This window comes from Dasypus novemcinctus, chromosome 17 (genome assembly GCF_030445035.2).
Source record: "Dasypus novemcinctus isolate mDasNov1 chromosome 17, mDasNov1.1.hap2, whole genome shotgun sequence".
NCBI lineage: Eukaryota > Metazoa > Chordata > Mammalia > Cingulata > Dasypodidae > Dasypus > Dasypus novemcinctus.
In genome coordinates this window covers 69,837,530-69,981,708 of record NC_080689.1, presented here as the reverse complement: position 1 = coordinate 69,981,708, position 144,179 = coordinate 69,837,530, and positions in this window count along the sequence as shown.

Here is a 144,179-nt window from a genome sequence, read left to right as displayed (position 1 = left end):
TCAAACTCCTGCAGCAGCCAACAATGGCTTCATATAGCCAATACATGATGGCTATTGCCTTCAGACCAGCACTGTTTCATAGTGCTGAAGGGTGCTATGCACCACGCTGGTGGAATACTGGAAGCTACCTTCCTAACATCTCTCTAGGGTCAATGGTGCTGCAGCATGTTGGCTATGTGAAGGACATACCAAGTGAAGCAATGATCACCATAGTACTGTGAGTAGAACTTAAACACAATTGGCATTATAGTCTGCTCCCATGGAGAGATAACATATAAGGTATTACAAACCTGGAACTTAAATCTATTAATTGCAGTCAAAGAAAGACTTATGCTTTGAGTAGTACATTAATTAGTATTAAGTACTGTACCTATATCTTATTCTAGACATATACCTGATGATTTAGGTGATATCTTTTCTATTCTAGACAATAAGCAGAGAAATACTGATAGTTAATGAATGTGTTTAACCCAGGTATTCCTCTTAGCCCTTGCTCAGAACCTGTACCACTCATACCCTGGGGAAGACTGGCAAATCCACATGCTTTCCTACCAAGGCTAAGCATTTTCCCACTAGAAGGGAAACATCAAATGAGGTGGAAGGGACTCACTTCAGCTTAGCCCTTTTGAGATGGTCCATGGACAACCTTTCCTCACCTAGGACCTGGAAACCAGGTTCTAATAAAAATTTGGCAAGAAAAAAAGCCTCACTCTCAATTTGAGCCAAAAGGAAGGAAATTTACTCTGTAGTTCTGATCACTCCCACAGCTATTAAAGTTAATTAAAGGAATTTCCAGCTTGGTGCACTTATCCTGAGTGAAGCCAAGAAAGTTCCAACTCACCAGAAGAACCTGACAGGATTTAAGAGTGCAGTCATTGGACAGCCTGAAATATCTCTTCAAGAGAAAAAGCTAAGTAGAGTATGTGTCAAAGTCATCTGTTCTCTCTAACTCTAGTCCAAATGCTTACTGTTAGAGGGAGGGAAAACCAGACATCCCTTAAGAAACCTTGTCCATTTTCATCTCCTGTAGCTTAACTAAAAAAGGGACAATGTCTCTTCTCATTTCTCTCCTCGATCATAGAAACTGGGATTGGCAATTTATACCTAATCCTGTTATCTATTGCAGTCTCCCTTTAGAGTTAACTAACAGCACAAAAAAACTGAAAGAAATATACTGTTTCCCACCAACTTTGGGAAAATGAAGCCTTTGCAGGCACCTGGCCTTTTCTACTCTTGTGATCCAGTATTCTCTTGGTGGGACCATATATTCTCAAACTTCGAATCAAGTTTATTTCTTCCAGAATCAACATCTTGTTAGCCATATAGGGACTTTATCCAGCTTTGCTGAAGATGCCTGATCCATCTTCCTCCAACTGCAATAGAATAGTATGAGGGTTTACACCTTGTCAGGTAGGGCTGTCTACTGCTAAACAGCAGGAAGTAACTACAGAAGAAAGACCATTTCCCTTTAGCACCCTTTTAAGAATAAAAATGTAAACTCTCTGAGGGGGGAGTGAAGCAGGCTTGTAAGGTTGGGAATCAACAGATGGATCTGGAACCTGGCAAGAAGTCCACATGTCATCTGGTATCCCCAAGATGGATGCTGGAAGACTCTAGTAAGAAATCCAATTCAGAATGAGATTTCCTCCAGAAGCCAGGAGAAGTTCTGGGTATTGCCTAGGGGAATTATTATTGGCCTTCCTGGGGGATTGATGGGTGGGGTAATCAATCAAAACAGCAAACAGCTGGAACTCTTCCCTTGGAATAATTAATGCCTTAAAAAGCAAGCGCAAAGACTTCTTGCTCTCTTGCGTTCTTTTGACTTTGCCCTGTCCTGGTGCCTGCTCGTGTCTTATTCTGGCTTCTTCACCGCCCCCCACCCCGGATCAATATGCAAATAAACATGGGCATTTATAATCTATAGTAATCTATAATCTGTAAATCAACCCACTTTATCTCTTTTCAACCCCTTCCTATCTACCTGGGACCCATGATCTGTTATTTTGTCCCATGTCTCTTCCCTCCCTACCTTAATAAATTACTGGCCTAACTAATCCAACATATTCTTGAAATTCATTTCTGTAGCATAGTCAAGGACCTGGACAAAATCTGGTTACACTAGTTTGTGAAAGTTCCAGAGGAGTAACAAGAAACATTGCAACACCCAGCTATTAAACATCAATTTCCTAACCAAATGTGTGCTCCTGGGAACTAATCCTGTAAAACCTAGAAGTTCACTCACATTACCAGCATAGAGAAGAAATTTAGTCTTCTCTGGGACAAAGACTATACAGAGAAAATGAGAGAAGAAAATAATTTTTTTAAAAAATTTGTCTATTTTAGCTTGACCAAAGAAAAGCCAATCCATGCTGGCTTAGCCTATGAATATTTTATTTTACAGTCATTTGGGATGTATCTTCTATCTGTGAAATTGGAATGATCAATGATTTTACTAACCATTGTGATTTACTTGAGTGGAGCATATGGGAGTCCCCTATATTTTTATGTAACATTTATGTAAACTAAAGCTACTTAAAAAAAAAAAAAAAGGAGAGGAAGGAATGGAAGCAGACAGGCCAACCACTAACCTTTTGTGATGCTGATAAAAAAAACTCTGTCCCAGCCTGGGAGAAAGAACTGTAACAAAGAGTTCAAGCTGACACCAGCAAAGTCTGCTTGATCTTCAGGGAATGGCCACAGTCTTACATCACCAAATGGCCACAATCTTACATCAACATCCTGCTTACTAATTAAGGAACTGGGCCTCAAGGACACTCTGCCCAAATAGCCCCTATGACCCTGTATAACCAAAAATCATGTCCCCTTCCCCGCTCCCCCATACCTTTCCCTTTGTCTCAAGCAGCCATGTAAGCTACCCCCCAGCTCACCCGAGCTCACCCCTTTGAGCAGAAACTTTTCTTGGTGCTGTTTCTGCACTAATGCAACTTTAGCTCAATAAACTTGCTCTGTTCCCCCTTTTTCTTAAGTCTGTTTATTTTATTTTCAGCATAACATATCAAAAGACTAACTTGACGTTAAGCTTCCAAAATCCTAAGGAGAAAAATAGACACCACTTAGACTGTCTCTGCTAAGAGAGCATATAAAAACACATCTGCTTTTTTGTAAAATTTAGAAATTAAAATGGATTTATTTTCTACCCTTTCATCTTTATGGAGATCACTTCCTTCCTGTCAGTATCTGTACCAAATATTTATAACCTCCACTTCTTTTTGAAATTCCCAAATGACCCCTGTGTTTCTTGAACTTCAATGATGAATAATGTGCCTTTGCAAGAGGGAGAGCATCCAATCTCTATGTGCACAGTGTTCCCCAGGCTAATCACAGACAATTCTCTAAGCAAATGCCATGATAAGAAATAGTGCACAGTCCCTATTTTCTGCCATCTTGGAATTGTTCTACCTCCAGAGCTATCTTAAGGCTCTCTGAGCTATTTCTATCTTGGAGGCTATTGCTTCTCCTTCTATTCTAGAATTTCTTCAGTCTAAGAATCCTACCTTTAGGAAGATTATTTCCCCTTTCTCCCATTTGTTCCTGTTAGAAAATCCTTCTCAGTAAATATCCAGATGGGAATGAAATTGCACCCTTGAGGAGGCATTTAGGAAGCACTGCATCCTTTGCCAGTTGCTTCTTTCCCAAACTCCACATTTTTCCACCTTTTTAATTCCCGAGGCTGTGAAAGTTCCTCTCTTTCTGCTTCTCATTTCTCTGGAGCCTATTTTCATTTCTCTTTAATGTCCCCCAACTCCTTTCAAACTAGGTCAAATTGATCCCATTCGATTTACACCATATGTAGGTATTCACTTTGCTCAATCTAATTGTTTTCCATTCCTTTTCTTTCTATTTCTGATAAATTTTGTTTAAATTTTTGTAACATCAGAATCCAATTTTGATCCAATCCTATTTCTTTCTGACATTCTGATGCCCAAAGCCATAGAAACGATGGCTGTATCAAATTCTGAAATCTTCTCATCTTTCCACTGAAATTTTTTTCTGCCTCTTGGAGAGTTCCCAAATTCCTAAAAAAAGTTTTTGTTATTTCTCCCTTAGCTTTGGGTTGGTCTCATTTCCATTGAAATCAATCCCAGAAAGGAATATATTTCCTAGTCTCGTTCCTTCAACACCACCATGAAAATGGCTGTCTTATTCTTATTTTATCTCTACATTCACAAACCAACTAGAATTAAAACAATAGTCCAGTTTTCAAAATTCATGACAGTTATAAATATGCAATCTCTTGCCAGTCATTCAGTCCTGTGTGCAATACAGGGTAAAAAAGAAAGAAGAATTTGTGCCAATGGCCAAAATACCCAACATATTGAAAGCTTCCTGGTTCTGATGGACATTCATTTAGGGTCTAGAAGTGAATGTCAGTACCACTCACCTGTGGCCTTGATTCAGGGATGACTTGTGAAAATTTGCTGCACATCCAGCAGTTTGTGTTTTTCTAAGGAATGCCCCTTGGCCATAGAAACGAAGCCTTATCTTTTCCAAAATTAGTTTCCTATTTTCTCTGTAAAGGATATATGGCTCAGTAGGTCAAAAGTGATACTTACAGTTGACAGGAAAGTACCATAAGCTTTTCACAGTCTGTATGGGACTTTACCTCCCAAAATGAAAAATGGCATCTGTTGTTGAGATTTTCTATTGTTCATGAAGGATATGTATAAAGGAGTCCTCAGACCAGGCAATCTTTTATTATCTTATGATTTGACTCCACCACATTAAGCAGTCTCCAGTTTAACTAAACTTGTATACTTGGAATAAAATATTTCATTTTATAACCTAATAGTGGGACTAATGCCTAAAATAAAGCCTGACTTAGTAGCACCCTGTCTCTTTTTTTTCCTAAGATGGTAACTTACTCATAACTTGTAGATAAGGACTATCCAATAGCAACATAGCATAAATCTCATATATCATTTTAAATGTTTTTGTAGCCACATTAGAAAAATATAAAGAAATAGATTAAATTAATTTTAATAATATATTTTAACAGTGCATCCAAAATATTTCAGTAGGAAATTATTAAAGATATACTTTACTTTTTTTTGCACTAAGTCTTTGAAATATGGTGTACATTTTACACTTACAGAACATGTCAATTCAGAAGAGCCATACTTCAAGTGTTTAATAGCCATCTGTGGCTACTGACTACTTTTGGGGCAACATACTCTAGATCAGGGGTTCTTCACATAGGGTCTGTGAGCTTGAATTAAAATTCAAAAATATCATTGTTCTTGTGGGAACATGTTGGTGTGGATGTGATATATTTATTAAATAATACAGAGTATAGTGTGGACTTAGTAAGGTCCATGGTTTTCACCTGACTGGCAAAGGGGTCCGTAGAACAAAAAAATGTTAAGAACCCCTGCTCTAGATGTTGTCATTGATGATGAGAAGAGCTAAATTTAAAACCAACATGTGAAAAAAAAAATCCTTCACCAAACTCAGAGCATAGCTAGACTGAAATATCTACTCCTGGCCTCCCTCTGATGAGGTGGTACTCAAGAAGATGTGGGTCCCTCATCTGTCTTTGTCATATTACCTTTGTGGTCAAACAATGTGAAGAAAATGCAAGTGCAAACTCAATATGTGTTTGAACTGGCTACAGCCTGGCCTTGGGGGCAGAGTGGAGACAGACACGGGAGAGGAAAGGAAGCTTTAACTTCCCTAGAGACAAAAGTAGTGTAGCACAAAGCATATATGTAAATTCCGTCAGACCCAGGTTTAAAAATTGACAGCAACTTGCAAAATGTGGATCCTGGGTAATTTCCTTGACTTCCCTTTGCGTTAGACACCTCATGTATAAAATGGAGATAAACAAATGTTTAACTGGGGGAATGTGAAAATTATAGCCCAGTGCTTAGGAGAGTTAAGTGCTCAATAAATCATATGTGGATGTGAGCCAATATGCTTCACTTTATTTTAAGCACAGGAAACAAGAATAGTTTTGGTGTCTTTTTGGGAGTCATAAGGCTTTGAAATGTAGACAGTTACCCTGGATGTTAATGGATACCTCATCCTCATTTTACAGACATGGACACTGTATAAATCTAGGCCATGTGTCCAAAGAATTCTTAATTATTCCTCTGCAAAGAACTTGTTAATTCTACAGGCACTCTCTGTTTAGATTCATCTAGATTCATCTTGAATAATCCTTTAGTTTCTACAGGCATCGTCTGTTGTCTAGATTCATCAGAAAATGCGTAATCCTTTAGTTTCCTGTCTAAAGAGCATCAAATAATTTCCTCTTCCAAAATGATAGAGATTTGAGGCATCTGTTTCATAATTGTTGAAGGAAGCATTCATCTCTGTCCATTCCCTTACTTACCTTATTATTCCTTGAGATCCAACCAGATGTGGTTGTGTTTTCATCATCAACCCACTGAGATGGAATAAATAAGGAGAGGCTAGAATTTGGAACTAGACCACCTCACTGAGAATGGGTAAGGCCCAAGAGTTAGGCCTAGCTAGAAGTACTTAGGGAAACTTCAAACTGGGTGTCATATCTTACTTGTTCGGTGGGCTTCCAGTAGTAATTTGATTTATCCATCAGTCAGAAATAAAGGGCCTAATCTGAAGTGATGGATATGCCCCAAACTGACAGCACAACAAGGAATTCAGAATAAGACTAAATTCAAAAGACAACATAGACCCACAGACTTTGGCCAGCAGGATTCCAACCAAAAGGATAGAGTTTAGAAGAAGAAATCTAGTCCTTTGTAAAGTAAATAGTAAAAGCCAAGAAGGCCTTAAAGAAACTGGCATAGAGAGAATTTGTTAATTCATAGGAAATTGCTTATAGGAGTAAGATAGGAAATTCTATTTCATAAAGTTATACAAGTGAGGTCTGAGTTATTGGACCAAAGTCAACATGTCACAATTGGATACAAAGTCAGAGCCAGGCTGTTTTAGCTTGGGTTACCCCCAAAACAAGAGGTTGAGACAAAAGCAAGTATGCAGACAATGCCATTGAGGACACTTCAAGGAAACAGGAGTGGGGGACAAGGCAGAGGAAGAGAAGGAGAAAAAATATAAAGTACATCATTAACATCAATTCTAAGGGTGACTGGGGCGTGATACCTCACAGGACATTTTGATGAACATACAGTCTGTCTCTCAGAATTGTTTCTCTCAGGATCAATTGGGGAAAGTACTCTCCATACTGGATCCCCTCTCCTAGAGTTTGGCGATTGCTTCCCTACCATGAATTTCAGGTTCAAGATGCCACACATCAAGTTTGCATATTTGCTTTACAAACATTCCCTGGTATACATCTGTACACTGGAGAAACTCTGGGCTAGATAATGGGCCCAGAAGATGGCAGCAAGGTGTGAGAAGAGAAGGAGCAGAAAGTTAGGCCCACATGGAAGTACCCCCTCAGCTGTGGCTGAGAGCAGAGTAAGGCTGATAACATATGAGACTTCCCCATCAGAAAAGTCTGAAGCATACCCAGTTATGAAACAGGACTGAAGTGCAAAAGCCAATTTCCACAGTGCTAACTTAGGGCTTCTTAAATTCCTGCTGAGCAATATCTGTTCTAGATACTGGGAAGTGATTACCAAGTAAATACGGGACAGGAAGAAGGCAACCCATGTGTTAAGACATGTTCAAGTTTTAGGGCCCATGAAGATATCTGAAACTGTTTGTTTGCCACAACTTCCCTTGGAGTTTCACAGAGGAGGTTCCCACCACTCGCGCTAGTCATAGTGACAATGAGGAGCTGCAGGTAGCTGTTTGCATTTTCTCTTTCCACAGATTTCAAGGCTGGTCTGTCTTATGCTTCTACGTCACGGCCTTGATGCTTCTCTTCAACCATCACGCCTGCTGCTTGCTGCACTCATCTCCATTTCTCATCATGGTTGCTCTCTTCCCTGTGCATCCTGACTTTTGTTTGCTTCTTTTCTATTTTGGCTCTTCATTTCTTTCCTATTACTACTATATTTCCTGTCCTAATTGCAGCAGGGTTGCCAGAAGCCTAACTTGGGCATTTAGAACATTCTAAGGTTGTAAGATAAAACACAGGATGCCCGTTTAAGTGTGTCAAATAAATTACAAAATATACTAAAAAATACATTGTTTATCAGAACTTCAATTTTTATTGTGTGTCCTGTATTTTTATTTGGCAATCTTAAAAATTTTGAAGGTGGCCGATCAGCCAGTCTTTGTGTGGAATATAATTTTTCCTTTTTCTTTAGTTCTCATCAAACACTCCCAATATTTTCAACTCATTGAATGTTGTATATGATAACAAAGAGAATTGTATGAGGAGTGTCAGAGGGAAAATCAGAATGCATAAGCTTAAGCAATTCATCATGTCAAGCCTGATCAGTGCCACCTAGGACGCTGAAGTTGAAGTTGGAAAGGTAATAGGGACAAGTTCTCGGAGGGTCTTATAAATGATGCCAATACGCTAGACTATAAAGAAGAGGGGGTTATATTTGGAATTAAATGTATTTTAAGAAACAATATCATGACCCACTTTCCTTCTTTCAGATGAAATATTGTGGGAGAAGTAGAGAGACACATTTTTAAAACATGATATTAGAAGCCAGAAAATCCGAAAGGAGGAACTGAAAAAGTTAAAATGAAAGATGACAAAAGGCTGCGCAGCAGGCAGGCAGAGTGGGGGGCGCAGATGATACACAATGAAGGTTTAAAGCTAGCATCCCTGAACAGGATTCTGGATGGTTGTCAGGAGAGGAGTTAAGTGTGCAGAAGAGTAAAAGCTGCCAAGAAAAAAGCCCAGACTTGTAAACTGAGCTACCGTACTCGTGGAAGTACCATCAACTGAGAAAGTAAATACAAGTGAAATATTTTTTTCAGGTGTGGGGGGTGAGGGTGGCATTGCCATTTTGGTTTGGGACCTTTAAGGTACCTGGACATAGAGCTGTCCAGAAAACAGTCATGTTTGTACTTTAAAGCACTAGAGAGAAGTCAAGATCAGAAAGAAAGAATTAGCAGTTATTGGGCTAAAACCTTGACTGTGCAGATCTTTAGGAGAGTATATGTGGAATAGAAAGACAACCAGGGAAAAGACATTTTCAGGCTGATGAAGAAGAAAAGACTTGACACTTGGCATGTATAGGAGGCGGGGCACTCACAAGAAGCAAGAATCATTGTTGACTCCTCTCAAGCAATTTCTCTTCCTTCCTCAACTGCCTGATATTGTTCATATACAAATTATTCTGTAATATAGGACAACATAATGTCTCCATGTCACTTTTCTATAGAGTACAGACACTTTTAAATCCATCACTTCTTTTAGATGTCTGAGAGCTAGTATGGCATAAGAGAGGGTTCATGGATTTTGGGTTTTATATACTATTAAAAAAATTCATGGGGAATTAAAATGATTTTCATTATTTTTGTTTTGTTTTGCTATGCAAGGATCTATTTTTTTTCAGAAACTATTTAGTAGCATCATCATATATCAATTAAAATGAAATAAAGTTTAAAAGGACATACTCATAGAATAAAATGCAGCCTTTTTTGGAACACTCACTTCTTACTTTCTTCTTCCATTTCCAAATCCAGTCACCACACTGTTCTAAATGACATCAGTGAATAAATGGCCTTCGTTGGTTCATAAACTAATCAGAAGGAGAGAATTTGTTTTAGAGCTAGATGAAATATTCATATTCATGTAGTAGTCCATTTTACTCATGCGATAGGCTAGGAGAGGAAAGCAGAAGGAGATAAATAGATTAGCTCCACGCCTCTGAGTAATTTGGTACTAAGCTACTGTCTAGGGAACCAGGCTGCCAATTTCTTTTGGATTAAGGATTCCTGGGATTTTTAAAAATCCCAGATCTCTCACAGACTCTAAAAAATGTATTTGTGTAAAAATCGGTTAGTGTTTTGAATATGTGTAGTGGAAACAGCACAGGCTTTTGGCATCAACACAGCCAAACTCAAATCTCTGTTCTAACACTCTGAGTTATGCGACCTCCTGAGAGTGTTTAAACCCTTTGATTCCTATTTTACTCAGCTATAAATAGTGATAATTAACACTATAATTTCTATCCCCTTTGCCAGAGTGCTGCAAAGTCAAATAGCATAATATATGTGAAAGTACCTAGTAAACTGAACTACCATGAAAATGATAATGTTAAGGGGCATATCTGTGCTATTTTGTACGATGACATAGACTGTTGTTTATATTGGTCATGTGTAAGATTTAGGTGCATGTGCCTTGATTAAAATCACATTTAATCTTTAGTTAGTGTAAAATATTATTTGACAGTCAAAGTACACTGGAAGAGAAAGTCAACAGCACATTTGCCTGGGCCATCTTTCTGTAAGACATATTGATATGTGTCCAGGGAGCCAAAATTTCACTGCAAATGGGATCAGTAGGATAAAGGCAAACAAACCAAAGCTGCTTTGTGGTTCACTTGATGAGAGTTTAGGTGAGCGATGCCCCAGTGATACAACTCATCACGTCATATACTCGTGAAACGCACCTTTTTGGAGTATTGCTCACATTTTCGATGATATGTTGCTACAATTGTCAGAACATGGCCATGGGACTGCTCTCCAGCTGGTTCTTTGTGCTTCAGTACTATTCAGAAAAATCTTGAGGTTGTTCTTGCTTTTGGCTTTGCCAAGATGTTCCACGTCCATTCTGATGTTTCTCGTACAAAGCCATGGAATCCATTTCTCTCAGTGAGAGAAGTGTGTTTATCAGGGACCAAAACCAAGGTCCAGGGAACCAGCCAGAGTTCCAAGTAGGAGAACATTTTGTGATGATGCTATTGGGCTGCTTGGGCTGCTCTAGCGACAGGAATGGAAAAAGAAAACATATAATTGTACACTTATCTTTCTAAATTAAATAATGTTATTTCCTACTTTACATATAATAAGAGGCTCAAGAAATCAAAAAGATGATCTGCTACTCTGACAAATAATACAAGAAATAAATCCTAATTTGTGCCAGCCAAGCATATAAAATTCATCCTCGGTGATGGTTTATTTAGTGTTCTTCACAACTAAAAACTTATTTCCCCTTCTGTGATGTGATTAGGATTTACTTTTCAATTACAAAGACAATTATTTCACTGTACTAAAGTAATTATGCAAGAGTAATAGTATAAGGAAGTAGGAAAGTATTCAATTTTTGCCTGAGAAAAGGAATTTGAAGACATACACAACTTAAAAACCAGCTAAGATAGGAAATAAGATATAAATGAGTTAATTGCCAACATCCTAATTAAAAACCAAATTTGTTTGCAATTTGAATAAATTTCTTTGACTTCAAATATGAAATAAGGCTCTGAATGGGAAAGCAGATGAAAGAAAGAGCACCCACATATTTTTCAGAAAATCCCTTGTTTTGAACAAGTACAAAAGAGAATTCGGAGATGACGACAATTGTTTAAATGCTATTTAATTTGGAGGCAGCTCCTTACAGATATTTTCCTTTAATTTCTCTCTGCTCATCTTTTATTACTAAGAAGATTTGCATGAAAATAGAATCTTGTGCTGCTTGAGGCTTTTGTTTTATTCTAATGACCTGATAAAAATAAAAGTTATAATAGGTACAACATTATCTGATTCAATACAGAAAGCAATGCTATTTAAAAATAGGACAAGAAGAGGAGACCAAACCACACATTCTTTTTTACTTGACTCAAGGTACCTTGTTTTACCTTGCCTGGAAATCTAATCTGATAAATCCCTAATGTGCATGATATACTGGTTGGTTTGTTTTGGATAATGCTGCATCTGTTTCCCCAGCAGTGATGCTCTGGCTTTGCAGTGGGAATAAAAGATAAAATCAACAGAACTGATGGTAAATAAATAAAAGTATGATTTATTTCAGTTTAGAATAAACTAAACCAATATAAAAATAAGACAATTCATATTTGTCTTGTATTTGATTGTCTTCCGATAGGCCACAGCATTGAAATATAAATGTTTTGCAAAGATTCTTTTATTAAGCTGATAGATTGCTAATTTTGTTTTTGTTTTTTTGGTTTTTGTTTTTTGTTTTTTCCTTTCTGAATTTGGTTTGGACCTATGCTGGGTCCAGGGAGAGATCCAGGTTTTGTGTGGCCTGGAGGGTATTCAATTTTAGAAAAAGTTCCTTTAAGAGAAATAATGTAAATGCATGATGCATAAATATAATATTAGGTATCTAATTGGTTATCTGGATTGAGGGGGAAAACAGCAAATTTATAAAAATCTTAAAAATATCACCAAATTCACCAAATTCAGAAAAAAAAATATTTCCTCCAGACTGACATTCTTCCATAAAAGTTTTCCTACTTTTTGACTGCCTATTCTATAATAACCTAGTCAAAGAACAATCATTTTTATATTTTTATATATATTTATACATATATTATATGTTATATATATGCTTATATATAATATATATTATATATTTTATATATATTTTATAGACAACAGAAAGAGCATCTTTCTTATAGCATGGTTGTTCAAAATTCAATAGTACATTAACGTTTATTTCAATTCACATTCATTATAGTAGTTATGCAGAGTTTTAGGATTGCTGTCAAATTTAGGAACCTCTATCAAGCTTCCATTATATATGAGCATTCCAAGTTTTCTTGGGCAATGACTAGATGTAGACATTCTTTGAACTGACTGCACACATGAGTTTATCATTCATATCTTCATGTCATAGATTCAGGGAGAGTTTGTCCCACACCAGGATAGTGAGTGATAACTTAATTGTACAAAAACATATCTACAAACCATATAAAAATGTCCTAATAAGCCCAGAGTAAACATATTCCTAAGTCAACATCCAATTAGCCACATGCCATTATTGCCTGGGGCCTTTCCAACTCTATCTGACTGGAAAGAATGTAAGTAGGAAAATTTAGAGCAGAAAGAGATGCTGGTCTTAGTAAATTGCAGTTAAAACATCTTCTTTTAAGGACCACTTGAACAAATTTTAGGCTCCTAGGCAAGAGCCCTAGAAGGAAGGACCTTGAAGTTTTAGCTTCATTAGCTTTAGAGTAAATTGTGATTTTACCTCTGCTTGTGAATTTGAGGAATAAAGAATTACAAAGGAAAAGGGATATTCTGGCTTAAACTAGGATCTGAAAACTGCCTCACATGCTGAAACACATTTTTTAAAAATGAAAACTAACAACAATGTTAAAAACTTAGACTGTCAGACTATATAGTGTTAAAGGACCCTACCAGTGGATCTGGCCAGTGGATCACTTGACATTAGTCTGTGTTTAAGCTTCCAATGTATCTCTGTAAATTAGGCAGAAAAATATCCCCAAAACCATCCACCCACTGTTGGTGTGTGTGTACACATGCACACAGGCTCTTGATTGAGCTCATTCTGATTCTAACTAGATGAGATACTGGGTAGTAAATTATGATAGGTTGTCCAGATAGAGGAAACATCCTGTAGCAGCACATGCTTAGAAGTGTATTTTATGTTCCACATTGGTTCATGGTGCCAGACAGAAGATAGATAGTAAGGGGAAGGAGTCAATTATACCTAAGTTAGTCAAAGATTCAGTTGGTGAAATATACTGGGAACCTGAATTTGGGGTCAGGGCCAAGCACGATAGCCTGCCTTTAGTTATAGATTGGAATAGGAGGTCATACAACTTAATGAGCAGAAAAAAGTAAATTCAAAGGCAATCCTGTCACGCTGCTGTTGGAAAATTCTGACATCAATAAGATCTCATTTTGTTCTAGAATTAACTAAAGAAAGGAATGCTCCTGATTTTTACTCACCTACATATACACTTAGATACATGTTTGCAAAAACTTTTAACACAAGTGCATTGAAAAGTAAAAACTACATTAAAAATATCTAAGTTAAAAATAAATTACAGTGAACAAAAATTAAGTTGGTTTCAAACTTTTCTTCTTCCTCCTAAATGTCAAAAATAATTGGAGAATCAAGTTATAATTGTGACCCAGTAATACTTCCCTCAGTCAAGGTATCTTTTACATGTAAAGATATGCTTGTAAGTAAGAGTTCATAAAATATAGCACCTTCAAAGACCTCCTGAAAAGAAAAAAAATCACTTGAGAATTAAATTAGTTAAAAGAGGGATATTTCTAAATACTTGCTGCAGATGATACTAAATCATAAATAATGTATTAATATAATTAAGTGAAATATTTTATTTTAAACACAGTTATAAATACTGTTTTTTACTTACCAAGCCCAATGATACAACTCTTTAGAGAGAAACATGTAATTCTTCATGATTTAACTGCAGGTTTCAAAAAGTAAATGCAGATCTGTCAAAAGTCAGTTTAATATTACACAATATAAGGTTTCTGGTTGATTTTTTAGAAAGAATTAATGAAATCAATGAATAAAAATTAATATGATACATGTAACCATCATTATCTGTCACTTCTTAGCATTAAGCATTTATACCAGACATGGATATCATGTGATCTCAGATCACAGGGTGTTTTTAAGTTGCTGAGCTGGAGTAATCATGTGAAAACTCCAGCCAGCCAAATTTAAAAAAAGAGAAGTGCTCAAGTATTTGATATAGACCAATTGTGTAAATGTTGTCAGAGGAGGTCCAAATGCTTCTACCTCGCCCTACCCCTGCTTTAGATGAGTAACAGTGGGCAAGTAGGAAGATTCTAGGATTCTCTGAGTCAGGCAGGGGCTGGGGAGGGTCAGACAAGGTGTCCAATGTGTTCATGTGTCCGAGGTACTCAGACTATGAGGACTAGAATGTCTGAAATTGAGTCACACCCTCTGGAGAGGGCAGTAATGTCTTTCAGACTCTGACCTTAAAGAAGCTGTCCCCAGCCTTGTAGATGAAATCCCCACCCAGTAAAGAATAAGAACTGGAGAGGGGGTGCAGCTATTGTGAAGTTCAGCCCATGCAACTGACTTAAGACACAACCCTCCTTCTACTCTTTTCTTCCCTGAGTCTCCTAGTGCCACAAATCCCTCCCAACAGGATACTCAGGGACTTTCCTTTGCCATACTCATTCGTGGCTTAGAGAAGACCTTTATGAGACAGCACAGAGGGAGCGGGATTGGTTCCACACTCAGCTCACTATCAAGTCCCGCTTTGTCACTTAAGCAGCTGTGTCACTTTGGTGAAGCACGTAACACTCAAAGTCTCTATTTCCTCATCTGAGAAATGGAAATAGCAACATAGGTTTTATGATGTTTAAAAATGAAATGAGTTTGTGACCAGGATTTTGAGGTTTTAATAACTGGGATAGGCGACACCCTTTGAGGAATATTTGTAATTCCCTTAAACCAGAAGTTTAAAGCCCCACCTGGCCCCTTTAGTTGCATCCGCAGAGAAGGCTGAAAAGGGATTCCTTTGTTGGCTGTGATAATGGGTTGTGCTCATAGAGGGGGGATGGGGCTTCCAGTGGGCAATGGGCATGCTTATTGGGAAGGTGCAGGCTGCTGCCCCAGCGTGCCTGCTCAGCTTTACAGAAGACCACCCCAAGAAATCCTCATGCTGAGTGGACATGGAATCAATAAAAAATCTTCCTCTATGAATAACAGGTATTTCAGTCAATGAGGGTAATTGGAATGATAATGGGGACTGGTAGATTTTGAACGGAAGCTGAACTACCAGGTTGGAAAAGAGGCAGGAATCAAAGGAACTTCTGAGGGCTCAAACACCATTTCTGAGTAGAAGCAGCCTTGACAGAATGCTACTGAGGTTTCTGTTGTCTTGATTGACAGGAAGGAATTCCATCCTTAGCAAAGATTTGAATGGCCATGTGAGTAAAAGAGGAACAGCGTCTAATATGGGAATTGAAACTAATCATACTAAGTAGGTGACTATCTAGAATTAGAAACTGTGAGTTAGATGCTGAGACCCCTCAAAATGACAAATGTTTACTGGAGCCATTCTACTGGGTATAGAGTGGGGCTGAGGGGCTGAGAATAGAGCAAGGTGATGGGTATTTATCAGTGCTCACAGAGGCTACATGAGGATGAGCATACATCAGTATTCTTGTCCTGTCTTATTCTAGACTATTTTTATTTTTTTCCTTCCAAATGTAGTATTTGGAGATGGAAAATTTATTTCCCTTTTTTTAAAAGCATGAGATTGTCTAATATTTTTCACTAGTGACATAATTCTCATTGAGTTTGATTTACTGCAGGATGCTGCTGACTTGCTCCTGAGTTTTACCCAGGCTGTGTGTCTTCCCCAAGTCCCCAGGCACCTAGTACCAAATCGAGGTCAACCATCGGACTGTGGTTTCCTTGTCAGTTCATTTCTTCCAGGTGCCAGGATACAGTCACACAGCAGAAAAACCACTTTCACTTCATTTCCACTCAGAGCACTTATTCTTCAGGGAACTATCTGGCTGATTCTCAGTTACTGGTGGAGTCATCACAAATAATGCTCCTTTTTCTCTCTTACCCTTTCCCATATCCAATCCCTCCTTTTTCTTCCATAGTGCAATATAGATTAGAGTTGTAAATTGTGGGGTCAGATTACCTGTGCTCAAATCCCCTCTCCACCCCATGTGCCTTATATTATTGTGGTCAATATTTCTCTGACTTGGTTATGATATCTGGAAATAAAGAAAACAATGGCACCCATCCAAATGGCTGTGAGGTCTAGCTGAGATAGAACAAATGAAGCCATTAGAACTGTGCCCAGAACAAAGCATGCCCTCAGTCTTTACCATGTTTACAATAACGATTTGCTCACATCTCTTTACTTTGTTATGCTTTATTATGATTTAATTACAATTAGTAGAACCAATCAGAGGCTCTTTCTCCCTGGAGACAGGCAACTGTGCTGTGGGATCCAGCTTTCTTTGGGGAGTCCTTTACTTATCGTGGCAAAACACTGTTGGTCCTTACTGCTGCTTTACCACTACTGATCACTGCCTCCTGATTTGGGTACAGTTCTTTTATTTTCTATATCTTTTTGGCTTCCTCAAAGCTCTCTTCATTCCCCCATTATCCTTACATCCCAGACAAAATACAGGTCCATAAAATTCATAGACATTGTGCACGCTGAACAGAAGTTATTTAAAACTTTTAAATATCCTTAGGAAAATGTGCATCCGAACTTCTAAGATTATACTTTCTTGGGGAAAGAGAAGACTATGTTTGTCAAAGGCATATTGATGTGTTTCCTCCTGCAGATTTTCAAGGCTTCTAATCACCAGATGGGGGCAGTGTGACTGGACTGTGCAAAGGTGCTTGGGCATGAGGGGCTCTGCCACCAAGGTGTGCTGCCTAAGAGATGTGCTATTTACCAATTGGTGCAAGCCTACTTGAGAGGAAATAACCCAGACACATACTTCATGTCTTTGAGAAGGGTCTGTCTTAGGTGTGTGCTAAGGAGGAGCAGGTCACTAAGTGCAGGTTCCCTCTAAGGAATGGCCACCAGCTTCCACAAAGCTTGATGTAGACCTCTGAGTTGGGAAATGTAGGGATGTGACACTGATCAAGTAAACTCTTGCCTAATCTCCCCTTTTCTTATTGGTAGTGAAGCTTAATGATTATAAATAAACCAAGTGTCTAGTGATTATTTTCAGTAGGCAAACTAGTATAAATGATCTTGCGTTCGACATATTTCAACTCTTCGATTTATTGATTAAATACTTAGAACTGATGAGGAATGCAGAAAAGACTGTGTAACACGTGTTACTTGTCATTATGTTAAACAAGATTCTGAAATATTTTCCCTTACTTTCTTCTACAGAAAAGCGTAAATTGATGACAAACAAGAAATGGTTTTTCCCTGAGATAAGTGCATAAAATATAAGATCAGGTCTTCCTTCAGGACTTGAAAGCACTGTTGGGATGCAAAGATTTGAAATCCAGTATTCTTATGATGTGGAAAAACACTATTCCCTGAGTAAAACTGATTTTTTTAAAAAACTCCTAATACCCCCATCCCTCAGTGTCTGCCTTAGACTTTTGTTGAGGGGCTCTTACACAGTTCCACTCTCCACTTAGTTAGAATTTACCGCTTTTCTCTGAGGTACTGCTAAAAACGTAGACCCATTTCATGAAGCACAGGGATAATAAACAGAATTGAAATGCTGATACAAACACACACACACACACACACCCCGAATCCACATTCACTGCACATCTCATTATCCACTTCACCAGGCTAGAACTACCTGGTAATTACACCCAGCCACTCCCCTTCCAATTCCTTTGATAGTGCTGACAAATAGGAGTGGTTGCTACAATAGAACTCTGCTATGAAATGTCCAATAAAGAAAAGCACACTGAGACACTAAAAGGAGGGAGAAAACCTGTCTTTGAAGCACATCTAACCACTCCCTCTTTGAAGGTAGTTTGAACACACATTGACGGCAAAATGCGGCATGTTCTTTTTTGTTTAATAGCAGATAAGGTGATTGATGGGACAGTTCAATGAAAGTAAAAATATTTTGGAACGAGAACCCCAAGTGTATTGAAAGTGATGGCAATCAGGACTGGTTTAAAATAGCATCTGATTAGCAACCTTTGATGAAAATTTTAATTAAGGCATTCTACAACTCTGATGTGTGTTGCTTTTGGTTTGTTTATCTAAAATTTAGCCTCATTTCAAACACCATTCTTAAGGGATGACAAAGACTTAATTTCAGTTAGTTCCTGTATTTTCTTTCCCCCAGGATTGTGTCAGATTCCCAATGGACTTTGCATGATGCCAGCATGTTGGAGAACTGACATAGGGCCAAGCTCTCAGGGGTGGGGATGGGATTCCTGGTGGATCGCATCTGTCGATGTGGTTATTGTCCCACCTGATGTTTGGTTTGGGTCCACACAGATCAATCATGGCTTTTCCCCATATTCTGATCTACAAAACCCCTTCAGGTATAGTGACTATAAATTCTGTGCCACTCCTAGGAACGTGAAAATCATTCTGTTCCAACACCATGCAACGTTAAAGGGACTTGCAAAACACTCTAAGACATGCTCTTCCTAGATACTTGGTGCAACCATTTATTTTCTAAGACTTGCTTTCTTCTTAGCAGTCACCCTGAGAGAAACTCAGATTTCCCCTGCTTTCCATTCTCATAAACTTATCCTTGCCGTCTCCACAGGGTTCTAGCAAGAGAGCAGGCCCTGTTTAAAGGACCTCAATGTGCCTGACATCTCCTCCGATGTTTCCTCTATCCATAGCATGGGAATCATTGTCTATTTTGAAGGTGGCAAAGGTGGGGAGCTGGAAGCTTTGGTCTCTTGCACTGCAAACCTAATTAGTCCTGAGTTCTTTCCATTTCATTCTGAGTCTAGACCTCGAAAACTCAAAAAGCAGAAAGAGACTCCTTTCTTTTCTCTGTTTCCTACAACTATATTCCTTTCCTCGATTATTTTCATTTTCTGCATGATAGTACAGGAACTCAGATGTAAATATAATGAAGGATAGATGGAAAGATAGCTAGAGATACACTTACAGCTATAATACACATATGGAAAGTGCAGATGTAGAAAGATTATACGTGTATGTGACTTTCCATTTAAAGCTATACCAATATGTAAATTAGCATTATGTGGATTTGATTGATAAGGAAACTGAAGTGAATTGAAATGGAACCTCTGTAAAATTATAGTGTGATCGAAATGGAGTTACTGAACTATAAAACCCACGTCTGTCTGATTCTGAATCCCATGTTTCTAACATCAAACTGTATAGTTTGACAGCTTTTTTGACATAAATTTAGTTGCACAGATATAAGATTAATCTATATTAATATATTAGAATAAGCTCTGTGTTAATTTATGTATATATATTTAAAAGATTAAAATTCCTATGTAATAAATTTAAGATACCAAGTATCTCATTTAAGTATCTAAGCTTGATCTGGAATCTAAAGGGCACTAATAAACCTCTAAATAATTCTGCAAATTAAATATCTTGGGAGAGAAATTTTTTCTCTCCCAATTTTTTCAGATAAGATCCAGTGCATCTGTGTTGGTTTGAAGTATGAACCCCAGAAAAGCATGCTCTTAAACTTAACCAATTCCTGTGGATGTGAACCCTTTAAAAGCAGGACCTCTTAATGAGGTTACTTCAGGTAAGGCATGGGCAAACCCAGTCAAGATGCATCTTAATCTTTACTGGAGTCCTTTATGGGGAAAATGGAGTTCAGGCAGATAGAAAGGCACAGACACAAGAAGCTGAAGGCCACTGGGATCTGGAAAAGAAGGGAGAGGCCAGGAGGACTGCTGTGTGCATTGTCATATGACAAAGGAGGCAAGGACCAAGGATTGCTGGCAATCAGCTGCAGAATGTGTCTTTGGGAAGAAATCATGTTGATAATGCCCGCTGTTGGCTTTCTCCTAGCCTCGACCCCCTGAGTCAAGTAATTCCTTTTGCTTAAGAAAACTCATTGCATGGTATTTGCTTTAGCAATGAGGAAACTAAACAGCGTATTTCCAGCTGCATTGGATAGTATGGTGAAATATATGTGCATTCGTGGAAATTTTGAGTAAGCTTCCAGGCCGGCTCTGTAAATTACTGGTTAGCTTTGTGATATTGCTTTTATTCCATTGACTGGGGTTTCTTATTTCATCTGACAAAAAGATTTGCTTCATCTTCCAAAAAACAAAGCACAAAATGTTAGCAAGCTGCCTCAGGTTATGGTACTGGCCACAACACAAAGTCTGAATAATAAGGTTCCAGCCAGAGGTAATTTCAAAAGGAAATAAACACCTATTTTTCTGTCTGTTAATTAAAAAATAAGTGTAACTATTTTTCAAAATAAGCTTTCACTCATTATATATATATATCTCAAAGCAAAACTTAGGTTTGCATCTCCTTTTCTTCCCATAAAACACATACTTCCTTTGTTATGTTTGCTAGTTGATCAGGGTCTTTTTAAGTAGAAATAATAGGCTAAAAGATATTTTGATAAACTTTAATTTCATTAAAAGCCACCTGAAACTTAGCCTGCGGACAAATATCTCAGCTGGGAATTTGTTTTTATGCTTTTCCCTTGCTCATCCCCGAAGTGCGCTTACCTTTAGGGGCCAGCTGGTCAAGTCAATGACCCTTGGTTCTTTGTGTAAGTAATGGGTGTCTTAATATAACAATATAACTTTAGGAGAGAAGCATGATTATTTTGTGTTTAAAATAAAGATCTTCCAGGCTTTGTGTTTATTTTCTACATGTAGATAATATGCAATCTGGAATGCACAATTACTAAAGAAGAACTACCTCAATACCAGAACATTAGTAAGGTATTACACTTACCGTTGTTTAGACTCCAGGCAGAATGCCATCATCAAGCCCAGGAAAGGAATCAAACAGAGAGGATGCTTCATAATTGAATTGATTAAGTCTTTCTGGATATTTACCTCATTAATTTGCTTTAGACTTCTAGATCACTAGACTTGCATCATACACACTGCTTAAGATCTAATGGGTTCTCTTAATATCAAAAGGGCAAGTGGGGAGTCACCTAAGGAATTTAGTATCTAAATTTCAGGGACAAATGAGAATGTGAAGAAGACTCCATGGTTTAAGAATAGAAAAAATACACATCAATAAAATTTATGACATAAAGATAAATAAATATAAATTTCAGGAAGTAGTGGAAAAACCTAATTTTGAAAACAACTTGTTGCAGGAAGGAAGTATATTTTAGGCTTCATTTGCTTTAATTCCACAGAAATAAAATGAAATCTATAAAATGATGGAAAATATATTTAAAGTTCAATGCACATATTTAGTTTTTAAAAGATTTGATACGTAATATTTTTAAATTAATCATTCAACAATGGAAAAATAAAATTACCACCTATTGTACAATATTATGCCAACAAGACCCGTTAGTTTAAAAAAGAATTTAGAAAAACTTAAATGGAAACTATTTTTTTATTTTGAAGGTAAACAAGTCAATAGATGCTATTTTATGTTGATATAATTACAGAAATATAAATTAATTTTTTTAATTTATAAGTTTACCATTATTACAATTAGAAAAAATAATAACGATAATTCTGTGCCTTCAAAGATAGAAATAAGTAAGAAATATAAGAGTAAGAAATATAAATTTAGATACAACAAGATAATATATAATAGCTGAATAACTGATATTCAGTTAGTGCACACAGGTGCAACATACTTCTTGGATCTAATCTAAGGTATTGATTCCTGTCTTGTACAGCCTGTTTAATATTTTCAATACTATTCCAAGATATTACAATAAGTAAAGTGGATAAAAATATCCCCAAACACAAAGATGAAAAATTTAAAAAACAAAGACCTGACATTTTCAGTTAAATATGAAAGGAAAAATTATGATAGACAAATATTAAAAAAACAGTAACTCTATTGGAAAGAAATACAGAAAGACAAAGACAAAAAGTAGAAGGAAAAAATAATAAAGTTAAAGCATAATCCTTGATGATCAATATTTGGTTAATAGTTATTCCTAAAGGAATAGACAAAACTGAGGGGAGAAATTATTTTTTAAAAAAGCTACTGCCAGAAATTTTGCCAGAACTGAAGGTGTGTTTCTAGATTGCAGGGTCTGCACATTGACTAAAAAAGGTCTTGCCCAAATAACGTGATTGCAGCATTTTCAAGTATCTGCAATAAAGAGAAGTAATTCAAATTTCTAAAGAAACAAAAACATCATTGAATGGCTTTAGTAAGAAGTCAGTGGATCAACTCCTTTAGAATTTTGAGAAGAACTTTTCCAATCTAGATTTCTATACAAACTATAATAACGATTACAAGTGATGATAGAATCAAGTCACTTTCAGGCAAGCAATTCTCAAAATATTTACATCCCATTTACCTTTTCTGTGGAACCAACTGAAATAAAACACAATTTATGAGGCATAAATATGACCTCCACAAAAGAGAAGACTGACGGGGAAAAAAAAAGGAAGGAATCTTAAGTTGCTAATGAAAGAAAGACCTAATATGAGAGCTGGGCAGAAGAATTAGATAAAACTATATTGAAGTGGGTGTAATGAATGTTCTAGAACTGATGTCTCCAGGGGTAGAGGTTGGGGGATGAGTCTAAAAGACTGCCTGGTTTACATGGCCATAAGGAAAGAGGTTTTTTGTTTGTTTGTTTGTTTGTTTGTTTTAAGTTTTGGAAAGGTATGGGGTGATTTATTAAATAACTTTCAATGCATAGGAAAATACGGTAATAAACAAAGAATCCAAGGCAATTATTAATCCCAGAGCAGTAAAAAAAGAGAAGGTACAACAAAGGCAATGTAGTCATAGCATACATTACAGCTCAGTTTTGAAATTACTTATAGGGCCATAATAATGTAAACAACAAATACTGCTCTAACCAGAATTGTGTTATAAATAAATATACTGAGGAAGAGTATTTGGTGATGGATATGGAAGAGAAGAAGAGAAGAGAAGAGGAGAGGAGAGGAGAGGAGAGGAGAGGAGAGGAGAGGAGAGGAGAGGAGAGGAGAGGAGAGGAGAGGAGAGGAGAGGAGAGGAGAGGAGAGGAGAGGAGAGGAGAAGGGAAGTAGATTAGTATAAAGGAGCTAGCAGGATGCCAATATGTAATTTATAATATATGATACTTAATACATGATATATAATATATAGTATATAATATATAATATATAATACTGAGAGGTAAACAAGAAATAGCTGAAAGTTGTCATATTGAAATCTGGAAGACATAACAGAAGGAATAGTTGTGAGTATTAAAAAAGTTGGCCTCTGGGGAGAATAATTTGGGGTGGCAGTGGTTCAAGGAACTTATTTTCTTTGTTTTTGACATTTTTGCTACACACATTCTTAACTTATATGAAATTTGAAGATTAAAAGAAAGCATGTGTCAGGGGAAGGAACAGAAGAAACGACAAACACATAAGTTTTACCTGGGAAATAGAAGACTTCAAGTAATTTGTTCTCCATTATCTCAGAGATATTTTAGAGAATAGTCTCTGAAAACAAGCAAAGTTTTTAAAACAATTAAAAAACATGCAGAACAGAACTCAAAGCAGAGAGTGTAGTAAAAAAGAAAAGAAAAATGGAAAGAAAATTGGCAGAACTCAAGAAATGGAACAGAAAAATCAACACTATAGAGAGGATAGCCACTTTAGAAGCAACAATTAACAACAAAATAAAATGAAACTGAAATGCTTAGAATGAGTGGTGGCTTTGAAAATATCACAGTAAAAAAATAAAATAGCAAAGATAAAAAAGATTGTCGTGGTATATTGATAGGATTTAAAGGCAAGATATACAAAATACGTGAACTAAAATTAGAAAAGAATTGAAAGAACATAGTAATGGAAGAATTTAACAGACATTTAAAACATTTCTCAGGGCAAGGTGTGAAAAAACAGGAAGGATTTATGGAATCTTAATAATAAAATTAATAGACCAATTATGGCTGTGTTCTACAAATAGAGAAAATTGGTTCATTCTCTTCTAATAACTATGAGATATCAACAACAAATCATACGGTCAGTCATCAAGAAAACCTCAGACAGTTACTTAAAAACTATTGCCCAAGCTAAATTTAAGGGAAGCAAAAATATAGATTTGTAAGAAATTTATAAAGTGTGACACTATTCTTTTGAAAATAGGATGAAAAAATACTCTCTTTAAAACTTTGCAATCAAGAAAGAAGCTAATCTATAAAAGGTTGAAATGTCTTAATCTGAGGTATTAACATAGCCCTTTACCTAAAAATAATATAACTGTAACCTTAAAACTGAAAAAAAAAGATATCAGAAGAAAATTACAAATGTAACTCAAAGTTCTTCAATAGATTCATATCAAAGCAAGGTAGATTTGAAACCTCACTGCCTGTGTTTGATTTCCAGCTCCAAGACTGACTTTGTGAGTATAGGCAAGTGACTAACCCTCTCTGTGCCTCAGTTCTCTCACCTATAAAATGGGGTACTGATAATACCGCTTTCATATATGAATTGATTAATGTATGTAAAGCATCTAAGATATTTTGTTATTTACTCATATAAAATGCAAAATGGATAGCTTTCCTCACCAGTACATATTTTGTACTATAGTAGCTAGAGTTTTCTATCTTTGGATGTATCCAAACTCATTTAACCAATTCCTTAATATTAGACATCTGAGTTGCCTTTAATTTTTTACTGTTTCAAGCCACTGCAAAAAGAAAATAACCTTCATCTTGCACATTAGTGATTACTACTTCACTACATATTCCAAAAAATAAATCGCTTGGCCCTAGGGATGAACAAAAACAAACTGAAACCCACAAACACAACCAGGGCCCCATGAGGACAAAATCCTCACCAGTTCCAGTCACTTCTGACTGATGATCTAAGTGTCCTACAAAAGTCAGGGTCCTTTATACCCAAAGTTCTAGCTGTTGGTGTTAAATATAATACACCTTATACTAAAGTAACATGAGCCTATTACTCTCGAATCACAAAGGGTATAGAATTTTATGTAATATTTTCTCAGCCTTCAATTAAGTGATTTTTCATATCTTAATCTGATAACATTTTTAATTATTACTTTCATCAATGAAGTTTTACATTTTAATGATCCTCTCATTTATGCAATAACCCTGCTTCATAAAATAGCTTTCTTTTGAGATTGAAGCTAAATTCTTTCCACTATTTTTTAAATTTAAGAAGCATTTATTAAACATCTATTGTATGTATTAATTATTTAAGAATGTAAGGACAGCAAAACAGACATGGCCTCTGTCCTCCTATGAGGACACCGAGAAATGAGGAAGTAACACAATCAGAAATCACACAAAGTACCTGCACAATTGCAACTATAGCAGCTGTTAAAGAGGAAAGGTACCGTTCACTATTATTTTATTTGGATTTCTTTTTCACATGAGAATGAGATGTATTCTCTTTGTATTTATTCTTTTCATGATTTTGATATCAAGATTATTCTATATTCGTTGAGTTGGAAAGATTAAAGTGGAAACAGGCTCAGTAGTGAAGAACTTGTTTTTTAAATATTTGCTAAATCTGAGCTATAGAAATGACCCAGCCTAATTTTTATTAGTACTTTTGATTAACCCTCATTCTTATTTTATTTTAACATTGAGTGTCTTCAGGTTGTTTAATATCATTTTCTGTTCTACTAGTGTATTATGTCCTCTTGGTAGATCACCATCTCAAGATTTTCCAATGGTTGGCTAATAGAGTATTCACATAATTAGACATGTAAGACCTAGAGAGCATACAAATGATCACAAAAGACACCATAGCGCTTCCAGAAAACAAATAAAAATTTCCCACATTTTGCACATGAGCTAATCAGCCTCCAAAGAGAAAAGGTTTTGCCAAAGAACACAGATAAAGTTGGAGAGGGTGGAAGATGATAACCTTGCCGTCGTGTTCTTTTGGGCAAGTCTCCTTCTCCTAGACCAGGCTGAGGTTTCTGATTTGAAGGGATTGGTTGGCAGTTTATCAGGAGTACAAACTGAATCAGACTGCCTGGTTTGGGATCCTAGTTTGAACACTTCAGTAACTAATACTGATTGCGTTTCTTGCCCATTTCTCAGTATTCCCATAGGAGGACAGAAGCCATGTCTGTTTTGCTTGCCTTAGACTCTTTAATAATTAATACATATAATAGATGTATTTCACACTTCTGCACCACTCCTTTCTTCATTTGTAAAAGAATTCACATTTGTTTGGGTATCGCAAAAATTAAGGGACATTTTGTATGTAATGTACTTAGAACAGCACCTGGCATATCAGAAGCACTAAATAAATGTTTGCCATTATTAGATAGGCTGAAAAGCACCTCTCCAAGAATCTTGGATTGACTCCTCATTTTAATTTAATTTCCCTCTAAAAAAGATAATGGGGATTCTTACTGAAATGTGACTTTACCAGCGATTTCTTTCTCTAGTTCATAATGGCATTTAGAGGTCACACGATCATTGATTGTCTCAATCAAAAATTAAGACCTTATTGGCAATCTAAAGCTCACTAGCTCTCAAATGACACCAGACATAGGAAAGTGGGCAATGAAATAGCCTTTAAGCAGTTATTCATAAATTAATCCCCTCTGGAAGATCTTGGAGAAATTATAAAATGGCTATTAAACAAGGTAATGGCCCATGTAGTTTCTACATTACTTAGAAAAGAATTCCAATGAATTTTAATTGTAGATATTTTCCAAAAGACTTAAAGGATTTTACAAACATGGAAGCAAACACTATTTTTTTCATTTTTAATTATATATATATGCTTTTCTTAATCTTCATATGTTTTTATATAATACTTGTTAATTTTACCAATTTAAAAATTAATATTTGCCTAGTATAGAAATTTGAGAAAAGCATTAAAAAATCCAGTGATAAACATCTTAACGATGTTTTGTTGTGGGTGTGTAGATATGTGTATACACTCATATAAATACAGATATAAACATGTATTTATATATACACATCTCTATATATTATATACCCACTGATATTTTTGATATATAATTTTATGCGTTGGGTTCTGCTGTAGGAATGAGGATATAGAATTTAAAAAATAATAATAAAACACATTAGCCTCCATTGTTCTGGGGCTTTCTTTCTAGTATGGACAAAAATATAACTATATAATTTTAACAAATTAACATCATACTTTTTAAAACTTGCTTTTTGCACTCATGTGTGAATAGCTAACAGTTTTTATAGTGATACATTTAACTACCATACAATTTTAGATTCTGCTTCTCACAAATGTAAAGTCATGTATATCCTTCTGGAGTAATCCATGCATGTGAACACAATTAGCATTTTATAGCTACAACTATTTAACTAAAAATGCGTTTCTGTCCAATAGATCTAAGAATGTAATTGCTTTACCAAAGTAGCACATAGCAAAAAATGGACATTATTCTCTTGGAAACATGTTGGGTCATTTAAACTTGAAATATATTGGAATATTTTCAGTTAATACACAATTAAATGCATTTATAAATGATTTAATTACTGAAATATTTGCAAATATGTGCACTATTTCTGCAATTTTCTCTATCTCTAATGGAGTTTTACAGAGCAGAGAAAGTTATTTAAGTTGGCACAAGGTCCAGATGTTTAATTAAAATTATTTTAAATCTAAATCAATATGTTGTGAACCCTTTGTCCTCTAAAATATTCTTATCTAAATCCAGTATTAGATGAGAAAAGACATTCTAACGTACATCCTCTACTAATACTTTTGTAGAAGAACCAAGTACAAATTACACATTTAGGTGGTTGTGTCTAGAAATTATGAGCTGCAAACATGGAGGCAAAGAGTTGGTGTTTACAAAATTCTCTTCTGACTGTCCATTAATATACTTTGGCACTCACTTTAATCTTGTTTGTAAATGAAAATTTTAGAGATGAAACTTTTGACCCTCCTCTTGCTTCCTCTTTCTCCAACCCCTTAAGCAATCTGTTTTTGAGTCCAAGTGACTCTTGCAATATTGTCTTCTGAGTCTGCCCCTTCCTTTTTTTAATTGTCACCAGGAGCTAACAAAATCGAAATAATTGGGAAGCTTCCAAAGTGGTCACCAGCTCTTTGCTTTACAATTCAATTTTTACTAAACATCCTGAAAGAAAACTTCAGTTGCATACTGAAAAATAAAATAAAATAAACATGAGTATGTATTTTTTAGGTAGCATTGAAACTTCTCTTGCAAACATCTAATGACATTTAAATGTGACAAACTTTAAATAAGAAATCTAAGAGTGATAGATTTTGATGTATTTCTTTCCTTCATTAATATGAAAAGAGTAAGTAATAGAAATTCTCAAATGACTTCAGAAAAATAAAACATATTTCTAAGGCTTGTGGATGGATGAAAATTAAAAACGCTAGCCACCCACCATGGGGACTTTTTACAAGAGTGTCATGACCTCACTAGGTTGCCTCAGGGTCTACAAGGCTGAGAATTTGCATAAGAGGGACTCTGGCATTTGGGAAGGTACTAAGGATGGTCCAGAGTTAGAGTATTAATTTTATACCCAATCTCCAGAGGGTCATGAACAAATGCCACAATAGCTTTGCCTGGCAGGCCCTAGGTGCACAAATTGGAAGGTGGGTTTGTCTTGCACCTGTGTAAAGATGATAAGTAGCAACTATTTTCAGCAATGATTCCCCAAAAGCCCTGGTTTCTCCCTAGTTGCCCCGGGAGGTGCAGGTCCAAGAAACTGAAAAACAGAAATGACAATTTAACGTTTGTTATGAGTGCAGTGTAAGTTTTCCAAAAACGCAATTCAGGATTCCAGACCTTTTGCAAGTTCAAGGTTAGTTTCTAAGGATACAGTAACTTTCTCTGACATCCTAGTACCTCAAATATACCTTTTTTTTTTTTTAATAGATATAACAGTTGCAAGGAAGCTGTTAAGATACAAGACAGGATCTGCAACATTGAGGAGAGAAGCTATTCTTCTGTCGCTATTTTTGAATCAGGTAGTTTGTAGGACCTTTAGTTTTTAAATCAATGTTTTGTAATTCCAGGAGTTAGAAGTAAGAGATAAAACAAGCCTGAAAAATCGCAAAATCTACTATATAGAAAGAAACAAGTTTAAAAGAATTATTATCAAGTGTAGCGTGGGACAGTACTTTTACTTGACCCCAATTGGCACAGTAGTCTTTGTTTCAGGGTTCTTTAGTGGCTGTCATATTATAGTGAACAACAAAAAGTTCACTAAATAAAAGAACCCCCCCATTGCAATCACATTAGTCTGGTCACTGTTTGAAACTTCCCACCTTCCTTTGTGACTTTGCCAGGTCATTCCTTCAATCCTTTTACAAGGCCTATGTTGCATTCTAACTTTTGTATCAGCCTGCGGTGACCTCTGTTTCTGGGATCATCTCACCTTTCTCTAAACCACTGTGGCTTTTGTCACTCATTCATGTTACCTTAACTCAGCTGTCTGCTCACCCAATGGACCCTTCATCCCATTGTAACATAAATGTTTCCATTCCCGAATTATGGGCTTTGAACTTGCTTAACCTACTTGCTTATCTTGCTCTAATTCTTCTCCTCTGTAAAATAAAGATGATAATAATACTGACTACACTAATGATCAATCGAGTCCTGTACACTGATATGTAAAATAGGACCTGATACATATTAAGCATTTGGTCCATTTTAGTTATTAAAACACACACAAGAAACAAAATGCGAAACCTCCTTTTTTGTTCTCTTCTGCTCTGGCGTCTCCTGTGAAACAGTATGAAGAACACTTATTCATTATTGGAAGAGTAACATCCAGTCCAGGGATGCAGCCTCCAGGTTGCCAGAGCAGAGCTGGGTTCTGTGCAGTGGGGAGAAGACCCTCCACTGCTGCTCTAGTCCACTTTTGCCATCTCAGCCCTGAAGCATCTATGATTATGGCCAAAGCTCAAGCAGAATCCAATGGGACATGGCAATTAATGCATCACCCTACCATCCCTCTTTTCTTTGACCCCTTTCCTAAACTCCACCATCAGATCTATCTGCCACCCAAATTATGAAACTAAACCTCTTATGTATATTTATGGATACACTGTAATCAAATATTGATATGGCTATAGGTTGGTGTGAGTCATACATACATGGAAGAGAGTGATGTATTCATGAGTGGTTTCTTGGTTTCAGCTCAATCAACAGAAATGCATGGTTACCTAGCCTTTTCTTTTCAGTTATACCCTCATGTTTATTATACTTTATTACTCTAACTATTAGTGTAAATTCTCCTTTACATTAGAAAATCAAATATGTATCTCCCAGAGATCTTAAAGACTTTTCGTTTAGAAAAGACTGTTGGGAGATAGTTCTCCACGGGTCACTCACATTTCTACACATCTTATATCAAGCATTGTTCTGAAATATCTTTTCAGGGATGTTTGTATAACAAATAAGCTGGGCAGATAGAGCTAGTGTCTCCCTTTAGGTAGAAATTGGATTTGTTTCCTGACCAGGAATTTTAAAGGTAATGTCTCTCTTTAGTTGAAGGTGGGCAGGTTTTCTTGCAGCTTGTTTTAAAAGATGATGGTTTTCTAAGCTGAGGATCCCTCAGCTATGGTGCAAACTCACTTCATAAGCAGCTTTTCCCCAGGGCTCTCTGCATCACCTCCATGGACCTGGGGGGTACAAAGAGAACCAATGCAAAAATAAAATTTATGCGGCTTGCTGTGCCATGAGAAATAAAGTCCATTGTCTCTGATTCAGTAAGCTTGTATCTTTTTGCGTCTTCTGCGAGCATCTATGGATCTGTGGCAGGTTAACCTGTTAGCTTGTAAATAGGGCTAATTCTCAGGCCTTCATAGTTTGTGACAAACACTAGGTATCCTTGTTCTGAAACCCAATAGTTTTGCATCTGTTAAGCAGATGTATTCTGCTATGGTATCTCATTTTATTCCAGAAAGTTAAAGCACATAATGTCTTCTAGCTCTATTCCCAAGTACTCAGGAAGATAAAGTTACATGTAATTACCTCTATAGCTCATCATTCTCTCTCTCTGATGAGTAAATATACTATATGTGCAACAACAATTGCAAAATTTAATTATGTGATGAGGAAAAACGGGGCCTAATCACTAGAAACTAGTATGCTAACAAAAGACAAATCATTTTTGGTTTAGATATTTGAGAAAATGAAAACTAGTGACCTACAATTTTGCACAAAGAAATGAAAATCCCCCATGAATATATTTCCAAAGCTGGAGGCTTATCCTCAAAGTTAACAAAGCAATGTCTGTTATTCCATACATAGCTTAGGAGATGAAAGGAAATCTGCATGCAGAGGGGATAATTTTTTTTTTAAACTTTAACCCAAGACAGTAAGATTTCAATTAATTGAACCATTCCCTACCACAGATGTCTACACATTCTTAAAATGGAAAACCCTCTTGTAATGATGGGTTCCAAATCAATATTAATCATTCCTTTCCTTCAAAGGGGTTTTTGCATATCAAGTGGCAAGTCACTAAAAAGTCATCAACATGATGGATATGAGATGCATGTGCTGATGGCTGATTGTGATGGTTAGGCTAATGTGTCAATTCAGCCAGGTAACAGTTCCCAGTTGTTTAGTCTAGCAAGCACTGCGCTAATTATAATACAAGGAAATTTATGGACTTCAGTCATCTGTAAATTTACTGCATTGATGGCTGATTACATCTACAATCAACCAGGGAGTTCACCATCCATAGTGAGTGATGTTTTATCCAATCGGTTGAATGCTTTAAAAGGGGAAGTGATTTCAGCATTCAGAGAGAATTTCCCAGCTTGTCTTTGGACAACCAACGTCTCCCAGGAACTTGTCAAAGAACTTCATCAGATTTTCATCGGAACCTCTGGTTTGCAACCTGCCTGTGGGATCTGGACTTGTGCATCCCCACAGTCATGTGAGAGAATTTTATAAAATCTCATACTCTTTACAGGTATCTCCTGTAGATTCTTTTTCCCTAGAGAACCTTGACTAGAGAACTGATATATGTGTTTTTGTCTCTCCTACTTCCTCCAGTCATTGTTTGAACTATTTTTTTTTGTCAGATGAAAGTTTCATGGATAAAAAAGGTCATTGTACACCCAGATTGACTCTAGGTGCAAATACTGATGATATGGTGAAATAGCAACATTGCCAACAATGCAAGATCTTATATGACTCTGCTGTAAATACTTTCTTCTACAGAAAAATATAAACCTATCAATACACTATCTTTAGTCTATGCATTCTGAGCATGGCCTCATGAGGGATGTATAGATTTTTTTCCCCTCTTCTTGGCTGCTATGTCTTTATGATCCACATGCTTTGAGCCATCTTGATAGCCTTTAACATGGTGGTCTGAATTATTAGCATTTAGGCTGAATTTAAACTACATTCTCTTTCTGGAAAGATCAAGAACAGACTTCTCTGTTTCTATTTTCTTTGATGGACATTTTTTTGGCTTTAACAAAATAAATAATCAGCATAGCATCTGAGTGATGTTGTTTGGTTATTTCTGCACATGTGACTTGTGTTTAGGACTTCTTCAGTCATCCTGCCCTTTGGATAGACACCTGTTACCCTACCTGGAGTGAAGGTTCAGTCACACATGGTGATTCTCCATCCTCTCAGCCAAGTGCACGCTGAGGAACCAGCCTAGAGACTGAATCCTTGCTCAGAGGTACTGCCACTAAAATGCTAATTGAATTTGGGGCGAAATCCTTCATGCCTAAAAGCAAAGAGTTAGGCTTACATTTAAAGGGAAATTGAAAACAATATATCACTAGGTGAATCCTGGAATTGAAATCCAGTGATGGGGATACAAGAGAATGATGAACATAGAGGTTATCAAAATTTTCAAAATATTGATATGGAGGGAAATATTGGTGAGTCAGTAGTCTCCTTCCTAATCGTGGACACCAGAAGCCACAGTGACCTTTGAAGTGCTGTTCTTGGGTGGGAAGCCCAGCTTCTGTCGAGCTTCTTAAATCCCAAGCAGCGGGCAGGAGCTCTGGGGCACCTAGACTCTAAGGCAATGCTGACTCTGAGGCAGTGCAGACAAGGTAAAAATAGAAAGCTCTTGTCTCAAACTCTGTAACAGCCCTTGGAATTTTATCCTTGTTGCTCAGATGCCTTGGTTGGTTTTGCTTCTTGTTGAAACAGGTCTATTTCCTCATCTTCCAAATCCCTCCCCTTGGGCCAAAACCTGGATTCCAGCAAGTTCTCCCTGTGCAACATCTTATTGCCTACCTCCTTGTTCTTGAACTGCCATCCCTGGATCCCTGGAAACAACTGTGCTGGACCAATTGATCAGTGTACATGATCCTATGAATCAGCCTTACCTTAACTCTTTTAGAATTGTTTCTGGCCTGCAGAGACACATGGAACTAACCCACTTGTTCCTGATTTTGTCTGTCTGATACATGGCCACTGTCTTGTTAAACTCCCAGTTTTAGTACTTTCTGTCTACTTTCTATAAAACCCTTTCCTGAATAAATTAAGGCTGCCACATCATCCTAGCAATTCAATTCCTTTAAAGCAAATGCTCACTACTATTATAAATGTTGTGATTATTAAACCTCATTGAATAATTGCTTCTGGTCAGAGGCACAGTTCTTGTTTTGCTAGGGGGTTCCTTGCTTGGTTACCATAACAATGATTTAAAAATAAAACCCAAAACAGTGATTTGATGATTATTTGATTATTTGATTCCTAGATTTTCTTAATGAGACCCTTTCAAACTGAATTAATTTTGAGTCAATCTCACAAGCATTTTTAGTGTTTAATAGGTAAAGAGAGGTCACGATTACTATAAGAAATAGCCAATTCATTTATTCAACAGCAATGCTCAAAACAAACACAATGTTCCTGACACTGTGCTAGGTCCTAAGGAGACTGCTGTGAGCAAAACTTCCTGTCCTTTAGGAGTTAATAGACAAATAAAGAAACATGCTGAAGAAAAAAATTATTTTGTTTTAGAGAGAAAGTAATGTATATTTATATGCTCCTCCTCTTCCACAACCTGTACATGTTCCTGACTCATTATACACATTTATTTTTCCTAAGCTTATGGTCAGGAAACAGATGGATTTTATGTTTAAAAATATGAAAGTAACAAAAATGCTGTACCTTTTCAACTGTAATGGTGAGACTCTTTCTCCCAGAAAACAAAATTTAATAATATATTGAGCAAATACTAGATATTTTCAGGGATCTAACATAATCCATCTCGAGAAATATATTGCACCATCACTTAGTAAAGCTACAAGAATGGTGGAAAGATTCAGATAAATGAAAGATAATTTCAGCTTGGTCAATGACAATAAAAATACTAAAAATGAGATAGCTAGCAGTTGAGGTTTTAGGAGGTGCAATTTGCATATTATGAAGACATTCCAGAGAATTGAAAAAGAATAAATTAGTCACAATGATGGCAACATAATCTGGTATTCAAGATTTCATCTGCATTCCTATTTTGGCGTCTAATGAATGACAGGGTTTGGTCAGGCATTTTTTTTCTCTCAATTTTATTTTTTTTAAATGTCACATTCAAAAAATGTAAGAGGTCCTCATATACCCCCACCCCCTCTCCCCACTCCTCCCACATCAACAACCTCTTTCATCATCGTGGGACATTCATTCATTGCATTTGGTGAATACATTTTGGAATCCTGTTGCACTACATGGATAATGGTGTACATTGTAGTTTACACTCTCCCACAGTCCACCCAGTGGGCCATGGCAGGACATACAATGTCCAGCATCTGTCCCTGCAGTACCACCCAGGACAACTTCAAGTCCTGAAAATGCCCCCACATCATGTCTCTTCTTCACTCTCCCTACCCTCAGCAGCTCCTATGGACACTTTCTCCACATCAGTGCTACAATTTCTTCCATTGCTAATCACAATAGTTCCATAGTAGAATATCAGTAAGTCCACTCTAATCCATACTGTATTCCTCCATCCTGTGGACCCTGGGATGGTTATGTCCACTCCACCTCTATATCAAGAGGGGGCTTAGATTCCTCATCATCCATGTGGTCAGGTATTTTGAGAACAGTCTTAAAGTCACCGTGAAAAGATTTTACTATAAAATTGATGGATGATGGGAAATCAGCAAAAAATTTTAAGAAAAAGATCAGGGATTGGTTTAAAAGGAGAGTAGAAAAAGGTGAGATTATAGACATGATTATTATGACAAAGACCCTAAACATCACAGCCTGAAAGAAGGTAAGAATGGAAAAGAATGGAGTCAAAATATAGGGAGGACTCCTGGGAAGACCACATCCTAGTAGGTAGGCAGAGCTCAAATCTCTTTCGAAAAAACCCAAGAAAGGACAAAAACCTCCCTGAGGGAGCTGCCTTGGGGTTCTACTGATAGGAAAGTGCTGTACTTGTCCAGGAAGAAGTGGGACAAAATGACAAAAAGGCCAAAGGAAAACCCTGAGTAACTTGCTCCTGGGACAAGAAACAGCATATATACCCCACCATCAAGGCAAACAGCATCAGTAAAACCTCTGGCTCTCTGCAGCCAAGTGAGTGGGAGAAAGCATTCCTGGGAGGAAACGGGGTCTGGCAGAGGACAGAGAGTGTTGTTTTGTTTTTTGTTTTTTTCAGTGCGATTGGCCAGATGAGGCCCCTTTAAACCTCAAAGGGAACCTCAGCCAGGGCTGATGTGACCCTAGGGAGAGGGAAGGAGGGATCTGGTCAGACAGCCCAGTTCACACCCAGCCACCCTGGGAGAGAGAGGAACTAGATCACTGAGAGAGTACAGATAGGTGCTTAACCAGCCCAGGTCTGCCACTGTTAGAAGCCCAATTCTCCTGAGGGAATGGGGGAATGGTGATGGCAAGAGTCAGATAAGCTTTCAGTAGCCTACTTAACCTGTGGACTGGGGGTAGCTCAGAGTTGCAATTTCTGCCTTGCATATATGAGATCTCTGGTTCGATTCCCAATATCTCCTAAGAGAATGAATCCAGAGAGTGCTCCACTGGGCTACACTGCACTGAGGAATGTGTAGACTGAGATTTTTCTTTGTTTTTTTTTTTTTTTTTTGGATTTTGGATCTTTTATTTTTTATCATTTTTTCTTTATTTTATTCATTTATTCGGTAAAGCTGGGTATGTAACCTCATCACCTGTGGAATGGAGGATGCAGGGTAATTGGTGAGCACCAAGAGTATGAGAAAGCTTGCTAGGAGCCTAAGAGGGAAAGTTGTTTTTCCTGGGTTGTTTTTGTTGTTGTTTTCTTTCTTGTTTGTTGTCTTTTCCCATTCTTTGTTTCCTTTTTCTCTTTTACTTATGTTTTACCTATTTTATTTTTTTCTTTCCTTCATTTTTCTATTCTCTATCTTCTGTTGCTTTTCTTTCATTCCATGTTTTCTTGTTTGGTGTTCATTTTCTCTCTCTCACTCATTATCTTTTTTTTTTCTTCTCTTCTCATTTTCTGGCCTTTTAATTCATTCCATATATTTTTTTCTCTATTTTGTTTACTGTTTTATTTTTCCTATTCTGTCTTTTGTATACTTATTCCTTTGTATTTTTTATGATTTTTTACTCATGCTACTTATTTTCCTAGTTCTTGTATGGTTCCTCTTCTATCTTTATTATTATTACTACTATTATTCTTGTTCCCTTCTTATCTCTTTCTTTTTCTCTGACCCTAATATATTTTTTCAAGAGAACACAAACAACTACAAGGATATAGAATAAAATGAATCAAGTGTCAATAAAAGAACCTTCCCACACACACACACACACAATAAAACCCTAAAGTAGAAAGAGAAGTTAACTAATTGAATAAGCCCATCAAGATAAAAAAGATGCTGAGACACCAACAAAAACTACAAGCTATACTAAGATACAAGAAGGGATGACCCAGTCTAACAAGCAAACTAAAAAACAAGAGGAGATGCAGAATGTAAAAAAAATAATGAAAGATGTCCAAACAAATATTGTGAATCAACTTAATGAAGTAAAGGAAGAGATAAAGGATATTAAGAAGACACTGGGGAAACATACTGAAGAAATTGTAAACTTACATAAAAGATAATGGATATGATGGTGATGAATGGCATAATACAAGAAATACACTGGAAGAACATAAAAGTGGAATTGAACAGGTAAAGGAAAGAATCAGTGATGTTAAAGACAGTACATCTAGACTCAGATAGTAGAACAGATAGATAAACAGAGAGAAAAAATCCATCAGGGACTTAGAGATCTTAATGACAATACAAAATGCACAAACATAGACATTATAGGCATCTCAGAGGAAGAAGAGAAGGGAAAGGGGACAGAAGGTGTGTTGGAGGAAATAATGGCTGAAAATTTCCCAACTCTCTTGAGGAACATGAATGTACATGTCCAGCAAGCACAGCACACCCCAAACAGTTTGAATCTTAACAGGCCTACCCCAAGACATACACATATCAAATTGTCTAAAATGCTCAAGATAAATAGAGAATACTAAAAGTGGTGAGAGAAAAAAGATCCATCTCATACAAGGGAAGATCAATAAGATTAAGTGCTGATTTCTCATATGAAACCATGAAGGCCAGAAAGCAGTGGTGTGGTGTGACATAGACAAGGTGCTAAAAAAAAGAAAAAAAAAACCAAAAAACTGTCAACCAAGAATTCTGTATGCAGCAAAGCTAGTATTAAAAAATTAGGGAGAATTCAAAATATACACAGATAAACAGAAACTAAGAGAGTTTATAAACAGGTAGCCTGCCCTTCAAGAAATATTTAAAGGAAGTTTTGCAGGTTGAAAGGAAAATACAGGAGAGAGAGGATAGGAAAGAAGATTATTGTAAGAATAACTAAATAGATTAAAAGAGAAATAAAAACAACATATGACATATGTAGCAGTTTGGTATTGTTTATGAATTCCAAAAATAGATATTGGATTATGTTTATAAACTGGTCTGCTCCTCTGGGCATATTAGATTGGATTGGATTCAGAGGTTTCACTTTTACTTGACTAAATAATGATTAAGGATTTGATTGGGCCACGTCAGTAGGACACTGAGTCCCTGCCCCCTTGGTGGGTATAACAGAGGAAAAGTTTAGATTCTTGATCCTGGAATCCCAAGAAGTAAATACACAGAGAAGCAGATATGTGAGGAAAGAAAGAAGGCTCCATTAGTCATGGCAGAGACCCTGGGAAGAGGTACAAGCCATTGCCCTGAAAATTTACAGCTGGCTTGTGGAGTGAGCAAAGCAGCTGAACCCAGAGAGAAATGAGCCCTTGGAGAGAGATGAGACATATCTCAGCCTACAGTTAATATCGGAAGAAGCTGGGACAACAGAACCTTAAGAGGGAGAGGAAGCCTGAACCCTTGTAGATGTTAGCAGCCTTCATTCTCAACACATGGCAAGAGACTTTGGTGAAAGAAATAACTTATTACACTCTATGACCTGATAATTATAAGCTTCTGCCCCAAATAAATACCCTTTATAAAAGCCAACAGACTTCTATTGGCTTGTCTGCCTTGGCTGGCTAATACAGCACATATAAACATATATAAGCCTAAAGAAAATAGGTCTAATATAAGTAATCCCTTGGCAATAACAAATTGAATGTTAATGGGTTAAACTTTCCAATCAAGAGACATAGATAGGCTGGATGGATAAGGAAAGATGACCCATTTATATGCTGTCTTCAAGAAACTCACCTTAGACCCAGGAATGAAAGGGGATTGAATGTGAGTGGTTGAATAATAATTTTACATGCAAACAATAACCAAAAAGGCTGGGAGTAGCTATGCTGATACCAGACAAAATAGACTTTAAATGCAAAACTATGTAAGACACATAGAAGGAAACTATACATTAATAAAAGGGGCAATCTATCAAAAAGAAAAAAAAAATCAAACATTTCTGCACCTAAACAGGTGCCTCAAAATACATGAGGCAAATATTGGAATAACTAACTGGAGAAATAGATGACTCTACAATTATAGTGGGGATTATAGTGGGTGACCATTGTCACCATTAGACAAAACATCTCAACAGAGGAACAATAAAGAAACAGAGACCTTGAATAATACATTAGAGGACCTAAACATAACATACTTAAACAGAACATTACACCTAAATGGAACAGGACATACATTCTTCTCAAATACACAAGGATCATTCTCCACAATAGTCCATATGCTAGGCCATAGGAAAACACTAAATGAAGTCAGAATGTTTGAAATTTCCAAAGTAATTATTCTGACATCATGGAATGAAGCTGGAAATCAGCAAGGGGCAGAGAAACAGATTAGGCACAAATATGTAGAATTTAAAAAACACTCTCTTAAACAATCAGGTGGTCAAGGAGGAAATTGCAAAAGAAAGCAATAACTACCTTGAAACAAATGAAAATCACAACACAATCTATCAAAACCCATATGTAGCTGTTTGATATGGTTATGAATTCCAAAAAATAAATATTAGATTATGTAATCTGGTCTGTACCTGGGCATAATTGAGTTATAATTAGGGCATTGATTGGACCACATCATTAGTGCATTGAGTCCATGCCCTGGGTGGGTGAGGACTCACAGATAAAAGGTGTGGCAAAGGACCGAGTTGGCGGTTTTAATTTTGGAGTTTTGATGTTGGAGTTTGATGCTGAAGTCTTAAGCTGGATCCCTGGGGAAAGAGACAGATCCATTCACCTGAGAGTCTACAGCTGACCATGTGGAGAGAGGCAAAGTCTAGAAAGCCCCACAGACTATAGCTGACTTGTAGAGGAAACAGAGGAACTGAACCCAGAGGAACCCTGGAATCCTGAACCCTCAGAGATGTAGGCAGCCATCTTGCTCCAAAATGTGCAAATAGACTTTGGTGAGGGAAATAACTTTTGTTTTATGGCCTGGTATCTGTAAGCTCCTATCCCAAATAAATGCCCTTTATAAAAACTAACCAATTTCTGGTATTTTGCATCAGCATCCCTTTGGCTGACTAATACACTATGGGATGCAGCAAAAGTAGTGCTGAGACAGAAATTTATAGCTATAAATGCCTACATTGAAAAAGAAGAAAGAGGTAGAATCAAAGACCTTACTGTCTACCTGGAGGAATTAGAAAAAATAATAACAAACTAATCCCAAAGCAAATAAAAAATAGGAAATAACAAAGGTTAGATCAGAGTGAAATGAAAGTAAAAAAAAAGAAAGCACTAGGAAAAATTAAGCAAAAGCCTTTTCTTTGAGAAGACTAATAAAATTGACAAACCCTTAATTAACTAACAAAGAAAAAAGAGAGAAGATGTAAATATATAAAATAAGAAACATGGAAGGGAATATCACCAGTGATCCCATAGAAATGAAGACCACCATAAGAGGATATTTTAAAAAATTGTATAACAGCAAGATGGATAGCTTAGATAAAGTGGACAAATTTCTAGAAACATATGAGCAGCCTAAATTGACTAAAGAAGAAATTGATGAACTCAACAGATCAATCACAAGTAACAAGATTTAACTAGTCATCAAAAACTTCCCAACTAAGAAGAGCCCAGGACCAGATGGCTTCACAGGTGAATTCTACCAAACAATCTGGAAAGAACTAACACCAATGCTCCTTAAACTCTTCCAAAAAATAGAACTGGGGGGAACATTGTGTAATTCATTCTAAGATGCCAATATCACCAATGCCACATAAAGATGCCACAAGAAAGGAAAACTACAGACCAATCTCTCTAATGAAACTGAATGCTAAAATCCTCAAAAAAATACTTGCTAAAATTATCTAACAACTTATCAAATGAATTATACACCATGACCAATGGAGGGTTCATCCCTGGTATGCAAGGATGTTTCAACATAAGAAAATCAAACAATGTGATGCACCACATTAACAGATCAAAAGAAAAATATCACGTTATCCCCTCTATTGATGCAGAAAAAGCATTTGACAAAATACAGCACCCTTTCCTGATAAAAAAATACTTCAAAAGATAGGAATAGGAGGAAACTTCCTCAACATGATAAAGCGTATATATGAAAAACCCGGTTAACATCATATTCAATGGTGAAATCCTAAAAGCTTTCCCTCTCAGATCTTGGACAAGGCATGGATGTCCACTGCCAATGCTCTTATTTAACATTATGCTAAAAGTACTTGCTCAAGCACTTAGGCAAGAAAAATATATAAAATGCATCCAAATTGGAATGGAAGAAGTAAAAATTTCACTATTTTCAGATAACATGGGGTCTTATATATAGTAAGCCCTCAGAAATATACAACAAAGATTCTAGAGCTGATAAATGAGTTCAGTAAAAAGGCAGGATATAATACCATCGAGCAAAAATCAATAGCTTTTCTGCAACCAATAATGAGTCACTTGCAGAGGAAGTCAAGAAAAAAAAATTCATTTAAAATAGCAACTAAAAGAATCAAATACCTAGGAATAAACTCAAATAAAGATGTAAAGTATTTTGTGTGATGTATGTATCTTTAAAAAAAAGACATAAAGGACTTATATGCAAAAAACTACACAACATTGATAAACAAAATCAAAGGCCTAAATAAATGGAAGAATATTCTGTCTTCATGGATTGGAAGACTAAACATCATTAAGATGTCTGTCCTACACAAATTGATTTGTAGATATAACTCAATCCCAATAAAAATTCCAAAAATATTTTTTACTGAATTGGAAAAGCTAACTATAAATTTTATTTAGAAGGGCAAGGGGCCCAAATAACCAAAGACATATTGAAAAAGAAAAATGAAATTGGAGGAATCATACTACCTGACTTAAAACTTACTACAAAGTACAGCTTTCAAAATTGCATGTTATTGGCACAAGGATAGACATACTGACCAATGGAGCCAAATTGAGAGTTCTGGTACTTATCCTTGCATAAACAGTCATCTGATATTCAACAAGGCCACCAAGCCCATTCAACTGGGAGAGAATGGCTTCTTCAACAAATGGTGCTTGGAGATCTGGATATCCATATCCAAAAGAATGAGAGGATCACCTCACACATGCTATACAAAAATTAACTCAAGGTGGATCAAAGATCTTGATATAAGAGTCAAGACCATAAAGCTCCCAGAAGACAATATAGGGAAGCATCTAAAAGATCTTGTAGTAAGAAACAGTTTTATAAACTTTCCACCCAAAGATGAGCAATGAAAGAAAAGTTAGATAAATGGTATCTCCTCAAAATTTAAAAAAACAACAAAACTTTGAGCTCAAAGGAGTTTGTCAAGGAAGCAAAAAGACAGCCTACTCAATGGGAGAAAATATTTGATAACCATCCATTCAATAGGGGCCTAATATCCAGCATATATAAAGAAATCCTACATTTCAAAAATTTTTTTAAAATCTAAAAAATGGGCAAGAGATTTGAATAGACATTCTTCCAAAAAAGAAATACAAAAGATGAAAAAACACATGAAAAGATATTCAACATCATTAGCTATTAGGGGAATGCAAATCAAAACTACAATGAGATATCATCTTACACCTATTAGACTGACAGCTATTACAAAAGACAGGACTACAAGTGTTGGAGAGGATATGGAGGAAAGTGAACATTTATCCACTGCTGGTGGGAATATAGAATGGTACAGCCATTGTGGAGGATAGTTTGGTGGTTCCTCAGGAAGCTGACTATAGAACTGCATATGATCCAACAAACCCACTCTTGGATATATTCCCTCAAGAATTAAAAGTAGGGACACAAACAGATATATATGCACACCAATGTCCATAATGGTATTATTCACTATTGCTAAAAGCTGGAAGCAACCCAAATGCCCATCAGCAGAGGAATGGATAAGCAAACTGTGGTACATATATACAATATAATATTACTCAGCTGTAAGAATGAATGCAATATTAACACATGGGATAACATGGATGAATCTTGAAGACCTTACATTAAGTGAAGTAAGCAAAACACAGAAGAACAAATATTACATGACTTCACTCATATGGATTAAACAAATTGAACAGACTCACAGAGCTAGAGTCTGAAAGATAGGTTTACAAGAGACAAAAGGGTGTAGAGAGTGTTGAGCCACTGCCCATAAGGGTAAAATCTCTGATAAGGTGAAAGGGCAGTAGATGGGTATGACAGTGGTGCAATGATATAATTGGGGTCAGTGGTGCTTGTCTGTGAGGAGGAGCATGGTGTTGAGGTTGGGTAGGACTATCCATGGAACTGGGGGAGGTTCAGGGGAAGGAGCAGGTAAACTTTGGGGATTTGCAGGTCTGTGGTTTAAACTATAATGTTGGGAATGTTCTTTTGGAAAATATGGCAAGGGAGGATTACTGGTGTAGGGGATCAGGTGGGGTGGGTATATGAAAAAGGGCACACCTGTGGCAGCTATCTATGGAATATGTAAGTGCTCTTCTTGTCATAGTGTGTTGTATCAGTAGGTGGAGACCCACACAATAAGCAAGAAAATATTAAACTCCCATCCTTGGGGGCCCTGCTATGTTCTCAATTAGAGGGACAATAATCCCTCAAGAACAGAGATAGTGCCTAATAAAAGAAAACAGACAAATATGTCAAACCCTCAATATTATTAAATGCAACCAATAATGGTTTGTGAATCTTATTCTTCAAAAATTAAAACTTAGTGGTTACTCTAGGTTCTGAGGAAAGGGTGAATGAAGTATAGAATAGATGGACCATAGGGCATTTTTAGGGTGTTAGAATTGTTCTGCAATAACAAATATACAGTGTATATTTTATTCCTCCATCACTCTGTTATATAGAATTATTGTGACTCTAGCAATGGAAGAAAGTATATCATTGATGAGGAGACAGTGGCCACAGGAGTTGCTGAAGGCAGGGAAAGGGAAAAGGTGTGATATGGGGTCATTTTTTGGACGTGGAGTTGTTCTGAATGATATTGCAGGGAAGATGCAGGGCATTATATATCCTGCCATAACCCACTGAAGGGACTGGGGGAGAGTGTAAACTACAATATAAACTACAATCCATGCTGTGTAGCAGTGCTCCAAAATGTATTCATTAAATGCAATGAATGTACCATACTAACGAAAAAAGTTATTAATGTGGGAGGAGTGGGGGGTGTGGGGAGTGGGGTATATGAGATCCTCTTATATTTTTTAATGCAGCATTTTGTGTGATCTATGTACCTTAGGGGAAAAAAAGTAACAAAAAATGAAAAAAAAAGTATAAATTCCAAAATATAAGCCATAATGTATCCCATTCTGTAATGTATCCCATTGACCATGGTCAGTAGCAAGGCTTCAATATTTGTATATGAATTGTAACAAATGCATCATCTACATGTAAAATGTTATTAATAGGGGAGGGTGGAAAAGGGGAGGATTTTGGGTATATGGGAATACCCTGTATTCTCTCTGTATCTTTTCTGTAACCTAAAGCTTCTTTGAAGATAAAATGAAAAAATTAAGACACTGGGGGGATATACAGAAGAAAATATCACTGTACATACAAGACAACAGCTCTCACAGTGATGAAAGACACAATGTCTAAAATTTTTTATTATTTGAAATTTTATTGAATTTTTATTCTTTTGTATTTTATTTGTTATTTTTAAAACAATTATTATTATTTCATTTTCTTATTAATTTTATTTGGTTATTTTGTTGGCATCATTTTGGAGAGGTTTTGGATCACAGAATGGTCACCACTATGTTTGGGGAGGATCAGTGGTGTGGGATGTTGGTAATGGGAAGATGCATCGGGAGGAGTTTACCTGGGGAATGCCTCTAAGTCATATGAATATATATTCAAGTGTTCATGGGACATTGTCTTGGTGGGTGGAGACCCATACAATAATTGAAAGAATAATGAAATACCATTCTAGGGAGTTCTGCTACATTCTCTAATAGGATGGCAAAAATCCCCCAAGTACAGAGGCATTGCCTAGAGAAGGAAGACAGACCATTACACCAGGCCTTTGATATTGATAATTGTACTTACAAACCTTTATTTATGAAATTGAAACCTAGCCTATTATTATATATTACCTGCAAGTTACCTTCTGAAAACCTCCTTGTTGCTCAAATGTGGCCTCTTTCTAAGCCAAACTTAGCATATAAATACACTACCTTCCCTCTGACATGGGACATGACTCCCAGGGATGAGCCTCCCTGGCACCAAGGGATTATTACCAAGTGCCAACTAGCAATGCATCTGGAAAAGGGCCTTGACCAAAAGGGGGAAATGGTAAATACATATGAGTTTTTATGGCTAAGAGATTTCAAAATCAGTGGGGGGTCATTTCAGAGTTGCACTTATGCACATCTCAGCAGGATCTCATTGACTGCCACAGTAAACAGTATCTCAAATAGTGGAGCTCCTGAGGGTTCTAGAGACATCCAGACACTATAAGCAGGGCAGATAAGCTCAGGAATTCAGCACCCTGACAGTGGGCCATACTTTGGAATTTATACTCCCCAGTGTAACAGAGCTAAACTCATTTATAGTTTCCCTACACATGGCTATTCTGCCCCTTTTATTTGAACCTATAATTAGCACTATACATATTAAATATATATACCAGAGACATAAATCTTTGTCCCACCTATGTATAGTTGAACCCTGAATCTCAGCAGAGTTGCAACACCTACTCTCCAGTTCATTGGACTTACCCAGGACAACTAACAAGGAGATGATGATGGACAATGCTCATCCCAAGGAATAGAGTGTCTGCAACTGCAAGATAGTCCATCCATCTGCCCCATGGATCTAAGCCCCCTCTCATTTAGAAATAGATTTGGCCTCACCATTCCCAAACTCTCAATATTGGGGAAAGAACAATAGACTAAAGTAAACTTATTATTCTATTATAGACATTATTATTATAGAAATGGAAGAACTTTTATCAAAGATATAAAGGCTGTGGCTACCAGAGGTTCTGAGGGGATGGAGAGGGAAGAGAGGGTACAATATGGGGACATTTTGGGGACATTGGAATTGTCCTGCATGACATTGCAATGACAGATACAGTCCATTATGTATTTTGGTATAGCCTACCAAATTGTGCAGGACAATAAACTATCATGTTAACGATAGTCCACTGTTAGTAGAATTGCTTCAATATGTGTTCATCAATTGTAACAAATGTACCACACTAATGAAAGATATTGTTAATGTGGGGAAGTGTGGAAGGAGGAGGGGGTAGGGCATATGGGAATGCCCTATATATTTTTTGTAACATTTATGTACTCTAAAGCTTCTTTGAGAGAGAAAAAATAATACAGGGAGATTAATATCCACAGGACAATAAGATTATTTCTCTTTAGATTAATGGAGTTAGTTCTGTTTGTCCCCTTCTCCTCTAATGATCCCTCCCCAAGGCCAAAATAAAATGATCTTGCTTCATAATTATCATGATAAAAAATTATATGATTGAGGGAAGGCTGTATACAACCACATCTGGCTTATTCTTCTCCCTTGAAAACTTCTTAGAGGTAATAGGAAAATTTGTAAGGCATGCTTATACCCTTGGACCTTGTGGCAGATTGGAGATTTTGCGGACCCCAGGAAATCCTGTTCTTAAATCTAATCCAGCCCTGTGTGTGTAGGTGGATACTTTTGATTAAGTGATTTCAGTTAAAGGCTTTTAATTAGATTGGTCTTCATTCTCTTACTGGGGTCTTTTAAAAACTGAGAAATAAAAAGCCAGAGATACAGAACAAAGTTTCAGAGTCAGAAAGAAGTCTCCAGAAGTTGAAATCAACAAACCTGGAAGAAAGAAAAACTACAGATGAAGAAACCAGAAGCTGAAGGCAAAAAAGCCCAGAAGAGAGGGGAAAGATTAACGGATTCTGCCTTGTACTTGATCACCCACAGCAACAGCTCAGAGAGAAAACATCTTTAGATGATGCCAACATGTGCTTGACTGTCCACAGCTGCGGCTGGAGAAAGAGGCTCTCCTGATAATTTAGACAGTTTTACAGCCTCAGAATTGTAAGCTTTTAACCTAATAAATTCCCATTGTAAAAGCAATCCCATATCTGATATATTGCTTTGGCAGCTTTTAGCAATCTAAAACAGTAGTTGACATAGAGATCAAATTATCTTAATATACCATTTTTAAGATTATCAGTGAACAGGAACAAACACATAGTGTAATTAAATAAATGAGTGAGTTAAGCAATGTGTAAAGTTCATTGTGTTATAACTTTAAAATATGAAATATTTACCAACAAACAGAATACTACACAACATGTATGTATTAACACATTTTTATCTCATATTCTAAGAGAAGTGTTCATGCTTGTCTTTTAAATATCAACCCACTGATAGTGGTAGAGGATGGAACTTTATCCCATTTGAGTAAAAATGGTCCTAGAGCTTTGTGCATCAGTCAATGCATTTTAGTAGGAGTGATAGATAGTATAGTAGCAGTTATTTGCTACTCTTAGTCAGGAACTAACTTCACCGGAATTGCCCATTTTCCATATGGAAATTCGTATTGTGCTCAAAAACTGCCAGAACTCTACTTCCCCAACTCTGCTGGCCCTACCAAGTTTTCTGGTGAACACTGCTTATTGGTTGAGACCTATTAGAGCTTCCATTTAAATATCTAATGAAAGGACCCATATTACCTTTCCATATGCCACCAGAAGCCTTAGAAAATGCTATGAGAAATATTTTACAAAGTATATTCTCAGAACGTCTAGAGGGAACAAAGTAGAATATTGTCCATATTAAGAAAAGACCTAAAGGGAAATTAGAGGTGAAAGAATAATTAAATACTATTTCTCATTTGTAGTTCAAAAATCCCATGAAACAAACACCAGAAGTCTATCTAAATGAAAATGTGTTGAAGCAAATGGTGTTTGACTTAAGTGCCCCTAAATTCATTATATGTGACACATTAAACATGCCAATTTTAATGTAATCTGATTTCCACCACTATGTTATGTAAATTGAAGTTTTTTTTTAAGAGCAGGGTCTAATGGGAAGGGGAAAGGAAACTCATCTTGAAGAGTACAAGTGAGATTCTTGCATACTTTTATATAGATGCTTATATTAGACAGACTGTTGAAACCATTTTGCTCTTTCTCTTTTTCTAGATCCTCAATGAATGTCAGACTTTAGAAAGTCAGAATCTAGAATATAGACTACCAGGGGATAGGAATAGGAAGTTAAAGCTTAAAAATGTACATGGTTCCTATTTGGGAATGTTTTGGTAATGGATGGTGATGATGATAGTAAAACATTGTGAACATGATTAACAACATTGAAATATATATCTGAATGTGATTAAAAGGGGCAATGTTAAATTGTGTTTATGATATTGTAGTTTGATATGTTTATGAATTCCAAAAATAGATATTGGATTATGTTTGTAACTGGTCTGTACCTGAGCATGATTAAGTTATGATTAGGGCTTTGACTGGGCCACATCATTGGGTGTTGAGTCCCCACCCTTTGGTGGGTGGGGACTTACAGATAAAAGACACGGCAAAGGACAGAGTTGAGGTTTTTGATGTTGGAGTTTTGATGTTGGAGTTTGATGCTGAAGCCTTAAGCTGGAGCCCCATGAAGTAAGCCCACAGAGGAAAGAGAAGCAAGCCCCAGGAAGATAGGAACCCTGAACCCAGAGAAAATCAAGACCCTAGAAGGGAAAACCCAAGAATCCTAAACTCTCAAAGACGTTGGCAGCCATCTTGCTCCAAAATGTGCAAATAGACTTTGGTGAGGGAAGTAACTTTGGTGAAGGAAGTAAGCTTTATGGTTTGGTATTATAAGATCCTACCCCAAATAAATACCCTTTATAAAAACCAACCAATTTCTGGTATTTTGCATCAGCACCCTATCGGACAACTAATACATATGGTAACAGAAATTTTTTTTTTTCAAATCCATGGAACTACCCTACACAAACAGTGAACCGTGTCTAAGCCATGGACTACAGTTAATAATACAATTATAAAAATATATTATCATCAATTGTAACAAATGTTCCACACCAATGCAAACTGTTAATAGGGTGGTTTATGTGAATTCTGTATTTTATATATCATTGTTCTGTAAACCCACAACTTCTCTAATAAAGAAAGAAAAAGAGGATAGAAATTCATTTAAGGGTGGAAGGCAAGTGCCCAGTAACCTTATATACACATTTTTTGTTCTTTTTTTCCTTCATGAAACATTTCATTCTTTTTATTTCCTAACTTCTTAGTGAATGTTACAGATCACATACAATGGAAACTTCTCTAATGATATTGCTTACAGATTGTTGAAGATCATATATAACCAATAGCAGTCAAAAATGACTACATGTTTCCCTTTCTTTCCAAGGCTTGACGATATTCATAAAGGTATTGTCATTCATTCAAAAATTTATGAATTCCTTGCCTGTTTGCTTAGGGGAACTGTAAAATGTTTTCAAGCAGGGATTGTGGTTTACACACCTCTGTATCCCTAATCCGCAAAACAGTGGCCTGACAAATGAATAATAGGTACAGAATACATGTCTGTTAGGGGAATGAATGGATAAATCTGCATTCCTCTAGAAAGCAGCAGGGACCAAAGTGCCAGCACTAGCTAGAATACTTCTTTGCTATGACATTCTAAAAATGGCATGTTGGATTTTCCCTTCAACTCAACAGAAATAGCAATTAGTAAGTGATAAAAAACGAACCTAATCTTAGCAGTTATTTGATGATGACCTTGTTTGTTCTGATGTAGACACTCAGCTCATATTTTAATGATGCAGCTTGCAGCTGCAGTTTTGTGACATGCAGGGCATAATTTGGAGTTCAAAATTGTTTATCAACTTTATAAAGAAATGTGCCTCAATGAATATGAAACATGGAAGTGTCTAATCTGTAAGAAGTGAGAACATTCTCATTTAAAAATAATTGGAACAATGAAATAGTACTCAAAGGTTCAACACATGGCAGGGATTTTCAGTTGATGTGACAAATAAACTAGTTTAAGGGCACAGAAGTCAGTGGAAATGATAAAGCTCAATGAGCATTTTAATCTTGTTTGTCAAGAAAAGTATCGCAGCTGTTTTTCTAAATCTGGAGAAGACAATCAGTGGCTGTAGTAAATAGAAAAGAGGTAAAATGTGAGTGTGGTATAGTCAGAGATGCCATAACCTGTTATGCCAAAATGTGTTGGCTTTTGAGAGGATATAACCCATGATGACATGATGAGATGTAATCCAAAAACATGCTTCAAATGAGCACGTTTCTACATCTGACACTTGCTAATTCCTCAGACACTGGGGTCTGGTGAAGAATTTGATCCTGACCTGCTCTACCATACAGCATTTCCACAGGCATTCTTTAGGTCTGAGACATGTTCTGCCCATGTTCTTGTCATGACCTTTGCATTTAATAATTAAGGCTCTTTTTGACTTTTGAAAATGCGGAGGATTGTGCTACCTGGTTTCTGAGCTGCTTCTTTGAATTTTTTATTTCCTTTGGTGGGAGAATATGTATTCTTCCAGGAGTGATCTAAAGGTCTCAGAGGTGTCTAATACAATGTTGAAAAGGTGGAAAACAATTACCAAAAACTCCCCAGCATGGAATTCTTGTGTATATGTCTCATTATTAGTTAATGATTCTTTATAATGAAGGTACTTACAAAATACTCTTTACCAATTTTCTTATAAAACCTTCCCAAATATTCAGAAAACAGGGAATTCATCTCACTTCATCTTGAATTTTATAAATATTTTATGTTCACCATTCCCTTACATCATGGGAATGCTGGATTGGATAATGTGTGTCTGTGTGTGTCTGTCGATCAATCTCTATACGTGTTAAGTGCAATTCATTCATTTTTCTCTAAAATCATTTCACTTTAATTATTTCAGAATATAACACAAGTTGGTCATCATAAATGTGTTAAATAGCAATTAAATATTTTCTATATCCTCATGCTGAGAAACAGAACACATCAGCTAAAAAGGGCTCAAAGTAACAAGGAAGAATTTCCAGATATCTTCCAGGCTTGAAGTTGTTTCCTTCTTTTCAAATTTGCCAGAACTGTACTTACATGAAAGAGCACAGAAAGCAGATACCTTTCTGTAGTAGTCATTGGACTATAAGGTAGGACACAGCCATATTTCTGGAAGCCCTTACGTTGGTAACATAAATAATGGCAACAATGGAAATGCAGTTGATAAAAATTCCATATTTCAATATATGGACTTTTAGTAATGAAGACAGTATGTGTGAAATTTATTTAAATTATATATTAACCTTGACTTGAGAAAGTGGGAAGTCTGCTTGAGTAGAGATGGTAACACATAAACCATCATGGGATAAAGAAGTGGCTGCATCTCTGCAATTCAAAGGTACACTGAACTAGGAAACCTGGATGATAATCCAGAGGCAAGGACAGATCGATTTCTCTTACCCTTTCCTGTCTAAGTGATAAGTTTGAAGAGAAATTAGTAGTTAACATCTGGACTACACTATAATTACACCCATATGTTATAGGTAAATTGTTGCAAACTTTTCCTAGGGTTAATTGTTTTATAAACTATATACAGTTGATATTATGGTGTTATTTCACTTTCAATTCATCATTTTCTGATCTTTTTAAGGCCTTAAAATGAATGAACCTTTCCAGGTATTGTTGAACAGACATACCTGAAATCGTAATACTGATGTCTGTACTCAAAATGCTGATGTAGAGTGGTGAGCAATGCCACCTTGGTAGAGGTAGCTAAAGGACCATTGATCCCCACTCCCTGATTCCTTTGGACAAAGAATCCCTGATTTTTTTAGCTGGGTCTATAGATTCCTAACAATAGACAACATTTTTAGCCTCCCCTGTATTTAGTTATGGCATCATGACCAAGCTCAGACCAAAGAACTGAAATGATATATATATAACTTCTAGGTTGCCTCCTTAAAAGGAAGCAACTTGCCCTTCATTTTTACTTTCTTTCTCCCCATGAACCAGAATGCTGATGAGATGCTAGCAAGTCAGATCATCCATGTGGACAAATGGAATACCCTCAGAAATGGCAGAGCAATAATCAATGAGCTTGGCCTTTTAATTACAAGAATATAAACCCCAAATAATCTTTTCATCTTGTTTAAACCACTCTTATTTGATCTCTCTTAAAACAGGCAAACCGATACCATCTCTAACTTGCAGAACTTACTGGAAAAAGACAAAACCAATAGAAAGGAGGAAAGACAGCATTGATGAAGCAACTTTTACAGCTCTGTGAGCAGATGATTTACAATGTCTACATTTGCACAGGTAGAGCATATTTTATAGTGATGAAGAGGTATACAAATAAATGCCAAAATTTTACTGCAAATAATATCAATTCCAGGAAGGCAGTCTCTTCTTCTATGTTGTTTAGAAAGTGAGGGTGGCATATGACTAATTGAAGAAAAAAAATAGAGCAATTAAAATTGGATAGCCTCAAATGCTAAGTAATATCCTATTGACAGTGGCGTCCATCACCAAAAGACAGTGTAAAGGAGGAAATAGGCCACCAGAACTGATGTAGTCTGAGAGTTGTTAATAAGACAAAGAAAATCACACACTGAAGATCGTTTTTCAGAAGAACCACTATGAAACATAAGTCCAAATGTGGTCAGGGAGCAATTATTTTATTGCAGAGAACCATAACTTGGAGGATATACTATTTTCTTGGCTCAAAGCACCATCATTTCAACACAAAGTCATATTCTGTTTTAATTAGTGAACCTTCCAAGTTTCTGCATTGGCTGCCTTTGGCATGGATTTTAGATGCAGCATTAATAAATTCTCTATTAGTAAAATCCACAAAAAAGCAACATCCTTATCTGAGTTAGGCAAAATATATTCATCCAGCCACTGGAAATGCCAGCATGTAATAAATCATTGAGCTGAGGTTGATGTGGACATTTTGTCTCATTCTGCTACATAATTAAGGGTTTTGCTTTGACATACATAAAACTGAATACCATTAGAGTATAAGTAAAGAGGTTTAAGGTGTTAGCCTATTTGATACCTGCTGTTTAAATTGAAATGCCCTCCTAAATTCAACAGAATTTACTATAAAATTAGAGCACAGGATCCCAGAGAGGTAGTTATTAAAGTACAAAGGAATGTTTTATAAACAACTTTCGCCTATATACCAATTCTGGCATGGCATTTGCACCTGAACAGTATAAGAGCTAGAAAAAAAAATTGTATTCATTCCAAATGAGAAAGAAAAACAAAATATGTTATACTTATAATTAACCTAATATGTTCCCAAATTCCTTCCAACTTAGATACTCACAACAAGTCTTTAAGCTTAATAAGGCTTAAAAATATAAATACATCCTCACTATTTGACAGATGAAACTTCTAAGGCTAAGAAATGTCAGGTTCAAGGTCTTAGTAGCAATAATTGTTAGAAATTAGCTCAGAGGCCAGATCCCTTCAAAATATGAATTTCAGAATTGACTCATCTATTCCTTCCACTTAATTTAATCTGTGGCAGTACTTTAGTCCTAATTTACTGAAAGTTGGGATTATTTTAAAACAGAGCAAGTCTAGATTTCTGGTTGTCTACCCAATATCCAACTTTCTCTTCTTTCTCTATTATGAAAATAACTCAGATTTCATTTGAAGCAGGGATAAACCTAAGTTAAAAACTCAATTTCCAAGGCTCTCTTGAAAATGGTGGTGGGACATAGTGACATAGTTATGGCCAATCAAATGTAAATGAAAGTGTTCCAAGAAGGAATTTCAGGAATATTGTCATCTTCCTTATAAACTGAGAAGAATCATCCTGCATGTACTCTTTGCCTTGGGTCTTCTCATTCCTTTTTCCCAGAATACAGACTTGACACCTGGGATTGCAACAGCTATCTTGGAACCATAAACTCCAAAGCATCAATGGGTGAAGTTGGCAGATAAGGAAACTACAGAGATACTTGATACTTTTCTTTAGTGGCTTTATCATGTGTTTACCTACTTCTGGATTTGATCTTATAAGAGAAAAGTCCATTATTGGTTTAAAGGGCTAGAGCTAGGTTTACATTGCTTACAGCTGACTATGCAAGTTGTTTTAATATCATGGAATTTATATTATAATCATTCTTTTCATTATTTCTTCCCTTCTTTCCTTCCATATATGTTCAGTCAGGAAGACATTAAATAAATACGTCTTAAATACCTATTATATGTTAGGCTCTGTCCTATAATGGGACTATTACTGTGAACAAGACAAGTTTCCCACCTTCACAGTGCTTACTTTCTAATGGGGAAACAAACTATAACTAAGTGAACTATGATAACACAATTTCAATTCACGTAAGGAATGTGAAGATAATGCATCAAGGAGAAGAAGTGAAGAATGATGGGGGAGAAGGAGTGGTAAATAAGGCAATCTTATTCAAACAGAAGGACATTTCTAAGGAAGGACATCTGAGCCTAGTCCTCACCAATGAGCAGGGATAAGCCTGGAAGAATAGTGAAGCCATGAATTTTACCGAGTGCAGAAGCCCTGGGGTGAGAATAAGCTCGATGTGTCTGAGGGGTCATATTATTAGATACTAATAAGGAAGAGCATGGTAGAAGAGGGGCATAAGAGATTGTGCTCATCACCTCTTAGGCCCTACTGACATAGTTTTGAGCAGAGAAAAAAGAGTTCATGAGTTTCAAAGGGGGTGGATTTTGAGTATGTGGTCACAGCAGCCTTAATTGAAATGACATTTTAGTAGAGACCTTGTCGAGGTAAGGGAGCAAACCATTTGGATATCTAGAGTGAGTCTGTTCCAGAAGGAACAGCACAGGCATAGACCCCCAAAGCAGATGCTTTCTTGGTCATTGTGATTGGAGTGATATGAGGGATGGGGAGAGTGGAAGGAGACAAGGGTGGAGGGCCATCAGGGAGCCAGAGGCTGCTGGAAGGACTTCAGCTTTTACACGGAGAGAGATGGAAATCCACTTGGAGAGTTGTGAAGAAAAAAATGAGGTGAACTTAAGTTTTACGTGGACCAACCTGGGTGCTGGGTAGAGACAAGATTATGAGGAAGGGTGGCAAGGTGGCATCAGGCTCAGCAGTTAGAAGGTTCTTGTAATAAAGCAGGACATCCTAATCTCATAGGTCTATTTTCTTAACCTAGCATCTTAGAACTTATAATCTTATTCTGTTTATTCTTATTTTGCCTTTTGGGATAATTATTTTATTTTGTCTTTTAACTGATCAGTTCAACTTGCCTGATATTACTTCTATTAACAATCAAACTTTTATAACTTTATATAAAATGAAGTTCTTGAATTCTTCATTAACCACTTTTCATTACCCAAGACTCTTTGTTTGATATTACATCATTAAGCTAGAACTGATGTGACTAGAAGCAATTTGGTAGAAATCAAGATAGCTGACAATATCATTAAGTGATTTTATGACAATTTTGAGAAGCTATGGAATAATTTTAATTGTCCTTTAAGTTTTTAAAGGAAGTTTTGTGTATATTTTTAGAACATTCAGTGGTCGGTATATTTTTGCAGACTATTTCAGGTAGTAACTAATTCAGACAACCTCTCAAAAGTAATCAGAGTTGAAAGAAAAAAGAAACTTTGAGGAGAAATAATATTGCTGTCTTTTTTTTCTGTATTATCTTTTTTTTAAAGATACATAGATGACACAAAATGTTACATTAAAAAATATAAGAGGTCCCCACTCTCCAATCTGCTGCCCCCCCACCATTCCTCCCACATCAACAACCTCCTTCATCAGTGTGGCACATTCATTTCATTTGATGAATACATTTTGGAGCACTGCTATATAGTTTGGATGATAGTTTACATTGTAATTTACATTCTGTCCCAGTCCATTCAGTGACTTATGGCAGGATATATAATGTCCAACGCCTGTCTCTGCAATATCATTCAGGACAACTCCAAGTCCTGAAAATGCCCCCAAATCACACCTCTTCTACCCTCTCCCTGCTCTCAGCAACTCCCATGCTCACTGTCTCCATATCAATGACAGTTTCTCCCATTGCTAAAGTCACAATAATTCCATAGTAGAATATCAGTAAGTCCACGTTAATCCATATTTTATTCCTCCATCCTGAGGACTCTGGGATGACAATGTCCACTCTACCTCTAAATCGAGAAGGGGTTTAGATCCCACGTGGCTGATGGATAGGATTCTCCTGTTTGCAGTTGTAGATTCTCTCAGTTCCCTGGGGTGGTGGTTGAACATCTTCACCTCCCTGTTAGCTGACCTGGGTAAGTCCAATGAATTGGCTAGTAGGTTCTGCAACTCTGCTGAGGCTCAGGGTCAAGCTAGCACAGTCCAGAAATTCAAGTCTCCTGAGCATACACAAACCCCAGTGCCAACCACAGGTTCATTAAAAGTGACAGAAAAGGCATTAGTAGAACAGTCACATCTGAATCCAACTCCATCACACTCAGGAGCAGAAATTCCAAAGTAGAACGCATGGGCAAGGCACTGAACTGAATATTGCTGTCTTACTCATTTGGTGGGGAAAAAAAAACAACAACAAACATATAAGACTTTCTTACTCATAAGAACTTCAGGAACCCATTTTCTTTAAGGTAATTTTTGTCACTTGTTTTGGAACCACTTTTGTTGCTATATGGTAGAATTTTTCTCTGTGATTGTTTTGGCTCTCAGAAGTATAAACTAATTTCATGTTCTGTTAAGCCTGTGGGATTATGTCCCTGAGTTGCAGGTGGATTAGCCCAAGGAGCTAAAAAGCCATCTTTTTTGCTTCTTTCTTAGACTCAATGGCAGATGTCATCTGGAAGGAAATAAAGTGAAGAAAAACAAGATCGGCAGGGAAAATCAAAAGATAATACACAGTCAACAAGGTGAGTTTGCTCTCTAATGAAGCCATAGTCACGGTAACCTTCCAAAGCTCTTAACAATGTGGAGGAAAGTTGGCTTAACACCTCACCATACAGCTGTTATTATTTCCCCCTGAGCAGGTACATTTCTTTAGGGTACACAGAAAATAGACTTGTCACTCTCAAGTATGCCCTAGACCACTTTTGAGCAAGAGGGATGTGGAAGTCAATGAGTTGGAGGAAAAGTGTTATATTAAACCTTTTGAAATAATCTAAGACAAAACATAGGGTTTCTTTTAGATCCATTTCTGTAACATTCCTAAATATGTTGTTATTCTTTATAAGTTTCCCAAGAAGTTTTTAATAAAGTGTATACTAATGGAACACAAGAATAGTAAATTTTATCTGATTATACCAAGTGTAACAGTTGGTCACCCACTCTTACATCCTCCTGGAAGAATATATGCCCATTGGAGCAGTATTATCCCTATCTATACCTCTCCAAATTATCTGAGAAACATTTCATGGTTTGAAGCTGCTGTGGAGCATAATGTAAATACTCAATATTGAAAAACTATAAATTAGTAGTCCTTAATTAGAAAATTTAAAAGAAACTCCATATAATCAATGTCACGTATTGGTAGTCCATGAACTCCCTGCTTGAAGATGTTATACTTTTGTTAAAATGTCCAATAATACATTTTGAATGACTATACAAGGATGGAAAATGCATGAAGGAAAATATTGACATTTTATGTTACTGGTTGAATAGGAAATTTATCAACATCAGGTACAATATCTGAAAAATTCTGAAAAATGGAGGTGAAGACCTACAATATTGGCTATCTGAAAGCTAACTTCCAATAAAATCAACATGTTCTTTCATTACTAGAAAGCTATCTGACCTTGTGTGGGAGATTTAGCCACTTCATTTTAAGAAGAAAGGAAATAAAAAGTTCTTTTTAAAAATCTATGCCAACATGAGAAAATATGAAATGTACATTCAGTAAGACAGACACTATGAAAAATATCCTCAGGAAAAACTGCCTGCAGGATAATATAGAGGGTTGGGCAAACTATTCTCTGTGTAATGTGTGAAAAGGAAAGCACCGTTCAACCCTGAGAGACAAATAGAAGGAATTCCCAGCAGAACCCCCCACCCCATCCCAATTGGCAAATGAGGCCATTTTCAAGGTAAACCTCAGGCTTCAGGAGGTGCAGAAGTTTCCATTAAATAGAACACTTGAGACTGATACCCAGCCAAAATAAATGGCAGTATTACTGCAGAAGACCTATCAGAGGGACATTTTTTTAAAAAAGAGTAGCACCCCAGGTAACTTTGGGCACTTGCAAAATGATTATAAAGACACTTCTCTGCACAGAGGTGACCTTCTTTCCTCAGAGGCAGGGACCTCTCTCAGAGGTTCGTCTCTGCTAAATGCTTTGACCCATTACATCCACCAACCCCTCACAGCTGAAAGGAACACCAATATAGTCAATGAAAGCTTTAAAAATATAAAATTCTCTTCTCCATCCTACCTAGGACTAAAGAGTTTTGGATTTGTCTGGTGTTTTGCCATGATGAGTTCAGGATGATAAATTTTGGAAAGAATACCACAGACAGGAAATGCCATTCTCATCACATCACGTCAAAGGGGCGATGATATCAACATAATAGCCCTGCTGCTATCAATCTTCAGCCCTTGGTTAAGGGGGTGATGTTCAGTTTTCTCTATTGTCAGGCACTGTAGTTCTCTTTGTGCACTCTAGTCTTTGGAGATGAACGCAAAGGAGGAAGGAATTAGGCACTACCTTCTGGAGATGTTGTTATCTGCAGATATTCACAAGTTTGACGGAGGATTTGTTTCTCCTCCCAGAGGACTAAGCAGTTTTAACTGAGACCTTTAGTCCACTTGCTGGTGTCTCTGAGAATAGATTAAGTTTTCATGATTTCATACCTTCTTGCTTTGTTTTATCCGCTAACTCTCCTGCACCTCAGCAAGCTGCCCTAGATACTGCCTTCCTGAGGATGGGAGGCTTACCTGAGAAACCTCCCCTCCAAGCCCTACATGCTTCTGAAGATTTAGAACATTCACCCAGCCAAATTGGAAGATTTTCAGAGATGGGATTTGATCAACTCAGACAAGGTGATTCTCCCTCCCCCACACACACACACTTTCAATTCAGTACTCTTTTCTATATAATATATTCATTTCTCAAACAAATGTTTTCCAATCACCTACCATTTTCCTAGAACTATTCGAGGAGCTGAGGGTATTTCTGCAAACAATAGAATCAAGATTGTTGCCCTTTTGGTTAAATGGTGAGGAAGGCAGACAAATTCTAGTGGGCAAATAAATGTAAAAACAGATTATGATAAATTTTATAATAGAAATAAAAGCTGCAGAACTTATCCTTTGAACCATGAACAACAAAGAATAGTAAATGAGCAGAGTACTTTATACATTGTAGATACTCAATAATTCTTTGAATACTGAGCATTGAATAGATTATTTGAGGGACATGAACACAAGCAAATAAATAGATTTAAATAATAATAAAGACAATGACATAAAAAATTTCCTGTGATGATGGTGTATAATTAATAAGTAAATGGCCAACTATGAAAATATTCATATTTGTATTTAAAAGAAGTATAATCAAACATAAATTATGAGATAGATTTTCACATGTCTTGTTAATACCCTTGGATTGCTTCACTGTTCTGAATTAGGCTTATTTTCCTAAAACATCTTGACATGAGAATAATCTGCAACTGCCAGAAAGGGAGAAGTTGTGATTTGTCAAAGGGAACTGGAAACAAATTTGGAACCAGCAGGGTGAGTCCTAAAGAAACTAGATAAAGACAAGATGTTGACTCCAGATGCAAGGAAGAATGATAAACCTAGATTTTATAGACTGATAGTCGGCGGTAAGAAAGGACCAGGTCTGATGTGAGAGAGTAGGGTATCAAAACAAACGGGTGTGGGAACGGATGCGGCTCAAAGAGTTGAGTGCCTGCGTCCACATAGGAGGTCCTTTGTTAGGTCACTGGCACCTCCTAAAAACAAAACAAAAACAAAACTACAAGCAAACAAAAAAACCAACTTAGGGGCTCCGATGTGGCTCAGTGGTTGAGCACGGGCTTCCCATAGATGAGGTCCCAGTTCAATCTCCAGCCCTAGTACCTCAAAAATAAACAAACAAAAAAACTGGGTAAAGTTGGCAAAGGGTGTCAGGTACATCCAAGAAACACCATAACTCAAGAAAGAGGCAGGAAAAAAACTAGACCAAGAGAGCAGTTTTCCAACCTAATGGCTGGGTTTCAAATCCATTTCAAAAGGTAAACTGGTGCAGGGAAGAGAACAGAATGAGCTGGTTCTAATGGTCTCCCATGGTGGAGGATGCACACCAGGTACAATGAGCACCACCCAAGATTATAGGAAACATAACAAGTGAGAGTAGTGAATCAAGTACCTCCAAGTCTGCTTTGGCTAAGTTCATGTGTCAACTTGGTCAGGTTATGGTGTCCAGTTGTTTGGTTAAGCACTGGGATGATTGTTACCATAAGGACATTTCATGGGACTAAATCATCAAAGCTGATTGTGTAAGAAAGAAATTTTCTTCTGGAAGAAAATAAGGGTCACCCGATTGTGGAGAAGAAAAGAATTTATGTTCAATCTTACAAGAAGGGATATACAACCAGAAAACGGTGGCTGGTGCCTTGGACAAGAAAAAATGACACAATTTATATCCCTAAGCCTAGCACATAAGCCCTTCCTCTGTTTCTCCATAGATTGGATACTTTAGGAGTTACAACCTATCCAAGAAGACCTAATTTTCCCATGCAAAAGTTTGTGATTCACCGCTTCCCCCATCACATTCCAACCATTTTAGTTTTTACCTGCTCCCCTTTACCAAATAAGGAATGGAATTTAGTGCTGAATTGGTATTGACTTAGCTCTTTGTTGGACATCTTTTTTACTGCCTATAGGACCGGCTTAAGCTGGGTTTTTTTGTTCCTGCTTAACCCGGGAGTGGGAGACTGAGGCAGTAGGATGCCAGATTATATTAATCAATATTTTCTTCCTTTATGTGAACACTAAACTACTCTTAGTCTCTTACAATTGCCCCTCTTTCTTTTAAACTCTTTTTTAGTTTTCACATTTCCATTTTTCAAAAATTTTAAGCGCTATTTCACACTCTTCATTATAAAGATCTCTTTCTTTAAGGGGGTACAGATTGTTTTGCCTACACTGTATGGGCATTTGTTTGGTTAGGGCAGTTTCAGTGAGTCTTTGAACTAGCCCTCATGCACATGGAATGATACAGCATCTGACTGTGGTAAGCCCCCCAGCTGAGAAAATGAGCGAAGTTAAGATAGACAGTGCAACCCCTTTCCATTTTCCAAACCAATTTTCAAGCCATTCTGTGAGTGAATTACTAATGCCAGAATTCTCTGCTAATTCCTCAGATAGGGCTGTTAGGCCTTGTAAGGCTTTGGCGATAGTTCTGTCAGGGGCAGTGTTATTGGGGATGAATGTACAGCAACTACCTCCAATCGTAACACAGACTCCCCTTTTCTCAGCTAGCATCATATCTAAAGCCATTTTATTCTCCCATGCCATTCTGCTAGTAGCATCTAATTGTTCTGCAATTCTCTTAACTGCATTCTTAGTGTAATTAATAAATCTCTGTTGATTACAATGAACATAATTAATCCAGTCTACATTTTTATTAATGGTGACCCATCAGAACAAGAATGACTCAAACCCAGCTGCTACCTGATTTCTAGCCTTAAATTTATTTGGGACTCCTCAGGGAACTCCTATATTGTCTAAATATATTTGCTTATCAAAAGAATCAAGTAAACTTTTTTTCTCTCTCCCTCCCTGGGATGATATTTTCGCTTCTTTTTCAAATGCCAAGGTGAATGGGATAGCCAATTGGACCAGAGCATAGGTTCTACCCCACCTCTCAGGCAGTATTGGTTGGAGAACACCCTTTGCACAGGACCACCACAGTTCTGCTCGAGGTTTAACTAAACTGGAGAAATTGTCAGTACGATCACTGCTTACATTCCACATTTGTGTACACGTTTGCTCCCATTCCATATACTCTATCAACTCCTTGGTCCCTGGTGCTGCTCCCAGTTTCTAATTTGTTTGCTTTCTTAATAGTTATTACTGGGAAGCAGACGGTTAGGGCATCCGTCTACCACATGGGAGGTCCGCAGTTCAAACCCCGGGCCTCCTTGACCCATGTGGAGCTGGCCATGCACAGTGCTGATGCGCGCAAGGAGTGCCATTGGGGCGCCCCACGCGCAAGGAGCGCACCCCATAAAGAGAGCAGCCCACAGTGTGAAAGAAAGTGCAGCCTGCCCAGGAATGGCGCTGCACACACGGAGAGCTGACACAACAAGATGATGCAACAAAAAGAAGAAAAATACAGATTCCTGTGCCACTGATAACAACAGAAGTGGACAAAGAAAAACACACAGCAAATAGACACAGAGAACAGACAACTGGGGCAAGGAGGGGGAAGAGGAGAGAAATAAATAAATCTTTTTAAAAAATAGTCATTACTACTGGATTGCACTGAAGACTTTTGCAGTCTGGCAGAGTATTACCCTTATAAAAGGTTATCTTACTCTTTAATGGCCTTGAACTTAGTGAGACCCATCCCATATTCACGGTTCATCCCTTATACGGGGTAGTCCACCATACATCATCCCAGGAGGGGCAAAGGGGGGGGGACTCAACTGTAACTATTCCCCACTGGCTCTGGGCAGAGGTATTTATTCCCCCCATTCAGCCATCGCTGGTGCTCTAAATTCCCACAGTCTATTACTTGGCAGGTGCTAAAGTGCACCGTCTGGAACTCCAGACCTTCAGTCACATTTATATAACTAATTTGATGGGACTGGTTGCTTCTCTGGTTTAAAACATCATGGCTAGTAAGATTACTTTCACATGTAACTTAAGGTCTGAGTTTCTCCTTTGGTATTCTGATAGGATGGGGGCCATTGTTGACTAGGACAATACACAGCTCCCCCTCCCCCCTGCCCCCCAGGTATTGTTTTTTCAGTGTGATCTGTAAGGGATCTCGGGCTGAAATTATTTTCCAAGACTTGTTGGGTACTTATCATCCGGTTTAGGTACTGGTCCTTTTACTCAAGTGAATGAGCCCAGCCTTTTTCTGCCATTCGGACTGCTTCTTCAGTTGTCAGCAAGACTTGATAAGGTCCTTCCCAGGTGGGTTGGAGTTTGGACTCTTTCCACGACTTGATTAGGACCCAGCTGCCAGGTTGGTGTTGGTGGATTGCAAATTCAAGAGGCAGAGTCTGAGCCAGCAAACCCCAATTTCTGAGGGATGATAAAGTAGAAGACAAGGCCAGTAAATAATTTTGAAGAAAAAGATCCTTCAACTCTAAGGGGGGGAGTTCTCCAGACTTTCCAGGGAAGGGCAGACCAGAAAGCATTTCATAAGGAGAAATTCCCAGTTCCTTCCTAGGGGCAGTTTGGATTCTTAACAGAGCTATAGGTAAACATTTAACCATGGTAATTTGGTTTCTAAGACCAACTTAGAGAGATGTTTTTTTAAGGTTTGGTTCATTTTTTCCACTTTCCCTGAGGATGGTGGGTGTCAGGGTGTTTGGAAGTTCCATGTGACACTTAGACACTGCATAATATTTTGCAACACGCTGGATGTAAAGTGACTACCACTGCCTGAGTCTATGTTTTTTACTAACCCATATCAGGGAATGATTTGTTTAAGGATAATTTTTGAAGTCCCCAATGCTGTAGCTGAAGCAAGAGGGTATGCTTCTACCCACCCTGTCAGGTGATCCACAATAAACAGAACATACTTTAATCGACCTACAGGGGGCATTTCAGTATAATCAACCTGAATGCTCTGGAATGGTTTGAGGCCAGGGTCCCTCCCCCCTGGGACTTGCTTTTTTAAAACTTTCTTATTAATTCTTTAACAGATTATACACCATTTACTTATTTCTTTGGCTTTAGTTTAAAGGCCCATACACCCAAAATGCTTGAGGACCAGTTCACACATGGCCTGTACTCCCCAGGGACTCCCTTGGTGCAAAACCGCTAGTACTTCCCTCATTATTTGCTTATTCAACATCTGCCAGCCATCTGGGAGGAGCCTCTTCACTTGGCTATCTAAGGTTGCCCCCAATTGTTCTAGTTCTTTTACTTCCTTTTTAGAGAATACAGGGATTCCAATTTCTTTGGGGATGGAGGGTATCAGGACCATCAGTTCTAGAAGAGAACAGAGGGATGCCTCTTTGGCCTTCTCATCAGCCAATCTGTTGCCTTTTGCTTCAAAAGTGTGACATTTCTGATGTCCATTTATATGTACCATGGATATTTCCCTTGGTAAAAGCAGACTGGCTAACATTTGTTTTACCAGTCCACATGGACTAATTCCTTTTCTCTGCTATCGATCAATCCCCTTTCTTCCAAAAATTTTCCAAAGATGTGGACCCCACCAAAGGCATATTTAGAATTTGGGTAGACTGTACCATCTTTTTCCTCTAACAATTTAAGGGCTTGATTTAATGCATACAGCTCACAAGTTTGAGCTGACCAATCATTGGGTAGTCAGCCAGCTTCTTTCACCTCACAAGTTAGTCATTACGACAGCATAGCCATTGTGCCTTTTTCCTTCTGGGACCCTAGAAGACCCATCTATAAACAATTTTTCCCCCGAATGTAAGGGAAGATCCCCTAGGTCAGGCCGGACTCAGGTTTGGTATTCAGTTAAGTCTAAGCAATCATGTTCAGAAGTTTCTACTTGGTTGGGACTTTTCCAAAGGAAAGAAGCTGGGTTCAGATTATGATCAATTGTCAGTATTAAATCATCTTTTTCCATTAGAATCGCCTCATATTTCAGGATTCGGGAATCTGTTAACTATCTTCCTGCTTTTTGAGACAAAATAGTCCTGACCTGATGAGGGGTGCTAACAACTAAGGCCTCTCCAAAGGTCAGTTTCCTGCTTTCTTCTACTAAGAGAGCAGTTGCTGCCACGGTGTGAACACACCCTGGCCATCCCCTGGAGACAGGGTCCAGGATTCTAGAAAGGAAGGCCACAGGCTTCTTTTGTTCTCCCCAGATCTGGGTTAGGACACCTAAGGCCGTCGCCTTATCTACTGTAACTAACAGATGGAAAATGTTTTTTAGGGAGGGGAAGGCTAGAACAGGGGCTCCCACCAATGACCTTTTGAGCTCCTCTAAGGCCTTTACTTCCTCCTCCTTCCATTCTAATTTGTCAGGCTCCTTCTCTAACAGTTTTTGGTATAAGCCTTTGGTTTCAGATGCATAAGAATCTACCCATTATCTACAGTATCTCACCAATCCCAAAAATCTTCTTAGTTCTCTTTTTTGTCTGGGGAAGAGGTAATTCAGCAATGGCCTGAATTCTTTCTGGATTTATCTTCCTCCTTCCCTCACTAATGAGATGACCTAGGTATTTGACTTACTTTTCTAAAATTATAGCTTACTTTTTTACTCTCTTAGCCCTTGATCCCCCAGGAAATTCAATAAGCTCTTTGTAGTTTGAACCACTATCTACCTTTCTTCAGCTGATAATAGCATATCATCTACATATTGTAAAAGGGAAATTTCAGATGGGCCTGCAAATTTCTCCAGTACTTTATCCAGTTCCTGCCCAAAGAGACTGGGGGATTCTGTGAAGCCTTGGGGTAAAACTGTCCACCTATATTGTTGTTTTCTTCATTTAGAGGGATCTTCCCACTCAAAGGTAAACAAGTCTCTACTCGCTGGATTAAGGGGACAGGTCCAAAAGGCATCCTTTAGATCTACTACACTAAACCATTTATGATGGCAGATGATCTTACTAAGGAGAGTGTATGGATTTGGGACTACTGGGTGTCCTATCTGAATGATTTCATTAATGGCCCTTAGATCCTGTACCAGCCTCCAACTACCATCTGATTTTTGAATGGGCAAATAGGAGAATTGAAGGGGGACATGCAGGGCTCCAGGAGTCCATCCCAGAGGAGGCCTTCGATGATGGGTTGAAGTCCCTGCCTCCCCTTAAAAGGAATGGGATATTGTCTTGGACAAGTACCCTTCCTTTTTCAATTTGATTTTAATAAGGGGTACCTGCAAACACCCTCTATTCCTTTCTCTCATTCACACTTCCTCTTTGATATCTTTTTCATCTTCAGTGAGCAGGGCTAAGACTACTTTTATCTGCCCATCCCTTACTTTCAAATCCAAACCCATGAATACTATTAAGTCCCTTGCCAACAAGTTACTCTCGGTTTCTGTGATATACAGCAAAGGGCTTACAATTTGATTGTTTGCCCAGCAAATATTAGTGGGAGAAAGAATGGGGACCTCAAATCCTTCTCCTTTTACCCCTGAGATTATAAGGGAACTTCCAGAGAATTTGATTCCTCTGGGGAGATAAGTCACAGAGGATCCGGCTGTGCCAGTATCCACTAGAAATGTAATTTCTTTCTGATATGGGCCCACCCTTAGATTTACTAAAGGCTCCCAGTGGGCTTTAGAAGTGAGGAGCCTCAGACATCCTAATGCTCAAAATTCAGGAGACGGATTACCCAGACTCTTCTTTAAACGCAGGCATTCCCTTTTGAAGTGACCAGGCCTCTGCACACAGTGACAGCACCCTGCAGAGCCATGCATTCTCCTTGCCCCCTTATCTAAATAAGCCCCTTTTGCATCTTTATCTCACCTCTGCCTGTTCCCTCCCAGTCTCCTCTCCAGTCTTTTCCTAACCATTTGATCGACTGTGTTTATCATAACCTTTGCTTTCTGTTTCTGCTTTTTCTCCTCTCTCCTTACAAACACTTTCTGAGACTGTCTCAATAACTCTTCCAAGGGCTTATCCATCCATCCTTCTATTTTCTGAATCTTCTTCTGACTGTCAGGCCAAGACCCTTTTACATAGTTGACTTAACATTCCCTGAGCCACAGGATCATCAGGGTCTATCCCTGAATATTTTCTCACTTGGTCCCTCAATCATTGCAGGTAAGGAGAGGGAGTTTCAATCCTTCTCCTGGGCTACTTCAAAGGCCTTATTTAAGTTTTGAGATTTGGGTATGGCCAATTTGATCCCCTGTATAATGAGGCTCTAAGATCTTTCATTTGTGCTCTGTCCCCCAGTTCATTATTATCCCAATTAAGGTCTGTGTTTGGGAACTTCTGTTCTGCTGCCATCACCCCCTGTCCAGGCAGATGCTGCCTTTCCCACTCCTTCAAGCTGCCCTCCACACCATTCCTCTTTCTTCTCCTGTACAGAGGATATTCAGGATGGACATAAGTTCAGGCCAGGTGTATAATCTAGGACCTAGGAATTGATCTACTTGTTCAGCCAGCCCCACTGGATCTTCCATTAGAGATTTCATCTCCCTTTTGAAATTCCTTACTTTAGTACTTGTCACTGGGGCATTTACATAGCCAATCTCCCCTGGGCCCATTGGTACTTCTCTCAGCAGATACAAAGGCTCAATCGAGTTTTGTTCTTTCACTCTCTTCTCCTCAGATGCTCTGGGGATGGAAAATTTTGTATATCTTTCTTACACTGTTCCAATTCTTTCCTCAGCTGTTGGTGGGTTGTAACCGGTGGGACTGTTGACCCCGCTTGATTCTCCAGTTCCCAAGGGTTTAGAATGGGTTCTATTGGGCCCTCCATGTCTAATGACCCTTCTCCTGGGAGGGGAGGGGGAACGCAAGGAGAAGCGAGATTAGATAGGGGGTCCCAGGGTTTAGTTTCTACAGCTTTTGTTTCTGTAGCCTTAGTTTCTGCAGCCTTAGTTTTGGGGTCTAGATTTTCAGCTTTCATAGGGTAGAAAGTAGTCCCCTTTCCCTTTAACCAGTACTTGTCATAGTCAGACTCTTCTTTGGAGAAGGGTGTTTTTCCATTAACATACAGGACAAGGTCAGCACAAAGCCAATCCTCGTCTGCCCCATATTTTGGCCAGAATATGTCAGTGGTAAAATACTTTCCTTGGTCCAAATACAACAGCAGTATTTAATCATTTTCTGCTTGTCTTTTCCCTTGGTCCGATTACTATTAGTTCAGTGCCTTAACATCCTCCCTAATGGACTGTATGGAGGAATGTCTCCCGGGATCCTACAGATACCCCCTTCCCCTTTTTCCCAGTCGACTGACTGCCTTTATATCCCACTCTGAATCTTGTCTGGGTCTCTTTCTTTCGAATCTTTTGCTCTGCCCGTCTCTGGCCCTTTCCCTCACGGGAAAAGGGAAATGAGAATTGGGACTTGGCACTCACTTCACACTATGTCACACATCTCATGCACACACAGTGAACCTCAAACTCACGAGAATTCCTGACCACCAAGGTAATACATACTAGCCTTTGTTCTTACCTTGGTCATGCATGGAGTCACCTGGTCAACAAGAGGCAGATGTTCCCTTACCTTTTTCTCATCCACAATCAGCAGATCTAAGCGTCTGTTCTTGGGCCTCCTGGCTGCTGAGGCGAAGCCCCCGCCGGTGGAATCCAAGACCACTTAAACAGCGGGGTGCAACTTCCCGGCAACCACCCAAGGGGTCTGCTCTCTGAAGCTTCAGAATCCCGGAGAAGCCCCCAAAGCTGTTGGAAAGAAATCTTCTTCTGAAAGAAAATAAGGCTCACTCAATTATGGAGAAGAAAAGAATTTATTTTCAATCTTGCTAGAAGGGGCATACAACCAGAAAACGTGACTGGAGCCTTGAACAAAGAAAAATGACACAATGTATACCCCTAAGCCTAGCACAAAGCCCTTTCTCTGTTTTTCCATAGATTGGATACTTTAGAAGTTACAGCCTATCTAAGAAGATTTAACTTGCCCGCCCAAAAGTTTGTGATTAACCACTTCCCCCATCACATTCCAACCATTTTAGTTTTTACTTGCTCCCCTTTGCCAAATAAGGAATGGAATTTAGAGCTGAATTGGTATTGACTTAGCTCTTTCTTGGGCATCTTTTTTACTGCTTATAGGACTGGCTTAAGCTGGGTTTCTTTGTTCCTGCTTAACCTGGGAGTGGGAGACCGAGGTAGTAGGCTGCCAGGTGATATTAATTAATATTTTCTTCCTTTATGTGAAAACTAAACTAATTTTCATTTCTTACAATTGCATCTATGTTTGAGCGCATCTACAATCAATTGAAGAGATTGCCTTCAGTAATGAGAGAAGTTTTATCCAATCAGCTGAAGGCCTTAAAAGTCAAAGTGATGATTTCAATAGTCAGAAGAGAGAATTTCCATTTCTATTTCACCCAACCAGCTTCTCCTGGAGAATTCATTGAAAATCTTCATTGGCGTTCCTAGCTTGTGACTTGCCGTGAGGAATTTTGAAGTACTCACACCCACAATCACAAGTCAATTCCTAAAATAAACCTCATAATATTTATATATATATATATATATATATATAATATTAAACAGCATCAGGTATTAATTGCAAACATATATATATTTATATATCTTTTATATATATATATAAAAATATGTATATGTCCCTTGTTGGTTCTGTTTCCCTGGAAAACCCTGATGAATATAATGTCTTACCTTCATTGGCCTATTAAGGGTGTAGTATAACATAGTGCATTACCATGTGCAACTGGAGAGATCATAGTATTAGTATTAGTCTCCTTTCTGTATTTCCATTTATTTAAATACATACGACTATCCAGTGTTCATTATTTCATTTATTCATTCCTGCATTTATTCAACAAACATCTATGGTTCTATTCTGTAAGCCCAGGCAATGTAAAACAGTTCTGTTAATAGAATTCTCTAACATACCGTGTTCTGCTATTCATGGTAGAATAGCAGCTATCCACATGTAGAAAAATGCTGTTTATGCACATAACACCCATATGGGAATTAACTCTATGACAGGCACAGGGGTCCAGGAACAGCCTGAGCCAAAACAATCTTAACAAAACTGGAAAAAGAAAAAAACAAACAGACAAAAAAGAAAAAACTCTGTAGGAAACTTGAGCAGATTTATTTTTATAAACTTGAAGCCAATCCTGTGACTATCACAAATGAATATCTTCTTGAACTACAAATAGATTCTATTGGTGTACAAAACAGTCCATATTGGCATTAAGCAAGGTTATTGATAAAGAGACAAAATAGCATTCTTCTGCCCAGCAAAGCAGGCAGGAACAAACCTTTATTGAATATCTATCTTGAACAAGATGCTATATTAGGTGGTTCCCATCTGGTGTCTCATTTAGTTTTTATAACCATCATATGCGATTGGGATTCAGTCCCTTATCATTAACTAGTTTAACTCCAAAAGATTTAACCATCTTCCGGATATCTGCATGAGTTATAATAATGCTTAATTTCAGGGAAACGGACTTTGGCCCAGTGGTTAGGGCGTCTGTCTACCACATGGGAGGTCCGCGGTTCAAACCCCGGGCCTCCTTGACCCGTGTGGAGCTGGCCCACACGCAGTGCTGATGCGCACAAGGAGTGCCGAGCCACGCAGGGGTGTCCCCCGCGTAGGGGAGCCCCACGCGCAAGGAGTGCGCCCCATAAGGAGAGCCGCCCAGCGCGAAAGAAAGTGCAGCCTGCCCAGGAATGGCGCCGCCCACACTTCCCGTGCTGCTGACGACAACAGAAGCAGACAAAGAAACAAGACGCAGCAAAAAGACACTGAAAACAGACAACCGGGGGAGGGGAGGGAAATTAAATAAATAAAAATAAATCTTTAAAAAAAAAATAATAATGCTTAATTTCACTCTGATTCAGGTGTTCTCTGCCTTTGGTACCCATAATATAATGTTTTCTTCTGTTGGAAAGTTTGACTGGTTGATGACTGAGCATCAGCATATCATTCTACATCATTGCTCTCCTCTCCTCTTCATGTGAACTCATAGAAAGTGATAACAATCAAAATCCTTGAAAAAATTCTAATAGGACTTTGGTCATTTGTGTGTGGAACCATTAGGATGAGAAGATAGTACTTACGTATTTCCTTTAAATTGTATGTGGGAGAGTGTATGTCATAATGATCTAATAGAACTTTAGAATTCTGGAAGCTTTCATGACTCTTAAAGCCATGCTGTATTATTGTTCCCATTTTCGAAATGAAGAAACAGAAGTTGAGAGAGGACAGGTGGAGAGCGTGTTGGTCACATGGCTGGCCAGTGAAGGAAAGGAATGTGTCCACCTCTACAGTCTATATGCCCTTTCTCACTGATGCTAGGAACTTTAGTTGCATCAGAGGTGGGCTAGTAACTATCTTTCCTCCCAAACCTCTTCTATAATTCCCCATCCTCCCCACCCTCCATTTTTAACCAGACAAAAGATTTCTTTTTTTATAACAAAATTGTCAAATAGGAGCAGAAAGACAATCCCAATGTGGATATGGATTAATGAAAATCTAAGGGAAAAATCAAAATGAAAAGGAAGGAATGCCATAGAATCTTTATAAACGGAGGCACTTCCCTGTCTTGAGGACATTAAAGGTCTCATCTATAAATGCCATATGCAATGAATAAGCTGCACCACACTCAAATCATTCACCTTGGAAGGAGTTAAGCAATGAGGGAAATTCAAATTGTCACTTTTGAAAATTATGAGACTAACCTAGGACTTCACGTCTGGGAATCAAAACTGAGAAGCTTAGAAATTAAAAGAAATAACTGGATGTTGCTTTTAGTAGAATTGATGCCTTTTGTTTAAATCACGGCTGGTGGAAGAATATACAGAGAAAATCAATTACTGTTGTTTTTTTAATTCACTTGAACTAGATCTCAAATATGGATTTGACAGTCTACAACGTGTCCATGAAAATGCAAATTCTGTTAAGGAATCTGGACTGTACCCTGTAGATTAAAACTGGGATGAGGGAGTCATTTAGTATTTAAAATATGGATAACTCTCCCAAGAATTGTTCCTATTCTACTCTACTCTTATGTGTTTCCACATCATCTTGTTTTTGTCTCTACAGTATTAAATTTTACATTGCATCGTAGCAATTTGCTCCTTTGGATAGCCACTACACTGTTAGCTTTCTGAGTGAAGGCAACTGAGTCTTTTTCACTTTTGTAGCAGCACCTGACATGGCACATGCCACATTGTGACATCTCAATAAATGTCAGTATGAGGGGATGGATATTTGTTTTGGAAAATTATCATGGCAATTTGGAAAGTGGATTGAAGTGGGGTGAAATTGGAAGCAAGAACACTTGGGGTTATTGCCATTGAGGAGGGGAAAGATGAAGCTGGTGTGAATTATGGCATTGACAGCGAGGTTAGAAAAAAGTCAATGGATTTGAGTGTTTTAGTAAGTAGATTCAAAATTGCTGGAAGGAGGGGAGAGGGAGATACTTAGGTTTATGCTGTGTTTCTTTCTGGGTGACTCAAGGTAAGGATGCAATTAATCAGTATCAGGGATGCAAAGGAAGATGCAAGTTTGGAGAATAGGGATAATGACTTAACACTTAACGGTTTTATGTCTTATTTCCAGGAGCAGACAAGTATGCATGGTCTGGGTAACATTTCTGCCTCACCACCCACCGCAGCACACCACCTACGGGGCTTAAGCAGTTTTTGCATTAGCATCTTATCCTTATCTTTTTTCAAAGTCACACTTTCATTATTAACTAAGTAGTACGTTATTTTTTTAAGGATGAGTTCTTTTCCTTGACAAATATATTTTCCTGGAGCAAGTTCTTTTGAGTTATTTATAAAATGTGTTTAGCTTTGTTGCCATGACTGAAAATAACTTGTGTTGTCAATCCTCTTAGCAGTTTCCAAGAGAAGATATACAAATTCCAGAAAGTACACCAGTCAATCAATCACCCTTGGTAGGTCTTGATGACTTGGTGACTCCTTGTTCATCACTGCTATCCTCTGACTGCCTTGTTTCTGGTGTCGTGGTATAAAGGAAGGGGCAGAAATAGGGAGTGAGACACAACAGTGTTTACATACGAGCCTCACAATTTTCACTTAATCTCCACAAGCCTCAGTTTCTCTGTCTGTAATAACACCTTCCTCTTCTTGCTGCTTCAAGGAAGAAATGAAATAATGTAAGAGAACCATTTCAGTCACCAATTTCCAAAGATATGTCTTTATGCTGACTCAATTGTTGCTTATGCTTGTGTGTCCAGAGAGTTTCTTCTTATATAAATGGAATGCAGGAGTCATGACTAACTGGGAAGTACAAAGAGAAAGGCATCAAAATGAAGATATGGAAAACATTTTGAGTTATTTTTTTAATGTGCAGGTAACACCAAACCTGTAAAATGTTGAATACATTTTTTAAAAGCTTCAGAATTCAATGACATTTCAATGTGCTGAAATAGTGAATTGAAGAAATAAGACATTTAATAGGGTTAATAGTGGAACTGTATGATGCTACAAAAGGCCTCTAGATTTCAAGTTGATTCCACACCAGGTTAAATATAAATATGGCTTCCTTATAAGAAAATTCAGTCTTAATTTAAATCTGTAGAGGCAGAGAGTTCAGATCAAAGAAGGTGACACCCCCTCCCATTGTAATTGGCATTTATCTGACAACAAATATCCATGCAGAGGGAAAAGGAGAATTACCACAAAGAAGGGTTTGAAAATCAAATATCTTATGAGGGATAGCCAAGGAATTGTGGAGGCTGAAGGCAAATGTCAGTTTCATCTTCTGGTAAATTAGTTGGGGGAAGAGGATACTCTCTATCTCCTATTCGTTATCTACTGAAGCCTAACAAGCCACCCCAAAACTTCATGGTGTACAGCAACAAGCATGTTATGCTTATAGATTCTGTGGGGCAGGAATTCAGAAGCAGCCCCATAGGGATGACCCTGCTCTTCTCCACAATATCATCTGGGATGACTTGAAGGGCTCAGGGAGACTCAAATGGCTGAGAGAAATCACAGCTGGGGCCAGAGGAGCCACTTCCAAGAAACCTTCTTTACCAACATGTCTGGACCAGGGCTGGGAGGGCAGGAGGAAGGGCTCAGCTGTACTGCCAATCCCAGCACCTCTATGTGGCCTCTGCACCATGGTCTCAGGTTAGCCCAAGTTCTAATACAGCAGCTCTGGGCTCCAAAAGTGAGTGCTCCAGGGAACAAGGTAGAAGCTTTATGACCATGTATGACCAATCTTGAAAGCCACATAATGTTATTTCTGCTCCTCTCTTGTTTGGAGTTCTCAAAAACCCACCCAAATTCAAGGCACATGAAGGTAGATCCTACATTTAAATGGGGAATATCAAAGAAGTCAAACCATGTTTTAGAGCAACCACATGATTTAAAATAACAACTGTTCCACCTCTAAACCACTATTACTTTCTAGCTTATATTGAGGTAAAAGTAAGGCATATTTGGGCTCAAAAAAAAAACAAAACAAAACACTTTCTGTATGTCTAGAATAGGTAAAAAGCTCTAAAAAAAAAAGGATGGCCTGCCATAGGAGACAGCTGCCCCATATGTTGAGGAGTAATGGGATTTAGGAGGACATGAAGACAGATATTTCATTAGTCCATCAATCTCAGGAGAGTCGAAAACTTTGGAAATTGGGTCATTACCAGTCTTTGATGGCAATATGCAAAGAAGATTAATCATGCGACACAAGTCTTGAACTAAAAGTCCTTATGCTGTCTTTAACATAATTTCCAAAGAAGAGGTGACAGGTCAAGTGCGACTGAATCAATATTCACAAGTGGTCATCATCAGAGAAAAGAGTAGAAAGCCACAAAAGCAGGCCTGTGTTTGCATCCAAAAGAAGTATATGCTGGATGCACAACTGCCTGTATACAAGAGGTGATTAGTGGCAAGGAACCATATGTAATTCCATATCAAGTTTTCTGAGTCGTCATCATTTCTGATATTGGATTGTGACCAGCTCATTAATAAGGAGGGGAAAACTGAAATTATACTATTCTGTTCTCTTCCCTGGGAAGGATTCTAGGCAGTTTGGCCTGATAAAGGGTAGTAGGAGCATCTTTAACTTGCAACTGTGAGTGCACAGAGCTAGTCAGTTAGAACAGGAGCATGACCGAGAGAAAGAGAGAATGCTAAAGGTTAGAAGTGAAAAGTGGAATCAGCTCTAACTGAGTTGATGTCAATTCAATGAAGGCCTGAGATCTGTATCCAGAGCTGACATGTAAATTCAGGGGAATCAGAAGATTCAGAAATAACGAAGCAAAAATAACAGGTTGAAACTGAAGGGAGTTTTGTGTGAGCACTTATCTAAGAATGAACTTTTAGATGTTCTGTATGTGGAACCAGGATAGATCCAACTCAGGAGGCAGGTAGAGCTCATGGAAATAGGATTTGATAGGAACAAGATGAGGAGGCTGCATGACTTTATCTGCACCAAGGCGGAAAGCAAGACTAGATACACTGTAGCATGTACCAGCTCAGCAGGATGAACTAAACACCCTGGCCACATATAGAAAGGGTTTAGGTTGGAGGAAGAAAAATAATGGTATCAACAAATCAAAGTCGCTTTCCAATTATTGGTAGTCAAACATAAGATGCAAGCAATTATGAATATGAGAGTTTGCAGACCAAAATCTTCATGAGAAGGGCAGCAGCAGATCATGTTCCAAGGTGGCTTTATATGTGGATCCAGGACAGGGCAGGTAAGAGAAGCCAGGATGTCTGAGGTCATGAGGGACAACTGGGGATGGGATGGAGTCTGTGAAAGTTTAGAAAAATAATAGGACATTTGACACTAAGGGGAACATTCCTCAACTGCCCCCTATTTACCAGGAAATTTTCTAGGAAGTTTAATGTAATGGAATGGAGTTATGAGAAACAAATCAATTTGCAACTTCAAAGTAGATAGAAAAACATGTCTGAACAAGAAAGACCCAAATAAATGTGGTTGAACTAGTAATGGAAGAAATTGCAACACTTATGTGGAGACAGTGGCCATGGTAGTTGCTGAGGGCAGGGAGAGCGAAGAAGAGATGTGATGTTGGGGGTATTTTTGGGACTTGGAGTTGTCCTAAATGATATTGCGGGCACAGATGCAGAACATTATATATCCTGCCACAACCCATTGAATGGACTGGGGGAGAGTGTAAACTACAATGTAAACTATAATCCATGCAGTGCAGTAGTGCTCCAAAATGTATTCACCAAATGCAATGAATGTGCCACAAAGATGAAAGAGGTTGTTGATGTGGGAGGAGTGGGGTAGGGGTGGGGGGTGTATGGGAACTTCTCATATTTTTTAATGTAACATTTTTTGTGATCTGTGTAACTTCAAAAAATACAATTAAAAAATAAAAAAATAAATGTTGGTCGAAAAAAAATATCTTCTCAAGATTTCTCTAGGTTAACTTCCTGAGCATTGCCATCTTTTTATCATCCACATGCCCTTCATTACATGGGCTGCTTGCATCTGGCTTTTATATCCAGGTTACTATATTTAGATATTTTAATTGACACTCTTCTCACAAGGCCAAGGTGTGTGACTCAATCATCACTCTACATTAGCATATTGTTCATTGTAATTTGCTCTTCAGGGTTTAGTGACTTTGTTTGGTTGGTTAAGTTTGCCTAAAATAGACAAGCCTACACTTCCCCAACATGAAGTGTACCAAGAAAAGCAAATTAATAGCGTCTGCTTGTAAGAGTGCTTGTAATAGTGTCTGCTTGTAAGATAAGTGACTAGGTAAAATTGAAGTGTATTTCAAGTAATACAAGTCATATCTGAGTTTAAGTCCATTGACATTATGTTAACTGTGGTTTTGTAAAATATCTTATTTTTTTTTTATAAAGATTTAGTTTTATTTTATTTCTCTCCTCCCACCCCTCCATTTGTCTGCTTTCTGTGTCCACTTGCTTTATGTTCTTCTGTGTCTGCTTGCACCCTCCTTGGCGTCGCTGGAAAACTGTGTCTCTTTTTTGTTGCGTTATCTTGCTGCGTCAGCTTTCCATGTGTGCGGCGCCACTCCTGGGCGGGCTGCACTTTTTGATATGGGGGAGTTCTCCTTGGGGGTTGCACTCCTTGCACATGGGGCACCCCCACATGGGGACACCCCTGTGTGGCATGGCACTCCTTACACGTGGCAGCTCTGCACGTGGGCCAACTCACCACACGGGTCAGGAGGCCCTGGATATCGAACCCTGGACCCTCCCATATGGTAGAGGGACGCTCTGCCAGTTGAGCCACACCTGCTTCCCTAAAATATCTTATTTTGTACCCATTCTCCCCAGGACTTTTTTGTTTGTTTTTGAATTACTTATGAAAATGCCATCATTTAAGAAGAGCTTTAATTTTCAAAAGGAAGTTCCTTGATCTGTTACTTTGATCTAATTAGTTTAATTAAATGGATTTGTATCTTATCCTTAGCTAAAATGAGATTCTTTGAAAAAGAAACAAATCTATTGAAAATAATGCCTCATAATTTTTTTTTCTTAATGCAGAGACAGGCTAATAATGTCTAATTTTTTTTCTTTTAATTTTTTTCAGTTTACATAAACACATTAATTGAGACCATTTGGAAAAAGAACATACGTATATAGAAGAGAATAAAAATCACCTGTAATTGCTTCATATATAACACGAACTTTATGTGCTTTCCTTCAGACAGTTTATTCACAAGTATATATATATTTGTATAATAAATATATGTAAACTTACATAGAAAGAAATAGGCCACATATACAATATCGTGAATTATTTTCAAACCAAATTTACATTAATTTAATATATCATGTGATATGCATGTATAAATAACTCCTGTAACTGAACTCTTGGAATATTTCCAGTTTGGAGGTACCATATCTGTGTTTGCACTCTGCATTTTTTTGTGTTTTTACTCCATAAAAGTTAACCTGTGCCTAAAAGATTTTGCTCTAATCCATGCTTGTCGATACCTCCCTTTTAGGGTTTCCCACTGAAATGGGCAAAGGATAGATAGATAGATAGATAGATAGATAGATAGACAGATAGATAGATAGATAGATTCACTGAAGTTGGTGATAGTAGCCATGTACATGCCTGAAAAGGAAATTATATAAAATACAGACCAAGGTTAGGAGAAGAAATCCCACGATAATTTGGCCCTGAGAAGGAATTAAAAGACAGGTTCACCCAGTAACTTAAGGCCCAGATCTGAAGGCAGCAAACTGTACCCCCCTTCATAGTCCAAGAGTCAGACCCTAAGCGTGTGGCTACACCTACTCGCAGATAAGACTGGGAAATTCAGTTATCCCTTCTATAACAGGACTTTTTGCGGTTTCCATATATGGCAGGCTGGCATAAGAAATCAAATGGGAATTTTGGGGGAGTTTTTTAGAAGCTGCAGAAGACAAGCGAAAGCCAGCAGATGGCACAGAAAAAGGTTAGAAACTCAGGAAATGCATGAAATGCATATACAGTATTTTATAATATCAACATATTTTATCTTTTAATACCATAAATATATTCAAATTTTATAGTAAGGTATTATAATCACCCCATAAAAGAAAAAGAAAAACCTAGACTTCTTTTCTGATACAGAGAGAAAGCCAAAAAAATTTTCCATGGATTTTCCAGATTGCAGGACCTCCCTGCCCCTTACCCCCATGTTATGGAAGGGTTAACGGTGTATTTCTTAGCTGCTCTGAGCAATTCTGTGCTCAGCCTCAACTCTATTACTGTGGAACAAGGAAGAATGGATTTTAGCAATCAATCTACTGTGATACCACACTACGTAATTATTCACTGCAAAAATAGGCGTTGTAATGATTACATTTTTGTTCTTTATAATTTAACCCCCCCCCTTCCTCTGTAAGAAATCAAGTGACTATAAAAGGCAAGTCTTTAGGAGACCAAGTGCCTGAAAAATGACATTTTTTAGGAGAACTAATAGTTGTTGTAAAGTAAAAATACAGAGTAAATGCATTGGACTCACAATTTTTGACTATCCTGGAGATGTGGAGTTTAAAATGGCAAGCTCAGGGCATCAAATTTTGAGCTCCAGGGTCAGAAAGAGAATCAAATATTCTCTGCAACAGTTGTGAAAGAATCCCTTTAAATTAGCCTCAGGGCTGAGTTTGTGGAAAGAAAATCTAACACATCTTCCACTAATTTTTTTAAAAATTTGGCTCTATATATATATATATATTTTTTTTCCCTAGAGATCTTTTTATTCCCAAATGTGCTTTTCTTTAGTTCATCCTGATATTGTTAGGTGGATGAAATATCTTCTTAATTTGCTTGAACATCTTGATTATACGTTTTATTTTAAGATGTTTTTTAAAAAGATTCATTTATTTATTTATTCTCCCTCTCCCCTGCCCCTTTTGTCTGCTCTCTGTTCATTCACTGTGTGTTCTTATGCGTCTGCTTGTCTTCTTCTTAGGTGCACTGGGAACCAATCCTGGGACCCTCCAGAGTGGGAGAGAGTTGCTCAATCTCTTGAGCCACCTCCACTCCCTGGTCTGCTGTATCTTTTATTGTCTCTCCTCTGTGTCTCTTCCTGTTCCATCATCTTGCCATGCCAGCCCTCTGCTCAGGCGAGCCCTCCTGCACAGGCCAGCTCACCTTTCACCAGGAGGCCCCAGGAATCAAACCCTGGACTCCCTATATGGTAGACAGGAGCCCAATCCCCTGAGCCACATCCGTTCCCCAAGATCAAAAGCTTTAAATGTTTCTTCTGTTCCTGGAATTATTATCTTATGTATAAAGGAATATTTATTTTTATTTCACCATGGTTTATTTTCATGCCGCATGCTTTTTATCAAACGTCTAATTAACCCTACTTTGCTTATTGTCCTTTTTCCATGAGGAATGAGAGGACAGCTGGATGACCTAGGAAGCCCTCTGCGTCACTGGTGCCTGGCAGAATACTTTAGGGTGAGAGCTGGAGACTTGGACTTTAGATTCGACCTTCCCTAGGGGCCAGCGGAAGTGGTGATGTTCCTCTTTGGTTCCAAAAAGAACCTGAGACCATTTACTCAATTTTTAGAAAGAAACTTCCAACTTTATTTGCATTATAGACCTATCGCCAGCCTCTTCCTTGTTCCCAGTCTCCTTCCGACCTCCTCCAGCTCGTGCTGCGGTTCTCCTGAGCAGTTTCATCGCCCCTCACGGCAGCCGGGTCCAGACATATGATAAAGATCATTTTCCTGCACCGTGTCCCACCACTCCCTTATCTGCTGTCTTTCTTCCACAAACGTGTTATTATTGTTGATGTAGGCCTTTTAATCCTTTATGACAATTTTAAGGCACTTTGGGAGGGTTAGGTGATTAATTCAGGGACTAAGTCCTCCATTTTGAATCAGATACGTAATTGTTGGTATACAAATGGAATGATACTGTACATCCATAATGTTTTGGAATTTTCTTTGCATTTAAACAGATAGCAGGAATATGTTTCCATTCATATTCTGTAGAAAAATTAATGATTACGTAAAAGAACATTTTACAGATGCTCTAAAATCAATATACTTACTTGGAGTACATTATTTTCTCCTTTTCCTTTTTTTAAACCATGATTAATACATTTTCTTGCAGTTATAGCTTTGTCCCTGGCCATAATTAAACTATTAGAATATATGTCTACAAGTTAAATTATTGAGTGAATAGATATGCAGATTCAAAATTTGATGTGTTGCCAAATTGTCATATAAAAAGCTGAGCTATGACAAATTTTATCTATGCCACAACAAAAAAATAATACATGTTCTCTAGGTTTTATTATTTCTTAGGCCAATATATGGTAATGAAAGAAAGCATATCATGATTCAATTTGCATTTATTTGACCGCTACACAGATTGAAAACATTTTATAAGTTTATTAATAGTCATTTTTTTGTTGAATTTAAATGATCTCTCAACACTCCTTGTCCATATTTCTATTGGCTTATTCTAATTTTCCTGATTGATCTTATATATAGGTCTCTGTATTAAGATATCAACCCTTATATCTGTTTTATATTTCTTAATATTTTCCAAATTTGTATGCTTTTTAATATTATTGTTGATTTTTATTTGTTGATCTAAAAATTATCTTATACAAAATATATATTAATTTTTGTTTTATCTTTTCTCCATTAGTATCAGGCTTGGAAATGTGTCTGCAACCCAATTATATTAGTAGTGGCTTGCATTGTCTTTGAGTATATTTTTCTTTTGTAGTACTTAAACATATAGTTCATCTACAATCTCTCACAGTGGAACACGTGATCAAGGAACTAACATATTCTCTGCCAAATATTTAGCCAAATGTCCCCCAGATCATTTTGAAATTATGTAAATTCTTTACATGAATTCAAACTGCCGGTCTTATTATAAACATCACTGTGGGGGATATGATAGTTATTCGCTCTATTCTATTCCAATGGTAACTTTCCTGTGACTCAGTGTTTATAAGAGCTATGGCTAGTGTGGGTGCTTGGTGGATCACTGTCCACCTCATGTGTGACTGGATACTCTTCTTGAAGATACAACAAAGACTTGCACAACGACTATCTGACTTCAGTCTCTAAAGGCTTCATTGTAAACATGCTTATCTTTAACCCTAACTTCTTGATTTTCTGATAATTTGAACACATGGATTTTATAAAAGTTAGAACACCTGGTCTTTGCTCTACTCAAGATTTTCCTGGGAGCTGAAAAAGGAAAGAAAAACCCTTTGTTTCTGTGATGGTAAGTTCATGTGTCAACTTTGCCAGGTAATACTGCCCAATTGTTTGGTCAGGCAAGCCTTGGCCTAATTTGCTGTGAGGACATTCCATGGACTTAAATCATCAGTAAGTTGATTGCATCTATGACTGATCACACCTAAAATCATCCCAGGAAATTGTCTTCACCAGTGAGATACATCTCATCCAATTAGTTGATGGACTTAAAAGGAGAAGTGATGATTTCAGCATTCCTTTCTATCTCTACTTCAGCCAGCCAGCTTCTCCTGGAGAATTCATCAAAAACCTTCATCAGAATTCTCAGTCTGGAATTTGGACTCTGGCATCTCCACAGTTGTATGAGACAATTTTATAAAATCTTATAATATTTACAGACATTTCCTGCCAATTCTGTTTCCTTAGAAAATCCTGACTAATATGGTTTCACAGGATAGTACCAAGGTGCTGGAGAATAGTCACTGCCAGTTTTCAAGTTGTGTGTTTGTCTGTGTCAGTGAGGCAGGTCAAAGTATGAGGGAATCGTAAAGGAAATTCTAATCCACTATTTCCTGAAGTCAGTTTGGGCTATGATATGATCGGGAACCCAGCTTATTTCATTTGTTATTTCTCAGTTCCATTCTACTTCTTATTTATGTTAATTCCTCTCAGATACCATTATTAAATAGTCAAAGACTTAGGTATTTTTTTCCTTCATTTTTTTTTTCAATGTTACATTAAAAAAATATGAGGTCACCATATACCCCCACCCCCTCACCCAATTTCTCCCACATCAACAACCTCTTTAATCATCGTGGCACATTCATTGCATTTGGTGAATACATTTTGGAGCACTGCTGCACCACATGGACAGTGGTTTACATTGTAGTTTACACTCTCCCCCAGTCCACCCAGTGGGCTGTGGCAGGACACACAATGTCCAGCATCTGTCCCTGCAGTACCATCCAGGACAACTCCAAGTCCTGAAAATACCCCCATGCCATATCTTCTCTTCTTCTCTCTCCCTACCCTCAGCAGCTACCATGGCCACTTACTCCACATCAGTGCTACAATTTCTTCCATTACTAATCACAATAGTTCCATAGTAGAATATCAGTAAGTCCACTCTAATCCATACTCTATTCCTCCAGCCTGTGGACCCTGGGACTTAGTTTTAATGTCAGTTTTCTTTACTTCCCACTGTCCCCCATAACCTCTTTTGGTGCTGGAGTGAAAATTTGAGGGACACCTCTAAATGATCTGTTTACCATATGTGACTTTTTAGCCAGTGTTCGACCATTTCTTGATTCAGTGTTGAATATTGATTAACATTAAATAAATAATGGAACAGTGTTTGATACGCTGTACGCCTTCAATGTTACTTACTTTCAATGTTTAGCAAATCTGTCTTTAGAGAGGAAAAAGAAATCTGATGTAGAACATAAACAAATGATTAATATGGGTCTTTAGTTCAATTCCAAGATTTTGTCATTGAACAAAACTGGGTTCAAATCCTGGCTTGACCCTATACTATCGATCATACTTTGGAAAAGTCTCTTAATTCTTCTGGGTTCAGCTTCCTCACCTGTGACAGTTCAATAAGATATGGGCCTGACATAGAATGTGTCCAATAAGTGGAAACCATTGTTATTATTTTTATTGCTATAATTAGCTTTCTTTCAAATATCCCTTCATATAGAGCAATGCCACTCAAAATGTGGTCCCCAAACCAGCAGCAATGGTGTCACCTGGGAATTTGTTAGGAATGCAAATTGTTGGGCCTCATTCCAGACCTGCTACATCAGAAATTGTGGAAATGGGGTTCCAGCAGGCTTTGATTTAATAAGCCTTCCAAATGATTCTGATGCACACTCAAGTTTAAGATCCACTCATTTACGTTATCCTGTTGCTAGGATCAAATTTTCATTAAGTTTCTTTAGTGGACAAAATACAATGAGAAATCATCATGGCAGCCATATATGGCAAAATAACTTTATGCACGAAATATGCTTTTTTTCCCCCTTATGAACTGAATGGCTATGTTAGCAACACTTACCAGGAAAAGTTAATGATTAATGAGCATTGTTCTAAGCATTCACATGCTAATCTGCAACACTGGAATCATACACCAATCAGCACTTCATTACTTTACATAAATAAGGTCTATACTATTATATTTTTTTATGTGTTTCAGATACAGGCAAATAGTTTGGAATTTTTCCCTGTCACTCTTCACTCTCCCTTCTTTTTGTTTTTTGTTTTTTTTTTTTTGAAAGAGATACATTTTTCATTAAATTGTTTTGACTACCAGTCAGAAAATATGTTCTGGTCTGTGCCAGGGAGTACCTATCAACATATGGAGAGAGTTGAGAGGACTCTGACCTCTTATACTTTGCTGAAGAAACTACCTTCCCAGAAAGTGAACGTGTGAATTCTATGGTTTCAATTTTCCTGCATTATTAGATTCAGCTCAAGCTGGTGGCTGCTGTCTTTGAGGTCAGCAGATAGTATTAAAAGACAACTGTTGGTGTTGCAACTGTGTTAATGTTAAGTTTGAACCCACTGGTGTGGGGAAAAAAAGGCACAATATACCTGAAACTTTCTGTAACTCCTCACAGTATGAACTTTTACTCGGGTTTTCAAAACCAACTTTCTCCTCAACCCTGTTCCCATTCCCACTGGGTTTTTGTATTCAGGTTTAAAAAATTGCAGGACTCTATTGTTAAACCTTTATAAAAATTGTTCTTACTTTTTTCAAGACATTCAAGTCCTGGTGCCTTTTGATGTAGGGTAAGATACAGAGTTCCCTTTGGGGATCGTTAAGTTAAAAAACTTGTTTCCTTTTCCCTAAAGTAATACAGAGGTTCATCATTCACCTTCTAAATTCCTTAATTTGGTTCCCAAGAAGTAACCATTTTATGTGCATTGTCAAATACCTGCTTGTTTTTAAAGCGACTGGAATTGTTCTCAATAATCCAGAAGAGTTTAAGTTTTGAAGCTTTCTTTTAGTGACTGTCTCAAAACTTATGCTTGCCTTTCGAATACTGAGACAGCAGCTGCCGAGGTAACATGGTTAGGTTTTTATTACTGGAGATTAGTTTTAAACTCCCAAACCATCTCAAAAAATAGTAACAATTAGCTTTTAAGGAAAGCCTGGTATTTTGAAAGGAAAAACAAACAAATAAATGAAGTACATATATCACGAGCAGCAGTTACTTTTTAAAATGATGTGCCTTTTGCAGGCTTCAGCTGACTGACCTTCCAGAGCTAGCGGGAAAGCATGAACCAATAATGGGCTTAGGTGCGCAGAGTAACATGGCCCAAATGACTGTTTTCCCATTTGCTAGCTGCACATACTTGTACATGCCACCTGATCTCCATGAGTCTTAGCTCCCTCAACTGCAAAATATAACCATAGCATCCCTTGAATATGATTAATTTAAAATGAGGCATAAATAAACTAATATATGCAAATCACCTAGTGCCATGCTTGCTGCATACGGTGATGTCGGTGAATTATTTACATTCCTCTTTCTTAATACAATAGTTTTCAATCATGGATGCACATTAGAATCCCCCAGTGAATTTTTAAAACTACTGTTTCTCTCATCCCCACTCCAAAAGATTCTGATTAAATTGTTCTGGGGTAGGTTCCTGGAATCCATAGCTTGTAAACTTCCCCCAAGGGATTCCAGTGAGTGCCCAGGATTCAGAATCACTATAGGAAAGTACCAATTCTCACACTTTCATGGGCTTCAGAAATATCTGTCGGGATTTTTCAAAATTTTTCTTCTTTGCCACGATTTAATAGGATGGGACAAACTATCTTCAGAAGTTTCTGGAAGATATTTTCGTGTCACTGACTGTTTGAGAATGTCCGAATTCTTAGAGCTGCTCATGTCACCTTAATTCTGCCGTAGTTTCATAATAGCTTCTAAGTGACTTTCCCATATTTTCTTATTTGATGACACTTCTGTGATGTAGATATGACAAAATTATTACCCCTATTGATGGATCAAAATACTTCAGTTTAGGAAAACTAAATAGAATTACTGTTATCACTCAGTAAGTGACAAAGATAAGACGTTTGAGTTGCCAATAATAATTATTATTAGCATTTAAACAAGGGTTCACTAAAGCTAGCATTCTGCTAAGAGATTTGCATTAATTTTTAAAATATCCAACTGAGTTATGCAGCTACTATTATTTTAACCCTACTTTTTTCTTTTTAATAAACAAGGGAACTGAAGTCTAATGGTGGAGAGTAACTTGTTTGAGAGCATGCAGCTCCTAAATGCCAAAGCTGTGGTTCCAGAGGTGTCTCTGGCTCCAGCAATCTTGCGTGAAGCTACCCACGCTTTACTTTCTCCTTCTGAAGTTCTAAAGCCAGTGCTCCTTCCACTCTTCCTTACTGCTCGGCAGCATCAATGTCACCATTAAACTCCATCTGCAGGATAATATGCTCCTTATCTTCCTTCAAAGGAAAAGTAGCAGTGAAAACTACGATCATCATTGTCATTTTCTTGAACGATCTGTCCCGATATGTTTTTTATTTATTTATTTCTCTCCTCTCCTGCCTCCCCACCCCCGTCTGCTCTCTGTGTCCATTCACTGTGTGTTCTTCTGTGTCCATTTGTATTCTTGTCAGTGGCACCGGGAATCTGTGTCTCCTTTTATTGCATCATCTTGCTGCATCAGCTCTCCATGAGTGTGCGGCACCACTCCTGGGTGGGCTGTGCTTTTATCACACAGGGCAGCTCTCCTTGCAGTGTACACTCCTTGCATGTGGGCCTCCCCTACGTGGGGAACACCCCCACATGGCATGGCACTCCTTGCAGGCATCAGTGCTGCGCATGGGCCAGCTCATCACATGGGTCAGGAGGCTCTGGGTTTGAACCTTGGACCTCCCATGTGGTAGGTGGATGCTCTATCAGTTGAGCCAAATCCACTTCCCTCTGTCCCTGGCTTGCGATTCTCATACCCAAGGACTCAATGATTGCCCCTTCATGAATCAGTTAGAACTGTCTAGTTGCTGCCAACTAAAATTCAGCCCAAAGTTTAGGTTTCAGAATTAGGCTTTCAGAAATTTTTGATTCATGTAAATTTGAAAAAATTCAAAGGTAGGGCTGGTTTTAGATTTTGCTTAATGTAGTAGGAGATGAAATGACATCTGCAGAGTATGGTTTTATCTATCTCTTAATCAGAAGAGGATACTTTAGTGTGATGGTGACCTTAACCTCTCTACCCGAGGAAGTAACACAAAGAAAAATAAAACCAAATAAGGTGTAGTAAAATGACAGAGAGGAGGAGGCAGCTTGCTTGGAGCCGCTGGGGGTGGTAGGTGGGAGGTGGGAGCAACCACCTTCCAAGGGGGCTTCGGTCTCTTCAGTTGGGGCCACCTGGTTTCCTTGTGCCCTCTGCCAGCTGTTAATTTAGGATGATCCATAGGGTTATTAACCTCCCAGGTAAAAGCGTCCTGCATCCTGGGACTGAGCTGCAGGGAAGGGGACTGCCAATGTGCATGAGGCGTTTGGGCTGTGCCCCCAGTGCCCGGGGCAGGGCTCTTTGAATGACATGCTTGGCTTGAGTGTGTAGTCCAGACATCAGCAGTGGGCATGGTGGCAGGTGTGCACGAGGCCGAGTGAAACACAGCTGCCAGTGCAGCCCCGGGTGCAGGGGCCTCACAGATTTCCTTCCTCCTTTACTTTCCAGAGCCTTCCTTTTATTGCTTGACTTAGTGATTCTTGTTTCATGTTTATTCAGAGCAGACGCCCTCTTTTGAGATGAAAGCAAACACCCTGGAAAGCTGGGTTTTCAGGATGGCCAGAAGAAAAAAGGAAAAATCACCCAGCTATCCCAGGAGACTTTCCCAGAATCTCTGCATCCTCTTAGATGCTTTACAAGGGATTCCCTTTGTTATAGTAAAAGCACCAATAACATTGTCAGCTTTGTCTGCATTGTTTGTGGCCGCTAACAGTGACCCTAAAATTGCACTGAGTAGTTTAAGCAGAATAAAGTGGGTCCAGTGGATTCCTTTTAAAAACATGTGTTTAATGTGCCTCTTCCTTAATTGGTATGAATCTCAGAACTGAGCTTCTTGAAGAATGTGTGGCAAGGACCTTATTTTTTTAAAAAACCTTGCATTGCTCATTTGATTACATTACCATTTGTCTTGGAACATACTAATTAATTCCTCCATTTGATCATTCTTTTTTGTGGTTTGCAATGCCTGTAGTACTTTGCTAGGTACTGGCAAGGACAGAGCAGGTAAACATGTTTCCTGCCCTCAGGCAGCTCATATTCCAGGGGAGAAAGGAGATAAATGAGGAAATCAACACAATAATCACAAATAGTGACTGATGTGTTGAGAGGGAATTATAAGGTTGGGACAGAGGGAAGGGAACTCGTTGGAGATATCACATCTCAGGTGAGATCTGAGAGATGAGAAGGAGCTGAGAGAAGAACACTGCAGGGAAAGGAACAGCCCTCACCCACATCCTGAAGGCTGAAAAAAATGAAGGTTTATTTCTTACTTGTGAGGCAGTGAGTACAGGATCATGAGGAGAAGACTAGCCACAACATGGCTGGCAGACAACATGGCCGACAGACAACATGGCCGTAAGCCCCAGCCCAGAAACCACTGTACTGAAAACAAAGCTGGAGGCCCCTGCCAAGACTTTGATGAGGAGGTCCCAGTTGGGACTCTTTCTGGGGCCAAGGGAAGTTCCTGGATAATTCCAAACAGGCTTCCCCATAGGTACCAGATAATCCCCACAAAAGGCCTTACCATCAGCCACCATTGATGGGGTAACCAATAACAGCTGGGGGCCCTCTCCTTAGCAAGGGGAGGAGTAATTAATAGCTTTATAAAGGCAACCCCATAAGTCAAATCGCTCTCTCTTCCTCGAGGAGTGCGCCCCAAATCTCTCTGTGTATTTCCGTCCTTTTCTCCCATTTCTCAGCAAGCTCTGTTCTTTTCCCCCTTTTCTTCATAAATTCTTTTTACTGGCTTAATAAAGTAGTGTGTTCTTAAATTATTTTATGTGACACTGCCAAGAACCTAAAGGAATCCAACACTTCCCCAGACTCACTTGCATTACCGTTCAGCGAGGGCTAGTAAAGTAAAGGGGAAAGAATCGCCAGGATGGAATTTTTGAGAGACCCAGGAACCTTCTGTCCAGTGGTCCTGCCATTTCAAGGCCCTCAGGGATGGGTACAGGAGAGGAAGTGAAGCCGGCTAATGAGAAAGGGAATCAATAGATGGATCTGGAAGCTGGCAAGAAGTCCGTGTGGACATCAAAAACCCCAAGATGGCTGCTGGAAGACCCTCCCCACAAGATTCTACCATCCAGAACAAGATTTCCTCCAGAAGTCAGGAGAAGCCCTGGATATTCCCCAAGGACTTTATGATTGGGCCCTCCTGGGGGCCTGATGAGTGGGATAATCAATCAAAACAGGAAACAGCTGGAACTTCTCCCCTCCCATTAGCAAAGGGGCAGAATAATTAATGGTTTAAAAAGCAAGAGCCGGGAGGTGGAGTTGGCTTAATGGATAGGGTATCCGCCTACCACATGGGAGGTCCAAGGTTCAAACCCTGGGCTTCCGGACCTGTGTGATGAACTGGCCCATGTGCAGTGCTGATGCGCGCAAGTAGTGCCGTGCCACGCAGGGGTGTCCCCCATGTAGGGGAGCCCCACGCGCAAGGAGTGCACCCCGTAAGGAGAGCCGCCCAGTGCGAAAGAAAGTGCAGCCTGCCCAGGAATGGCGCCACACACACGGAGAGCTGACGCAGCAAGATGACGCAAGAAAACGCGACATAGATTCTGGGCGTTGCTGATGAGAATACAAGCGGACACAGAACAACACACAGCGAACGGACAGAGAGAGCAGACAACTGGGGTGGGAAGGGCGGGGAAGGGGAGAGAAAAAAAAATCTTAAAAAAAAAAGCAAGAGCCCAGCTCTTTTGCTCTGTTGCCCTTGCCCTATACCGGTGCCCGTACCAGTGCCAGTTGCGGTGCCAGTCCTGCCCGATTCCTGCCTTCTGTGCCCTGCTCACACCCTGTCCACCCTGCCCCCCCCGCAGGAATCAACATACGAGTAAAACCTGGGCATTTATAATCTATAATGGGTAACCTTAATGTGTAAATCAGCCCGCTTTATCACTTTTCAGCCCCTTCCTCTCTAACTGGGACCCATGATCTGTTATTTTCTCCCATTTCACTTCCCTCCCTACCTGAATAAATTACTGGCCTAACTCAAAAAAAAAAAAAAAAAAAAAGAAGAAGAGGATACTTTGAAAGATAGTGGTCGTATCAGAAATATTTCATACCCACTGAAAATTCACTCAATTTATCTAAATCAAATCCAACAAATTATGCCTTTTATTTCACTATACAAAAATATTGTTTTTGTATATGATTAAATTGTAATAATATCTTAATTTTTAAATCACCTGGGGAATACAGTTAAAAAATAATATATTACTATTGTGGTAGTATTTTTTTTTTAGGAAAATGAAGGAAGGGCTATCTGGACAAATCTCAAAATCCATTACTTTCATAACTCTGTCTCTATATATTGGGTTTACTTGTTTAAAACTTAAAATAAATACAATTATAGAGAATACAGAGTACTATATTGAAAATAATATTATGATCATCCAAAAGACTTTTTCAACACCAACCTGTTTTATAATTCTTTTTAAACTGAGGGAAAACTATTTTTTTTCTTTTGCATAGTACTTTAATATATATTCAGAGTATTTTCAGTCTCGTCTAATACCATAATTAATAAAAACAGTTGGTTTGCTTCCAATTCATAATATGCTTTTTCATGTTTTCTTTTGTGTTATTCATAAGGTTCTTTAGTCAGAGAAGCCAGACAAAAACTTTACCCTTGCAAAATTCCTTTGAGTTTATTTCCCTTTCTAGTCCACTCAGAGTTTTTTCTTCCACTTTGATCCTTCCCTTGCCTTTTTAAAGTGTCTATTTAGAACTAGAATGTATGAAAATGAAATTAGCCCTCAGTTGAGAGGAGAGATGAAAGAAAAAGTGATTTTATAACATTTCTCCAGACTCATAAGATTCAATGCAAAGTGTGTTTCCATGCATTTTAGCAAGTATTCCTTTTCCCTAGGGCAAAATTATGAAAAACTATTTTTCACTTAATTTCTCTTTTACAAATGTTAACCCTATATCATTTGACATGATGTCAATTTCTGCTTAGTTGGAATTCTATAGATATACTTGACATGTTTATCTACTTCTAACGCTTCTATTGCAAAATTATACTTTCAAAATCATAGGTCAAAATGTCCAAGGATCTGTCCTACAGAAGAAAGAATTCTAACAGTTGTTTGCCTTTTCTGTTGCTCCTGGCTGTGAGATGACTATTGCTCACGCTGGATTAATTATTTCAAGAGGAAAAAGGCAACAAGAGTTTAGAATTTTAAATATTAAAGGGACCATAGGTTGCATTTATACCAAACCTTTTATTTCAAAATTGGATTAATTGCAATTCAAATCGGTGAAGTGACTTGAGTTAGTCTGGGAAGCCAGTTCATTGTTCAAAGGTGGCAAAATCCAAGAGGAGTGTTTTCTATTGGATTGAATCTTGCTCTATCAATTACCATCTCTCATTTCTGTTTTGGATAAAACTTTGAACAATGAAGATGTGCCGGGTACTAAATTTGTTCTGGGGAGTTTTATACTTTAATCATGTGAGATACTATGTGCAAATAAGTATTTATGATATGGCATATATTCCTATACAAGTTTAAGAAATGAAACATTCTGATAGAAGATAGGATAGATGACTTCTATTTGATAGGTTAAGGAAGACTTTTTAGGGAAGATGGTCCTTGATCTGTATCTTGAAAGAGGAATAAGTTCTTCAGAGTATAAATACATGAAAAACTACTAAGAGTAAAGGGTATATCATATGGATAGGTAAGACCTTTTAGGAAACTAAGCAATTTCTTGACTGGAATGAAAATTGTACAGGTAGGGAGAGAGCAATAAGAGATGCGGATGAAGAAAAGCAGCTATGTGGGGTACCATCCTTTGATAATGCAAAAAACTTTTTGGACACTGACCTTTAATGCAATGGGAGTAAATGATCAAATTAGAAATTTTACTCTCCTCACTTTATATTCTCCAATTCTAAACTCTATGAGGATAACTACACATTTTTAAGTATATTCAGAGCTTCTCTTTGTTAATCCATGCATCCTGGGCATTTTCATGCTGATATGCTGGCATATTCAATATTAATAATATTGCATATGTTATGTTTTTCCTTCAAGTTTTTTATGAGGTGCTTCTCCAGATTTATGTTAATGACAACAATTGTCACCTTGACAGCCTCTGCTTACTGCATCCTAAACTTTTCCATCTCTCTCCATTCAGCCAGAAGGCATTCTAGACACCATAAAAGAGACAAAATTCCTTTAAAATGTGCCCTCTTGACCTGTCTGGAAACTTGGGGTTGATCTTCTGCTCATATTGATCTTTCCAATATAAAATCAGTTAGAAAGGACTTTTTTTTCTTAAATAGCATACAAATGATGTTTTGTGTAGTGAAACCAGGGATTTTTCTTCAAAGATGATGTTTTATCTAATTTCTTAGGGCAACAAGCACTCTTAATTGTGAAAATCAAGCAACAGGACAAGATATGCATGTCCCAAGTGTTTAAAATGCTGAGGAATTGCATTTGTCAAATGAGCTAGAGTCCTGAGCAACATGTGCTTCACTCTGTGGACACACGTCCAGTGGCCACAACTTGGTGTGAGAATAATGTGATCAGATGGGTGATTAAAAATGAATCCTGTGCCCCAACAAATATTTTTTTGGACTAAATAGTATGTGAGAGGTAGCAATCTGATTAAGATACACTGTTTAATAAAAGCACAAAATAAGGGAATTGTGGTGCCAATGTGAACAGGCCTTGCAATATTATCAGTGTTGAGAATATCATAATCATAAAAACGGACAAACAGGAAACCCCAATGTAAACCATGGCCTGTAGTTAATATTGCAATTATAATAAAATTCTTTCATCAGTTATATCAAATGTACCACTAATACAAGGTATTAGAAATAGGGGGGGGTATATGGGAATAATATTTTCCCTGTGATTTTTCTATAAACCTACAACTTTCCTAATAAAAAAAGAGTGGGAGAAGACAGGAATAAATTTAAATACAAGGGAATAAATTTAAATACAGTGACTGAGTGTATCAAGTAAAAGCTTCTCTGATTGGAATGTATTTTCCCTGCAGTTGAATCTCATATCTTTTACAAATAGTTGTTTACATTTTTAGTCATCTATAGGACGATAATGAAAAAAATTACCTGTTGGGTTTTGGTAGGGTTGGATGAATTAACATATTTTAAATATCCAACACATTTAATAGTATGTATTTTGTTCAAGAAAGTCTCATTCCATTTTCCCTTGTATACTTTGTTGGGTAATTTCTGAAATAATTAAAATTAAATATAATTTTTCCTTAAAGATGTGTGCCTTATTCTAGATATTTTGTCTTCTCTTTATTTTCTACTTAATACTTGACAGATTGACCAATCAGTGCACTTTTCCGGGGGTGAGACTTGCTCATTGTAGATTTTTATGTTACAGTGCAAGTTGTAGGGACTGCAAAAAGGCCTGATGTGTAAAAGATTTCAGGGAACACAAAGAGGTATTAACTTAAAAAACAAAACCTTTATTCCATGTGCTTTGCTTCATTCTCTACATAAGCTTTTTAACTAGTGAAGCTCATTGCAAAACTTCAGATATTTTTGTACAAATAAAGAATGATAATTCTGTTTCTTATAATTCAAAGTAAACATTAATACTATTTTCTTCATTTTCAAAAAAATTTCAGTCTTTCAGAAATTGAAAATATCTTCTGAGCTATAGTTCTATCTATATAGAGAATAATTAAAATATTTTAAACATAAGAACTAAACAAGGACATTTTCTACCATATTGGAAATATAAACATGACTCTAGTGAAAATAATTGCTGTTTAAATTCTTATTATTTCTATATAGTTTGTAAAAGTTTGTGTGTGTGTATGTAGCAGTTTTATTCTAAGAAGATGAAAGAATTTTAATTACATATTTTCCTTTTTTCTTCTATAATAAAAGTGTGAGCTGTACTGATATTTATGCAGATATACAAAGCCTGTTGGTCTGTCCATAATATGGATTGAAATACGTTAAAATTCCAAAACGCATGAGTATCAATTATTTTATAAGCAGAGCACCATTTAAAAAAAAGTTGTCAAAGACATCAATTTAGGATGATTTTTAGAAAATGAAATATATAAGGCAAATGAGAAGCATTAAAAGTAATGCATAGAAAACGTGTAACATGGGGCATATTGAGATATCATTTTGGGATATCATTGTCCTGCATGATATTGCAATGATGGATACAGGCCATTATGCATTTTGTCAAAACCTACAAAATAGTGTAGTTCAAAGTGTAAAACATAATGTAAACTATAGACCATGGTTAGCAATGCTTCAATATGTGTTCATCAATTGTAACAAATGTACAACACGAATAAAGGATGTTGTTAATGGGGGAAAGTGTGGGAGGGGGTGGGGTAGGGCATACAGGAATCCCCTGTATTTTTAATGTAATATTTATGTAATCTAAAGCTTCTTTAAAAATTAAAAAATGTAATGCATTCAGTTTGTGACAATAATATACCACATACACATACATGTATCACTATCTCTCTATATTTACACTACATATATATTATATAGATCTGTTAGTACAAAACATAAGTTGTGTTGTTTTAATATTTCTAGCTGAGTGAGAAAGTTTTCCACCATCATGCTCTTGTGGATACTAATTTCCTTTTTCTTCCATGAATACATCTGAGGTGATAAGAATGGTCAGCTATGTACCATAGCTGTCCCTTTTACAAAGTGGAAATGGAATCTTCTTATGTGATGCTGTGAACCAGATTCTCCCTTTGAAGCCAATTCAGAATTCCCCTTGATATCTGCTGGATGCGTGGGTGGGTATTTAGGAGCAAAGAATGCCTCAAAGAGAAAATAAGAATAATACAAAATATTTTAAGTCAAACTGCTTCTTTCATGACTTGTGTATTTCATGTATTTCATGACTGAAATACATTTTGTTGGTACTAATATAGATTAATTAACAATGGCACCATTCTACTATTTCCAGTACACTGTTACATAAATGGATTTTGTCTAATTTATGCAAATTGCTATATATTCAGCTGAACCATTAAATCACTCCATTTCAAAATATCTATTCAGTTGAACTAATGAAGTTGTAGAACATTGTCAAATAGCAGGCTACAGAGACAGCTGTCAATATCCTTCCATTCTGATACACTTCCCACTTATAAGGATTCTCATTGATGTTTAGGTGAATTGAAACAACAGCAGAGTAATTTTGCACAGAATCTGAAATGAGGAAATAAATTTTGAAAAACACATGATTGTTTAAAGAAATGCTGAAAATATCCCATATCGTACTTTAGTTTTCTAACTCATTATTGCACTCTTCGTCTTCCCTCTTCCTTCCTGAAAAAAAAAAAAAACCAGATTCTTTCCTGGTTTCTGTGTTCTCTTAATAATACGCTACTCTTCCTCCACCTAGGCTCAAAGCCCAGTGAAAATTCCAATACTATCTAGTGCTTTCTCCCTCATATCCCATGACAAACACCTCCCCCCTTTTTTTTTCAGCTCTTCTTTTTCAATTTCCCACAAGCATTGGTTCTCCCTGTTCTTAGTTGCCTCATATTTCAGGCAAGCTCTCGTTGGTGGCTATCTAGATTATCACAGTGTCTATGGCGTCCCTACCACCACTTTCTCACCTACTGGTTCCCTTGACTTCAAGCATAATATGACTGTGGCCCTCCCAACTAAAACCTTTCAATAAGTCTCCAGTGGTGTCCCGATAATTTCACATTGAAGATGGAAAACTTATGACTCCCGTTTTAAGTTTTTAGACTTTTCTCTTACCATTCCATAAACCCAGCAAGAAGTTCTGATCACTAGTCTTTGGAGATAGAAGTATCTGCCTTTGCCCTTGCCACACCTTCTGCCTAGGCATATACTGCCCTTGGCCTCGACCTGTGAAAACCGTATGTATAAGATCCCTTTCTTAAGAGAACTTCTAGCATCTCTTTACTTATTTTACTGCACTCCAGTACTTATATTGGCTGCTATGTATTCCAGCCAATTACTTGTGTTTTCTTCTCTAAGGACAAATGAAAGAATGTAAATTTTTGCCTTTGTAAATTATTATAACTGTTATGTATTAGACATTTATACAAATGTGCAAATAAACATTTCATGTCATTATTTGTACATAATATGCATACATATGTACACACACACACATTTCCTCTAATCTTGACTTGTATTTGCTATCCAGGCTTATGAGAACCTTGGACTTAAGACAGAAATCCTATAATGTTCATCTTGTTAGAATATGAGCTCCCTCATTAACTCAGAGTATTAAATGAAACAGTTGAGTTAGTAACCAAATCGACAAAGAACCAGTTGAAATATATGTATGATTAGGGACTTCATCATTTTCTTCTTAGATTAATTATATGGTTCATTATACTGGAATGCATACTTAATTTCAAAGCTAGTTCTTTCCTTAGATTTTGGTTCTTGCCATTTGGCTTTATGCTTTTTTTCTTTAAAAATAAGACCTACGTTTTATAGATCTGACTTGAAGGAAAAAAAAAAAAAAAGTCAGCAGAAATAAAGGAATGAGAAACTTTGACCCAAATACGAGAACAAATTTTAAAGCAAAGATGGTATGCATCATACACCAGCGGCTTCCGTGAATAAGAATGTGCTGAGAATATTTTCAGCACCTCTGTTCAAAGTTGATGTATTTTATCGAAAGGACCAAGGTCACCATAAAGAGTGCTGAACATTTTATTGTAGTCCATATATCGCTATGAAAATAAAACTACCCCATGAGTAAAAGAGCTCAAATACATTAATAATCAAAGCTCGTGCTTACGATTTAACTTCAGGCACTCCGGGTTTGTCCCCACCACCAGTTTCCTCCTGCAAGCTGATGATTTGAGTCTATTTTTTAACTATATTCCCTCTCAATTTTTCATTCAAGTTACTTGAAAATGTGGAGGAAAATGCCTGTAGTAACATTGGAAATCAGGAAAGTCTGGTATTAACAAGTTGAGTATTCTCTGGAAGAAAGAAACAGTGCTCCGGAGAGCAGCTTGAGGCACGTCATCCCAAAGGCCTTCCGGGAGACTTGTGGGCCAGGCCCCAGAAAGAAATGCCCCAGGCTGGGCGTGAAAGGGCTGTTCCGAGGCAGGAGGTCACCGGGCACGGGAAGGGCAGAGATCTGAGTTCTATAAACAACGTGGGGCCATATAGAGTCCAAAGGAACAGAAGCACTGTCCCTCTCTCCGTGTGTGGTTCTACAGGACCCAACACCTGACTCGCTTGCTCGAGTTGCCTAGGACAAGCATAGACGCGGAGTTTCTCCACCTTGGTCTGGATGTTCTCCTGAGCCAGCCAACAGCTCTTTCCTCCACTTCCCTCCACAGCGAGCACCATTTCTAGAATTACTTCTACTTTCTTTCTTTCCTCTTTTGTTTTACTAGAGCATCGTCTTAAGAAATTTCCTGTGAAATAACTGGAAGGTTTTTTTCCTCAGTTCTTGCCTGCAGGACTGACTTTTCAATTGGTTAAGCAATGTATTGAACACGAGTAGAATTCTATGTAGAAAACCAAGGCTTGGTTCCAAGTCTTTTAATGAGCTCTGTGCTCCTGGTGAGAAAACCGTAATCCCTGGCTAATTCTAGTCTCTTGTGGCAAACCTTTATTTTCCCAATAGTCCTTTCATTTTTCTTTCTCTCCTTTGGGTTTTCTCCCTTAACTCTCATGTTCAGTGAGGTATCCAGCTGTTTGTCTTTTTTATTCATTATGCTTAACACTCAGTGGAATCTTTTAATCTTAACGTTATGTCCTTCAGCTCTAGGAAATTTCTCATATTTTAGATTTTATAATTTCTCTCCTCACGGTTATCTCTGTTCAATTATTTCTGCAACTCATTATTTTAAAATTAGAACTCCTGGAATGATTTCTAGTTTAGCTCTTACTTTTTTTCTCATATTTCCTGTCCTTTCTTTTTACAATACTAAAAATTTCTTCAACTTTATATTCTAAACATTCTATTGAAAATTGATTTTACAATCGTATTTCAACTTCCAAAAGCTCTTTATTGTTTTATCCTTGTTTAGCACTCTTTTGACTGTATGAGGATACTTATTAAAGGGATTTAATATTTACTTTTAAGAGCTTTTTTGATTTCTTGTATTTTGTTTCTGTTCTCTCTGTGTTTTATTTCTATCCTTTTATGTGTGTTTTTTTTTTTTTTACATTTTAAATTGCAAGGTTTCTTGAAATTTCTGGTGACTCTTGGATACTCAGATATTAAAAAATATATTTAAAAACTGAATACATTGATGAAGTTTATCTCTAATGTAAAAACTTCTATTCAGGGTTGTATGTCAGTGTTCCACCTGAGAATCAGTAGAATATACATACATGTATCATATACACATACACACATATATATATACACACGCGCGATTTATTGCAGAGTATTGGCTGCAGTACTTATGGGAGTTGGTTAAGCAAGTAAAAAATCTGTAGGAGAGGCCATTGCAAGACAGATGGGCTGGAAACACTCAGGCGGGAGCTGACATTGCTTCTTCGCCAGGGAAACTTCTGTTCTGCCCTTAAAGCATTTAAACCGATTATACCAGGTCCATCCAGATTATCAAGGATAATCTCCTTTATTTAAAGTCCATCAATTGTAGGATTGTAGCTCTTAATCACCCTAGAAAATATCTTCACATCAACATCCAGATTAGTGCTTAACTGGATACCTGGGGCCTGGGGCCTAGCTAAATTGACAAAACTGGCTGCCTCCTTTTTTGCTGGGAGGGGAGAAAGAAGGTGGAGACAATAATAGTATAAAAGGTTAAGAAGGTGGACTTTGGAGCCAGGCTGCGTAGGTTCAAATTCTAGTTCTTCTACTTACTAGCTGTGTGAGCTAACTTCTTTGTGCCTCAAGTTCCTAAGCTATAGAATAGGGGTGATAATGTTACTTACCATGAGAGGTTGTGTGAAAATTAGATGTAACATTGTAAAGCATTGGGAACACTGCTTGGGACGCCTGAGCATTAACTGAGGGTTTGGCACCCTTGCTGTGTTGCTGTTGTCAGTACTGGCTTCTCAGAATCCTGGGGGCACAGGGTAAAAAGGAAGGTGAACAGACGCTCAATTAACTTCCCCCATGGCATCTCATATTTCCATTGTCCAGGTCTCCCCAATATTTTGGAAGTAACAGTAACTTCTTCTTTCACTGTAACCCACTCAACAAGTACCAGCAGTACCTTAATATCTGCTTGTCTCTCCACTCCACCTTCAGTGTTGTGTCTTTCAGAAAGGTGCTTTAATCTCTCATTTGAAATTAGCCTGTCTCTTCTCTCTGTTATTCTGTGTTTGTGTTTTATTCCATTCCTATTACTTGAAAAGCACCACAGGGCAAGTTGACACAAAGGATCAGATTCATGCATGAGATTCGCATGTGTCAGAGATTTTATCCAATATCAATATTTACTGGTAATTTCAGATACAGACAAACAAGAGACATAGATAAAGGAGAGCGAGGTCTGGGACATCACGCATGGCTCCCTAAATTCTGCTTTCCCACATCGGACATGGGCTGTCTGGCCCAGAAAAATGGATGTAGTTTTACTGAGTCCTCACAAAGCAGGGGGGCATTTAAGTTAGGAAACATCTCCATTTGATACTGCAGAGAATTGTATCACTAATGTGACACTCTTCAGGGAGTTACATCTCATAGGCTATATATTTACTATAGATAATCTTTTAACCAGGGTATATAAGGTGTTTTCCTCATAGCAAATATCATTAGTTTAATTACTTAGAGATTTCCTTGACAAGACTATAGCACCTGCCTTTGTTTGTTTCCCTTGTTTGTTTTGCTTGGGGGTATCTCCCACTACTTCCCACCCAAAGCCAAAAGAGTAAATGAATCACAAACAAGCTGTTTTAACTCTCTCCTACCCTATCAGAGAAGAGGATATAAATATGACTGTTTACTGAACCTTATTGATAGAAGCCCCTACTTGGTTTTCTGATAATGTATATGCACTATTTAAAATAAAACAAAACCCAGTTATGTATCCTTCACAAGATGAACAAAGAATGATTAGGTAAAATGTCCAAAAATAATTAAATAAATAGGATTATTTATATTGAAAAGTGCTATAGCCAAATGAACTATTTTACACTGAATAAAATAATATTAAACCATACATATATATATTATATCATAGGACAAAGAAGAAATTGGCTGATCAGGGATATGTACACACACAGAAGGATTAAAATAAAATTTAAAAACTTGAGTTAACATTTGTTAAACCTTATGACAAAACCTGTAAACCCACTACATATCTACTTTTAAAAGTAAATAGAAAGTTTAAAAATGATTATATCCTAGACTACAAAGAAAAGTAGAGGACTATATGAAGGTATGATTCATTCATAAAATAAGGAAAATTATTCCACAGTAAACTATAATCACAGGATGTGGTCAAACCTTCTCTATAAGTAAACACATTGCTTTAAATTTAATTTTATCATTTACAACATAAGAAAAAGTGAATGAAAGCTAAGCAACCAATTTTTAAAATTAGCCAAGAAAATGTTCAAATTCAGGCATCATCAAGGCCATGCTTTCTTCCCTAAGACTGTGGTATTCCGGGGCTGGCTGCCATTGATCCTTGTCTCCTCTATCACATGGCAAGGCACATGGCAGCTTCTCCTGGTCTCTTCCTTCTCTTCTGATTTTTGTTGATTTCAGCTTCTTGTTTCCTGTGCCTTGCTCACTGATGCGCTCTCTCTTTCTCTTATAAAGACTTTAGTAACAGGAATAAGACCCATCCTGACTGAGGTGAGTCAGACATTAATTGAAGTAACCTCATGAAATGGTCTTACTTACAAAGTGTTCACACCTACAGGAGTAAGTAAATTGAAGAACATGTTTTCCTGGGGTACATACTGTTTCAAACCACCACAGTTTGCTTTATTAAAAAAATCAGCTAACCACAAAGAGACTCATAATGTTTATATTTACACTTTTTAGGAGCATATAGAAAGAATTAAACTACTAATTCTGTTTACAAAATTAAATAAATTAACTCATGTTGAGTATCATTGCAAAATTCCTAAATAAAACATTGCCAAATAATATCAGTAACACTATAACAATGATTGCATTATTTAGCATTATGACATAAAAAAATATATAATCCCACCTTGAATTTTTTTCACAGTAAAAATCTTTAATAGGAATAGGACTATTACTATTATCTCTTTCTGAGTGTGCTTTGGCAGTTTGTGCCTTTCAAGAAATTGTTCTTTTTTATTTAAGTTATCAGATTCATGGGTAAAAAATTATAATATATCCTTATAATTCTTTTAATGTTGTCTGTCGTGATGCCCCCTCTTTTATTCTTGGTATTAGTCATTTGTGTCTCCTCTCTCTTTTTTCTTGGTCAGTCTGGCTAAAGATTTATCAGTTTTATTCCAGCTTTGGTTTCATGTTCTAAAATTGTTTGTTTTTTATTTGTTTGTTTCTAGGTTAATTAATTTCTTTTCTTTCTTAGATCTTTCTTATTTCTGTCTTCTTGCTTGCTTTGAATTTATTTTTCTCTTCTTTCTCCAGTTTCTTATGGTGGAAACTTAGGTTTCTGATTTGAAGACTTTCTTATTTTCTAATATAACAATCTAATCATCTAAAGATCACTCAAATCACTATTTTAGCTGCATTCAACCAATTTTTGTGTTTTATTTTCATTTTCATTCAGTTCAAAATATTCTGAAATTTCTCCTCTGACTTCATATTTGACTTATGTTTTATTTAGAAATATGCTGCTTAATTTCCATAAATGAGAATATTTTCCAGATAACTTTTGTTATTGACTCCTAGTTTAATTCCATTATGTTCTAAGAACATTCTTTGTGTGCTATGGAATTTTTAAATTTGTAAACATTTGTTTTATGGCTAAGAATATGGTCTAGCTTGCTACTTTGGCTCATATTAATATAACCTCTGCGGTTTTCATTTGATCTGTGTTAGAATGGTGTATGCTTTTCCACCCTTGAACCTATAACCTACTTATATCCATTCAAGTGGATTTATATCTTTAAAATGGCACTCATGGAGGCAGCAAGTGTTTTAATCCAATCTCACAATGTTTATCTAAATTGGTATGTTTAAACCATACATTTACTGTAATTATTGGTATATTTTAACTTAGGGCTACCGTTTTATTTTATTTTTTCTGTTTGTTCCCTCTGTTTTTGTTCCTTGGTTTCCCTTTTCTACCTGCTTATATATCATTTCACTTTTTTTAGTATTCTCTTTTAACTTAGCTATTGAATTTTTAATTTTTGGCTATATCTTTCTGTAGCCTTTTTTAATGACCACTCTAAGGATTACAAAATACATACCTAATCTTTTACAGTTAGAATTAATGTAATTAATTAATCACATTAAATGTAAAAGTGTCACAACTATGTATGCCCCTTTATCATGCTACCTTTATGCTCTAATTGTTGTGTGAATTACCTCTACCTACACTGAAGCTCCTCAATCTTTCCTAAAAATGTTTTAATTATTGATTTCAACACTACTACTTTAAACATAGAATTTCAGAAAAATAATCTCATATTTAGCCAGATATTTACCATTTTTAGTGTTCTTCCTTCTTTCTTGAAATTCCATTTTTTTCTGGTATAATTTCCCTTCAGGGAATTAGATGTGGCTCAAGTGATAGAGCCTACACCTACCATATGGGAGGACCTGGGTTTGATCCCTGCAGCATCCTGGTGGAAAAGAAGAAGAGAAAGCGTGCCTGCACAGTGAGCCAGTGCCCATGTGGTGAGCCAGTGCCCATGTGAGTGCCCACGTGGTAAGCTCAAGTGCCCACTGGTGAGCCAGTGTTTGCACAAGTGTCCGCATGGTGAGCCAATGCCCACACAAGTGAGTCACTCAGCAAAATGATGATGCATCAGAAGAGAGACAAGTGGAGAGTCAAGGTGAAGCACAGCAGAAATCAGGAACTGAGGTGGCACAATTGACAGGGAACTTCTCTCCACATCGGAGGTCCCCAGGATCGAATCCCGGTGAATCCTAGAGGAGAGAGAATGAGAAGAGAAGACAACACAGACAGCAAAAACAGCAGGGCAGGAGGAAGGGAAGAGGGAAAAATAAATAAATAGATAGATAGATAGATAGATAGATAAATTTCCCTTCAGTATACAGAAGGTCCTTTAGCATTTCTTTTAGAACATATCTGATGAGTTGAAAAAACAAAAGTGTTCCTTCATCAGAGAATACCTTAAATTCCTGAAGGACATTTTTGTGGGAGATATATTTCTGAGTTGACAGTCTTTTCTCTCAGAATTTTTTTTTCCATTTGCAAACATTTATTTTTTTTCTCTTTATTTTTTTTTAATGTTGTAATAAAAAAATATAAGAAGTCCCCATATACCTCCCACCCCCTTCACCCCACTCCTCCCACATCAACAACCTCTTTCATCATGGTGGGACATTCATTGCATTTGGTGATTACATTTTGGAGCACTGCTGCACCACATGGATAATGGTTTACATTGTAATTTACATAATGATTGTTTCAATGTCTCTGACCTCTATGGTTTCAGATTTAAAAATTGTGGTCATTTAATGATTGCTATGGTATACGTAACATATGATTTTCCTCTAACTGCTTTTTAGATCTGTTTTTAGTCTCTGGCTTTCCTACAGTTTGTTTATGATTTGGCAGTTGTGGTTTTCTTTATTTTGGGGGGTGGTCACTGAGATTATTGAATATGAAGTGCTGTCTTTAATCAAATTTGGAAAGATTTTGGCCAACAGTTTTCAAAGTATTTTTACCACATCAATCACATTCTTTTTCACTCTGGGATTTCAGTGAGATGAACATTAGATACTGAGAATCTATTTAGTTTTTTTTTTTTTTCTAATCATTTCTTTGTTGTTCATAAAGAATAATTTATATTCAACTATCCATCTCTATCAACTCCAATCTTTACTGCATCCATCTTATGAATTTTTTTGTTTCAGATATTATGTTATTTTCAGCTATAAAAATTTAATTTTAAAAATAATTTCAATTTTTTTTATTGTTCCAGTTTGTATATTGAGTGTGTCCATCTTTTCCATTTTCTCCAAAAGTGTCTACCTTTACCTCATGAAGTATACTTATAATAGCTGCTTGGAAGTTTGCCTGCTAATTCTTACATGTATATCATGTGTGGATTGGCATTATTTTGCTTGTCCTTTACCTTGAGAGTTGGTTAGATTTTTCTGGTTCTTTGTACGTAAAGGAATTTTTGGATTTATCTTGACTATTTTAAATATTAGACTCTGGGTCTCATTAAAAGCCTCTGAAAAATGTTGGCTGATTGAAAAACAAAAACAAAAAAAAAATTGTAATGAAATCAATCCAGTTTGATTAGACCTTAAGTTCTTTCTTTCCATGATTGATGATCCCAATGTCAGGTTTTCAAAGGACACCTCCCCTTCATGGTCCCCATGCCTTGGTACCTTTCTGTGTATGGGTCCTTCATGGAATAGCCTGAAAACTGAGTGTTGGTTTTTATGGTAGTTCAGTTCTCCAAGACTTTGCTTTATTTACTCGGGTCTGTACTATGCACCCTAGCTCAAAAGGAGCGCAGGATTTGTGGCGTTTATGCACAAAATTAGGCGACCCTTTCCTTGCCTCCCTCCTCTCATAAAGTCCCCTAACAATTTTTGATCATCATGGAACCTAGTTCTCTGTCCAGGAAAATAAGGTTTCTCTGTGAATTTTAGTTGCCGCGCTGCTGCTGTGCAGTTCCAGAGACCAGGGTCTACTTTGGGGTAAATCAAGCAGAGATAGAAAGAGAACACAAAAAACTAAGACCACCCACTCTGCCCTCACTATTTCCTCTGCCACCTACTGCCAAAGCTCTATGCGGATTCACTATGGGTGAGTACTGGGAGAAAGAAGAGAAAAACAGTCAAACAAGTAAGCAAACACCCACGCACTCTCCAGTTCTCAGGGTTTCTTGTCTGACTATGAATATGGGGTTTCTCCGACGATTTTTGCTAAGTCACTACTGTAGCAGTTTTACTGTGGCCCACCTTTGGTTCAACTCTCTGAGAGAAAGATTTAAAAAAATAATCTTATGGGCTGTTTCTCCATATTCTGACACCCCCAAGCCATTTGCCTTTGTTTAGCTTTGAGAGTGCTCAGGTAGTTGCTTTTGTATTTTTTTCAGTGACTTTAAGTGTCATCAGAGAAAGAGGTGGACTTTGGTGGACTTACTTTTCTTGGCCACACTATACAAAAATCTAGCTGATGGAATTTTGGAAATGAAAAAGCAGAAGGGAATGCAATCATAGGAAAGAGAATGTAGAGGTCTTTTTATTCACAAATGTTATTTTCATTATGTGAAATCCAGTAGATAATTGAAAAATGACTGGCACTAACAGGAGACGTCACCAGGTTGGCTGGTGTATATGTATATATACACATATAAAAACAAAAACTTTAAAAATCAACAACAAAAAGTTACCAAATATAATGGGAATAAAGAGAGAGAGCTTATTCCAATGATCAAAATAAAATCCTTAAAATAGTAAAAATGGTTGCATCATATAAAGATTAAAAGTTGAAGAGTAGAGAAAATTGGATATAGAGCATGAATTGGCCATTCATATAAAACTAAAAGAAAAAAATAAATGACAGATAAGCTTTTTAATATATGTCAAATCTTATTAGTGTTCTAAGGCATAGGACTTATATTTTAAACATTTACTTTTCAAACAGTGTTGGTAAAATGGAGCAAAACTGACTCCTTTATAAATATACTATTTGACACTCTCATAAATGCATTGCTAAGGAAGGCACTTGGCACTACATGTAAAAACTCTTTAAAACATTTTAGTCTCTTTTTTGGTATTGATCATTCTACTCCTTAGAATTTCTCTTAAGAAATAACTGAACAGAGGAGAAAAGATATCTGTGAAAATTTATAAAGTATTTTTAACCTTATAGTGTACTTTTTTATTATAGTAATTGTAGAGTTACAGAAAAACCATTCAGAAAATACGAAATTCCCATACTCTCCCCAATTATTAACAACTTGCATTAGTGTGGTACATTTTTTTCAATTCATGAAAGAATATGATTATAATTAATCGTGTATATATATATAATTATAGTCCACAATTTATATTAAGATTCACATTTTTAATGTGAAAAACTGAAAATTAACTATATATCAGACAATAAGGGTTTTAAAGATAAAATACTTTTATATCCATAAGATGGGCTGTTATGCAAATGTAATATAAATCTCAAAGTGGTGTGCAAATATTTATTGACATTTGAAAATGTTCATGATATATTGTTGCATAAGAAAAGAGCAGACTGGATATCATTAAAATTATTAGATACTTTGGAAGATAGATGTTTACATGAAATAATAATTTAAATTAAAAAAAAAACTATTTTGATAGCTATGCCCAAAGTTGTTAACAATGGTTATTCTGGATGGTATAGTTGGTGGTTTTTCCCTTCTATTATTCATTACTTTTATTTCTATGATAAGACTGTATTGCTTTTCTAAAACACAAGTTATTTTTAATTTGAATGGGAGGAAATGTTTGAGTGCCAATAAATTTGTGAAAAAGAAATAATGAGAATGATTTTTTAAATCTGTGCTGAAATAATATTTAAAAAAGACAGTAGATTCACAAAAATGAAAAGATAAAAAGATTATGCTAAAGAAAGATCAGAAACAAGTTTTTGGGCATGTGTGTGTGTGTGCAAGAGAGAATTTTATTAGTGCAGTACATCGCTTTTATAACAGTGGAAATTTTCTGAGTTATGTTTAGTTATGGATTTTAGGACAAAACAAAAGGAGCTTAAGAATAAGATATTACACACACACAAAAAGAATTCTCACATGGATTGCATATTGTAATTTAAGATATTGAAGCCAAAATTCCATTAGAAAATATAGACATATATAAGCAGGAGATGGAAAATCCTTGCCTAAATATATGCCAAATGGGGGGAAATCACAAAGTAAACAAGGGGATTTGTTAAAACGTTAACTATTGAATAGGTTAAAACAAAGATAAAAGGCAGACAATGCTCTATAATTACTTTTGAGACACTTTCTATAAACAGTTCATTCAAATTAAAATATAAAAGATGATTTTTGTAGATAGAAGTTGAATAAACAATTTATGAAAAATTGACAAATATCCAGGAAGCATACATACAACTGTTCTACCTCAAATTAAATCAAATAAATAAAAACTACTAGAAGAAAGAAATTCCATTAGAAAATGCCAGAAAAACAATGATAGTATAAAGTGTTTATCAAAGTGAAGGAAAATGGACATCACATACATGTGGAAATATAAATTCAGACACTTGGTTAAGAGGTCAGGTTGTCAATATTTACGTCTTTAATCCAGTATTATACTCCCAAAATTTTTCTTTAAAAAATATATTGCTTTTCTAAAGATTAACATTGTAACTCCAGAAATTAGCTCAAAGTGGTTTTCTTTTACTTTCTAGTAAACAGACTCACAAATTATGGATAAATTTTGTGAAGGAAAGAGGCAGGTCACAAGCCAAAGAGGGGAGTTAGAAATTAGAGGTACTCACCACACCAGATCGATTTTGGTGCTGTCTAATGACAGAGGAGACTTTGGGAAATTGTTCAACAGCCTCTAGTTCCCCAAGAAAAATGCTTCCTTCCTGGTCCAGTCTGTAGTGTGGATGGGAGTGGAGGGAGAAGGAGCTCCTTGGTGAGTGCATCTCAGCAAGTACAATCACATCATAAAGTGGATCAAGCATGTACCTTGTTGCCTCCAGCTCTCCCAGAGACACAGGCATTGGACAGCATTTTTATGGGACCAGTTTCAGTTAGCTTTGACTCTAATTAAATTTGACTTCTATCAGATATTCTTGGGCCAGAAATCTCTTGAATAATTAATCTATTAATTATGTTTGAAATAAATAGTAATAAGCCTATCATACCCTTAAATATTAAATACAACATAGTAACTGTATTCAAATTGCTGTTTATAATAAGCTGCACCAAATAGTTTCATATTTAAGGGCTACTATCCTCAAATGCTTTAGGAGATAGTATGGGCACACACATACACAGAGGCATGTTCTAGAGGGTGTCTGTACCCAGGGAACATACAGATGTCCACTACATACATGTTCACTGTGGCATTGTCAATAATAGCAAAAACATCTAAATATAAACAACTGGTTTATTGATTTAAAAATCAATAAAATTTAGCAGTATATAAAGAAGTTCATGAAATAACATGACGTAAGCAGTAAAAAGTTTGCTTCCAACTGTTTGAGCCCTGTGATCACATCAGGAATGAAATAAACAGATATGTCTTCAGATATTTGTCGAACCTCTGTTAATGCCTGGCTCCACTAACGACAAAGGAGAGAGAGCAATCAAAAGAATATTATTTAAGTGATTTGAGTAGAGGTTCAAGGCTTCATTCCATTGATGCAAATCTGAGGAACAGCTAACCTCCTGATTAAAATGGGAACGGTGCTTTTTATAGAATAGGTGCAAGCAGAATATTATGTCCTTGTAGATTTTGGCAGAGGAAGAAATTTTCCTGTTTTGTGACTTACTTTGGGATTATTGGTGCAATCCAGATAAATTACAGAAAGAGGGAGTGGGAGGGGAAGAGTGAGAGACAAGGCAAGAAGGAAGGGAGGGAGGAAGGGAGGGCCGGGAGGACAGGAAGGGAGTAATTTCGTGTGTGTTTTTATTAACCTTTATTATCTGTTGTTTATTGTGAATGCAAAATATTCTACAAAAATGGTATTTTAAAAATCAATAATAAAATCAGGAGATTGAAAACTTGAAGCATTTTTTGAGGAGGATGGAGGATTTAACAAATTGGATCAAAGGGATCCAGACAAGACTAAATTTATAACTAGCAAGAGCAATAGAAAATTGAAGGCAAAGACATTTCGCTTTGCATTTCTCAGGCAATATACAATATTTTTCTATGATTTTCTATATGAAAATTTTGCAAAGATATTGTATTTTTTCTTCCTTAAATATATAATTTCATAACAATGCATTTTATTTGTCAGAAAACAAGGTAGGTTGACATTGCAAATAGCTAATTTTATTTTTTTTAAATCACTTTTCCCTAATCATCTCCAATCTAAAGAATTATTGATAATAAATATTTGTATTACTAAAAATCATAGTGTATTGCTATAAAGAGGATGCTTCTCCAAACCCTTTATCTGTAGTTTTTGGCATAATTGGAAAACTTCAGTAAAAAGAGGATTTTGACAGAAACAGAATTCACTTTTATAAGTTTTTTCTCTTTCATTTAAATTATAATATAATGTTTACATTATAAGTCTAAACCCAATTCTGCTTTCTATTCCAATGAAGGTTTTCTATTTTCCATTTTATTTTTGGCTAATCTGTTTGCTGTGCCATGAAAACCAAGTGGAATAAATAGAACTACCACATAGCTTCACAATTTTGTGGTTTTGAAATCTTCTGATATTAAAAAAAAAAATCAAACTTGCCTTTACTACCTTTCTAGAAAACATAGCTGTAAGTTCATTGGGAGGCAGAATTAATGAGAAAAGAATAAATGTACTTCAAATAGATCTTCCTTCACTGAAAAAAGTAGAATGAACTATGTGCATGTGTTAATATAATTTTATATCATATCTGTACACCGTGGTGCAAAATTATACGTATTGCTAACCCACTCATTTACAATCTTAAGAGGTTGCTGCCACTTTGTACCATTTTCATTGTGATATTTTCAGCTTTGCTTTCACTCTGACAATATACTTATCCATATATCACTAGGTTCATCATAAATAATCATTCTCTGTAAATTAAGGCCACAAGGAGGTAAAATAAATTAATTCTTAATTAAGAATATTAAATCTGCCCTACATGTGACCTCCTCCCCTTTCCACACTTCCTCTTAGACTGTACCTATTTTTTCAGTTATCTTTATAGCTTTAATCAAATATTTAAATCTCTATTTCTTGATCCAACAACTTCAGAGATTATTTTTTTCAACTAAGAACAATAATGTAGAAACACTAAACCTTCATTCACCTTTTTTCTCTCCTTAAACCTCCCTTTCTCTCTCAAAATCTCTCTACCTCTCAAATAGGTTTGTTTCCTATCATCAAGGTTTTACTAGCATTTTTCCTTGCATGCGTATATCTTGATTCTAAAAGTGAAAAACATTGTGACATTTAAAATCTTATGATAAGGAAAATATATCTCCAAAACCAGGAAGCCTGACTGCATCCACAGACAAACTGTGGAATTCTCAATTCACCAACCTTATGGCACTAAAAGGAGAATATTCCAATTATCAAGATCAAACACAATCCACCCATTGCTCAGATTCAAACCACATTTTACTTGCTTCCTACTGTGATTTTTTAGGCTGTGATTTTTTTCACATATGTTTATTCACCAAAGAACTCTACTTACCCTTTCCCATCAAATATTTAATCATGTGATCTGCAACTGCTTTCTAAGCCTTCTACTCAGGTGTAATTCATGGATTTCTTTCATTTGTTCCCCTGGATTAGTGCCATTTGTTCTTGGACTTTCTGGTCTCCTCTTTAGAGTGTTACTTTTTAGTTTTGGTCTGATTCAATATCATTTTTATATTTCTTTTTCCGGTTAAACCACAAGGAGCTAAAATTTTTGTAATTCTGTGTGTGTGAAAATATGTTTACTTCAAGTAGGTATAAAATTCTTGGAGAAACATTTTCATAAGTTGGAAGTTTTTGTTCCATTGACATCTAAGGTCCAGAATTTCTGTTCAAGGTGAGTCTGATCCTTGTTTCTTTGTAGATAATTGACTTTTCCTCTTTGGAAGCTTTTACAATCTTTTCTTCAAACTTCATATTCTCTTCTGAAAGTTTTCATGGCATGTCTACATGTGTTTCTTCAAATTAGTAACGAATGTTCCCCAGAACCTTTCTCACTTCTGAGAAATTTTATTTTACTATTTATTCAATTATTTTTTAAATTCATGTCATTGTTCTAAAATTTATTTTGAAATATGTTGATATTTTCTAAGCAATTCCCTGTATCTCAGTGTTCTCTGAGAATTTCTATCATGGTTTTACGTATACATTCTTCTAGAGAATTCCTCAACAACTTATTTCAGCCTTCAGAAATTTTTGTTTCAACAATTATGTATTTACTTTCCATAGCTTTTTAAAGATATGATTATTTTAGAAATCCATCATGATGTGGATGAAAATCCTTCCAAATTTCTCTGAGCATGCAAATTTTAGAGGTTTTCAATATTAATATGCATTTAAGTTCTAAGTAATTTATTTCTTCTAGGATCACATGTCACATATTCTTTTATTTTGTTTTATCTTGCTTTGTTTTAGTGTTGCAAGATTGGTTTTCTTTTCATGTTTATGAATGGAGTACTGAGCTAAATAATTTCAGAGCAACTGTGACTTCCACCTTTAGCAGCCTTTTCTAAATAAAAAGAATCACCATAAACTCTGCATGGCCTGGGTGTGTATGGGGAGGGGTGGAGGGATGGCAATAATGATAAATTACCAGATAAGCTTTACTTTAGATCTGAGGAGTCCAGAGGTGCCTCCTTTTCCACCAAATGCCAAATTGATGGAAAGCCTTAATACAACTGATTTGCATCTAAGTCTCTGGGAGTGTTGGTAGGTGAAGGCACGCACATCAATTGGAAAATTTAAGAGGGTGCATGAGTAAGAGCACATAGACATGCTTCACACCAAATACTAAATACCAAAGTGAGTAAAGTTCTATTCTGTAACTTACTCAAAGTTTGCCACACCATTTTCTGCATTTTTTTTTCACTTTCAACCTCTAGATGTTGTGAATTATATTAATTGATTTACAAGTGTTAAATACATTTTGCATAACTTGGATAAAATAAACTTGATAATGATGGAGGAGCTTTGCTACTTATAATTTGTATACTTATATTCATATGTGAAATGGATTTGTAATTTTCTATTACTGTAGTGTTGCTGTTTTGTTTGGTATCCTCATATACCGCAGTGTATATACAGCCCTCATTTTTCCCTATCTATTAGAGGCTATAAAAAATAGGACTTTGGATCGCTTGAATAATTCTTATAATTACCCACAAAAACCATCTGTGTGATTTTTATTTTGTGGGAAGCAGGAAGTGGAAGCACATATTGAGTTGAAGATTGTTACCATGCTTTAATAGTTATAGGATACTCCAATGTTTTCCTTTTGGTATTTTCTTAACTTGAAGAATCTAAATAATCAAATCTTAACCCTCCCTCCTTCTTTCAGACACAGAGAGCAGACAACTGGGGGGTGGGAGGAAGGGGAGAGAAATAAATAAAAAAATAAATCTTAAAAAAAAAAAAAAGAAGTGTCATACCTTCCCATTACATTCCATTTTTCTCAATTTATTTTAATATTTTACATTTCTTTGTCTCCCTGTGCTAAATTTTGTGACTTTGAAGACAAAAACGTGAACTCATTACAAGGCTGAGAGACCTTGACAAATATCCCAGTTTCTTGTCATAAGAAGGAGGTAAATCTAGGATTAAGGAAGTACCTCTGTTTCTCTCTCTGCCTCTGCCTCTCTCTCTCTTTACCTCACTGTCTCTCTATGTCTCTGCCTCAGTCTGAATCGTTGTCTCTCTCTTATCATTCAAATGGGGGAAAGCCATCTGTCATATTTCCTGGAGATGCCAAAGAAGAATGGACCTGAGGTCCAACAGCCATAAGAGTGAGTCTGGAAGTGGATCCCCCCACCCACTTGAGCCTTCAAAAGAGGGTGCAGTCCCAGCCAACATTTTGGCCAAAACCTCATGAAAGACCCTGAACCAGAACAAACCAACTGAGCAGATCTTGAATTCCTGACACTCAGAAACCATGCAAGGAGATTAATGATTTTTGTTTCGAGCTGATGCATTTCAGGTTAATTTGTTGTGAAGCAATAAAGTAAAATAATTTTAAAAAAGAAAGAACCAGAGGGAGGTCAATACTTACAAATTCCAAATTTAGCTTTAAATGATCAATTTAATATAATTTGCAACTTACCCAACAGCCTACAAAGAACAAAAGTAATTCCTCCTCTGAGAATGATAACATGACCAAAAGCCTTGAATCATTTCATCAATATTTTGTACATAGTTCCAGCACTCAATAATAACAATCCAAACAAAATATTAAGAACTGGAGGAAAATAAAATTTAAATCAATGATAAGAATAGACTCACAAGAGATCAAGTTATGTGAATTATTAGACATAAACAGTGAAATAACTAAAAAATATGTTCAAGCAATTATTTAACAATATGGAAAATTTGGACAGAGCATTAAAAACTAAAAAAAGTACAAATAAATTATATTACTTAAAAATGCAGTAGCTAAAGTTATCAACTTAATGGGTATGTTTAACAATTAATTAGCACAGTTGAACATAAGATTAGTGAATTGAAATACAAGTAAGAAGAAAATATCCATAGTGAAGAAAGGAAAAGCAAAAAATCAGAAAAGAGCTTGAGGCATGGAAAAAAAGTCTAGCATATATGGAATTAAACTCTCAGAGGAAAAAACAGTAAAAATGGGTCCAAATCCGTATTTTTTTTTCTTTTTTTTTTTTTTTTTTTTTTAATTTTTAATTTTTTAATTTTTTATTGACTTTGTAATAATATTACATTAAAAATATATATGTGAGGTCCCATTCAACCCCACCCCCCCACCCCCCCTCTCCCCCCCCCCAACAACACTCGTTCCCATCATCATGACACATCCATTGGATTTGGTAAGTACATCTTTGGGCACCTCTGCACCTCATATACATTGGTTCACATCATGGCCCATACTCTCCTCTATTCAAATCCGTATTTAAAGAGATAGTGACCTGGATTTTCTAGAGCTGATGAAGGACATTACCTTGAATTTTTAAGAAGCACTACTAAGGAGGAAAATGCAAAAGAAAATTTTAATCATTGACCTTGTAGCAAAACTTTTGAATGAAAATGACAAAAAAAAAAAAAATCTTTACACCACTAGAGAAATAGCCATTCTGTCATCAAGAGAGCAACATCAAGATCAAAAATTGATTTTGTGACACACCAATTGTAGCTAGAAAATAATGGGATGATATCATCTAGTAGCTTAAAGAAATTAACTGCTTCTTTACAATTCTATTTCCGAGGGAAAATAGCCTTCAAAAATGAAGATGAAGCAAAGGCATTTTCAGCAAAACAAAAGCAGAAAGAAATCAAAAGATATTACTAAAGGACATATTTAGAAAGTTCTTCAGGCCAAAAAAAAATAGGCCGTAGTATTGAAAAAAAAAGAAAGGGACATAAAAAGTGTAAATATGTGGTTAAATCTAATAGTCACTATATAAAACAGTCATACTAATGTCTTTGTGGGAATTAAACTATGGGTAATGAAAACACACAGTAAAAAGTACAAAAGTCAAAATTTGAGCAAGTAATGCCAAAGGACTTAATAGTCTTTTCATTGTGAAATGATAAAGAACCTAATATACATTGGACTTCAATAAAACATGGGTAAATTATGTAATCTCTAGGGCAACCACTAAAAGGATATAATAAACCAATAGAGGGAAAAAGAAAATATTAAAATTTCTTAATTAAATTAAAGGAAGAAAATTTTTAAAAAAACATATAATGGGTGGAAAGATTTAAATTCAAATGGATCAGTCAGTAATTGTATTATACAAAAATGACATAAATGTGCCCATTAAAAAGCTGAGTTTGTCATATTGAATTAAATAATCTGCTACTTTCTGTTAGACACATTAACTATGAGAACTTAGTTGGAAAAGTAAAGGATATAAAAGGTATGCTCTGCAAATAATAATAAGGAAAATGGTTTAACTATACTTATATAACTGAAAGTAGACTTTTCAGCATAAAACATTTATAAAGAGGGCTATTTCATAATGATCAAGAGACTAATCTCCCAGGACATTATACAAAAATTTGAATATACCTAAACATGACTGCAAAATATTGAAGCAGTTTTCATTTTGCGCAGTTTTGATATGCATAAATTCTAGGTACCACAGTCCAGGTAAAACAACAGTCCACCACATGACATTTCAAATCTCAGATAGAATGTTGCATTAAGTGTAAATAATTACATAAAGCCCAAACTTTGCTGCTATCAGAGAAATTCAAATCAAAACTACAGCTAGTTATTTCACACCTATTAGAATGTCTATTATTGAAAAAAAGAAAGAAAACTACGAATGCTGGAGAGGATGTTGAGAAGTGGGAACACTTGCTCACTTTTGGCAGGAATGTAGAATGATGCAGCCATTGTAGACGACTATTTGGTGGTTCCTCAGGAGATTAAATATAGAATTGCCGTAAGATCACACTAGAGTGAATGCATTAATAAACAGCAGTGCCAATATGGGGGTATGATTGTCTTTGAAAGGGAAAGTTTAAGTTCTTATATGTCACTAGAAGGGAAGCGAAAGGATAAAACACGGGACTGTATATCATAGTGAACCTGTAGCCAATGATAACCATGATTAATAGTACAAATATAAGAATGTTCTTCCATGAATCAGAACAAATATATGTTAATATTATAAAATGTTAATAGTAGGGTGTTATTTGGGCAGAGATACACCTGGGGTAGACTACTGATAGTAGTGAATGGTAGTTTATTGATATTTTTCATCAACTGTGAAAAAAAGAGAGAGAATTATGCTAAGTGACAGAAACCAAACACAAAGTACTGCATATTGTTTGACTCCATTTATAAAAATGATAAATATAAATAAATGTATAGACATGGAATTAGATTAGTGGATATGTATATTAGGGGAAGAATGAAGGGATTGAGGTGAGAGCTAAGGGATAGGGGGTTTTCTTTATGGAATAAAGAAAATACTCTAATATTGACTGCAGTAATGAATGTACAATTCTATGGTTATACCAAAAGCAATTGTATGTACACTTTAGATGGATTTATGGTATGTGAATATATCGCAATAAAATGGTTTTTAAAAAACTAAAGACACAAACCTGTATCACAAGAAGAACTAGAAAGTTTTTTGAATTTTTCTTAATAGAAATACTACATATCAAAATGTATGGCATTTAGAGTTAATGAAGCAGGCATAATTGAAGCCATGACCACAACGATGTCTACAGAAATCAGTCTCTTTAACCTAAAGCACACTATACCATAGTTGACAGTAATATTTTAATTTTCTTTCACAATTGAAACAAAAGTACCACACCAACAAAAAGTGTCAAAAATAGGGCAGTATATGGGAATGTTATATTTTTTACATGACTTTTATGTAAAGTTACAACTTCTCTAATTCCAAAATATTACAATAATTAATAAAAAATTATGTTAAGTGAAAGAAAGCATACATAAGTATTACATATGGTATGATTGCACTTGTTAAAATGTAAATAAAACAAATCTGCAGAAACAGGGATTAGATTAGTGGTTATATAGAGGGACTGGGAGGTGACTGCTAAGCAGTAAGGGGATTTCCTTTTTGGAGTAATAAAAATGTTCTAAAATTGATTGTGGTGATGAATGTATAGCTCTGATTTTACTAAAATCCATATGATTGTACACCTTGAATGGACTGTTTGGTATATGAATATATCTCAATAAAACTGCTTAAAAAAAGAAATCAGTCTTTCAGAAGTCTATAAATTTATGATGATTGCATTTAATTAATCATAATTCAATACTGAATTCAGCCATAAAAACTGAGAATATTTACAAGATTAACAAAATAAATACTTGTTTTGACTCTGAGCATATTGCCTTTTTATTGAATTGGGTGAGGTCAATGGAGGAATAATCAGGAATTAGTGTTATTTTTCTGCAAGACTTTTCTGTAAACCTACAACTTATCTAGTGAAATGAGCCAGGCACAAAAGGACAAATACGGTATGGGCTCAATAATATGAACTAAATACAATGTGTATACTCATGGAGCTGAACTATGAGATAGAATGTGGGTTGAGAAGGTGGAGCTAATGCTGAATGTATGTACAATATTTGATAAGGTGGATTGTAAATGTGGGGAAATGGATAGAGTTTATGGTAACCCATTATAGTGAATATAATAGGGTAGTCTAGGGAGGTTAATGTCAATTGAAACAAAGAGTATAATCTAGTGACAGTATAACAGTGATTTCAGTGGTGGATGATGATTGTAATTAATAGTATAAACACAAGATTGTTCCTCTATTACAAAGTGTTCAGAATATGGTGAAACATGGAAAAATACAACTAATGTAATGTATATAGACTCTAGTTAACAGTAATATTGTAATATTTTTTAAAGCAATGGCAAAGAAGGTACAATATGACTGCTAAGGGTCAGTAATGGGGGTGTATAAGAGAATATGGGATTTTTCCTTTTGGAGTAATGGAAACATACTGAAATGGACTGAACTGATGACAGCACAACCTTGTGATCAAAGTCAGAGTCAATGATGGTACACTACGGATGGATTGTACAAGGCAGGGTACTGTATAACCCAGTGAACCCTGTGGTGAGTGATGTACTGTGGTTAACAGCACAAATATGAAAATATTCTCTCATGAACTATAACAAATATACAATACTAATATATGGTGTGAATAAATAGGATGGCTTGTGGGAAAAATACACCAAGTACAAGCTATGGACTAAAGAGAGCAGTAATATTATGATGATGTTCACTCACCAATTGTAACAAACGTGTCACAACAATGTAAGGTGTTGGTGGGGCAATGTATGGGAGTCCTGTGAGATACATATTATTGTTTTGTAAACTCACAACTTCTCAAATAAAAAATAAAATAAAATAAATTAAAAATAATTTAGAAAAATGTGTGGCATTCAGCTATAGCCATGATTAAAAGAAAATTTAAATCTTAAATGGTTTTATTTCAAAAGAAGATAGGCTGAAAATTAAATAAGCATCTATTTAAAAAACTTAGAAGGGTATCAAATTAAACACAAATGAAATAGAGGAAAGCAAATTATAGATATCAGAACAGAGCTTAAAGGAAATGAAAATAAATGTATATTAGAAAAAATCATCAAAACAAAATAGTGGGTCTTTGAAAAGACCTATATAATTCATAAACCCCTAAGAAGAACAATCAATGAAAAAAGAGAGAAGGTACAAATAACCAATATCAGAAACAAAAAGAGAGCAAACACTACAGACTCTACAATATTAAAAAGTAAGAAATCAACTGGAACCTGGAACAGAAAGGAGAAGACTTTCCCACATGATGGGAAAGCCAAGAAACCTAAGGATTGCCAGGCAGCCATTATGCTACCAACTCCCTGAAGAAGCCAGACTTCAGCCTTGAAACCATGAGCCAACAGATTTCTGTCATTAAGCCAAAGCTAGACTGTGGTATTTGTCATAGTAGCTCAGGAAAAACAGAGACTATCTACAAGCAAAACCACAAACAATATTAAAAGATTTCATCAGAGAAATTTTAGCCAATGCAAAATGGGAGGAAAATACATCAAAGGTATAAGAAATGGAAAATAAATCAAATGTTCATTATTTGTAGATAAAATAATCATCTTATCTTCAATATAAAATCTAGAAGACCTAGACAAATGTGTTATGCTTAATAAATGCATTTAACAAGATGACTATAAGTGAAGATACGAATATGAAATTTAAACCTTTCTAAGCCTTCAATCTTCTAGAATGGAGACTCAAGAAATTTGTAAAACTTATGAAGTTATTAAAAATAAATAAGCTACAATTTTATTATACATCAGAGTTAGTTGCATGATATTGAAACCCCATAATATAATCTTCTGTTGTCTGCTTATATTACTTCACCTATGGACAGTGTCTTACGAATGTGTTTTTTTCGTTCTTCTTTGCTCTCATTTCACAGGGCTCTTAATAAGGAAGGGAGGTAAGTATATATGCCAAAATTCTCCTCTAACTCTCCATGTTATTTGTATTGAGAATGCATTCATGAGAACTGTTTCCTCTTGCTTAATGAATGCAGTCTTGCCATCAAAACTAGGTTATAAATTGTGTGTAGTTTAGCAACACTGTCTTCATTTTCACTTCTGGAAATTTTCCAGGCTTCTGCCTGGTCAAGGCTTTATTCTTGACCACATACTGCCCTCTGCCTGGAATGTTCCCTTCTCCCTCTCTTCCTATTTGTCAACTAGCTTGCAGGTTTCCACTGCTCTGTTCTACCTCTCTGCTATAGGTTTTCTTTGTGTCTTCATTTCCCAAGTGATCGTTTTCACATTAACTTGCACCTTCCTAGAGACTGCAGACTCCTGAAATCAGGGTTCAGATCTGTGACTGCTCATCACAAATAGAGAGGCAGGTAAAATACTTGGCTCCTCATAGAAGCCCAAATATGTAATGAATAAATGAATATAAGGAAAGGTAATGATTAGTAATGCATTTAAATATAAGTCACAAAAACTGACAAAACATGACTTAAATACAAGTTGACTCTTCTGACATAAAAACATCTGGAGGTAAGTGGTGCTGATGTTGGTTCTTTGGCTCAGTAATGCTATCAAAAGCTATCAATAAGCTGTCACTACCTCTCCTCTCTGCCATCGGTAGCCTCCTGATGCATTTTGTCCCTCATGTGTGTCCTTTCCCAGTTTCAGTACGGCTGCCAGGTACCCAGACATTGTGCTGTTTCCAAGTCAAGTCTGAATGAAGGGGACATAAAACCAAGAAGAGAAAGATATTCCTGAAACTCCCAGAAAAAATGGTATTGTCCAGAACTGAGTCACATTAACCCTCTAGCTGCAAAAGGGTATGAAACTGTCGATCTCCCATGTTTTCATACTCTATCATGGGAGAAAGGCAAGGGAGATAAGAAACATCAAATCTTGTCTGATAAAAATTTTAAAAATTACATTTCTATATATCAAAGTGGACATATAGGGGGTTTGAGGAAGTGCTTATTGGTGGACTAATGGATTTTCAGCTCTTCTGTTAATATATATTCAGAATAGCACCAAACTTAACTTCTGTACCATTTAGCCAATTTTACAAATCCTTTTGTGTTCTGTGACATGAATATACCTGAACTGGTGAACCATGCAAATGTGATTTTAAAAAGTCCAATGAAAATAAAATAAAGCACAAAAGAAATAAAGGAGAGTATGGCAAACACATTACATGACCTCTGCCTGGCTTTCATCAAACTTGATAATTCCTTTTTGTTCTGGCACATGTAACATTCATTCTTCATTCAACAAAGACAAACTGAGCCACTGGATATTAGATTACAGCTATGATTTTAAATCATCAAACAGTTCACAACCACAGGGGTTAGTGTTATGACAGAATCAAATTAATCTATCTGGTTTTATAAATAATAAACCAATTCAGTCTTATGTTTGTCTATTACTGGACACATACTGCCTGGTAATATTGATATTATCCAGACTCCAAAACTGTCATCTTACATGGAGTTATGTCTATCTTTGCGGAAGTCAAGGTTAGATGAATCATTAAAATAATTTGAAAGATTTCTGCATATTATGCCACCAGAATTCAATGTGATTTTTTGCTTGACATTGGAAGACTTACTTCAGTTAGAATCATGAGTAATGCATTATTTTAATAATTTAAAACTACACTATTGAATGACTCACTAATTTTAGCCTTATCATCATCACTTATCCATTAAAATGGTGTATCAGAAAAAAATCAAGGTTTTGTATATATAGAACAAATTCACTATTCTACACTAGATTGACAATTAGTAAGAATCTTGCTTACCTGAGTAGATATAATTATCTTTTCAAGGTACAAACAGTAAATTTAAAAATGAAGGAATGAAGTAGGTTTTCCAACTTTTCTCATCTATTGCACAATACCTACCGTAGGAAAATATATATATATACAAGTTAAGTGAGGAGGGGGGGAACAAAACATAATTTCATCAGTGGTGGGCAATCACAGAAATGCTGTATATTCTTCCAGAACTATTTTCTGCTTCTGGATCTCTGACTGTGTGTTTGTATATTGAGGTCATAATGCAGCTATCTTTGTAAACTACTTTTAATTTCCATGTAGTTGAATACAATGATAAAATTCTAAAAAAAAAAAAAATTTTTTAATAGTTGTGTTGTACAATTGTAATTAATTCATTTTATGTTTATTATTTCCTTACAACACATTTCCACAAACAAATGATAATAAACCAGATTGCAGTCCAGAAAGATTTTATCAAAATGAATCACAGGGAATATATCCAGAGAACCTGAATGTATACTCTTATCCAATCTGATATCTAATATAGTACCAAGCATATAGAGAATCTGTAAAATGTGTTTATTGAATAAATGAATGAATGAATGAATTTGCTTTTTCTAATTACTTACTTATATCTTAGACCTAATTATCTATTGGGATATTTACTATAACATGTTTCATTTTGAAATGAAATATTAAATACCTAACTATTCCCTTTTTATATATATGCAGCAAATATTTTTCACAGTCTCCTTGAGGTTTTTATTTTATACCAAATTTAATTTTAAATGGCCTAATATTTCCCAATTTCAAAATGAAACCGTAGAATCATAACAATAAAACAGACAAGATTATTTTTGTAATCTTAGGCTACTAAAGGTCTGACCCAAAATTAGAAACTGTAGAGGAAAATTTTACTAGAAGTAACTATATAAGAAATATGGCCCAAACTCCCAAACATAAATAATGTGATCAGTTACCAGAGCAACTGCATTCACAAAAGTAAATTTATCCCCAATATCTGAAATGAGAGTGTTAGTAGATTTAATATGCATGTGTTTTGTTCTAATTATTAAAAAATAAATAAACACCCATCACCTCAAAAAAAAAAAAAAGCAACGGATGGAAAAGGGAATTCACACACACACAAAATATAATGGGCAATGAATTATCAGCTTCACTAATAAGCTAGTGAATGTAAATTAGAGATGCAACCATCCAAGCCCCCGACATTTTTTCTCATTGCCAAAGTGGGAAGGAATCACAACACTCAAAATTATTACGGATGTGGAGAAACAAACACTCATTCGCAATTGCTGGGAGCGAAAGGCAACCAGGTCACCTGTGTTAGCCTTGAATGGGTAACACTGGGCTTGCGGTAGTTGCGTTGCGGAGTCGAGTCGTTGCCTCGGTGGCAACTGTGCACTATGTTAAAGAGATGCGCCAGGCTGAGGTGAAGCACGAGGAGAAACCAAAGGAAATGCATGAAGCGCATGTGGGAGGAAACACAACTCACTGCTGAGGGCAGACGAGGAAACTTTTGAGTTCTTCCTGCCTGTGCGGATAGGAGATATGATTATTTTTCCTACTAAGAGTTCCGCCGTTAACTACTAGAGCAGTCACACAGCACCTAAGCGCACGCAATAATTCCCAGAAAAAGTACGATCTACCCACCAGGGAAGGGAGACCTTTCTTGGATGACATAGTGGTTTGCCAGATCATCCTGCTCGCAGGAGAGGCCGTTCCACTCCGTATTCCAGAAAGTGCTCTAGTGCCTTCTTCCCTGCTCTGAGACAGAAGAAACCGGCCCAATCCTGTATGTCCTTACTCTTTAAAAAAACTGCTTGCTTCTTTAACTACCCAAAGATATCTAGAAAGCTTGAAATTACAGTTTGCAAGGGACCAATTGAGTTTTAACTACACCAGCGTCTGCCTCTGTAGCAACTGGATCTCAACCTCAGCCACACAGTGGAATCACTTAAACAGCTTCTGAAAACTAAGATGTCTGAGACCCTTTCAGACAATTGCATTGGGGTCTCTGGGGGAGGAGCCAGGCAATAAATTTTGTTTTGTTCTGTTTTTCTAAAGGTCATCTGGTAATTCTGATGCAAAATAAAGGTGAGGAATACTGCATAAGACAGAGGAACGGGAATTTCTTCAAAATTCTCTCCTATATATCTATGCTCTATCTATCTACCTGTCATTCTGTCATCAGTCTATCTATATCATCCCTCTCTCCATCTATCAGTTTATCTATTATCAATTTTCTGTTTACTTTCTCTTAACAGTAGCAAAATATGCTCATCACAATTTTAATAAGACTGAAGCTGCTGCCCACTACTCTCAAATCCTTTTCCCACCCCAGCAGATCTCTTCCCTCAACAGTATCTTCTCAGTGCCCTCCGTCCAGACCACAAGGAAGTAGCCCATTGGTTTAGAAGTTGGGTTTACGGGCTTGTTGAAACAAGGAGGAACAGATACCATTGGAGCCCTGGGTGTCTCAGTAAGATGTTCAAAAGGACTTTCATAAGAAATGGTTTGACATTAGGATTTTGAAGAGTATTTAAGAAAGCATGGCTTTGTTTTAGGTCAGATGCAATCAATATGGTAGAGATAATTCTGTGATTGGGCATCAAAAGGAAGTGTATCAAGGAGGCAGGGAAACAAAAAATTGATTGCTTAAGAAGCAAAAGTCCCACCTGTTAGCCGGGAAACATAGCTGTGTGTCATTGTTTGTGGATTGGACAGGGTTCTTGCTTTTATCTATGTTCAGACAAGTACACAATTTTCTTGTCTCTGTCTTGCTCCACATATGGTTACAAAGTGTGCTCATCTGCTCTTGGTGTTCTGTGAAATTGATTATGTTCAACAGAAGAACACCAGATCACAGGGGCAAGGGCCAGGCCAACTCATACAGTCAGTGTTGCTGTTAATCTCATCTGCTTCATTCTCTTCCTTAATCACCATAATCCAGCCACACCAAAATCCTTGCTTGTCATTCAACATTGAGTTTAATTCCGTGTTGGGACCTCTGCCCTCGCAGCTGTCCCTGCTTGAGACACTATATCCTCAGAACTTCCCATGAGCAGCTACTTCTCCCCCACGAAGTCCCAAGGCAAGTATCATGTTTTCAGAAAGACCTTAGAGAAAGTAGCCTCCTCCCTAACTACCTCTATCTCAATATCATAGTTAATCTTCTGCAGTGCTCTTAATTCAGACTATAGCTTTGACCACAGCCTATAAATATTTATCTATAATAATTCATTGTCTTTGCTTATAAATTCTCTGTTACTGCAACAGATTTCCTCTTTTCCTCAAGTGTTATTTCTGATATTTTTGCAAGAATCATCAGCACAAATCACATTGAATCAATCCCCTTGTCTCTGACTGAGATACTTTCCCAATGTGAAACCAGAGACAACACAATCTTCAGAGTGTTTCACTCTGTGTCATGTACATCCCCCACTCCCAGTTTAAGGGGCAATAACTCTACTGAACGATATGATGGAAGAATGGGGAAAAGATAGGATATCCAAACCAACCAAACAAAAATTCCCAAGGTAATCATAGAGTGTCTGAAGAAGCATTTTCAATTAAAAATAGTTAGGATCACTTGTATTTTGGCTTCCAAAAAGATGCTTTAAAAAAAAAATCAACCAAACTAGACATAAACGATACTTTATATTATATTTCCAATTTATAGTACAGCAAGGCTAGCACTCTGGCTGACTGGTGATCTAACGCGACTGTTAAATTACGCATTCTCAGTGAGGTTCTACCTCTGAAAGGTGAAGAATTGTTCTTCCACTCCTTTTACAAACTCTCACACTCTTTTCTAACTGTCACACTGGCATGGCCCTTTCTACATCGGACGACCATTTCATATTTCTCATTTTCTTTTTTTCTTTCCCTCCCTGCCTTGAGACAAGCCCTGGATGTAAATAAGACCATACATTCTCAATTGATGCCTTGGTATGAGCACCTCAACACTGTACACATTGTAAGTGGATGTTTTTAGGGAAACCTAGAAACATTCACGCTGAAGAAAGCAAACAAACAAACACACCAAAAGCTTTTCTAGTCAGATGTTTATCTCCTCTCAAACAATCAAACAACTTTCCTTTCACACTCTGGCATCTCTTTCTCTGTATGTGGGTATGTGTTTATGTCTGTGTCTTCCTCTTTGGCACTCTGTCTTATGAGTTATCATATTTCTGTGACTTCACAAACAAGAATACACAATCTATTTACAAGTCTGCTTGATGTTTTCTCAGTAAACAAGGCAGCCTGGACACAGATAATCCGACCTGCTTTAAGTCTGACATTTACTTTATTCGTCCCAAGATGATATCTCTTTCCTGTTCCTCTCCAAATGTACAAATATTCCAGCAACGCTTTCTTTTGTTCTTCAAATTTTTTGCTGCTATTCATCATGCCTGATGAAATAGAAGAATTTTTCTGTTTTTTTTTTAAAGAAAAATATCCATTCTGAGGTTGAAGAGAAGAAAACGAAGATACTCCATATCATCACTGAGATGTCTGAATTGTATTTTGGAACAAAAATGAGATTCTTATATACAGGTCTGTAAAGGCAGTGCAGCTTAATGGTTTAGGATTAAAAGCTCAGGTTCTGCAGCCTGACCTGCCAATGTTTTGATTCCAAGCTCCACCATTGACAAACTCAGTTACTTGATCTGCAAAATGGCAATAAAAGTATCTACTTCAAAAGGATACAGTGTGAAAAAAATGGAATTTTATACGCAAACACATTTTGTATATGAACTCAACATTGTTTAGCCATATCATCACCAACTGTTTATCTATTTCTGTAGCAGGAAAATGAATAGAGTGTTAACTTACATGTTTTCACATAATTTATTCTGTGACCTGAGCCATATCAGAGATATGTCTGGATTTGCCACATTGCAGTCAGTCAGCAAGAAAATTCTTACCTTCAGAATTCCAACACCTTAGTCCTAAATGTAAGACATGAAAACTTTATTTCTTTCCTGTAACTGGATCACCTTCTAAATAAATAATGTACTTTTCTTCTGATGGAGGTTAGAGGGGAATGTGTGAAGCAAAATTGAGTTTCAACATTAATAAGGTTCTCTGAAAGGGTCTAACTCCTACACTGCCTACCCTCACCCCCAATTAATATTCTGGGAAGGCCAGAGGCAATGCAACCAAAATATAGCTTGGAATTCTCCAGACCTGTGCATGCTTCTTGGGGATAGCCCAGGGAGCATTCTGCATGGCACCTCATGGTCCAAGCACTGGCTGCTTAAGAATTCCAGGCAAAGTGAACTGCAAACGTCCCACCTACTTCATGGTGTCCTGAAATGGCATGCATTTTAAACAGAAGGAGAAAGAGGCCAAGTGTTTTACTTTCCTATGCTATTCAAAGCAGATACCACAAAATAGGTTGACTTTAAGCAATGGGGCTTTCTTAGTTGACAGTTGGAGGCTGAGAGAATATCTAAATCAAGGCATCATCAAGGCAATGGCTTCTTCCTGAAGACTGGCTGCTGGCAAACCATGGCTCCTCCATGGCTCCTCTGCCACATGGCAAGGCACTCGGTGACATCTGCTGGTTTCTCCCTTCTCTTCCTGGTTTTGTTGCTTTCACCTTCTTGCTTCCATAGCTTTTTTTCTCTATTAATATTCATTCCATTTATGAAAACCTGCATTAAGAGGATTAAGACCCAATCTGAATGAGGTGGGTCACATCTTAACTGAAGTGGCCTCATCAAAGATTTTACTTGCAATGGGTTCACACCCACAGGAACAGATTAGCTTTAAGGACATGATTTTCTGGGGCATGTAAGGGTAAAAATCACCACAGCAAGAAAACTCCATTGGCTCAAAACTTGAAAAAGAGAACACCACGGCAAAAAAATAGTAACATGGAATTTGAGTTGGAAATAGGATGAGGAGAGATTTACATCTTAATCAAGGCAGTATGATAGGGAAAACCAAATGATGTCTCTTTTCAGGAAATGTTAGAGGGTGAACATGCCAAAGGATGAAATGAGGTGATTCAAATTTCAACAAAAGTTAGATTAAATTATTAACTATATCTAACTAATTATTTATAATAGCACTGAAAAGAAAATAACTCAAATGTCTATCAATTGGTGAAAGGATAAACACATTTGTGGTATATCCATTCAGTGGAATATCACTCAACAATAAAGAGGAACAAACTACTGGTATGCACATCATGGTTGAATCTCAAAAGTAACAGGCTAAGGGTAAGAAACCAGACACAGAGGTCTACATACTGTATGCTTAGATTTTTATGATATTATGGAATAGGTAAAAATACAAGAAGAGAAATTATATCAGTAGTTGCCAGGGGCTAAGATGCAGGGAAAGAATTGTTTGATAAGAACATGAGAGAACTTTTAACATGATGGAAATGGTTTATATCTTTATTTTGTTGGTAGTTACATAAACATATACATTGTCAAAAGTCATTGAACTGTGCACTTTCACAGGATGGATTTTATTGTCTATAAATTATTTCTCAATATTCTGACTTAAAGTAAAGGAAAGGGGACTTTAGATAGAAAGTATAATCCAATTATAGAATACTAAAGAGACAAGCATTTTTAAAATTTTTATGGATCAATTCCTTTACCACCATATTTTTTGCTCCTTTAAACATATTTTCAATTTATCAGTCTTTAAGTTTTTCTTATAGAATTCCAGGCAAGTCGAACTGCAAACATATAAAATATTATTTATAAGAATTTACTATATGACAAGCACTCTTCTAGATTTTTGGTGATAATAAAAATATGGTGACTTCTTTCGACATATTTTTTCCTGGTGATGATTTGGAAGGTTATCTTCATCACTTTAGTATCTTGTTACAATTCAAACTCTAAGCATTTTTTTTTTTTTGCCTTTTTAAAATCAACACAGGGAAGTAGATGTGGCTCTAGCAATAGGGCTTCCACCTACCATGTGTAAGGACTCATGTTCAGTCCCTGGGGAGTACAAAAAAGAAAGAGAGAAAGTGTGCCTACATGGTGAGCCTGTGCCCATGCAGCGAGCCGAGTACCCATGTGAATGCCCATGCAGCAAGCCAGTGCCCACGCTGTGACCATGAGCCAGTGCCCAGGCAGGTGAGTCACACAGTAAGATGATGATGCAACAAAAGAGAAACGAAGGGAAGAGTCAAGGTGAAGTGCAGCAGAAACCAGGAACTGAGGTGGTACAGGTGACAGGGAACTTTTCTCCACATCAGAGGTCCCTAGGACCAAATCTACAGAAGAAAAACAAGAAAAGAAGACAAAAAGAGAAATAGGTACAGAAGATCACAAAGCAAATGGACACAGACAGCAAAAACAGCAGAGCAGGAGAGGGGGAGGGGAGCGGGGACAAAATCAACACTCAAAGTTTACTGACTTACTGGCCACAATGACTTCGTGCCTTCTGTGGATTGCCTATTACCATATAATTCTGTGAGTACCTCACTCTATCATCCAATTCAACTCAATAGCTATTGACATCCACTATTTTCCAGGAACTGGACTTAAAATGTTTCCACAATGATGGAAAATACACAAATTTGCTCCCACGAAATTATGGAGTCACAATTATATACTAAAACATTGTGTTTTAATTGTTATAAATATTAGTATTTATGATGCCTTAACTGAAACAGAGGGATAAAATTGAGGCAGTCATGGAAAAAGAAAACCTTTGTTCCTAAGTATCTATGAACTCTACACTGGAATATGATTTCCTCCTTTTATTTACCCCATGTTAATTTTTTTATTATATTAAAGAATTACTGTTAGTTTATTTTGGTGGAAGAAAAATATTGTGATTTCTTAATTTTTTATATCTTTAAGGCGTACCGCTGAAAATTTACTGCTGAAACAAAATGGTATTTCCAAATAAGATTTCATTTCATTAGCATATATTTGCCTCAACATTATTTGTGAGGATCAGAGGAATTGGCAGGGGAAAAGATGAAACAAGTATGGGCATGAGTTGATAATTATATAACGAGAGATAGATACATGTTGTCATTATACCATTTGCTCCAATTTGTATACAGTTGGTATATCTATAGTAAAAGTGTTAAAATTAATAATATAATAAAATTGTTATGGAAAAAAATAAAGGAAAATCTAACTTTTCTGGTGTAAGAAACCTTGTTTCCTATTATGTCAGAATTACTGTTTGCCTGCTATGAAGGAAGAGACACAAATAGCCTTGATCTCAGAGTTATGCTGAATCCAGAGATGATCAACAGGTTAGAAACACATTACCTAAAGCAAGGCACATCTCTATTTTCCACCATCCCTAAATCAAGGACTAAGGACTATGACCCCCTACGTCCTTCTCATAACAAGCCTAACTCAGAGGACTAAAAGATTTCCACACCTACAGAGTATCAGAGGGTCTTAGCCTGTTGGAAGAGATGGGTCTCTGAACAGCCTATGACTAGGGACATAACTGGTTCCTTATAGTGTGGCTTAACCTCTATAGATATGTTCCCTTCACATCCAGGTGAGCCATGGGAACATAGCTAGAAGAACTCCCCAAAGAATTAAAGGATGAGGGTATTTTAATAGAATAGAAAACACAGGTAAGTTGGGGAGCTATGGGGACTTCATTTGAGTTCTAGTAGTAAATAAAGTGACAGTCACTTGGGTCCCTTTAGATTAACCATTTTACCCCCTACAAAGCACTTTGCAGTTCAACATTTAGCAAATGACTTCTACAAGACAAATCTTGAGCTCTTCTTTTTCTTTAAGCCTTAGCATGCATACAATACTTTTCCCTCTTTCAGTACATTTCAATTTAGCAGCAGCCCCCAGAATTACTTGGTGAATGTTTTGCCTGCAGTTTTAAACAAAAAGTTATTGAAGTCATATGAAAATAAATAGAAGAAGCATGAAGCCACTTCTGCTGATTTTGTGTTTGGCTTCATGTTTCTAGCTAAAAGCAGTTATTGTGTTTATAGAAGTTTTGTTGGCATGTTCCATCTAAAATGAAATCTGTGGCTTACTAATACATTCAATAAGTATTTAGTGGGCAGCTCCTTTGTTAGGATCTGATTTATGACCTGTGAACAGAATGGTTGAATCTCTGCCCTCATAAACTTATGTTGTAGTCAGGAGAGACAGTTGATACACAAGTTAATAAGATAAATGCAGGGTCTCCTAAGTACTCTGAAGGGGAAAATCAGAATAATGTGAGAGAGAAAAAAAATGTCTGCACACAGAGGATGGGAAGCAGTCTTAGAAAGGGTTCTCAATGAAATCCTCCTCCAAAGAGGAGGCTCCAATTGAAATCAGAGGTGTAAGAAAAAGCTAGCTATGAGAAGCACCAGAACACCAGCGGATAAGCACCCAAGGTAGAGGGTACAGCATGTGCCAAAGTCCTGAGGCAGTAAAGAGCTGAGATGATAAAGGATCAGAAATGGGATCTGTGTGGATGGAGCTCAGTGAGAATGAAGGGCTGGCATGATAGTCCAGATGATGTAGGTCTTGTAGTTTATGGTAATAAGTCTAGATTTAGTGCGATGTGAAGCTGTTGAAGTATTTTAAGCAGAATTGTTCAATGGTATGATTATGGTTATATAAGGCTATTCTGACAGTTGTGTGGAGAATGACTTAGAACGGGGTTGGGAAGGAAGGAGGAAGACCAGTTATGAAGCTATTGAAGCAATACAGGAGAAAAATGAGAAGGACTTGGACTAGGTAAGGATCAGAGAAGATGGAGAGAAGTGGACCAATTGAAAGATGTATTTTAGAGGTAGATATGATTGCTGATCAACTGGCTGCCAGGAATTAAGAAGACTGAGGAATCAAAAATTGGTTGTTTCTGGCTTATGATGGCTAATAGGATCCTTATTAAAATGATAATGTCACAGCAAAGTCTTGGTGGAAAGGCCATCAAGACTTACCAAGCCTATGGAAATTTACAGCTGGGTATTTTAAAGGAACAGTTGTATATACGAATATATTGTATTGCTCTATATATAAATCTGGGTCCAGAGGCGAATCCAGGTGTGCAGGTATAAAATAGCAGGTCTCTAGCATTAGTTATAATCTCTAAAGTAAAGGAAATGAATGGAATCACTTAAAAAAAGAGCAGAGGTACAGCAGAAAAAAAGGGATGCTAGACGGAGCACTAGAAGAAGGAGAAGAGTTGGGAAAGAGCCTGAGAAGCTGGTACCCTGCAGGTGGGAGGAAGCCCAGGAAAGTGATAGGAAAGCCAAAAAGAAACTGGGTCAGGAGTGGAGAGTCGGATATTGCTTCATTTGTACCATATCAGAAATGGTGTCATTCTGCCCGTCTTCAATATGTCGTCCACACAGAGTAAAAGGGAGGTTTGCCTCTATCATTCTTTGACCAAACTCTAATCAATGTCTCTCTGTTGACCTAAATATACATTCCAAGTCCCTTAGCTTCCTCCTTGATACCGTGCTGGTAGGATTCCCTCCAAGTCCAATCTGCCCTCCCCTTCCTCCTCTACACTGAAGCATTTTATTTCCCATGGCTTTTCTTTATGTTGTTTCCTCTACTTGAAATTCTACCTCTACAACTTTTCAAATTAGGTTATATCTTAATCATTCTTTAATAAGTATCTTTTGACATATTGGAATGATTTACTTAGAAACCCTTGCTCTAAAGTGATTTTAAAAAAGTAAGCATGACTCTCTCTGCCTAGAGGAGTCCACACCAGTCTCTGTGTGTATTTCCATCTTTCTTTCCCATTTCTCAACAAGCTCGGTTCTTTTTCCCCATTTCCTGATAAATTATTTTTACTTGCCTAAAAAATAAATGAAATAAAAAAGAGTAAACATGCACAGTTAGCCTGTATCTCATTGTTCCTTTGCCCCTGCATGATTCCACCACTGTGTGTAAGTTCCCAGCCTTGTAGAGCATTGTGGCTGGTGGGGTAGACCAGCACCAAAACTTCAGAGATCCTCTCCAGTACACCAGTGCCTCTCTTAGTAACTATCAATTCCATTTCTGTCCCTGTATGAATCTGATCTCAATTACCCTTCTCAATGGTGCACTCCGCCTCAATCACTCCTACTTGCACCCAGATCATTAGCATCAAGGATAACATCAGTGTCACATCAATAACTGTGTCAACCCACTTTCCAAGTGCATGTCCTGCCACTCTTCCCAGACTGCATCCTGTGCTTGTTTCCTTCTTTGTGAACAGGAGCACTGAAGTCCATGACTTCTATGGCCCCTCCCTGCTCTGGCATCCTGTGGGTAATTAAAGCGCCATCAATACAACCAGAATTCAGAACAGGTTAGAATAATTGAAGAAAGTTTCCTGGAGGAAATGTAGAGATTGAATAGGGTCTTGAATAATGGGAAGAATTTAAACTGTCAAAGAGTGTCCCAGGTTGGAGAAACCGTCTGACTTAAAGCAGGGAGGTGGGAGTAAAAGATGTGCGCCAAGAGACTGTTGAGAGATCAGCTTGACTGGTATCCTGCGTGCAGACTGCAGGCGGGTGAAAGATGAGACTGTATCAAAAGCAAATAATAATAATAAATAGGCAATAGCCAAGCACCTGAAGGTGACTGAAATGGAATCTTAGTTTATTAACGGCAAAAATATTCTGCCCTAGACTACACAAACACCCTAGCAATCCAAAGGAATGTCTGAATGGAGGAATTTAGAATGAATTCTTAACTCTGCTATAAACTCATTTTATGACAATGAAAAATCACTTTAGGGGGTTTCAATATACCTAACTATGTAGCATAGATGAAATAATCTTTGTGAATTGTTTTGAGGTTTGACCCATATCTAAAGGGAAGTTCTTAGGTGGCTATTGTTCTGCCAGCAAAAATGGAAATGTGGCACTATCAGTCAGTCATCAGGAGGAGTTGGTAGCAAGGAGGCTTTGATCACAGTGTAAACCTTTATTGAAACCAGTAGGAAAATGAAGAAACAGAAGAAGGAGGAGGAGGAGAAGGAGGAGAAAAAGAAAAAAAGCCATACCATTACTAGATTTTGTCTAGGTTCTTGATTATGCTGCAGAAATGAATTTCAGATGCATATCAGGTGAGTTAGGCCAGTAATTTATTAAGATAGGGAGGGAAGAGAAAGGGAAGAAATTAACAGATCGTGGGTCCCAGGTAGAGAGGAAGGGGCTGAAAAGTGATAAAGAGGGCTGATTTACAGACTACAATTTCCCATTATAAATTATACCTGTCCAGGTTTTACTTGCGTGTTGACCCTCATAAGGGGAGAAGGTGGCCAAAACTGGGGTCCAAAGAGGAGAGAAAGTGAATTTAGGCTTTGTGCCTGCCTTTTGAACTGATAATTATTCCTCCCCTTTGCTAATGGCAGCTGCTTACTGTTTTGATTGATTACCCTACCCATTTATCCTCATGAGGCCCCAATGATAAAGTCCTTGGGGAATATCTGGGGCTTCTCCTGGCTTCCAGAGGAAATCTTGTTCTGAATGGCAGAATTCTGGAGGTGGGGTCCTTCCAGCAGCCATCTTGGGGTAACTGATGTCCACTGGAGTTCTTGCCAGGTTCCAGATCCATCTATGAATTCCCTATCTTACTAGCTGGCTTCATTCCTCCCTCAGGGAGTTTACACCTTTATTCTTAAAGGGGTACTGAAGGGCAATGATCATTCTTCTGTAGCCACTTCCTGCTGATTAGGGGCAGTAGGCCCTACCTGACAAGGTGTAAAACCTTCCTGCTATTCTATCTCAGTTGGAGGAAAATAGATCTGGCATCCTAATCAGAGCTGGAGGAAGTCCTCATATGTTGATTCTGGAAGAAATAAATTTAATTAGAATCTTGACACTATATGGTCCCACTAAGAGGATACTGGACCACAAAAATAGAGAAGGCCAGGTGCCTGCAAAGGCTGCACTTTCCCAAAGTTGGTGGAAAACAGTATTTTTCCTTGAGTTATTTTATGCTGTTGGCTAACTCTAGGGAGAGATTGCAATAGGCAATGGGGTTAGGTATAAATTGCCAATCCCAGTTCCTATGGTCGGAGAGAGGAATGAGAAGGGACATTGCCCTTTTAGTTATAATATAGGGAGAAAATACAGGAAGTGAGAACAGAAAAGATTTCTTAAAGGGGTATCTGGTCTGCCCTCCCCCTATCTTAGGCATTTGGACTAGAGTTAGAGGGAATACCTGACTTTGACATAGACACTACTAGCTTTTTCTCTTGAAGGATTTTAGGCCATCCAATAACTGGCATTCATACATCCCATCAGGGGCTTCTGGTGAGCTGGTACTTCCTTGGACACCTGGCTTCACTTGGGATAAGTGCACCAAGCTGGAAATCCCTTTAACTTTATTAGTTGTGGGAGTGATCAGAATTACAGAGTAAAGTTCCTTCCATTTTGGCTCTAATTGAGTGTGAGGCTTGTTCTCTTGCCAAGCTTTGGTCAGAACCTGGTTTCCAGGGCCTGGGTGAGGAAAGGTTGTCCATGGACCATCCCAAAGGGGCTAAGTTGAAGTGGGTCCTACCCACCTCATTTGCGGTTTCCATTCTGTTGGAAAAATGCTTAGCCCTGGTAGGATGGCATGTGGATCTGCCAATCCTCCCCTGGGTATGAGTGGGACAGGTTCTGGAATAAGGGCTAGGGGAGAGAACTGGGGTAAGCATGTTCATTAACTACTTAGAAAATGAAGTTTACCAGGACTTTTAACATGCTCAGTGTCCCTCTGCTTATGATCTAGAATAGAAAAGATATCACCCAAATCATCAAGCATATATCTGGAATAGGATGTAGGTATAGTACTTTATACTAATTAATATACTACCCAATGCATAAGTTTCTCTTTGAGGTGCAATAGATTTAAGTTCAAGGTTTGCAAAACTTTATATGTTATCTCTCCATGGGAGTAGGCCATAATGCCAATTGTGTTTTAAGTTCTACTTACAGTATTCTGGTGGTCATTGCTCCACGTGGTACCCCCTTCACATACCCAGCTTGCTGCAGCATCATTGACCCTAGGGAGAAGTTAGGAAGGTAAGCTCCAGTATTCCACCAGCCTAGCGCATAGCACCCTTCAGCACTATGAAACAATGCCAGTCTGGAGGTGATATCCATTGTACATTTGGCTATATCAAGCCATCATTGGCTACTGTGGGAGTTTGAAACTCCAATGTACTCTCCACCAATTTCAGGAGCATAACCAGACATGTAAGAGATGCCTTTATTGTTTTAGGGGTCAATGACCAACCTAGCTGATAACTCATATGGAGAAGCAACCTGCAATATTTTGAAGATGTGCTTTGAATGCACAAGAGAGTTTGACAATGCTGAAGTCTATCTCTTGATTTTTATACACTTTTTAAACACTTCCAATGCAATGTGTAACATACCAAATGCACTTTTTAGTACTTCTTACTTCTACACTTTTACCATAAAGACATTAATTAGCAGGTATTTTATTTTACCAGTAGAGGAAAACTTACTTCTTCCATTTTGTAAAACAAAAACTGAAGATTCCCAAAGGAATCAAGGTAACTTTGCATTACCACCACTTGAATATACACATTGAGGTGCCTTCCAGAAAGGTTTCACTGCTGTGAAGTTATTTTTTGCCATTAATTTCAATTTAAGATTCTAGTTAATAATGGCTTCTTAGAACTAGTCATTGACCATGCAGTTTTGCACAAGAATTTTTTCCTTAATTAATGGCTTATAACCAAAATGTCACCAATGCTTTAGTACAATTTTCCTTTGCATCAGAACTTTGTTTATGTTTCACTTTGACTTTAGCAGAGCTTGGATGAGCAAGACTAATTCTATGTATATTCACTGAGGTTATTGAAGCCTCAAGGAAACTGGTTTCTCTCATTAATTGCTGCTTTTAGGAAACCTGACAGTCAAGGCAGGAGACCTCCTTCACTTCCTAGTCCTCAAAGATAACAGGACTCTGGCAGAAGCTGGACTAGAATAGTGGACATTCAACCCCAAGGGTGGAAAATTCCACCAAGCAGCAATGTAGTCCACACTTGGAGCCACAAGAGAAAGCAGAGTTATTGGCAGCAGTGGAAAGAAGGGAGACAGGGGTGTGTCAAGTTTGCTTTCCAATGCGCCATAGGGGCAGGAGCTGTTGTGAAACAGCCATAAGCAAAGGCAAGTGGTGAGGCTAGGCTTGAATTAACCATAAATGAAGGTAAGGTCAGTTTAGAATTTACACTTAAAATAGTAGGTTTAGGCAAAATCTACCCAATTATAATTTCAATTCTTATCCTTCTACTGTTTTATAATATAAATGCATCTATAAATGATTTTAACTCTTAGTTATTTTCTAGTAAGTTTTTACTTAAAGGCAAATTTGGTATCTTTATTAACTAAGCCACAAGAATATTATTAATAAAACTTTGCAGTTTTTCTGCTTTTTCAGCAGTTGAATCAACTTCATTTATGATTTATACATTAAATCCACTAGCAAGACAGTATCGACATTTAAAAGACTAATTTTAGGTTACCTTTCACTGTTTTCCAATTTGTAACAGGTGAACCCCAAATCGGATTTCCTAGGTGCAAGGAAATTGACAAAGTTAACCACAGATTTTACAGTTGAACACAAAGTTAAGCACAGGTTAAAAGAGAAGAGAGAATTTTATACTCTTAGCATTTCTAGGAACTCCTTGATTTTAATTGATGGCACATGAGATTTCTTATTTTCCAGGAGAGGTTTAGTAACCAGTCTGTATCTTCACTTCTATTCACATCTTTTATAAGCACAACTGAGTTTAAACTAATGGAAGTTTGAAGCATATTTCCTTATCTCTTTAAGGAGACATGACAGGAGATTTCTGGACCTCAGATCTATCTGTCCTCTTTTCTTACACTGGTTTAACTGAAATTCAGGGTTTCATACAGAGACTGCTCTTGACTATACTATGGCCATGTAGACCAGAAGTAGGCAGAATTTCCTATTCTTGAGAAGATACTCCTATGGGGAGTTTCCTGGTATGCTGGAGGCAGTAGCCATTATGCTAGGAAGAATTAGGAAGCACTTTTTAGTCTGACTAGAATATTCACCACTCCACATAATTTGGAGCTGAAACTCTGTTCCCAGCATCCTGAGAATTTTAAACTTCAGAGTCTGGCCTGCAGGCATCCCTGTGGGTAACCTAGGTCCTGGGGGATGTCTGATTAATTCTGGAGATCAGATCAATGAGCCCAGGCTGAGTTGGTGGGAGATGTTCTGAGCATTTACCCCAAATCAAAGTGCCTGAGATAAGTCTCAGGGGATATTTGGTTGCCCTCTGAAAGGAAGGGCCCAAGGAAAGGGGGGCCATTACTTCTCTGGTTCTCAGCACCCCTGACATTTCAGGATCTGAGACTAACTTCAGTGTTACCCAAACACAAGTACCTGAAATCTCAGGAGATGTTTGGCTGTTCTCTGTTTCCTGCAACCCCAGGAATCACAGAGCCCCTGCTGCCAGGCATTTCCAGGGCTGTTCTGGACTTGGAAGACAGGTCGAATAGATCAGATGCCTTTCAAGCAGAATATTGCTACCCCTTGGAGAAGGGGCAGGAACTGCTCTGGTTCTTGGCACCCCTACATTCCAGGGTCCAAGACTGACTGTATCATAAGTTCCTGAGTTACATCTCAGGAACATCTGGCTGCTGTCTGAATTGAGGTCCCCAAGCCTTCAAGTCTTGGGGGAAATTCAGAGTTACTCCTCTGGTTCCTGCCACCCTGGGAATCACAGAGACCCTGCTGCTTGACATTTCCAGGACTGTTCTGAACTTGAAAGACTGGCCAAATAGATCTTGGGGTTGAATAGATTGCAACCTGAAGCTGCCAAGCCAAATATTGCTCCTCCTTGGAGAAGGCAAAAAAGCTTCTTCCTTTTCTTACAGATGTCTTTAAAGCCATCATATGACTTTATGACTTTACTGACCAGGAGTTTCCCAGGTAGACCAGCTTTCAAAAGGCCATTAAGTGATTAGAGATCAATTGTTCTAGCTAACAGATCTTGGGGCGCTGAGGCAATAACTTTCTTGCTAGCAAAAGCATTTTCAGTTTTACAATTTTTAAGACATTCCAAAGCATTTTAACACAAACCTGTAGTGAGAGATTCAATAGGTAGCAAGACATAGAAAGGTAAAAACATGGGCACAAGTTAATTATATAATGCGATCCTGGCCTGTGACCCCCCCTGGGGAAGGGAACTCCTATGGTATCCATCTTTGGCCCTGCACACTACCTGTCTAGAAAGGTGGACCTGCAAAGGCAAAGTTCCCAGCTCTCTGGCTCTCCATCACGGCCATGCACCCCCTAGGGGAGAGGGTGGGAGAAGACATGGCCACTAGTCCCAAGGGAAGAGCCAATGACTGCTAAAAGGGCTTGAAAGAGCAGCACAGTGAGCCCCTGCCCTGTGCCCCAGTCTTCCTGGTCTGGGGTGAGACCTAACAAGCCTGGACATGTAACATGGATGCAGAGGGTTTCAGTGCCCCAGCCTCTTCCCTCCAGAGAATACTTCCTGTGGGGACTTGTAGGTGAACCTGCTTAAAATGGAGAACCAAAAGAAGGCATTAAACAGGCTGTAGGCCAAAGTTTCACTCACCAATATGTTCCTGGCTGCCTCACCAAATATGTTACCAGATTTTGTCTAGATTCTGGACTATGTTGTAGAAATGAAGTTAAGTCAGTAATTTATTAAGGTAGGGAGGGAAGAGAAATGGGAGAAAATAACAGATTATGGGTCCCAGGTAGAAAGGAAGGGGCTGAAAAGTGATAAAGATGGCTGATTTACAGATTACAATTTCCCATTATAGATTGTAAATGCCCAGGTTTTATTTGCATGTTGATCCATGTGGGGGGAGAAGGTGGCCAGAATTGGGGTTCAAAGGGGGGAGGGGGGAGAGTATTAATTCAGGCCTTGTGCCTACTTTTTGAACTGTTAATTATTCCACCCCTTTGCTAATGGCAGGGGAAGAGTTCCAGCTGTTTGCCATTTTGATTGATTACTCCACCCATCAGTCCCCTGGGAGGGCCCAATGATAAGGTCCTTGGGGAATATCCAGGGCTTCCCTAGCTTCTGGAGGAAATCTTGTTCTGAATGACAGAATCTTGGTGGGGGAGGGTGGGGGGAGTCTCCCAGCAGCCATCCTGGGGTTATTGATGTCCTCTGGGTTTCTTGCCAGGTTCTAGATCCGTCTATTAATTCCCTATCTTACTAGCTGGCTTCAATACTGACTCATTGAGGGGAGGAAGGAGGATGGGAAGGAAGGGGGAGATAAAGAAAAACTCTTCTTTAGATATGTCCTATACCTGAACCTTAGTCATTTATGTCATATAAATTAGACACTCATTTCACTGCGAGATAGGTAAGAGTTAATGTTGACAGTGAAAGATAAGCATTATTTTTCCTCAATTTGAAATTTATGGCTGACTATACAGAAATAATTTTTTAATGTACATACCATTTCCATGTTAAACATCTGAATAAAGATTAAAATAAAGTTTAAAGAAGGGTATGCTGTCTTTAAAATGAACTGGAGGAGGGAAGGAAGTACATTTAATGTGTGCCATATAACTGGCACAGTTCTGGGTGCCTAATAAGCTTCACGTCTTTACTCAGTACAATAAACCATAGGAATACATAGGATCATTTTCTTCTCATGAATAAAGAGACTGAGGTTCAAATAACTTACTTGAATTATCAATGGAGTCCAGGGGCAGAGCAGGACTGATATTCCCTCAACTTAACAACCATTAAATACATTCACTTTCTGCCTCAAAATGGGCCAACTTAACTTCTTTCCAATAAGTCTGTATTTTTTAATATATAGCCCCAAATCATCTGCATCCAAATCACCTAGAAGGCTTGATAAAACCTGAGATCATAGCGCTCACCTCAGACTAGCTTCATTGAGCATGCTCTATAGGTGATTCTGGTGTATGTGAAAAGTTTGAAGCCTTGCAAAAAGCAAACCACCTCCCATAAAAAACATAACATAAATTCCACATGAACATTTTTCACTAATTCTTTCAAATGACATCCTTTTACTTAAGCCTCCATTTTCATCAAAATCTAATATTCCTAAATTTAAATTGAAGCCATTCAGCTACTGCCTTTAACTTTTCCCAAAATGAGGCTTTTAAGACAAATCAGAAAAATATCTGTGAACTGAAAGATTGAAGAGTGGTCAGTGACTGATGAAGCAAATAAATGAAATTTCAGAAATGGAAAAGGTTTTGAAGTGTTAGGGGAGATAAGGAGGAAATGAATAAGTCAGAAACAGAATGAGTGACTGAAGATTAGAACTGGTTATGAAAGACTCTTAAGTATGCAAGCAACCATGTACATATTTTTTAAATCAAATTTATTGAGATACAATTTATATAGAATAAAATGAATCCACTTAAATATGGGGTTCAATGAGTTTTGACAAATGTATGTAATCATGCAATCCCAAAGACATACTATTAAACCCTTTGATCCTTACTCAAGCACCACAGTGTTTTGATTACTGTGGAAAGTTTTGAAGTCAGGTATTATAAGTTCCCCAACTATGTTCATTCTCAAGATTGTTTTATTTAGTCTAGATCTTCTGAATATCCATATACATTTTAGAATTAGGTTATTTAAAAAAACTCTACTGGGATTTTGTTGTGGATTTGTTGAATATATAAATTATTTTGGGGAAAATAGTCTCCAATCTATGGAATACATGGCATTATATTTTAATTTCATTTTTAAAATTTGTGTTGCCATTTGTGGCAGTTTGATATTATTGGTGAATTCCAGAAAGAAATACTGATTATGTTTGTAAACTGGTCTTTCAGAGGTTTCGCTTTTACTTGATCAAATAATGATTAAGACTTTGATTGGGTGACGTCAGTAGGACATTGGGTCCCCACCCCCTTGGTAGGAGGGGACTCACAGAGAAACACACTTCAGAGAAGGGAGGTTAGAGTTTTTTGAGCTGGAGCTCTAGGAAGTAAACACAGAGAAGCAGATGCAGCACAGGGCTGGGGAAGAGAGATAAGCCATTAGCCTGATAGTCTACAGCTGGCTTTGTGGAGAAAGCAGAGCAGCCCAGCCCTGGGAGAGAGATGAGACTTATCCCAGCCTATAGCTGTTATTGGAAGAAGCTGGGACCATGGAGCCTTAAGAGGAAGAGGAAGCCTGAACCCTTGCAGACGTTGACAGCCATCTTGCTTCAACACTTGGCAACAGACTTTGGTGAGGGAATTAACTTGTGCTTTATGGCCTGGTAACTACAAGTTTCTATACCAAATAAATACCAACCAATTTCTGGTATTTTGCATCAGCACACCTTTGGTTAATTAATATACCAGTTATAGATATGCAATATCTATATGCATTTTTGTATATTATATTGCTGAATTCTGTGAAATTGCCAATTTGCTTTATCAGTTCTCATATATTTTTTAGATTGAATAGATTTTTCTATACACACAATCATGGTGTCTATAAATAATAACCACTTTACTTATTCCTTTATAATCTGCACACCTTTTTTCCAGCTTTATTGGAATGGCTATGACAAACAATGTTTAATAGAAATGGTAAAATAGACCTTCTAGCCTTGTTTCTATTAGGGAAAACTATTCAGTATTTCATCTTTAATCATGCTATTAGTCCTAGATTTCTTACAGAAACCCTACATGTAGAATATTCTCTTCTATTTGTGATTGCTGAGAATTTTTACCATAAGTAGATGTTCAATAGATGTGGGTCTCTGTCCCTACTATAATTTGCTTTCTTGGTTTTTTTTTTTTAATGTGATTAATCACTTTGATGGATTTTCAAATGTTAAATCAAATATTCATTACTGGAATAAACCCAGTTTTGTCACAATGTATTTTTCTTTTATGTGTACTATTTTTAATACTTTTTCATCTATATTTGTAAGAGATACTTCACTGTATTTTGCTTTTCTTGTCAAGTATTTACCTGATGCTGTTGCCAGGGTAATGGTAAACTCGCAAAAATTAATAAGGAAGTCATCCTTCTTACTGTATTTTCTTTCCTTTTCTTGGATAGAGTTCACCATTGCAGATATCTCAGCCTAAGGCTTTCTTTGTGGAAAGATTTTTAAGTGTAAATTAATTCTTTTAAAAAATTGATATAGGGCTATTAAATTTCTCTATTTCTTCTTGAATTATTTTTGGTAATCTGCATCTTTCAAGGAGTCTTTCTATTTCATCTAAGTTGTTGAATTTATTGCCATAATGTTTTTCATAATATTCCTTATTATCTTGTAATATTTATGAGCTCTATAGTGTTGCCCCCCTTTCACTCCTGATATTGAGAATTAGTGTCTTCTCTCTTTTCCTTATCAGTCAATCTAGGGGTTAATGAGTTTTATTAATTTCATTGAACTTTTAATTTCCATCAGCTCTCCTGACCTTCTTCAATCTTTTGAGGACACTACCTTATAGTAAATGAAGGATTGAAGTGTTTCAGAGAATTTCTCTTAATCCTCCTGTCCTGATCATGGTCTTGGCATTTGACCTAAAGTGAGTCAAATGGTGGCCCTCAAAATGATGTGTCCGTGTCCTAACCCCTGAAACTGTGAATGTTGATCTTATTTGGAAAATGGGCCTTTGCAGGTGTCATTAAGTTACGGGTGGCAAGGTGAGATCATCCTGGGTTATCTAGGTGGCCCCAAGACCAAAGAGAAGTGTTCTTAGGAAAAAAAGAGAAGGAGAAGCCACAGAGAGAAGAGAAGATTGTGTAAAGATGGGTACAGAGGTCAGAATTATCTATCCCCAAGTCAAGGAATGCCCGTGGCCACCAGAAAATGCAAGGGGCAAGGAAGGATGCTTTCCCTGAACTTTTGGAAGAAGTGCAACTGTGCCAAACTTTGATTTAGACCTCTGTACTCTAGAACTGTGCAAGAATATATTTCCTTTTGTTTTAAGCCACCCAGTTTATGATGCATTCTTATGGTAACTGGAGGAAACTAACACACCATGCCATGAACTTTGTGAAGGTCAGTGGGAAACATTTGGAAGGAAGAACAGTTTTCTGTGGCAGGGGATTCCTCAGGATTCATCACACCAACCAAGATGAAGACTTCAAAAGTATATAAAAACTTTGGTTGATTTCTCTGTATATCTACCTATGAGGGATTTTTCTGCTTCCTGCTCCTCCTCCAGGGATGAAAGCAGTTGTGGGCCTCTTGTCTCCTAAGAAAGACCCATCACTTTCTGTATTTTCGTTTTCTTTGAATCCTTAGCTCTCTGATGAATTAAGGAAAAAAATTAAAACAATAATTTTGAGTTTATCTGTCCTGTTCTACTATTTCCTAGAGGCTTCTTAAAAATAGTCTATGTGATTAGTGATTTGAAGGAAGGTCTTTGGAAAATATATACAGCAATCAATTGGAATACTCTCCCAAGCTTCAGTTCTACTGCTAATTGTCCAGTTATAGCTCCTACTGCCTACTCTACTTTATGGGAATTGTATTATTCTTCTGCTTTGTAATTGCTACTGGATTTATGATTCTTATTTTCCTTACATTTATTGATCATTAAATGACATTTGATTCTAATAGATTTTTTTTTCACAGATGTTAACCACTCCATACTTAGAACACAAGAATTCCTCAATGTTTCTTTGTCCTCTGACATTGGTTAATATGAGCAATTTAAAAGCACATTACAGTTCATCCTGACTCTTAAGTTTAAGACTATTTCTTTAGTTTTTATAATTGCAGCATGTATTTCTATTAAGTTCCTCTTCCACTATTAATTTGGTATTTCATGATATTTTTTATAAACTGAATTTTCTATTGTATTCTATAGAGTTATTTAGATCTTCCCTCTGAATAAGAATTCAAACAATTGCTTCCTAAACTGAAATTACATGCCCATAGTTGACTGTCCAAATAACCATTGAACAGCAGAGTCTTATTTCTGTTCTCTTCATTCCTTGATTTCAACAAGCTATTGAGGTCAGACATATTCAGTCATCCCAGCCAGGTTTGACCAATGTGGACCCTAATAAGAGCTTTTTAAAATTGCTTCATTATCCTTTGCATATAGTGAAAGAAAGAAAACTTATTGTTCAGAATCACATCTCCCTTTTCCACAAGCAATCATATTTCCAAACAATAGTCCTTGTGGCACATTTATTTTGCCAGTTAAGAAACCTTGTAGAAACACATTGATTTTTACAGAACCTCTGCACAGTAATTACAGATGTGTTATTGCCTTCTTCACCAGTTATTCCTATTTTATTATATTTGACCTGCTGCTAAATTATTTATAGCTCCAAGTTTATGCTCTGCATTCTTTTCTATTTCAATTCACCCTGAAAACGAATTCTTATTTTCTTTTTCCATAAGAAGACCACCAGTTACTTGGACTACAATTTCCCAAGACTACATTAAAAGTCTATTTTATCCTATCATATTATATGCTTCCTGGACACATATTGATTATGTTTCTCTTATTTTTCTCCTCATTAGATATCAGTACAGGTTTTCCTCAATTATACTTTC